The sequence below is a fragment of the Nomascus leucogenys genome, chromosome 4 (assembly GCF_006542625.1).
Source record: "Nomascus leucogenys isolate Asia chromosome 4, Asia_NLE_v1, whole genome shotgun sequence".
NCBI classification, from domain to species: Eukaryota; Metazoa; Chordata; class Mammalia; order Primates; family Hylobatidae; genus Nomascus; species Nomascus leucogenys.
The window spans coordinates 88,372,589-88,513,058 of NC_044384.1; the positions used below are offsets into that span (position 1 = coordinate 88,372,589).

The 140,470-nt window shown below is 53.4% G+C and overlaps 2 protein-coding genes across 13 annotated transcripts; both read left to right on the top strand.

Moving 5' to 3' along the window:
* The first annotated feature begins 7,200 nt into the window (after positions 1 to 7,200).
* Positions 7,201 to 91,331, top strand: TPCN2 (two pore segment channel 2). Of its 12 annotated transcripts, none has more exons than XR_004029710.1 (26): positions 7,201 to 7,410; positions 12,350 to 12,414; positions 13,053 to 13,129; positions 13,507 to 13,684; positions 15,780 to 15,896; positions 21,089 to 21,195; positions 22,123 to 22,195; positions 25,857 to 25,959; positions 27,482 to 27,547; positions 27,899 to 27,963; positions 28,465 to 28,565; positions 29,172 to 29,253; positions 29,460 to 29,546; positions 34,248 to 34,367; positions 34,500 to 34,559; positions 34,658 to 34,786; positions 35,594 to 35,643; positions 37,135 to 37,234; positions 39,181 to 39,252; positions 40,448 to 40,524; positions 40,909 to 40,990; positions 41,086 to 41,168; positions 41,766 to 41,847; positions 42,318 to 42,412; positions 43,080 to 43,576; positions 91,250 to 91,331. XR_004029710.1 is itself a non-coding variant. In XM_030811408.1 (25 exons), exons 1-25 carry the CDS (start codon positions 7,302 to 7,304, stop codon positions 43,156 to 43,158), a joined length of 2,259 nt encoding a protein of 752 aa, XP_030667268.1. In that variant the 5' UTR covers positions 7,201 to 7,301; the 3' UTR covers positions 43,159 to 43,712. The 12 variants fall into 12 exon arrangements, 6 of the variants coding, with proteins under 6 accessions (XP_030667268.1, XP_030667269.1, XP_030667271.1 ...); XR_004029709.1 differs by lacking the exon at positions 91,250 to 91,331 and adding an exon at positions 45,670 to 46,065; XR_004029711.1 differs by lacking the exon at positions 91,250 to 91,331 and adding an exon at positions 45,670 to 46,065 and having other exon boundaries at positions 43,080 to 43,547.
* Positions 91,332 to 116,036: 24,705 nt separating this feature from the next.
* On the top strand, positions 116,037 to 118,905 carry SMIM38 (small integral membrane protein 38). Its single transcript, XM_030811415.1, has one exon. It carries the CDS (start codon positions 116,892 to 116,894, stop codon positions 117,045 to 117,047), a length of 156 nt encoding a protein of 51 aa, XP_030667275.1. The 5' UTR covers positions 116,037 to 116,891; the 3' UTR covers positions 117,048 to 118,905.
* Positions 118,906 to 140,470: the final 21,565 nt, after the last annotated feature.

The window sequence follows — 140,470 nt, forward strand, 5'->3', positions numbered from 1 at the left end:
CAGATGGGTGTGGGAAGGCAAACAGCAAGGGGTGGAAGGACAATGACTGACGTTTGGTGAGCACTAAGCTAATTCAGCTGACCGTAATTCCAAAGCCATAGTATGCACGCTCAGTGTTAGGAATAATGAAGGCTTACATCTGTCTGGGTGCAGGAGTCTACAGGGTGCAGCAAGTGCTTCCACTTCCAATGGTAAGTTGTGCCCTGCTGAGGGGGCTGCACATCAAAATCATCTGGGTTGACGCTGCCTGCCTCCCATAGCTCCCTCCCGTAACCTACCTCTTTCTTGCCTTACCCCCAGCCTCAGTGCAGCAGCACGCCCATCAGGGAACGAATGACTTTGTGACCTGTTTGCTGTAGCCCTGTGTCCAGTGGCCTGAGGGGACTGGAGATCCAGGAACCCTGGTTCTTTTTTTTTTTTTTTTTTTTTTTTTTTTTTGAGATGGAGTCTCGCTCTGTCGCCCAGGCTGGAGTACAGTGGCATGCTCTTGGCTCACTGCAACCTCCGCCTCCCAGGTTCAAGTGATTCTCCTGTTTCAGCCTCCCCAGTAGCTGGAACTACAGGTGCACACAACCACACGAAGCTAATTTTTTATATTTTTAGTAGACATGGGGTTTTGCTATGTTGGCCAGGCTGGTCTCGAACTCTTGACCTCAGGTGATCTGCTTATCTTGGCCTCCCAAAGTGCTGGGATTACAGGCGTGAGCCACCACACCTGGCCAGCATCCCTGGTTCTAGGACGGCTTCTGCCATCACCTGAACAGGGATTGTGGAAGGGTTATTTCTCTTCTCTGGGCTGAGGAAGAGGAACAGTGGTGGGTAGGGTGGAAGAGAAAGGAGAGAGAAAGATAAGGGTAAGGGATAAGTGGGACAGGGTCAAAGGACGTCACTGCCCTGCCTCGAGTCCACTGCAGAACTGCCTCCCAGTCTGGGGCACCAGAAAGACCCATGGATGGGGCAGGCAGGAGGACTGGTGGCTTCACCCAACCTCGGCTGCAGATAAGGGGAGATCTTGGCCAAGCCCTTCTTGCCTCTGGGATCAGTTTCTCCCTCCCTAAAAGGATTGTGGGGGCCTTTCTGGACTGTATAGCCTTGAAGGGGAGGTGGCCAGAGCCACTGAGTCTGTGCCCCTTCTTCTCTGGGTCTGGGAAATGGTGTTATAGCCTCCTCTTTCTGGGTTCCGTCTCCTCTGCTGGACCAGACAGGCAAGGAGCTCTGAGGATGGGGCCGGGCACTCAGACTGTGCCTACTGGAAGGGTGCCCCCTTCACCAAGTGCTTCCCATTGGCCCCACTTCGGACGCATGTCATCTTGTTCGAATCCTCCCTACAGCCATGTGAGGTGCAATTCTCTCCCCACTTTACAGATGGGGAAACTGAGGCTCAGAGAGGGGGTGATGCGCCCGGCATCTCACAGCTGGGCCAGTGTAGGTGTGCAATCAGCAGAGCCAGCAGCAGATCCCCATTTTGCTCTCCCCTCTATTGTATCCACAGCACCTAGAAGAGTGCACAGCACATACGAGGCGCTCAGTAAATGCTTGCTGGGCAGGGCTGGCTGGGGGGTGGCTCCTGGTCAACCTTGCAGAGCAACTGGCCCCGAAGAAGCAGCTCGAGCCAGGGCCTGGACCTCCGCTATTGGAGGCACGTGTGTCTGGGAAGACCCCCTTCACCCAGCACAGGGGGCTTGGGCTTGTTGCGCCCCCACCTCACAGAAGAGGCAACTGAGCAGCCAAAAAGTGCTGTGACTTGCCTGAGGTCCTGCAGAGGCTGGGCTGGTGTCTCTGTAGTTTTTTCTTTTTTGAGATGGAGTCTCGCTCTGTTGCCCAGGCTGGAGTGCAGTGGCATGATCTCGGCTCACTGCAACCTCTGCCCCCTGGTTGAACCAATTCTCCTGCCTCACTCAGCCTCCTGAGTAGCTGGGATGATATGCGTGGGCCACCATGGCCGGCTAATTTTTGTATTTTTAGTAGAGACGGGGTTTCACCATGTTGGCCAGGCTGGTCTTGAACTCCTGACCTCAACTGATCTGCCCTCCTCGGCCTCCCAAAGTGCTGGGATTACAGGCGTGAGCCACCGTGCCTGGCTGTGTCTCTCTAGTTTTACTCCCAGGCTAGCACTGCTCCCTTGGTGATGGGTCCCTAAGCCAGGGCCCAGAACACCCACAAACGGTGACTGCCAGGCTGCTGTGAGGATGGTGCTACCCAGAGGGGCCCCTACACTAGCTCTTTCTCTCTCCCCCCGAGACCCGTAAGTACGTGGCAACAGACTCACTGAATGCCTGTGAGGGACACAGCCCAGATGCCAATTGTCTGCGCCCCATTCTGGCTGTGCCAGGAACAGGACATTGCCATCCCAGTCTTAGCGCCCTCTTGCAGGACCTCACTGGGCCCTGCCCCCATTGTTTGTTTCTGCTCCTTCTGAGCTCCCTCCTGTATCACGCTCCACATGGTGTAACTGCTTACTGGGAACCACATTCCACTAGGGCCTCTGGAGTTGTGTACCCAAACATCAAGGGAATTCTTTAGTGGCAATAAAGACAATTTATTGGGATGTGCCGTTTTTGCAGACAGCTGCATGCATCTATTATTTCCTTTCTTCGAAATAAAAATATCTTATACTTTTTTCATGTTTTAAAATGTATGCTCCTTGTCAAAACAAAACAAAAAAACAAAACAAAACAAAAACAAAAACAAAACTCAAACCTGTGGCCACATCCTGGGATCTCTCTCGACCCTAGTCTGTTCCCTAGAGCTGTGTCATCTTTTAAACATTTGCTGACTTAGGAGTTCAGTGATTTCATTGTTAATTTAATTTGCATCCCTTTGTAGCCTAATGAGATGGAGCTTTATTTTAGGCATTCCTCATTGATATTTCCTCTTTCTTGGGAACTTCTAGTTCAAGTCTTTTCTCATATGTGGAATTTAAGGCTGAATTTATGGGAATTTAAAGGCTCTGCAGGAAGCAGAATTTTGGCACCCATGATCTTCACTCCTGGTGTCTGGCCCGTGGTTGTGTTAGATGAGATGGCAAAAAGGATTTTGTAGATGCGATTGAAGTCGCGAATGAGCTGATCCTAAATTAGGGAGATCATCCTAGATTATCTGATGAGCCCAGTTTAATTGTTACCAGAAAGAGGTCCTGATCTAGATCCCAAGAGAGGGTTCTTGGCTCTTCCACAAGAATGAATTCAGGGCAAGTCCACAGTGCAATGCAAAAACAAGTTTATTAAGAAAGTAAAGTAGGCTAGGTGCGGTGGCTCATGCCTGTAATCCCAGCACTTTGGGAGGCCTAGGTGGGTGGATCACCTGAGGTCAGGAGTTCGAGACCAGCCTGGCCAACATGGTGAAACCCCGTCTCTACTAAAAACACAGAAATTAACTGGGTGTGGTGGCATGTGCATGTAATTCCAGCTACTTGTGAGGCTGAGGCAGGAGAATCGCTTGAATCCAGGAGGTGGAGGTTGCAGTGAGCCGAGGTCACGCCACTGCCCTCCAGCCTGTGGGACAAGAGTGAAACTCTGTCTCAGAAAAATAAAATAAAATAATAAAATAAAATAAAATAAAATAAAAGAGAGACCAGGCGCGGTGGCTCATGCCTGTAATCCCAGCACTTTGGGAGGCCGAAGCAGGCGGATCAACTGAGGTCAGGAGTTCCAGACCAGCTTGACAAACATGGTGAAACTCCGTCTCTACTAAAAATACAAAAATTAGCCAGGTGTGGTGGCGGGCGCCTGTAATCCCAGCTACTCAGGAAGCTGAGACAGGAGAATCGCTTGAACCTGGGAGGCGGAGGTTGCAGTGAGCTGAGATTGCGCCATTGCACTCCAGCCTGGTGACAGAGCGAGACTCCATCTCAAAAAAAAAAAAAAGAAAGTAAAGTGGTGACAGAACAGCTGCTCCATAGACAGAGTTAGGATGTTCCAGAAAGTAAGGAGGAACGTGTCCACCCTAGGTATAATACTCATTTATATATAGGATGAAAAAAGATCAAAGATCATGAGGACATGTGCTCTGCCACCGGGGTTTGTGATAATTTTCTTAATTACTGTATTTTGCAAGAATTGATATTATTATCTTTAAAGCAAAATTAGGGATGCTTCTGTTCTCAAGATATCAGGATATCAGGACACTCCCAAGTCTAGGTCTGCTTAGTAAACATTATCAATCTGTTCCCTTAACTGTGAACATCTAGAGGCTGGGAATGCCTCACTTGCTGGGATGCAGCCCGGCAAGCCCCAGCATCATTTTTCCTAGTCCTCACTCAAGATGGAGTGGCAGCAAGTCCCAGCCTCATTTTTCCTAGTCCTCACTCAAGATGGAGTCCCAGCAAGTCCCAGCAAGTCCCAGCCTCATTTTTCCTAGTCCTCACTCAAGATGGAGTCGTAGCAAGTCCCAACCTCATTTTTCCTAGTCCTCACTCAAGATGGAGTCGCAGCAAGTCCCAGCCTCATTTCTCCTAGTCTTCACTCAAGATGGAGTCGCTCTGGCTCGAATGCCTCAGACATAATTATATGAGCCCTTGGCTCGCTGCAACCTCTGCCTCCCAGGTTCAAGCGATTCTCCTGTTTCAGCCTCCTGAGTAGCTGGGATTACAGGCGCCTGCCACCACGCCTGGCTAATTTTTGTATTTTTAGCAGAGACAGGGTTTCACCATGTTGGTCAGGCTGGTCTCGAACTACTGACCTCAGGTGATCCGCCCACCTCGGCCTCCCAAAGTGCTGGGATTACAGGCGTGAGCCACCACACCTGGCCTGAAAGCAGAGTCTTGACGAATTATTTGTACACTCATGTTCACAGCAGCATTATTCACAATAGTCAAAATGTGGAAGCAACCCAGTGCCCATCCATGGATGAATGAGTAAGCAAAATGTCATGGATACATACAGTGGGGTATTATTCAGCCTTAAAAAGGAAGGAAATTTGGACACATGCTACGTGGATGAACCTTGAGGATTTCAGGCTAAATGACATATGCCAGTCACAAAAGAACAAATACTGCAGGATTCCACTTATATGAGGAACCTAGAGTCGCCAAAATCTTAGGGATAGAAAGGAGAATGGTGGTTTCCAGGGGCTGAGGAAATGAGGAGTCAGTGCTTAATGGGTCCAGAATTTCAGTATTGCAAGATAAAAAGAGTTCTGGAGTTGGAGGTGATAGTTGTATAGCATCATTAATGTATTTAATATAGTTATGTGAACTAAAAATATCTGAGACAGGTCTCAATCTATTTAGTAAGTTTATTTTGCCAAGGTTAAGGAGTGCCTGGGAGGCAGGTCTATGCCTTCCTCCAAGGATGAGTTGTAGGGCTTCAATATTTAAAAGGGAAAGAGGCCAGGTGCGGTGGCAGAGGTTGCTGAGCGAGCTGAGATAGCGCCACTGCACTCTAGCCTGGGCAATGAAGCAAGACTGCCTTAGAAAAAAAAGGTGGGAGGGGGAAAGGGTGGATATTGGGAAAGAGGGAGAAATTTTAAAAATATGTGGAGCGATAAGAGACAAAGGTTGCATTCTTTTGAGTCTTTGATCAGCCTTTCACAATTTACAGGTTGCGGGGGTAGAGGAATAGTCACTTATGCCTTAGTCTGGCTCGGTGAATCTGCACTTTTACACCAGAGGAAGCAATCAGGTGAGCAGAGGGATGACTTAGAGTTCCATCCTTTGTTCGGAACCTGTGAAGATCAGTTGTTAATTTACATTGTCAGGGTGAAATTCAACAAAACTGTTTTAGGGTAAAGATCTTGGGGGCCCACAAAATATTTCCTAGTGGGCAAATTGTGAGGGAGGTATGTAGCCTTTTAAATCTTTGTAGGTGTTTTATTAAAGAAGAAACGGCGAGGCAGTTTGCCCAACGCAGTTCCCAGCTTGACTTTTCCCTTTGGCTTAATGATTTTGGGGTCCTGAGATTTATTTTCCTTTCACAGTTATGATGGTAAATTTTATATTTATTTTAAACCCTCCCCCCTCCCCAAAAGAGGGGGAAAAAGTAAAGAGATGTGGCAGAAGGGGAAGTCACAGAGATTGGAAGCGTCTTGCAGCATTTTTTTTTGAGATGGAGTCTCGCTCTGTTGCTAGGCTGGAGTGCAGTGGCGCAATCTCTGCTCACTGCAATTTCCGCCTCCCGGATTCAAGCGATTCCCCTGCCTCAGCCTCTGAGTAGCTGGGACTACAGACACGTGCCACCACGTCTGGCTAACTTTTTGTATTTCAGTAGAGACGGGGCTTCACCATGTTGGCCAGGGTGGTCTCGATCTCCTGACCTCGTGATCCACCTGCCTCGGCCTCCCAAAGGGTTGGGATTACAGGCATCTTGCTGCATCTTGAAGCGTCTTCAGTGTGCTCTTGCTTGCTGGCTCTGATGATGGAGGTGTTCAAGCCATAGTGGAAGGAATGCAGTGGCCTCTAGGAGTGAGAATGACACCAGCCAACATCCAGCAAGAAGACGTGGACTTCAGTCCTAGGCCCATGGAGACAATTCTGTTAACATCCTGGATGAGCCTGGAAGTGAGCTTTCCCCAGAGTCTGCAGATAAGAGCCCACGGCAGCTGACATTTTGACTTTAGCCTCGTGAGGCCCTGAGATAGGAGGTTTCCTGCCCCGCAGGACTGAAAGATAATGAACGGGAGTTATTTTATATTTTAAGATTGTGGTAATTTGTCACTGTAGCAATAGAAAACGAATACAAGGTCTTTATGCATTAATGTTGAAAACTTTTTATATATGTTGTAAATATTTTTAAAGTGTGTCATATGTTTTTAAAGTTTTCCCTTAATGATATTGAATCCTCCTAATTTCACCATCAGAGGGTAAACTCCAGTTCCATTCTGGGGGGAGTGCTTTGCAGTCACCCCAGGTACTCAATACTCACATGCATCAGAATCACCCCGAATGCTTGTTAAAACACAGATTCCTAGGTCCTCCCCGCAGAGTTGCTGATTCGGTAGGTTTAGAAGGGCCCAAAAATTTGCATTTCTAAAATGTTTCCAGGTGTTGCTGAAGCTTCTGGCCGCAAAGACCATCCTTTTAGAACGTATTTCCTCCCCAGCCCTCGGCCCTTAAGCCCCAGAACGCTACGCCGCCCTGGGTGGAAGGAAGCTGAGCAACACCTCAGAGGGGCGGGGCCCTTTAGCTCCGCCCCACTCAGGAGACCCCATTCTCATTGGCTGGGAGTGCAGGGATCCCATGCGACACAGCGCCGTCCGCTCCCCAGCCAGAACGCCAGGGGCGGGGCCTCCGCGCCTGCGCAGTGGAGCTGGGCGCCCTTGGCGCTTGAGCTTCTGAGGGTCCGGTCCCGCGCGAGGGCTACCGGATGGCGGAACCCCAGGCGGAGTCGGAGCCCCTGCTGGGCCGGGCCCGCGGCGGTGGCGGCGACTGCCCGGCGGGGCTGGCCACTTACCGCAGCATCCAAGTCGGCCCTGGTGAGCCGCCCGGACCTGGGGAGGGGACTGGCCCTGGAGACCAGGGTCGCGCGTGGGGGTCCCGCTGTCCCAGCGCCCCGCGTTCTGCCGGGCGCGCCCCCACCAGGTTCGAGTCCGAGCGGGGCCCGGGCTGCGCCGGGTGCCAGGGCGAGCCGGTGTTCTGAGGGCGAGTGGGCTGCGTCCTGCGGACCCGGACCGGGGTCAGGGCAGAGCTGGGATCGCTTCTGTGTCGCGTCCTGATCCCGACCAGCCGGGCGGAGAGGCCCTCGCCCAGCCTTGGGCAGCCCCGAGGGAACCGGCCCCCTGCGGCAGGCACCTTCCGTGTTCCCGGGCGGGCCCCGACCCCGTACTTCCCGAGGGTCGTCGTAATGAGGGTCGCCTGATTGACTCAGAGAAGGCAGCACTTTGATTTGTCCCGTTTCTTCTGGAAAAAGCAGAGGCTCACAGAGAGGCGTTACCCTACCCAAGGTCACACAGCCAGTAAGTGGCCGAGGTGGGATTCGAACCAGCTGGGAGCTAGGAGTCCTTTCTTTGTAGGTTGCCTTTCCCGGTCCCACTTCCCGTGGGGCTGGGGCGGGCCCCCTAGACGGGGGCGGCTTCCTCTCCTTGCTGTCCGCCAGCCCAGAGTCCCCTCCCCACTCCCTCCTGCCCTTCCTGTTTTTTGTCCTGGTCTGAAGATTGCTGAATCCCCCCCGAGGGTGGGGTACGTCCGCCCCTCGCTGACACCAGGGGAATTAGGTTCTGGATTAGAGGTGGAAGGACCTTAGCTTCACTTTACAGATGAGGAAACTGAGGCCCAGAGAGGCCCTGAGACCTGCCCAAGGTCACAGCCCTCTGTTCTGGTGCGGCTGCTGCTTGAACCGCTCTGAGAGTTCACACCTGGCTGCTTCCCTCTCTGGCCTCTCTTTCCTTCTTTCCTCCTCCGTCTGGAAGGAACTGGGTTGGAATCCTGGTGCCCACCCACTGGTCTGTGGCATGTGCCCATCCATGGAGTAATGAGGGGCCAAGGAGGAGACCCTGACGAGATGAAAAACCAGAGGCCGAGGTGGCCACCCTGTCTGCTCACCTCAGAAGCTGCCTCCAGGAAGTTCTTCTGGTGCTTCCTGGGACCAGTCAGGAACGAGATCTGCAGGGAGCAGCTCTGGCAGGCCCCTTGATGAGATGCCCAGCATATGGCAGCATTCAGGGAACACAGACTTTGTGTCTAGGGGTCTAGGCGCCTTTCTGGGGCTGCCCTGGCTGTGTGACCTTGACAGGTTGCTTAACCTTTCTGTTTCTTTTTTGAGATGGCGTATCACTCTGTCACCCAGGCTGGAGGGCAGTGGCGTGATCTCAGCTCACTGCAACCTCCACCTCCTGGGTTGAAGCGATTTTTCTGCCTCAGCCTCCCAAGTAGCTGGGACTACAGGCACTCGCCACCACGGTTGGCTAATTTTTGTATTTTTAGTAAAGATGGGGTTTCCACGTGTTGGCCAGGCTGGTCTCAAACTCCTGACCTCAGGTGGTCTGCCTGCCTCGGCCTCCCAAAGTGGTGGGATTACAGGTGTGAGCCACTGTGCCTGGCCATGCTTCACCTTTCTGAATCTCAGTAAAAGGGAGATAATACTAGGGACTGCCTGGCGGGCATTGTGAGGATTCAGAGAGAATCCAGAGTTTGTCCTCAGCACAGGGCTCGGCGGGCTGGTGTGGGGGCCAGTGGCCGTCCTGGGTAAGCACTGTGATCATTGCAGGTCCTGGCCCTGGCAGGTGAGACCTGCTCTGCTGGGCAGTGTGGCTGATGAGAGGAGGCTCTCAGGGAGCGCTGTTTGTCCCTATGCTGTGGTCTCAGCCAGGGCTTCTGAGAACGTGGACAGGACGTTCTGTGTTCCGAATCCCCTTGGCCAGGGTCCCCAGCAAGACTGGCAGACTATGGAGCCGTGGAGACTCCGAAAGGCTCATTCAGTCTCTGTGGTGAGGCCTGTGCCAGGCTTTGAAATGAAGGCCCCGTGCTCTGGTTTGCAAGTCCTGTGGTTGGTCTCTTACCAACAGGTGGTGGTGGGGGCCCGCTGCTGTGGGCGCCCCGAGGACCCCAGTGGACCCTGCTGTTGGGTCGTTTTGATTTGGCCCCACCTGATGGGGCCAGAGTCAAAGGTTGAGAACAGTTGTTTTCTCTTGTTTCTGGGTCAGAAAATCACACTTTCACTGGTTATCAAACAAGTCAGACGACAAGGGATTGCAATGCTACAGAGGCTTTCAGAGTAACTGAATGCTTATGAAGGGCTCACTTAGCAAAGCACTCTGGCTATAGTAAGTCATTCAGTCTGTACTTAGCTCCTATTGGGTGGGGGTCCATGAGGACCTGGAGCACCGAGAGGTTAAGGGACTTGCCCAGGGTCACACAGGCAATGCTGGTCAGGACCCTACACAGGTTGTGCAGCCTGGAGCCTGGAAAGAGGGGAGCGGGAGCTCAGACCTGGATGTTGCGGGGCAGAGGCTTGGATTAGGAAGCCGTGTTGTGGCCTGGTGTGCCGGATGCAGCATCTCAGCCCCTGCTGTTCTCTGTGCCCTGCAGAACCCTTCAGCCCCGGTGTGGTGATGGTGTGTGGACAGGTGATTGTCCCGCAGGGTGATGAGCTCAGGGTGGGGCGAGCTGCCCCAAGGGAGTCCCTGGACCCACAAATTGGGGGATGGTGCTCCTGGCAGAAGCAGCAGCCTGAGTAAAGGGTTGGAGGCTTTGGAGAGCATGGCCTTGGCAGAGCCCAGTTCAGAATGAGTGGCACAGAGGGTTAAAAGGCAGGAGAGAGGCGGGCTGGCAAATGTGGGAACCTGCAGTGCCAGGCTAGGGTGGAGTGTGGGCCTGGAATAGTGGGGACCCAGGGGAAGCTGTGATGTGCTTGTGAGTGTTTGGAACAAGATCCTTGGGCTGTTGCAGGGTGAAACCGAGGATGGCCAGACCCAGAATTTTACAAACCAGCAACCAAAAAGCCAGGCGAAAGGGAAGCACGAGTGCTGGATGGTTCCAGCGGTGCCCACCACTGTTGGCCCAGGATGGCTGGCCTGGGTGGATGTGAGCACTTTCCATGGTCCTGGGGCTGGAGTGAGCCCCGGAACTCGGCCGCTTGTCTGTTGTCTAAGAAGCTTGTATCACTAGATCTCTCCTGGTAGAGATTCTGTCTTCTCCCAGGGAATCTGGTAAGGTGGAGCCTCTCAGATCGCGGGTCCCCCAGGCTCCCCTTGGGGCTGTTCATTTATTCATGGGATAAATCAGCTTTGAGTCCTGTGTGTTTGAGTTCTGGGCTCTGCAGATATAGCAGGGAACAAAACAGTGTGGCTTCTGTTCACAGCGATCCCAGGATGTGCTCAGGGGACATAAACAGTAGCCACTTTCAGAGCTTCCCTGGGGAGACATTCGGGTGTCCTCAGGGTGGGTCTCGTGGCTGTGCATGTGGGCACCAAAGCCACAGGGAGGGAAGGCTCTTGCTCCCGGCAGTGCAGCAGGGCCGGGCAGAGCGAGGGTGGGGTCCGGTCTCCTGCCTCTGTCTGGGGCGCCCCCACACCTCTAATCCGTCCAGGGCCCAGCTGCCTCTACCTCATGCCCACAGACAGGAGCCCCGAGGACAGGGGCAGCTGCATCCCTCAGGATGGCCAGCGGCGTGGGCGGGTCATGGCCTGGTGCTTTGCCTGGGGACCAGCACCTCCCGAAGCCTCTGCTGCTGCCTCCCATGTCACCACTTTGTCTTGGTGCAACTGTGGGCCCCAAGGGGCCAGGTGTAAGAGCCGAGTCTCAACTGAAAAAGCAGCTGCTTCACCCTCTCCCCGTGCTGGAAGTGTCAGCCTCTCTGGGCTCCTCAGTTGCTTCCGGTTGAGCTTTCCTCTCCTCTTGGCCTGCTGAGGAGCAGCTCCGCAGCGAGGCCACAGAAGTGGCCTGTGCCTGCGATGCGGGTGGGTGGCCCAGGCCCCCCGCAGTGGCTCAGTGGCTGACCAGGTGCGCCCGCTGGCTGCTCCGTGGCGGGCGAGGGGCTGGGTCCTGAGCAGGCCAGGGTGCTGGGTCCTGGCTTCTATGAAGGCCCCTCCTAGTCAGGACTTTTCCTGAAGGCCCCTCCTAGTCAGGAGCCACTGCTGCTTTTGCCCAGGCCTGCCAGGAGGCTCCACCCTGCTTGTGCCGTTGGTAAAGGCGGGCAGCCACCCTTCACCACAGAAGGCACCCGCAGAGGCTGGGGGCTCGGGCGTTCCTGCAGCTCTGACTCTGGGAGTGATTTGGGTGGGCTTGCCTGGGCCCATGGACCGGGACAGTGAGGGGACGGGACCTTGGTAGCTCTCATGAAGCCTCACAGCGGCGCCTTCGGGTTCTAGATGCCAGTTCTCCCTGTCGGTGTTGAATCCGAGGTCTGGTTTGATGGGGGTGGGTGGGACACTGGGTGCAGTGTCCTGGCTCATGAAGGCTGTGCAGGAGCCAGGTGGGGCCGAGCGGAAGAGGGGTGACAGCAGCCCCGTGTACCGAGTATGCTTGGGGAGCGTGGCAGGGGGCTCTTGCGCTCCTGCATTGCACCTCACAGTACCCTCTGGGGAGCCGATTGGGTGGCTGTAAATAGCCCCACTTGACAGAGGAGGAGCCAGCCACAGCCTTCCTGCCAGCATGTGGAGGAGCTGGGCTCTGAACCCTAAGGCTGGTGGCAGGGCCCTGCAGGACGCGCCGCTTCTCACGGGCTTGCTGGGTGTGTGTGCTGCATGCGGAGGTGCCGTGCCCTGGGCCTGGCCTGTGCATGTGATGCCGAGGCACTCACCTCGTTTGGTCCCTGCCCCGGGCAGGTACGTGCAGCCCCACTGCTGGGTGGAGTCATCTCTTTACAAACGGCCTTGGGAAGAACTGCAGCCGGCATCTTTCCTTGATCGTGGGTGTCCTGGAGGGTGAGGCCATATCATCCCGCTTGGTCGCCTGATGTGTCCCCTCTGCCTGCAGGTGCCACGGCCAGGTGGGACCTCTGCATTGATCAGGCTGTGGTCTTCATCGAAGATGCTATTCAGGTTGGTGGTACCTGCTCCCTGTGGCCGGGCCTGGGGGGTGGGCCGCCCTCCGATTGGCTCGCCCCTCCCGGGGTGACTGACTGGGTCCAAGGCCTCCGTTGCTGGACTGTAGGTTAAGAGAACTGAGGGTGGAGCCTCTGGGCACGGCTCTCCATCAGTCCCCGGAGGACTTGTCTTCTGCATCCTGGACGCATTTGCTGCTTTGATGCACCATGTTCTGAGGCCTGTCGTGGACCACTCCATTCTAGGTCCTGGGTGGGTGGGGGCGTCCTGGAAGATGACACGGCTGCACGGGGCATGGGAGGGTCAGCCTTGCACAGAGAAGAGAGAGCCTCACAGGCAGACACGGGCACAGCTGTGCCCTCAGCAAGTGTTCCCTGAGCATTTGCTCATGCACCCACCCACCCCGGGTGTGTGGCCTGTGAAGTCTTGTGTGTTGGGAAACCTCGTGGTTTGTGATGGTGGTTTGTGATGGTGTGGGCCTGCTGGGTCAGGGCCGGCCATGTCCACATGCTGAAGCGTCCCCTGTGATCCACAGCCTGACACTTGGGCCTGTCTCGTGTGTGGTGTGGGGCTCCCCGGTCACGGCCCACCCTGTGTGTACCCCTGTCATGCCTCGTGTGACTTTTTGCTTCTAGTATCGCTCCATCAACCACCGGGTGGATGCCAGCTCCATGTGGCTTTACCGACGGTATTACTCGAACGTATGCCAACGGTGAGAATGCACCCATGTGGAACTCAGGGTTCCTGCTGGCTTGCGTGGTGGGGGAGGCTGGCCCCCACCTAGGGATCACCTGGTCTCAGGGTCCAGGCAGGCTCCCCGCTACATAGATAGAGCGGTTACCATCATCCTTTCTGGAAAGGAGACGGCCTGTGATGGAAGGCTCCTTTTACAACAAGGGTTCCTTTCTGGAATGCTGTGGTCAGCCCTTGGCAATGGAGCTTTGAGCAGATTTGTGATCTCCCCAGTCACGAGTGTCCACGCTCAGGCAGCGCCAGCTCCCGCGCTTTGGACTGGGGAAGCTCCTGATCAGCCTCTGGGCCCTGAGGGCTGCTGTCTCCTGTGTTTTCATGTTTCTGTCCCCTTTCCAGGACTTTGAGCTTCACCATCTTCTTGATCCTGTTTTTGGCTTTTATCGAGACCCCATCCTCGCTCACCAGCACGGCGGACGTGCGCTACCGCGCTGCCCCCTGGGAGCCGCCCTGCGGCCTGACCGAGAGTGTCGAGGTGCTCTGCCTGCTGGTCTTTGCGGCCGACCTCTCTGTGAAGGTGAGATGGGCGCCCGGCCCTCTACGGGCTGCCACGGCCCCCCAGCGCCTGGCCGCTGCTCTCCTGGTTTGTTGCTGATTCTCTGGAGCGAGCTGCCTTTTCCCCAGACTTTGTACTTTGACTCGGTGAGCAAGGCACACTTTCTCGGACAAGCAAGCGCCTGAGGCAGAGGCTGTGTCAGCTCTCCTCCCTCTCCACCATGCAAACTGAGCCCAGTGTGCAGTCAGCTCTCCTCCCTCTCCACTGTGTGAACTGGGGCCAGTGTGCTGTCGGGGGTGGTGCAGGCTGGCAGGGCCTCTGGGAACAGTCCAGGATCTGCAGTGCTGCTGTGAGGAGAGGTCCCAAGTGAATAAGTGAGGCCCAGGTGGTCCCTCCTCAAGGCTCACCCTGCCACCCCAAAGAGAAGAGGAGAGGAGGTGGGCGTGGGGCAGAAAGGGGTTTCTTATGCACACAGCAGCTGCTGCACATTTGACTCTGGGTTCTGGTGACGCACGTCCTCCCAGAAGCTGGAGGTGGGCCTTTGGTGCTCACCTAAGCTTCTGAGCCTCGTCAGAGCCTTAATGCCTTTCCAGGGAGGTGCAGGCTACGTGTTCTATTTTTGTCAAACAGTGATTCCAGTGCTGCGGTCTCAGGGGCCCCCCATCCATGACCATGGTGTTAGATCGGGCCCTGGCTGCAGCCGTCCTCAGCGCCAGCCCTGCCGCTCCTTGGCTGGGCCTTGGGCTCACGTGGCTTCCCGGTCTCGTGGGGCCTCTGCCTGGCGCTGCCCTGTAGTTCCTTGTGGGCAGGGCAGGCTGTGTGCTGACCGAGGGTTGTGGCTGGATGCTGATGTGTGTGATTGTAGGCCCTGGGCAGTTTCTCATTTCTTCCTTTATAGCTCATCATGTGGTTAGCAGGTCTGGGGGTTTTTCAACTGGAACTGAAACTGGCAAGAGGTTGTCATTAGCGTTTTTTGAATGGTTGGTGTGTTTGAGAAGTGTCAAAAGGTGAGAGAGGGTACATCAGCAAGCTGTGACCTCTGGGGGCTGTCTTTTATTTTATTTTATTTTATTTATTTATTTATTTTGAGACAGAGTCTCGCTCTGTTGCCCAGGCTGGAGTGCAGTGGCGCAATCTTGGCTCACTGCAACCTCCGCCTCCTGGGTTTAGGTGATTCTCCTGCCTCAGCCTCCCCAGCAGTTGGGAATACAGGCTCGTGCCACCACGCCTGGCTAATTTTTTGTATTTTTAGTAGAGACGGGTATCACTGTGTTAGCCAGGGTGGTCTTGATCTCCTGACCTCGTGATCCGCCTGCCTCGGCCTCCCAAAGTGCTGGGATTACAAGTGTGAGCCACTGCAATCCGGCCGTCTTTTATTTATTTATTTATTTTTGAGACAAAGTCTTGCTGTGTCGCCCAGGCTAGGGTGCTGTGGCATGATCTCAGCTCACTGCAACCTTTGCCTCCTGGGTTCAAGTGATTCTCCTGCCTCAGCCTCCCAAGTAGCTGGGATTACAGGTGCCTGCCACCATGTCCGGCTAATTTTTCTATTTTTGGTGGAGACAGGGTTTCACCATGTTGGCCAGGCTGGTCTCAAACTCCTGACCTCGAGTGATCTGCCTGCCTCAGCCTCCCAAAGTGCTGGGATTACAGGTGTGAGCCACCGCCCTCTGGGGACTTTCTTGATGATGGGAAATGGCAGTTAGGTAAGGGAAGAACAGACCAGACCTCACTTCCCAAACTGCCTTGCTGTGGCGGCGGAGACCTACCCACTGAGCCGGTACTCTTCTAGCCTTTTCCAGAGTGCATTCCGTGTCTTCTCAGCCTGCACAAGGTGGTCAGTTAGATAGGCAGAACAGGCAGGAGCCTCCCGTTACTGATGAGGACCCCAGGCCAGAGAGCTTCGGTGCTGCCTGAGACTGCACAGCGAGTCCCTAGCAGGCTTGGGCGGGAGCTCGGGCCTCCTGACCGCTGCTCTGCGTCCCATGGGGACCACACTGTTGTGGAGGCGCACCCTGCTCTGGTCGCCTGGTCCCTGCCCTGCGCACTGTCATTCTCTGGCTGCAGGACCAGCGTGTGGGGCTGCTTGCTGCTCACCCGCCCATCTCTCTTGCAGGGTTACCTGTTTGGGTGGGCCCATTTCCAGAAAAACCTTTGGCTGCTGGGCTACCTCGTGGTGCTGGTGGTGTCTCTGGTGGACTGGACCGTGTCCCTGAGTCTCATGTGTCATGAGGTAGGTGGTGAGGCGGTCCTGAGACAGGCGGAGAGCTCTGGGGGTGGTGTGGGTGCAAGGCCCACGGGGGTGCTGGGATGGAGCCCTGAGCCTGCCAGCCGTCCTGCCCACCCGCCCAGCACTGCCAACCTCCCATGGCACTTCCTTCACTTGTTGGCTGGGGAGCCTTGTTCCTGTCTCGCAGATAAAGACACAGAGGCCTGGACAGGCACGGGGTTCCTCCTGGCTCACCCTGTTGGTGAGGGCGGACCTGGGAGTGAGCTCCAGGACTTCTGCCTCCCGGCTCTCCGCTCTCTAGCTGAAGGCCTCGGCCGTCCAGCCCCTGATGAGAGCGCCACACCAGCACCTCACCATGCCCTGTAGTCACAAGCCCCAAGCTCTGTGAGGTCTGACAGTGAGAAAGCCCCCTCACCTGGCCACGCTCAGCCTTTTCCACCGCAGTGCCTTGGTTTCCCCTCAGAGCACCCAGAAGCACCCCCTGGGCTTTGGGAGAATAGAGCTGGGAGAGGTGGGTGCAGAGTCAGCAGAATCCATTTGGGTCTGTCGGGAAGCAGAGCCCCGCAGGTGCCTTGTGGAGAGAATGAACGGAGGGCCTTAAATAGGCGCCGAGAAACCAACAATGAAAGGAGCCCAGTGGAATCCAGAACCGCCGGGAGCAGCCCTACCCCTGGGCAGGGGACAGCGGGGAGAGATGGGGGTTGTTAGCACCTGGAGGCCCAGGGGAGGGGCCCATAGACCTAGGACCTTGCCCTCTGTCCTCTGGGAGGGGGTGCTGTCCGGTGGGCGCTGGTGCCTCCCAGAAGCTCAATGAGGTTGGTTCCAGCAGTGCTGATGGGGAGGCTGGAAGCTCCAGGTGCAGCTGATAGGAACAGCCTCGTGAGTGCACCTCCTGTCTCCGCCTGCCCCAGGGCCCTGCTGGCAGGACCTGGTGGGGAGTAGCCGCTGAGGAGAGCTGGAACAGGCGGCATCGTGGTCCACAGCACGGCAGAGCAGAAGGGTGGCTGGAGGGCAGCCCCGTTGTGCTGCTGCGGGGCCTCCGTGGCCGCCTCCTTCCTGTCTCCCTGACTTGGCAGCTTCCTGCAGCCTCCTCCCTGCAAAGGGAGAGCCTCTAGCGTGACTGCCCCAGCCAGGGGAGCGAGGATGGCCCTCCCACCACCATTTCTGAGTTACTGTTGTGGCAGCTGTATTATGTTCTGTAACTTACAGGCTAAATTGTAAGCCACACCGAGGATCCTTATATGAAATTAGGATGGGGAAGGAGACAGGAAAAAGAGACACAGGTCTATGTTACAAGTAAGGAAGAAAAGGAATAAAGGCCTGGTTTTATACCTGGCCATGGGCCCTGCCTGCATCTCTTCTGCCACCTGCTCCGTGCTCCCTTCGCCTCCGCCAGCTCCCCAGCTGGCCCGGGTTTTTGACCTGGAACAGAGACTGGACCTTCCTCCCTGAGGGGCCCGAGTCCTTGGTGGTCCTGCCTTTGGAATGCTGGAGTTTTCTGCTAACTTTTCCTATGGGACATAGGAGGAAGAGGTGGCCCAGAGGACCCCCACCCAGCCCTCCCTGCTGTTCTCAGTGGCAGCAGCCAGCCTGCCCGCTCACGCCGCTGGCACAGCAGCCCTCTTTCCATGAACAAGCTATGGTCCAGTGTGTGTCCTGGTGGAAGCATCCCCACCTTGGGAGTGGATGTTTCCAGACCGGGGACCCAGAATGGGGGAGGTGGGAAGTGGAAAGCTGGCCATCCACCTGTGTCTCTTCACCGTGTTCACTCCCAGTGCCCTTGCCTGGGTCCCAGTGGGTCCTGGCTGGGGGAGAGACCGCCCCACCGAGTGGCCTCTGGTTCAGAGCCTGTGCTGTGCCCTGTGACCCTAAGCTCACAGCGTTGCTGAGTCTTCCTAAGGCTCTGGGACCCTTCCCACAGCCAGCTACTGTGGGGCCGCGCCGGGGCTGCCCCAGCGCTGCCCCAGCTCTTTCACCTGAAGCAGCATTTGCAGGGCTGTGAGTGGGACACAGTGCGCCACTGAGTTCATTCCCCAAGTCCTAGGATGGTGCTGGGAGAGGCGCTGGGGGCAGGGCAGGCAGATTCATAACCTGCATGCCTGTCTGTCCCGGGAGGACAGATGAGCGACAGTTATGGGCAAGGGCCCCTCTGTTGCCAGGGGGCTGTCTCAGGCTGGTGCCTGGCCCTGCCTCTAGCTGAGTGGTTGTGCTGTTGGCACCAGGCATAGCCTCCGTGTCTGTCGTGGTGGCCGCTTTGTGTGTGGTGCAGGGAGTTAGGAGCAGGGTGGCTGAGGGAAGAGGCCTAGCTGCATCCACAGGACGCCTGGTCCTGGCCAGAGAGCCTCCTCTCCGTGATGCCCATGGTGGGCGTTCACGTGGGGCACCAGCTCATTACGCCACGTGCCCTGCAGAACAGCTTGATCAGAGCAGCTGGTCCACATACTTCCTCCCAGACCTCGTCCCCAGTCTTCCACCCTTCTCTTTACATGCCTCTGGCCTCCACTTGGGAATGTCCCCTTTCTCAGTCCACACAGGGAACTGCCCAACCCTGCCCACTGCAGAGCTCTCCCTTCCCTTTCCGTCCGTGCGGCGCTTTCTTGATGGAGGCTGAAATGCGCGCGTGTGTGTGTCTGCCTGGGCCGGCCATCACTCAGCACGTCTGCAAACCAGGCCTGAGGTTTTCCTCTGTGGCCAGCTGTCCAGTCATAAAGAACTCCCACAGGCATTGGGTGGCTTGCAGGGAGGACTGGGTGCCCCCGAGTCTTGTGGCCGGGTGGGTTGGATAATACCTGGGCTGCCGGTCACCGTTGGGTTTTGCTCATTCACTCTTGTCTTTGCCAGGATTATTTGGATGTGGTTTTTCCTCAAGGCCTTGGGTCTGAGGGTCCCAGGGGCTTGATTAGCATTGTGGTTGGTTGTCCTTGGAGGCTGGTCACCTGGATGTACCTTCCCATCCTCATAGAGGCCTCACGGCCCCAGCTCTCAAGGGAAGGCCCTCAGGTTGGGCTCCTCTGTCTGGGGAAGCTGTGCTGTGGTCTGTGTCTGACTACAGGTGAGAGTGCAAGTTCCTGGGCAGGGGAGGGGACCCAGCAGCAGCACTTTCAGCGCCTCTGTGGCCTACAGAGGGGCTGAAAGAAGCCTTTGTTATCAGGCCCTAAGACCAGAGTTTCCAACCAGTGGGCAATGAGTGGGTTCCGGGTGAGCTGGGCGCACAGGGCAGGGGCCAGAGCCGTGAGCAGTTCTGTGTTCACCGCTGTTCCCTTGGCCTTCTCAGTCCTGCGCCAGGCCCTGGGGTCCCTTTTGAGGACGATGATTCACTTGGAGTGAGCGCTGGGGATCAGTCACTTGCAGACATTCCAGAGGGCCTGCCGTGCTGCTGCTGGCTGGACCTTGGTGAACAGAATAGGCGGGTCTCTTGTCCTCTGAGACCCCCTTCTGGAGTGAGAGAGAGATTGCCAGTGCACAGAAGTGCCAGACGCAGAGTGTGATTCCCAAGTGTGGTGGGTGCCGTGCTGGAGAGGAGCCCGTCAGCCCTGGCAGAGGCGGCGTTCTGCAGATTGCGGGGGGCTGAGCCGGCTGGCTGGGCAGACACTGGCGGCTTGAGGGCCATGGCCTGTGAGGTCTGGGAAGGGGCTAGACTAACTGGCTGGGCCTGCTCCGTGGACCCTGGAGGCCATGGGCAGAGCCGTGGGCAGCTGTCAGAGGGTTTTGGTTTTGTGCAAGGAGCTGACAGCTCTGCATTTCTAAAACAAGATACTGATGAGGATGCGAGACTGCAGTGGAGAGTGGGGGTTTGAGATTGACAGGCGCCAAAGTATAAACGTGATACTCAAGGGACTGAATCCAGGTGTGAGGCAGAGAGAGGAGGTGGGGGCAGGGTGCCCAGCACAGGTGGATCAGGCAGTGTGGGGGCCCACAGGGCAGCCAGGAGCACCAAGGTAGCTGTGTCTGGTGCTGAGGGCGCCAGGCAGGATGGGAAGGTGCTCATGGGGACCCCCAGGTGGATCCCAGTGGCCAGGAGGGGAGGATGGGCTGGGACAGGAGCAGGGGAGTGAATAGAGGAGAGGGTAGGGAAACGTGGCATGATGGAAGCTGTGAGAACACTGATGTGTGATGGTTGGGGCAGAAGGTGGTGATTGAGCCAATCCTGAGAAGGCTGGGGTGGGTTGACAGGACTGTGGGTGGTGGCCATGGGTAGGCCCTTCTGTCCTCACAGAAGGAAGGCAGGGAAGATGGGGATACCTGTGAGTGTGTGTGTGAGCGTGAGTCTGTTTTCCATGGCCATAAAGCAAGACCTGAGGCTGGGTATTAATAGAGAAGGGGTTTATTTGGCTCACGGCTCTGTAGGCCTCATGGGAAGTATGGTGCTGGCGTCTGTTTCTGATGAGGCCTCAGGAAGCATCCACTCATGGCAGAAGGAGATGGGGAGCAGGTGTGTCACATGGCAAGCGAGGCCCTCAGACTACTTTTAACAACGAGATCTCTCGTGAACCCCTCGCCTGAAGTCATTACCGCAGGGAGGGCATCAGGCCATTCACGAGGGATCCACCCCACCACCCAAACCCCTCCCGCTAGATGCCGCCTCCAACACGGGGAGTCAGATTCAACATGAGATTTGGAGGGGACGCGCATTCACACTGTGTGAGGGTTGAGTGTGGGAGCAGTGAGGCTGGAGGGTGCTGTGCGAGTGTGGGGGTGTGGAGGTGGGGCTCCTGGGGGCAGGGTCTATGTCTGGGAGGGGAAGGCTTGGAGACGGGGGCACGAGGGGAGGTGGGTTGAGGGGTGAGGAGTCGGGGATGGTACCCTTTGAGGCCAGGTGTGCTGGGCAAGGCAGGAGGGTCCCAAGGGAGGCAAGGGGCCGCCACCCTTCCAGCTGTGTCCTGGGTGGGCAGAGGGGAGGATGGCCTTGGACAGGGACGGGGACAGGTGTTAGGACTGAGGAATCTGTGTGTGCAGCACCCAGGAGTTGGGAGATGGGTAGGGGGGAGGCCTGCGACAGGGAAGGACTGCAGAGCATGTGGCCTGGAACAGGTCTCAGGGCCAGCTCTGGAGCCAGGCCCTCCACTCGGAGCTCAGTGACCCTGGAGTGGCCCCCAGGGCACCGGGGTCTCTGAACCGTGTGCCTATCTGGGATGGTTGGTGAGGGGTAGAACTAAGCACTCGACGTGGTCCTCAGTTTCCTGGGTCTCTTCCAGCCCCTGCGGATCCGCCGGCTCCTCCGCCCCTTCTTCCTGCTGCAGAACTCCTCTATGATGAAGAAGACCTTGAAATGCATCCGCTGGTCGCTGCCGGAAATGGCCAGGTGGGCTCTTGGTGCCCCGGGCTCGCAGGGTTGGGAAGGGGCTCTCTCTGCCCCAGGCCATGTGGTTGCGGGTGGGGCCCACCGGAGTCTCATCTTGGACTGTGTGCTCCGCATCCCTGGCTGACTGGTGACGGTGCGGGGAGGCTGCTGGGGGGGGCGTTTGGGGTCTCCGTGGTTCCAGCAGTTCCCCAGAGGCCTCCCAGCAGCCTTCGAGCTGGAGCTGGGGCTGCAGACACTCTGGCCCCAGCTCAAAGGCTGCTGAGTCCCATGGGCACTCCCTCCGATGGGTCTCCTCTTGTCCCCTCTGTCCCCGTTGTGGCTGCGTCCTGCCTCTGCCCTCTGCCATCCCCTTCCACTCATGGTGTCTGCACACTGCCAGCCTAGACTTAATAAAGCTGAGCTGCTCCTGACGGCACCCCTGCTTGGAAGCCCTCGTGGCTCTTGTTGCCACTAGAAGTGTGGGGCTCTCTCCCTGTGCCCCAGGCCCAGCCTCCATCCAGCCTTGGCTCACCCCTGGTCCCGATCCCCTGCCACCCTCTGCTCTTGCCAGTGGCAGTGTTGCCCGAGTCCCTAGTGGCTCACGTGCTGACCCCTCACCATCCAGCTCAGGTGGATGGAAGTGGCCTCCCCTCTGAGAGCCCTGGGTCCTTGGATGCTGTCTCAGTGGGCCCCCAGGGTTTCATTTGTCACTGTCAAAGAAGGGACCCTGCCAGGGCAGGACCAGGCCTTTCCTCTGGGCCCCATGTGCTGACCATGAGGCAAGGCCCTCGGGGAGAGGGGGACCCAGCTGCTGCCTGGATCCACCCCAGCTGCTGCAGACTCCTGGGCGCTCCTGTCACCAAGCCCTGCAGGCAGGTCAGGTGTCCCTGGGCCTTGCCTGCCGGCCCGCCCGCCTGGCCCAGGCTGAGTGCCTCGCTCTCCCCACAGCGTTGGGCTGCTGCTGGCCATCCACCTGTGCCTCTTTACCATGTTTGGGATGCTGCTGTTCGCCGGTGGGAAGGTAGGGCGCCCGTGGTCAGGGTCTGGGAATGGGGCTGCCCTGTGCTGTGACTAACAGAGGGGGCTGGGCTGGTGTCTGCTGCCCTGGCTTAACCCATGTGCAGACTCTGTCCAGTAGTTAGCAGTGGCCCATCTGGGGTCCAGGGGTCTGCCTTCAGGTGGCCACAGTGCTCCACCACCCCACTGCCCAGGCACCTGTCTGTCCTGGGGTCTCCTGTGCTCATGGCCACTTGTCCTCTGTCCTGGCTGCCCCTCTCCCACCCTCCTCTGCTCCCTCCCATCCTGACTCAGCTCCCCTATCCTCCTTCCCACTTCCCTCCCTCCCTCCCTATCCCCCACCCCTCCCCACCCCTCCCCACCTCTCCCCACCCCACCCTTCCCCACCCCACCCTTCCCCACCCCACCCCTCCCCACCCCTCCCCACCCCTCCCCACTCCACCCCTCCCCACCCCTCTCTCCCCCTCCCCCCTCTCTCCGCCCCTCCCCGCCCCTCCCTGCCCCTCCCCGCCAGGCGGTTCACTGAGGGTGGTTCCTCTGGTTTCTCCTCCAGCCCTGTTCATCCTTCCTGACAACGAGGCTTGCCCTGCACCCTCTCTGACTGCAGCCCCCAAGGCTGCGCTGGCCTATTGGGAGGGCCCTCACTTCCCACGCCCTCTCCTGCCACTAGTCTCTCTCCCACCATATCCTCTTCTGTGGCTGCCCCAGGGCCCAGCAGCTCGTTGCTTTGTGGAGGCGTCTTCCTGTCCCCCACCCTGCTCCAGTGCTGTGTGTTTGTCCTTCTGTCCTGGCCTAGGGCACCATCCTCCTCGGGGCTGGGGCCACGCTGTGTCTCTGCGGCTTTGTCGTGGGAGTGGACAGTGCTCAGTCTGCGCTGCTGTTCCTGTTTGTGGCCGTGTTGGGGTTTGGTGTGTGTTGTCCAGAAAGGGAAGGCTGAAGCCTGTGTTCACACCCAGGGCGGAGTGGTCAATGAGCCCATGTGTGTGTGTGGAGTCTGTATGTCTGTGTGCATGTTTGTTTGTATGTGTGGGTGTATGGTGTCTGTGTCTGTGTGCGTGTTTGTTGTCTGTATGTGTGCATGTGTAGTGTCTGTGTGCATGGTGTCTGTATGTCTGTCTGCGTGTGTGGTGTCTGTGTGCGTGGTGTCTGTATGTCTGTGTGTGTGGTGTCTTATGTGTGTGTGGTGTGGTGTCTGTGTGCGTACATGGTGTCTGTATGTCTCTGTGTGTGTGATGTCTGTATGCCTGTGCATGTGCACGCATGTCTCTGTGTGTATATGTGTGTTTGTGTGCCTGTCTGTGGGTGGTGGGGGCAGCTGGGCTGTGGAGATGGAACCGGCTGACAGAATCTCAGGCCCTCCTCTGTGTGACCCTCCAGTGACCGCTGCAGTGAGCCCGTGCCAGGTGGATGGTATCAGTGTGGGTGTTGGAAGTGGCAACAGCCTCGGCCTTGAGGCCAGGGTGTGGTCCTCCGCCCCAGGAAAGCCGAGTGTCCCATCCCGAGGCACCTGGAAGGGTTGGCTCCTCCTCCAGGTGTGGGTGTCTGCCCTTCGAAGGGGACCTGGGGGAGCAAGGTGTGCCTTGTGTGAGGGGGTCAGAGTACTTGTCGTGGTCTTGGCAGGAGTCTGGATCCCTGTCTGAGGCAGGACTTGAGAGGAGCGTGGGATGGTGGCCAGCCCGTCCTGCCTTCCTTCCCCGGCCATCGTGCCCTGCCAGCCTGGCCTGGGGCTGTAGCCAGGCTGTGCTTCTGGATGGCCTGGCTGGCATCCCCGGCTCCTGCCGGCTGGGTGCAGCAGCTGCCTTGCTTTAGCTACCTTGGTGAGCGTGGTCCAGAGCCAGCCTGCTTGTCCTCTACTGGCTTTGCTGGTTGTGAAGCTCCGACCTGAATTGATTTCCAAGAACCGGGGTTGGTGTTGGGGTGTGCGGTCTCTAGCAGCCGTGATGGTGCTTCCCCACTTTACAGATGTTCTCAGGTCGGGGCTGTGGGCTGGCTTGGGTCCATCGCTGCTGGTTGTGGCAGGTTGGGTGGGAGCCCAGGGCTCCTCTGTGTCCCTGCAGAGCTGTGGCTTGGGCTGGGCAGGAGGTATGGGAGGTCACGCCTAGGGTCTGGAGTTGAATTGTAGAGGAGGAGCTGAATTGTAGAGGAGGAGCGTGAGGCCTGCTGGGAGGCACACAGTGTGGGGTGGGAGATGGGCCGGGGCAGGGCTACCTGCCTTGGGGAGTTCTGTCAGCTCTGTGGACCTCAGCGTCTGTTAGGTAGTGAGCCTCAGCTGGCTTGAAGCCTGGCCCTCGGTGGGCGCTCGGTGGGTTGCTTTCCGTTTGGGAACGTGGTGGTTTGACTGGGTGAGGGTGGGACGGGGGAGGCCCGGGAGGCCTCAGCCCAGCGCTCGGGTCCTGCCATCCCCGGTGACCACTGGAGGCCAGCCTGCCCTCCAGGCCTCGGAAGGTCTCGCTCTGCTCCTCCACTCTGGCTTGGGCTGAGGCCCAGGAGGGGCCCGCCTCGCTATCCCCAGCAGGGGAGCCTGTCCCTACCTGTGGCTCTGTGCCTGACAGCGCTCCCTGCCTTCTAACTTCCTCTCAGTGGCCCCTGTGCCCCCTCCCCCTAGCAGATTGTGGAGTCTTCACCAATTAGCTCACGTGTCCTTGGTAGCCCCTGACTGGGCAGACAAGGGGACGGTGCCATTTTATAGGTGAGGCCTTGGAGGCCTCGGTGCTATTGATGTGGCTTTGAGGCAGGAAAGGCGGCCTGTGCGAGAGAGAGTGGCCGTCACAGATGCCTCCATGCCAGGGCCTGCTTGCAGGGTCGCCCCTTGGCCAGCAGCTGGGATCATGGCTTTGAAACAATCCCTAAGAGAAGAGGTTGCTTTGTATGCTTTGTGTGCCAAGTCCCGCTGTGCCACCTGCCCCCACAGTTCATACAATGAGTCTGGTTTGTGGGAACCACCTATCTTCCAGCTGGGGGGTCTGGAGGCTTGGTAGGCAGAGGGTGCCCACGAGCCTGGCCTCAGTGAGAGCCCTGGGCCCGGAGTCTCAAGCGGAGTTGCTTTCCGAGCGGAAATGCTGCACGTGCCAGCTGTGTTTTGTGGCTGGGACCCCTCTCAGGAGGGAGAGAGGATAGGGACTCTGGTGTGGATGTCCCCTTGCCAATGGCTGTGATTCACCACAGCCATGGGCACAGTGCCACTGGGTCCCGTGGGTGGCCGAGGGCGGCCATGGGCCCTGACACACAGCCTCTAGAGCAGGCTTCACGAAGGGTCCAACCTATCCCACCCTGGCAGCCTGGGCCCCTCTGCTCCTCTTGCCCCTCCTGCCTCTTCCCTGTAGCCTCACTGCTCGCACAGTGCATGGCAGAGTCAGCTGTGAGCAGGCGAGGTGGCCTGAGGGAGGTCACTAGGCTGGCTGAGGGCTTTTTGTTGTGGTTCTGAGCCGGCCTGCTTCCAGGCGCCGTGTCCATGCAGGTGAGCAGTCTCCCTGGGTGCCCATTCTTGCACCCAGAGATCCTGAGTTCAGTCCTGTCTGGCCATGAGCTCAGCCTGCTGGGAGGCCACAGGGAGATGCAGGCTGGGCAGCAGGTGGATGGTTCCAGCCGGTTGGGTCCGGGGCCTGGAGCCCAGCCTGTGGGGTGGGGACCCAGTGGTGCCCTGGAGCTGTCGCTTCTGCTCTCAGCAGGATGATGGGCAGGACAGGGAGAGGCTGACCTACTTCCAGAACCTGCCTGAGTCTCTGACTTCCCTCCTGGTGCTGCTGACCACGGCCAACAACCCCGATGGTGCGTGCAGGGCCAGGGAGGGACCCTGGGGGTTGGTGAGCCCAGCATGGGGGTGCCGGTTTGGGCCGCTGAGCCTTAGAACCCCACGGGAGTGTCTGAGGCCTTTTTATCGATGAGTGGAGAAGAAAGGGTGACGTTTTCCTTCCTCTCCTTCTTTTCCTTTCTCTTCTTTTTTGTCTTGGTTTTCTTCTCCCTCTCTCTTGTCCCTTCTCTTTCCTTCTTTCCTTTTCTGTCTCATGCCTTTGCTTTCTCACTCCCTCCTCCCTTTTTCTTTTCGTTTCCTCTTCCTCCTCACTCCTCTGAGAAGCCGAAAGTGGCTGGTGTTCTTCATAGGGCGATGATGGCAGTGGTCAGAGGGGTCTCCTGGTGCCCTCCTACTGGAGATCAGTGGTCAGAGGGGTCTCCCGGTGCTGTCCTGCTGGAGCTGCACACACCCACTCTCCTGTTGCTGCCGAGGTTCAGCTGTGGGAGCCACTGGGCAGCAGCACGTGAGGGCCAAGGGTCTTACTGGCCATGATGCTCACCCTATGTGATGCTGATGGGGCCTCCGCTGCTCAGGTGCAGGTGTGGCCAGGATGGAGTCCACGGTCCTGGGCTTGGCTGTGGCCCAGCCACCCTGGCTGGTGCCTTTCATCTTGTGGACCCTGAGTGCTGCCTCTTGTGTCCTCTGAGTCCTAGCAAGTAACCGCAGTGGGAGCAGGACTGTCTGAGTCCTAGGAAGTGACCTCAGGGGGAGCAGGACTGTCTGAGTCCTAGCAAGTGACCTCAGGGGGAGCAGGACTGTCTGAGTCCTAGGAAGTGACCTCAGGGGGAGCAGGACTGTCTGAGTCCTAGGAAGTGACCTCAGGGGGAGCAGGACTGTCTGAGTCCTAGGAAGTGACCTCAGGGGGAGCAGGACTGTCTGAGTCCTAGGAAGTGACCTCAGGGGGAGCAGGACTGTCTGTGGGGAGGGCTGCAGGGAGGCTTTCAGCTCTGTGCGCAGATGGACATCCTCGATAGGTAGGGAGTTCCCCGTCCTGGAGGGTGTGTGAGCAGAGGCAAGAGATCGAATTTGGACAGGAATGCCTCTCAGCCCTCCCAGGAGACCTCCTTTCTTTTTTTTCTTTTCTTTCTTTCTTTTCTTTTTTTTTTTGTTTGAGACAGTGCCACGCTCTGTCACCCAGACTGGAGTGCAGTGGCGCAATCTCGGCTCACTGCAACCTCCACCTCCTGGGTTCAAGCGATTCTCCTGCCTCAGCCTCTCGAGTAGCTGGGATTACAGGCATGAGCCACCACACCTGGCTAATTTTTGTATTTTTAGTAGAGACGGAGTTTCACTATGTTGGCCCGGCTGGTCTCTAATTCCTGACCTCAAGTGATCCACCCACCTCAGCCTCCCAAAGTGCTGGGATTACAGGCGTGAGCCAACAAGCTCAGCAATGGAGACCTCCTTTCTATTGCAAAAGCAAATAGTGTAGGGTCAGGATGGGAGTGGGATCAGGTACTGAGGCTGTGAGTTTCTGTTATTTCTTTTTTCTTTCAGTGATGATTCCTGCGTATTCCAAGAACCGGGCCTATGCCATCTTCTTCATAGTCTTCACTGTGATAGGTGAGTGCAGGTAACGTGGCCAGCATTCTGTGACAGGATCCTGAGAGCTCAGGGACCGATACACCCTGCTCCCTCCACGACCTGAAACTTCACATCCATGTTTTTCACTCCAGAGATCACCCCAGGGATCCCCCGCCAACAGCTTCACCCCAGGGATCCCCCACCCCACGCTTTCTGTTCTGTCACCGCCGTTGACCTCGTCGTCCTCCTGCCCGTGACTGTCCTGGCCAGGCCACGTTTCCATTTGATAGGGGATGCCCCGGGTGCTGTGCGCTCCTGTGCCGGCCACGCTTGCGTTGGTTTTGCTGCTGTGCTGGTGGCGCCCCTGACCGTGGCTGTCTCTTCTTGAAGGAAGCCTGTTTCTGATGAACCTGCTGACAGCCATCATCTACAGTCAGTTCCGGGGCTACCTGATGGTGAGCGAGCTCTCCCATGCTGGCTGTGCCTAGAGCTGCCGGGAGGCCAAGCAGGGTGTGGCTTGAGCTGAGCAGCTGGGTGACCCTTGCCGGCCAGGCACCTGGTGGGACGGGAAGGCAGGGTTGCCACCTCCTGTGGATCAGCCGGGGATACACATGTGCTGTTGCTCTAGCCACTGCCAGAGATGGCAACTCCCAGGACAGCGGACCCTAAACCCTCTTGAGGGGGAGCCGGGGGCCCCCCCAACACACAGAGAAGAAACGTGGCCCAGTGTATTGTGCAGCACGCCCGTCAGACACCTTCCTGTGCGGCCTGTCCTGAGAGTCTGACCAATCCTCTCATTCCCGGGGGGTGAGGGGCTGCCCCCAGGCTGTGGGGAACTGGGCCCCCTCCAAGGCTGCCCAGACTCCCCCTCTGCCTGTTCCCCAGGGGAGGGACGGGTTGGGGGTTCTGAGCCGGGGGAGGGCTGATCCTGCTGTTCAGAGCCTTCCTCTTTGCAGAAATCTCTCCAGACCTCGCTGTTTCGGAGGCGACTGGGAACCCGGGCTGCCTTTGAAGTCCTGTCCTCCATGGTGGGGGAGGGAGGAGCCTTCCCTCCTGCGTGAGTGCTGGGTGTGGACCCTCTTCCCCCTGAGGGTGGCGCCGTGGCTGCTGGGCAGGGGCCAGGTGTTCATGAGGGGCTTCTCGTGCTCGGCCTGTGCCTCGCCCCTGCTGGCTGGCACCCGACTCATAGAAACCACCATGTGCCCCCTGGCGCTCTGTGGTTCCCGGCATCCTTGCCCTGAGTCCACGCCTTTGTCTTCGTGCCCCCCGGGGACCCTGGGCTGGTGAAGGGCCGAGTGGCCCGGCCTTCTTGTCCCCCTTTGTGCTCTTCCACCCTTCTGTGCTGACTTAGGCAGCAGAGCCAGAGGTGCGTGGGCCAGGTGTCCACACCACCGTCCTGCTTGGAAATGAGGGCAGAGAGCTTGAGGGACATTGCAGTGGAAGGTTCTGGTCCTGACTGCTCATAGTGGTGAAGTTAGTTTGCCCCTCCTCGGGGGGATGGCAGTGGCAGGACGCTCCTTACAGGGGCTCTTGGTTTGGCTCAGGCTGCAAAGTGGCTTCATGGCAAAGCTCAAGCCAGATGCCAAGGGCAGGAGGACCCAGGCCGGGATTCAGAGGGAGCTGAGCTGTCTGTGCTCACCGGGCTGTGGGTTTTTCCCTGCAGAGTTGGGGTGAAGCCCCAGAACTTGCTGCGGGTGCTTCAGAAGGTCCAGCTGGACAGCTCCCACAAACAGGCCATGATGGAGGTACCCGCCCCCTGCTCCCAGCCTCCTCTGGGCCCCTCCAGGGAGGTCACTTGGGCCAGCAGCCCCTTTTCAGGACTGGGGGTGTGGCTTCAGGTCACCTGCTGCGTTCATAGCCCCTCGGGGTGGGGTTGGGGCTGGGGGCGCTCACCTCCAAGGGCGCTCACCTTCCCTTGCGCCCCTGCTGACCTGTGCTCCTTCCTCTGCAGAAGGTGCGTTCCTACGGCAGTGTTCTGCTCTCAGCTGAGGAGTTTCAGAAGCTCTTCGACGAGCTTGACAGAAGTGTGGTTAAAGAGGTAACTGGGGCCACAGCCGCCCAGGGCGGATAGTGGGGGGCCTTCCAGTTTCCACTGCCCTTGATCACCTGGGGAACTCTTCTAATGATCAGTGCTGGGATTCACCTGCCAGGGATCCTGGCTCCTAGGATGGGAACTGGGAATGGAGATCTCTTTGGCTCTTGGAGATTGGGGAGATTTTTATGAAATTCACCAGAAACTAGCCTGAGCCCAGCCCGACACAAAGGAGTCTTCCAAATGGTCTTCTCGGTTTCCCAAGACAGACTCTCCTTTTCCTGTCTATCCTTCCTCAGGAGGTCCGCACACTGGTCCTCTCCAAGGCCTTTGTCTTTCACCCTTGACACTGGTTTACAAAGTTCCCAGGTGGGCCTCAGCATCCGACTAAGCTCTGTGTCCAGAAGGCCTGGGCCAGGTGGGTGGAGACAGTGGGACACAGCCCAGGTGCTCACAGGCAGTGTGGGGACAGCGCGGGGGCTGCCATTCCTGCTGCTCAGCCTCAGAGGACTGAGCCAGACCCTGGAACAGGGATGGGGCAGAGAGGTGGGGTGGCAGACGCCTGCCAGTTCTGTGTCACTTTTCTCGTTTGCTCAGGCTCCTGGGATGGCACCACAGACTGGGGCAGGGGCAGGGCTGAAGCAGCAGACATTTGTCATCTCACAGTCCTGGCCATCAGTCCGAGGCCAAGGTGTCACAGGGCTGGTTCCTCCTGAGGCCCCTCTCAGTGGCTTATAGGCATTGTTCTTTCCCTGTGTCCTCACCTGAGGCCTCTCTCCATGGCCTGTAGATGCCACCCTCTCCCTGTGTCCTCACTTGAGGCCTTTCTCCGTGGCTGTAGACATCGCCTTCTCCCTGTATCCTCACGTGGTCATCCCTCTGTGTGTCATCTCCTCTTCTTATAAGGACCCTATTCAGATTGGATTAGGGCCCATTCTAATGGCCTTGTTTTAACTAAATTACCTTTTAAAAGGCCCTGTCTCCAAATATAGTCACATTCTGAGCTACTGGGGGTTAGAGGCTAAAGATACAAATTTTGAGGGAGACAAAATTCAGCCCACAGCAACTGTCACCTGCTTCAGGATTCCTTGTCGGCCTCTTGGCTGCAGGCCCCTGTCAGAGGTGGTTCTCTAAAAAACATGTTTTCCTAAGGTCCTTCCAGACCTCTGGAGATAGGACCTGCCCCAGCCTGAGCTTGAGTGCCATGCACTCGTCCCCATCGTCACTTTGGGCATCCTCTTTAGGGCTGCATTCCTCAGTGTGGCACCCCCAACCCCTTGAGGCATATGGGCGATGAGTGTTGTGAGGAGCAGCAGGTGGCACTTTGAATATTCACGCCATCAAATCTCTGTTTGGGACAAGGCTGGGCAATGTGGTATCAACTTAAGGTGGACTTGAAGATATGAAATAAATTTTACCAGGTGCAGATTTCGCAGAAACTGTGCAGATGGTCCTCAGATGACAGAAAATTAAGAAGCACCGTTCTAGATAAAGGCGCTTGTCCTAGGGCCAGAGGTGTTTGGGGCTCAGGAAGCAGCTCTTAGTGGCTGTTGTAGGCTAGGTTTGCTGTGATCCGGCCCCTTCCAGGGGCAGGCAGACACAGGCCAGGAGAAGCCAGTCATCCTAAAGGTTCTGGAAAGGTGGTTTTCGTTCCTCATGCTTTGCTCCTGGTGTGCTCTGGGCCATCTGGGCTCTCCCTGGGCAGTTGTTGCTGTTCCCTAGGGCGCGGTTGAGTCCTGGTTGTCCAGTCCCTTTTCCAGTGTCAGGATTTGATGAGACCTGGAAAGAAGTTCCTCCTGCCGTGATGATGTGGGGGAAGGGCGGATGGATTGCTTCCTCCTGTGATGATGTGAAGGAAGGGTGGATGGATTGCTTTGGCCATGACCCAGTAGAGCAGCTCCTGTGCGCACAGGAGTGGGGAAGGCCCAACATGCAGGCCTGGCCTGATTCCCTGCCTGGCCGTCTTCCTGGAGGTCCCGGTGATGCTCTTCCCAGGGCACCGAGCGCTGGGCTTTGAGATGGGAGTTTAGGTTCCACAGGTTCTGGGAGCTGCGACATCCTTAATCCGGTTTTCTGACACCTTCTTTCCTCAATAATGCTGACTGCAGAGGGGAGGCTGTCGCCCCTCAGTACTGTAGGGATTGGTTCTAGGACTCCATGTGGATACAAAATCCATGGATGTTTAAGTCTCTTACTTAAGATGATGTAGTGTTTACATGTAACCTACACACATCCTTCCATATACTTTAAATCATTTCTAGAGTACTTAGAATACCTAGCACCTAGGAATGGGTGGGAGTTTGGGGAATAAGGGTAAGAAAACCTGTACATGCTCTGTACAGACGCTTTTTCCCCTGAGTGTGTTTTGATCTGCAGTTGGTTCAGTCTGCGGACACAGAGCCCGCTGATGTGAAGGGCTGGCTGAGCTTTAGTTTGGGAGGCAGATGCTTCTGGGATTGCTCAGATTTGGGGCAGCCTGTGGTTTTGGAAGCACAAAGAGGTGCTTTCTTGGCAGGCTGACGTCATGGGAGCTCCAGCCTTTTCGAGAGCCCTCCTGTGTGGGGTCAGTGCCTGGGCGTCAGCCTGGCCGTGGCCAGGGAGTCGGTTGGTGCTTGCTGGTGAGCTTCAGAGAAGGTGCCCTGCCTGCTGCTGAAAGAAGTCTCCTCTTCATGTGAGAAGCTTTTGGGGTTAAAAATGTAATGGTCATTCATTATAGACAACAGAGGGAAGTGGGAAAATCCACCTCACTGGCTTTCTACCCAGAGACAACCACTTTAGTCATATCAGTTATTTCTCAGTTACACAGCTAACATGAACACCTTCTCCTTGTAACAATTTAGACACAATAGATAATGCTAAAATCTCTCTTGGCCAAGGTGTCAGTCTGGGTTAAACAGAAAGTGTCGTATACGGAAGTGGCAATTACGATAAAAGTGTAACTGTAAGATGTAAGGAAACTGTGTGGTGTCCTCGGGCTGAGGGGAGTGCATGAGGAAGGATGGACCTGGAAGGGGACCCTCTGAAGCCGGGGTTTGGACCTCTTGAGAGCAGGTGTGGTTTCGCCCACGGGAATGCAGAGATGTTCACTGGCTTCCCTGGGCTGCGGTTGGTCTGTGGTCACTGGGTAAGCAGGAGGCGACCCTCCCGGGTGCAGCAGGCCCAGGCTGTGAGCAGGCAGTGGCGTGGTCCTGCCGAGGGAATTGGATGCCAGTGCGAGCAGGTGGCCTTTGGGCACGGGTTTCTACATTGAGGACTGTGGGAAGCTGGGAAATTTTCAGGAGATCAGGCTGTGGCTGTAGGTCGCCTGGGGACTGTGTGTCTCGGACAGAGCGTGTCCAGATGTGCTTGACACCATGCCCCGATCCACGCCGTAGCATCCGGAAACCGCAGGGGAGGCTTGCCCTCCTGCCGTGTCCCTCCACCTGCCCTCCTGCCGTTTCCCTACACCTGCCCTCCTGCCGTGTCCACCTGCCCTCCTGCCGTGTCCCTCTGCCCTCCTGCCGTGTCCCTCCACCTGCCCTCCTGCCGTGTCCCTCCACCTGCCCTCCTGCCGTGTCCCTCCACCTGCCCTCTTGCCATGTCCCTCCACCTGCCCTCCTGCCGTGTCCCTCCACCTGCCCTCCTGCCATGTCCCTCCAGCCCCTCCGCTCACTCCCGCTCACTGTGGATGAGACGCTGAAAGGGACCGTGCCCGTTGTGGCAGAGTGCGTATCGAGGAGGATATCGGGAGCCGAGAGGAAGTTCGCTGATCATTGGCACTGCCAGTTTGGGTCTCACTGGAGAATAGGCACTCTATTCAACTGGATATTTTGGTGTTTTCCTTCCAGACTTTTCCCCGTGTAATTTCAGGCATTCGTAGTTACCCGGGGAGACAGTTGCTTTGTTCTTCTTTGATGTATACATGAAGCATTGCGATTTTCACTCCTCAGCCTGCCTGTTCACGCAGCCATGTCTTCTCGCCCTCTCCATTTTCATATGGGCTTTTTGGGGGGATGAGCTGTAGCCACATTTCGCATGTGGCTGTGGAGTACTTGACACGTGGCTGTTGCCACCAAAGAACTGAGTGTTGAATTTCGTTGCATTGAAATTTTCATGAAATAGCCACCAGTGGTCAGTGGCTCCTGTGTGGGACAGCGGATGCAGGTCCCTTTGCTGAGAAACGTTTAGGCTGTTCCCCTTGTTGACCTCATGCACACACGGGCGTGTCTCAAGGAGGCTGCTGAACGTGGGAAGTGCCGGGTCTCACGAGGGTCCTGACAGTGGCAGCGTCTGCCCGCCTGCCCCTCATTGCCTTCTGCTGCTGCTGGCCCACAGTACAGGAGTCAGTTCTATGCTAAGTTTCTGTAGCTATGAGCATATCACTTACATGTGTTTTTTCACACAGCTTTTTTTTTTTTTTTTTTTATATCAGGGTGACACTTTGCATACGTTTAAGGTGACTCTAATATCACAACATGTTTTACTTACAGCCTCAGTGGACATTTCAGTTGCTTCTATTTCTCTTTGGGTGTTACAAAGACCACTGAGATGAACACCTTTGTGTATAAAGCGATGTCTGTCTGGGATTATTTCCTGTGGCTGGATAGATAGGACGGGAAATGGAGTAGGAAAAAATCAAATCCCAGAATAAGAGGGCTTGAGCATTTTGGGGCTGTAACAGCCACAGCTGCTGGCCTGTGCTTCTGAGCGTGTGTGTTCCTTGCCCAGCACCCGCCGAGGCCCGAGTACCAGTCTCCATTTCTGCAGAGCGCCCAGTTCCTCTTTGGCCACTACTACTTTGACTACCTGGGGAACCTCATCGCCTTGGCAAACCTCGTGTCCATTTGCGTGAGTGTGGATTTGCCCCAGAGCTGGCATGGAAGTGCCTGTTCCCACCCACCTTGCACGGGAGCCTGCCCCTCCTGCCTCGCCCAGCGCTGTGCTGGGCCAGCCGGCAAGCCCTCTGCTCTGGCTTTGCAGGTGTTCCTGGTGCTGGATGCAGATGTGCTGCCTGCTGAGCGTGATGACTTCGTCCTGGGGGTAGGTTCTGAGCTGCCCACTTGTCAGGGCCAGGGTGAGGCTGGGCAGGGCTGGCAGCCCTGGGGTCCAATGCTGGGTGCCTCTTCTGTCCCTTTCAGATTCTCAACTGCATCTTCATCGTGTACTACCTGTTGGAGATGCTGCTCAAGGTCTTTGCCCTGGGCCTGCGAGGGTACCTGTCCTACCGCAGCAACGTGTTTGACGGGCTCCTCACCATTGTCCTGCTGGTAAAGTCGGCGCGTCTGAGGCCGGCCTCTCCTGGGCGGGTGGGTGAGCGCCACCTGGGCTCTGTGCTAGCCCATCTCAGGCCTCCCCTGAGGACCAGAGGCTGTGGGAAGGTGGGCTCCTGCTGTCAGTGGTGAGGGCTGGCTTCCCTGCTGACCGAGTTGCTCAGTGGGCAGCTGGTGGGGGCTTTAGGAGGCTGGGTTTCTATTGCATCCGAGTGTCATGGGGGGCAGGCTGCCACTCCCGACCCCAGGGGAAGCCCTGAAGGACCCGTAGCCCTGGCCAGCGACTCCAGCCCAGGGCACAGCCTCTAATGTCACTGATAGATGGTGTGACCTCAGCATGGGTGGAGCGAGGGGCCAGGGGCTCTCAGGCACCAGGGTGTTCTCAGGAAACGCTTACACTTCTTTTCCCCAGACCCTGTGGGAGTGAGGGCATGTCACACTCAGTGTGTGTGTCACAAGCAGCCACATCAGAGTGACGTTTGCTGTAGCCAGCAGGCCCCTCGGCACACGGGTGAAGAGAAATTTGAGAAGGGCCCTGAGGTCTGTCCTTAACTCAGTATCTTCTCTTGCCACCTCTGCCACCCCAATCTGTGCAGTCCCCCGATTCCTGAGACCAGGGTGTCATTCCAGCTGAAAGAAGTCCTGTCATCTGGAACCAACCCATGGGGTGCAGGACCAAGCTCTGATTTCTCCCCAAAAGCCCCTTTTGGGGAGAATGTGTTAGAGATGAGCTTTATAATTCCTTTAAGGGCCGCCCAGATTAGTGTTGCTGTAGCGATGCCTTCTTTTCTTTTGTAATTAAAGGTTTTGGAGATCTCAACTCTGGCTGTGTACCGATTGCCACACCCAGGCTGGTATGTGACTGGGCAGAACCGAGGGCGGCTACAGCAAACAGCACCACCACCTAGCGCCCCTGGGAGGGTCTCAGTGGTGTCCAGGGGGCCAGGTCTGCTCTGACTCTAGGGCAGACCTGGTGATGGTGGAATGGGTGGGCCGATCCCACAGCAGAGGCTGTGTCGGGGCAGGGCCCTGCCGTCGCTCTGGGGGTCCTCTCTCCAGAAGCTGACACCTCGCAGGCTGTGGAGGGAAGCCGTTGTTCCCCCTCGGAGATGCCCTCCAGGGCAGCAGTGGGCTCCGCCTCCCAGCACACATGCTGGGGGCTGGCAGCAGAGATGCCCCTGGCTCAGGTCTCAGGGGACCTGTGACCACTGGGATTTGGCTGGGCCCCTCTGCTGGCGGGAAGGTCCTTGGGAGAGCCCCTGCCTCACAGTGTGACCTTGAATCATTGCCTACCACTCTGGACGTCACTTTAGTCCCCTTAAAATAGTGGAGCCAGGGGCCCGGGGTTCACTGAACTCTGAGGCTGTGTGCTGATTCCCCACTGCCCGGGGTTCTGGCCACGAAGAGACAACCTGGGCAGGGACCCTGGAGCCTCGTGGCACTGCAGGGCCATCAGCCAGTCTGCTTTGCCCTGAGAGCATGGCTCCGGTGTGCCCGTGATGAGACAGGAAGGGTGGGGCCCAGGGCCCAGCCTCGGCCCTGTGGTTAGGCCGGGCTCCTTGGGTCTCTGTGTGCTCTGTCATCTACCCCACTGCCTAGGGAGCAGCTGGGAATCGCTTGGTGGGGATGGGGACGGTGAACAGCAAGAGCCTTGCTATTCCGTCACCTCCCTAGGAAGTCCCCCAGGACTTACCTCAGGAAGACAGGCAGTGCCACCATGCTGCGCCATGGGGCTGGCATTGCCTCGTCTTTTCGTGTGCACCGAGCATGCCAGCTGCACTTTGTTCTGAGTCATTACTTTGGGTGGCTGACACTCTGGATGAGAATGGGTTTGAGTTTCAACAGAAAATGAAAGCATGGAAAGACCATGAGGGATGCCACACGGGGTGTGGGTCAGGGACGGGGTCAGGGTCAGGGTCATGGGACAAGAGGTGGGCGATGGGGGCAGGAACCAGGGGATGGGGCTGGGGCAGGAGACCGGGGCAGGAGACATGGGCTCACCCAGTTCTGCTGGGGCCTGAGCTGGAGCAAGTCGCGGTGTCTGGAACCTCTATGCCCTCCCGTGTGGACGGAGGGTCTGTGTAGAAGGAGGGCTGGCTGGGAAGGTGTTGGGGGGATGGGGGGTCGCTCCGGGGCTGCAGGTGGAAGCGGAGCAGTGAGTGGCCCAGGCCCCGTCCTCTCGCTGCCCTGCAGAGGCTTTTCTGCTCGGTGTTGGCTGTGGGATGCACTCCCGTCATGCCCTGTTGCCCTTCCTGTGCCTCCGTCCAGGAGCCCACGCGTCTCCTTGTCTCCTCCCTGTGGGGCTCCTGGGCCTCTCCCAACCTGCCTCCCATGTCTCTTCCCAGGAGGCCGGAGATGCTGGGCCTGCTGTCGCTGTGGGACATGACCCGCATGCTGAACATGCTCATCGTGTTCCGCTTCCTGCGCATCATCCCCAACATGAAGGTGTGTGCCGGCCCCACCCCCACACTCGCCCCGCCCTCCTGGTTCACGCTGCTGCGTTGCTCCAGGGTGGGTGAACCTGGGGCAGGAAGGGCCTGAGGACTGTGCCCGTCACCCTGGGCTCCCTGGCTGCACCCTCAGCTCTCTGCCGTGTTCTTGTGACGCTGGGGTAGGGTCATTAGAAGCGGGAGAGCCCAGCCCTGCATTTCTGGGTGGGGAGAGCAAGGCCGGCAAGGGCGTGGCGGGTGCAATGCTTTGGCCAGTAGCAGGAGCTCCTTGGGGCCGGAGCCCTGGACACCAGTGCTCCCCCACGTCTCTGAGGTTCCCAGAAAGGCCTTTGCCATGGCTCCCAGGGTGCTAGTAGTGAGGGGCAGTGGTACCCCTGGCCAGGGAGCTCGTTTCCAAGATCCCCTAATGCAGGCACAGGTGGCTCATGACCATCTCTGAGCGCTGGTTTCTCTTAATGCACCAGTTAGGAGCAGTGGGCACCTTGAAGAGGCAGGCAGGCAGAGGTTGGGGGTCTGGGCCTTGCTGCTTCTGGCACCATGTCCTAAGACCCATATTCTGAGTGTCCAGGTCCCTCCTCTGTCCCCGTTCATCCTTCCTCTGAGCTGTGCACCTGTCCCACCTGGCAGTACGTCCCACTTGGAGGCAGCTCAGGGGTCCTGAGCCTTCCTAGGGGGCTGCTGTGCTGGGACCTTCATACATACACATGCGCACACATGTTCACACATAATTACAACCATACAGGCACAATCATACATATATACAATACAGCCATGCACACGTGATCTCACACAACCACACATGTGACCATGCACATGCATATACACACACAGTCACAGGCACACACGATCATACACAGTCACACATACATGATCACGTTTGCATACAATACATATCATCATGCACATACACACGTACATTAATACGTACTCCCGCATCACCGTATGCACAGATAATCACATGCAAATATCCATGTGAACTCGTGCCCGTGTAAGACGCATGATCGTGTGTGCACACATTGCATGCAGATATCCATGTGAATTCGTGCCCGTGTAAGACGCATGATCGTGTGTGCACACATCGCATGCAGATATCCATGCGAACTCGTGCCCGTGTAAGACGCATGATCATGTGTGCACACATCCACAGTAAGGCCGCAGTGCCATCCACAGGTTCTTGGAAACTGTGACTTTAAGGGAAATGACGCACAGCAGGCCCTGGAATCATGGCGTTTTGCTTGAAGTCGCAGTTTCCCAGGACCTCTCACATGAGTATATACGTGCTCACGATGACACGCACGTGTGCACACGTACATGCTGACTGGTCTCCACTGTGGCGTTCAGCTGTGTTGTCTAATTTGGATTCCTCAGGTGGGTTGATGGGGCTGATGTGAAAGCCTTTCTCCCGGCTAGGCTGTGATGAGGAGGAGCGGCTCTTTGGAGCTGGGGCCTCCCTGCTGGTTCTCAGAGGCTCCTTCTCAGACTCAGTTCCTGCGGGTGCTCCTGCCACCTCTAGCTCTGCATTGTTTTGGTGCCTCCAGGCCACAGAGTAGCTGACCCACCCGCAGTGGGTTGGGAGGGAGAGAAGGGCTTCCTACAGGGACTTGAAGTCAGTGCTTGAATGAGGCTGGGGTGGAGGTGTTGGGATGCGGGAGTGGGTGAGTGAGTGCGTGCAGGTGGCGATGCAAGCGTGTGTGAATGCGCGTGGGTAGATGTGGGTGTTGGGGTGCGAGGGTGTGTATAGGTGGACGTGGGGGCCTGACAGGCTGTGTGGGTGTGTAGAGGTGTGTGGGGGTGGCTCTGGGTCCAGGTGTGTGTGTGTGGGTTGGTGGCCATTGGCCTGCCCCATCTTGCCTTTCTGTCAGGGTCAGCGTGGTGGGCCGGGATGGCGTCCCCTCAGCGGGGCCAGGAGGAGTAAGGGCTGTGCTCTCTTCCTGTCCTCAGCCTATGGCCGTGGTGGCCAGTACCGTCCTGGGCCTGGTGCAGAACATGCGTGCATTTGGCGGGATCCTGGTGGTGAGTCCCAGGCTGCTGCTGGTGGCGGGTTATGCACTGGAGTGGGAGGCTGGGAGACTGGCGGAAGGCAGTGCCGGGCGGGCTCACTGCTCTGTCAGCAGGAAGGTTCTTGGGTTCGGACGGCAGCAGGTTCCTGAGGCCAGGGAAGTACAGGGTTGGGGTAAGAAGCCAGAGGCATCCCCTTCTTTGCAGAGCAGGGAGCTCGGGGTGGTGTGGCTGGTGGCCCTGCCTGAGCATGCTTCCCTCCCATGGCAGAGACTGTTTGGTGATTTTTGAGTCTCTCATGTTTTCTGGGTTGTGGATCTTGTTGAGAAACTAATGACAGAAATTTGAGAGGCGCAGGGCTTTGCCTCCAGGGACCCCAAAGCCTGCACAAGCCCTGGGATGAGGACTTGGTCGAGGCTCCTTTCTTAAAGGGATTTCAGGGACTCGCAGCCACATTTGCTGAGCGAGAACTGTGGGACGCCCCGGCCCCTCCCCGGGGGCCAGCATTCCAGCTGAGGAGCCCATCTGCTCTGCCTGGTGGCCGGGCTTGGGCAGGAGAGGGGCCCGTGACCAGGCAGGCCCCAGATCCGCTCTGTGCGGAGTGACAGGAGGCGCCCTCTGCAGGAAGCCCGGCCACACTTCAGCAGTTTTGCCATTTTATTCTGACCACCTTGACGTAGGGACCACTGGGGTGAGAAGGTGTGTCTGGGGCTGCGGGGTGCTCTGGGCTGGACCCCAGCTGTGCCTTGCACCTTTGGAAATAGACGCTGGGAAGAGAATCTTGCCTCAGGTGCTGTCTGCCCAGCCCCCTAACTTGCACAGCAGAGGAAACTGAGGCTCAGAAAGGGGACCAGGTTAGCCTGGGCGTGTACCCCTCCACTCTCTGCTGACACACGTTAGGGACAGGCCTGGGGTGGGCGGGCAGCCTGTCCCCTAACTGTGGCTGCCAGGGTACCTGGGGGCAGGGCCCTGATTCCCTTAGGAGCTCCGTGACTACCCCTGCCTGAGCCCCACTGTGTCTGTGGACCCGCCAGCCCTGGGGGAGGCCAGCTGTGTGTGTTTTGAAGTAGCAGCCAGGCTGGAATCCCAGCCCTGGGCAGAGGGTCCTGGCCTCACAGGCATCCTCTGGCTTTGCGGTTCTGTCTGGGGAGGGGGGTGGCGGGTGCACCCATGGGTGAGGCTGACCAGTCCCCGGCTCCTGGCCCGCCAGGTGGTCTACTATGTATTTGCCATCATTGGGATCAACTTGTTTAGAGGCGTCATTGTGGCTCCTCCTGGAAACAGCAGGTGAGGTGGGGTCTGAGGTGCCACAGGGAGTGTCTCAGGGGTGCTGGGGTGGGCGGGAGGCCTTGGCGGTGGCCTCGGTGGGCTCAGCATCTCAGGAGGGGAGGGTGTTCTCCCAGTCCCTTCGTCTCCTCCCTCCACCCCCTTTTCCCGACCCCCAATTTCCACCTCCGCTCCACACCTCTCCCAGGAGCCCTTGCCTGGAGTCTGCTAAACACATTTCTCGTGGCCTGCTCAGAGCAGCACTTTCCCTGCCCCCTGACCCTCTGTATCCCAATTTGGACCTTCAGGCCAGGCTGAGCACGCCAGCAGAGGAAAGGGGTGTAAGGTATCAGGCCTCAGAACCTGGAGCCCCCGCCCCTGACCCAGGTGTGTTGTGTCCCCCAGCCTGGCCCCTGCCAATGGCTCGGCGCCCTGTGGGAGCTTCGAGCAGCTGGAGTACTGGGCCAACAACTTCGATGACTTTGCGGTGAGCCCTGCGCCCTGCCCCAACGCCCTGCTCCCTGGGCTCCTCCCCTCCCCACCTCCTGGGCCCTCCTGGACTGCTGGTCTCTGCCCCCGCAGGCTGCCGTGGTCACTCTGTGGAACTTGATGGTGGTGAACAACTGGCAGGTGCTCCTGGATGCGTATCGGCGCTTCTCGGGCCCGTGAGTCCCCGTCTCCCTGACAGCGGTGATTCTCCGTGCAGCCTGTCCCTCCGTGCAGCCTGGGGCTCCCTCACCTCTAGGCACGCTGCACCTGCACTGCGTGGCTGGGACAGGGACTCAGGCCTTGACAGGGAAGTCGGCCAGCGTGGCATCCTGGCTCGCCTTGCCCCTGCCCCCTGCATAGCCACATCGTGACTCTCAGGATGGTGGCCAGTGACTCTGGGTTTACACCTCCTGGAGGTCGTTGGTGTGTTTGGGGCTTCTGAGGAATTCCACGGGGGTGGGGGAGCCCCAGGAAGGCTGAGTGAACGAGATAATTCAGCTCTGAGCTTGAAGAGCTCAGACTGGCCCCAGCAGATGGTCCTGGTTTTTAATCCCAGCACCGCCTCCTGCTGGCTGAGCTACCTCGGCAGCTTGTTGCACATTTCTAGGCCTCGGTTGGGTTGTTTCTGAGATGGAAGTAGTAACATGCTCTGCATCATGGTGTGTGTGGGCCAGCTGCCCGAGAGCCGTCCTGGCCATGCCGCAGCGGTGTTTGTATCGAGTGCTCTTGCTTTGCTCATCGTGGTTCACGGGGTGGGTCTCTGTCCTCCACAGGTGGTCCAAGATCTATTTTGTATTGTGGTGGCTGGTGTCGTCTGTCATCTGGGTCAACCTGTTTCTGGCCCTGATTCTGGAGGTATCAGAGATTCCCACCCAGGCTGTTCTCCGTGGTCGTTTGTTTCTAATTCACTCTCGATGGGCCTGAGGCCACCGGCCGGGCCTGCCTGGGACTTTGATGGGATAGTCGTGCTGGGTTAGGCGGGTCCTGAGTGAGGCCGAGCCCTTCCTGTGGGGCTCAGTGCTGCCCACCCTGGCTGCTGGGGCCTTGGGGAATGCTCCTGACATCCGGGCTGCTGGGGCCTTGGGGGGTGCTCCTGACATCTGGGCTGTGGGGATTCTCAGGCCCCCAGGTCGGGCTGAGGAGGGACTTGGACAGCGGCTCCAGGAGGAGCCAGCAGCCTCGTGGGGCCTGTGCTTGGGTGTCCAGGGTGAACGGCTCAGCCCCCTCAGCGGGTGCCCTGTGGCTGACCCTGGAGGGGCCAGGGATGGGGCAAGGCTGCTTTCACTCGGGGCCCACACTCACTGGCCACTCCTCCTGCTTGCCAGAACTTCCTTCACAAGTGGGACCCTCGCAGCCACCTGCAGCCCCTTGCTGGGTCCCCGGAGGCCACCTACCAGATGACCGTGGAGCTCCTGTTCAGGTGTGTGGGTGGGGAAGGTGCTTCTGTGTGGCCCCCTGGGGTGTGAAGCCAAGAGCTGGGGGGTGGAGGGGCCAAGGCAGCGGGCAGGCCCTGATGACCCTCCTCCCCGTCCGCCCGGTTATCTGGCTTTGGTCCTGTGCTCTAGGGGAGAAGCTCAGAGCCGGGATTGGCGGGGGGCTTCTTCCTGCCACTGACGTCACAGCCTTTGTCCTGCCCTCGTGCTCTTGGATCGGGCATATTTAAGGCACCATCCTTTAGGGTCCATTGGATGCTGTTGGATGTAAACAGGGGACCTGAGGAAACCGCACCCATCTCTTCTCCTGGCAGCTTTGAGATGGTTCCTCTACTAGTCTAGAAAAGTGACCACCCAGAGGCAGCTCTGCTGTGGGGCCTCTGTGCCTTCCATGAGGGGCTGCTGAGTTGCTGCAGCCAAGCCCTGCGGTCCTGCCAGCCAGTGGAAAGGCGTGTCCCCTGGGCTTTTAAGAATGCCGTGTAGACACTTCTAGTGGCCGCATCCATCCTGAGGCTCATCTGAGTCCCCGTGTCTCTGTGTCCCTGTGACACTCACTTTGCATGTGTTGCTAAGCTCTGCTCCCTTGTTCTTGTGAGCAGGCCAGGGTCTCCCTCCTTTAGAGGCCCCTGTGTGCATCTTTCCTCAATTCCACAGGGATATTCTGGAGGAGCCCAGGGAGGATGAGCTCACGGAGAGGCTGAGCCAGCACCCGCACCTGCGGCTATGTAGGTGATGTCCGGGCTGCCGTCCCAGCGGGGGCGGCAGGAGAGAGAGGCTGGCCTACATAGGTGCTCGTCATGGAAGAGGCAGCTATGCTGTGGCCAGCCGGGCAGGAAGAGACCTTTCCTCTGACGGACCACTAAGCTGGAGACAGGAACCAAGTCCTTTGCGTGCGGCCCAACAACCATCTACAGAACAGCTGCTGGTGCTTCAGGGAGGCGCCATGCCCTCCGCTTTCTTTTATAGCTGCTTCAGTGAGAAGAGAATTCCCTCGCCAACTCCACAGGGACCTTCCAGACAAAAAAGCAAGAAGCAGCAGCCTCCCCTGTCCCCTGCAGCTTCTGTGGTGCCTTTGCTGCCGGCGGCCCTTGGGGACCACAGGCCTGACCAGGGCCTGCACAGGTTAACCGTCAGACTTCCGGGGCATTCAGGTGGGGATGCTGGTGGTTTGACATGGAGAGAACCTTGACTGTGTTTTATTATTTCATGGCTTGTATGAGTGTGACTGGGTGTGTTTCTTTAGGGGTCTGATTGCCAGTTATTTTCATCAATAAGTCTTGCAAAGAATGGGATTATCGTTCTTCACTTCAGCACAGTTCTAGTCCTGCTTCTCTGGAGTAGGGTTGTTGAATAAGGTTGCTTGGGTTGTGCACTGCACAAGGGCACGTGGCTGTGAGGCGTATCCTGGCGGGGGGCTGTCTACCTGCAGTGAGGGGCACCTTTTCTGTTTTGCTCAAAGGCATATGTAAGCCAATGGTGGCCTTATTTCCTGTGTCCTCAAGGTGTGTGGCAGGGGGTCTGGGGTGGGGAGGTGGGGCAAATGAGCAGTGTGTGGAAAGCCTCGTTGTCACTTCATGCATGCCAGGTCCAGATCAGGGGCCAACCCACGCCCCCTTTCTGCTGAGGTTTGGGTGCCATCTAGTGGTGGGTTGGGATTTGGTTGACTCCTTTTTTTTTTTTTTTTTTGAGACGGAGTCTCGCTGTCACCCAGGCTGGAGTGCAGTGGCGCGATCTCGGCTCACTGCAAGCTCCGCCTCCTGGGTTCACGCCATTCTCCTGCCTCAGCCTCCTGAGTAGTTGGGACTACAGGTGCCCACCACCACGCCCGGCTAATTTTTGTATTTTTAGTAGAGACGGGGTTTCACCGTGTTAGCCAGGACGGTCTCGATCTCCTGACCTCGTGATCCACCCGCCTTGGCCTCCCAAAGTGCTGGGATTACAGGCGTGAGCCACCGCGCCCGGCCCTTTAGGCGAGGTAGACCTAGCAACTCCCAGAAACAACTCCGGGGCCACCACTCCCCGTCACACTCCACACCGAGCCTGGTGCCTGGTCTGTGCCCGAGCTCAGTGGGACCAGGAAGGGATGGTCCCTGCCAGGGTTGCCCCTGCACTGTGCATTCTCGCCTGGGAGGCACAAGTTCTTTCATCCTTCAGAGGTGCTGAGCCCACACCATAGCCGCTGTGGGATGGTGGGGGAGGGGGTGACCCGAACAACAATGCGGTTGGTATTGAGATTAGGGAGAGGAGCAAGTCCAAGGAGAAGGTCATGAGTTTCTTTTTACTCACGTCGAATAATGACAACAATAACAATATGGAAACCACCACAAACTTGGAGAAAAGTTGCAAGTACAGTAGAGAAGCTTCCTTCTGAATCACTTGAATGGTTGCCGTTCTGGCTCTGCACCCTCTGTGCTTTGGGACGGCGTCCAACCCGCATTCGCGTCAGGAGTGAGTCGCACGTGGCTTTGTGGTCATGGCGACTTAATCCGCCTGGACGGTGGCTCTGTCTCCCTGGGCTTAGACGACCTTGGCACTTCTGGAGATAAGCCCGTGGCTCCCAGGTTGTGTTCATGTGACGTTTCCTCGTGGTAGGTTCTGGGTCTGTGTTTTGTCTAGGAGCGTCACAGGATGGACACTGCTTCCTGACAGGGGCTGCCCAAATGCAGTTAGCCTGCTGCTGGTGTTCTCTCATGTTGCTTGGTGAAGGTGGCCCCGGTCAGCTTCTCCACTGCCCAGTAACGACCCCTTTGTAATGAATGAGTGGGGAGGTAGTGTGAAGCGATGCCAACATCCCATCCCTGTCAAACTGCCTTTACTTTTTCCTTCCTTCCTTGCTCCCACCTGTGTGGATCCTGGTCCCTTCTTGTATTCAGGGCTATGGTCTGTTACGATGTTTACTCTCAGGCTCAGGTCCCGCTTGTTTGGCCCGTGGGAGCCCCTTCTTCTGCCTTTTGTGTTTTTTTGTTATGTACCTACGGTTCTTTAGCTGTTTCTTGACTTTCTGGTGCAAAAAGATGTTCAAGCCTTATTTTATACCTGCCTGCCCCTTTCCTGTTCATTTACTGGAGTGAGCCACGGCTCTAAGGAGCCCTGTTGCTTTGAATGAAGAGTAGCATCAGGAACCAGGATGTGGGTGCGAGGGGTGCTCCTGGCTGTTGCGGATTTCTGCGCCCGGGAGCTCTTAGTGGACAGAGCTAGGTTATATGTGCATGTAGTTCCGTCTCTCTCTCTCATCTATTCACAGCTGGGAATGACACTAATACCTCCAATTTCAGCCCAGCACCACAGGGTACGTTCCAGTTTTCTCTCTTTCCATAGTTGTAAGGCCCTTTCTGGGAACGGTTCTCATTCTCCTTAATTGATTATTGGGTCAGTTTTCCTGCATGTCACCAGCCTCCCATCCCTGTCACCCACTCCCCACAGAGAGGCCCTGCTCATCCGACTGGGGCTTTGACTCCCACACTGTGTGCCCCTCTTTTGTGGACGCCCTGCTGCCAAAACCTTCAGCAAACAGCTTTCCAAATGGAAGTTGTCACTGTCAGGGCCTTTACAATCAGGAACAGCAAAATCTACATGCTGCTGAGGGTCCTGTCTCATTAAGATGCAATAAATATGCAAGTACATAAAAACAGCAATAGAAGAAACGTAATGCTTTATTCTCAAATATGATGCCTACATAGAAAAGCCAAAATTATTAAGAATAGTAAGAATTCAGCACAGTTGTTTGCTAACAACTGTGTCCCTGTGACACTCACTTTGCATGTGTTGCTAAGCTCTGCTCCCTTGTTCTTGTGAGCAGGCCAGGGTCTCCCTCCTTTAGAGGCCCCTGTGTGCATCTTTCCTCAATTCCACAGGGATATTCTGGAGGAGCCCAGGGAGGATGGGCTTTAAAAAGTTTTTACTTTATTACTTATTCATGTATTTATTTTAGGGTCTTGCTCTGTTACCCAGGCTGGAGTGCAGTGGTGTGATCATGGCTCACTGCAGCCTCCAACTCGTGGGCTCAAGCAGTCCTCCTACCTCGGCCTTCTGAGCAGCTGTAACTACAGGCACGTGCCACCAGGTCTGGCTAATGGTTTTATTTCTTGTAGAGATGGAGTATCTCTATGTTGCCCAGGCTATTCTTGAATTCCTAGGCTCAAGCGATCCTCCCACCTTGGCCTCCCAAAGTGCTGAGATTACATGTGTGAGTCACTGTACCTGGCCTGCCATGAGATTATATACTGAAATCATTTGCTTTTCTAGGTACTAGCAATAAGGTTATAAATTGTATTCAAGGATTCAGTTATATTCATTTTTTAAAAGATATTTAAATAAGATTAAAAATTCTTAACTTTTCTAAAAATAAATGGAAGGAAAGATATTCAAGGCCTGTATACAGAAAACTATAAAACTTCATGAAAGCCCCTGACTGTAGATACAAGTAAATAGAGACTATGGTAGTTTTCTGTTGCTGTGTAACAAGTCCCCACATACTTGGTAGCTTATCACAACCTCATTTCTTAGCTCCAAGCTGCAGGTCAGACATCCAGGCACGGCTTGGTAGGTCCTCTGCGCAGGGTGTCACACCGCAGAAATTGGGGTGTCAGTGGGCCGGGTTCCTTCTGGGAGCTCCGGGGAAGAGTCTGCTCCCATACTCACTTGGGTTGTTGGCCAGATGCAGTTGCTTGCAGGTGTTGGGCTGATGTCCGTTTCCTGCTGGCTGTCAGCCAGGGGCTGCTCTTAGGGACTAGAGGCCACCCACATTCCTTGCCATAGGGTCCCCTCCATCTTCAAAGTCAGCAACAAAGAAGCTGCCTCACATTGACTCCCACTCGCCCTTTGAATCTTTAGGAAAAGCCTGTGCCGTTTACAGTTTCACCTGGTTAGGTCAGACCCACCAGGACAACTGCCCATCCTTAAAGTCCTGTGTGCCACCTAACATAGCCCAAGTCCAGGAGTGACATATTCACAGGAGGAGATTGTGTAAGGGTGAGGATCACTGGGGTCATCTTGGAATTCTGGCCACCACAGTTTTTCTATCTTCATGGTCAAAAATAATTGATACTGTAAAAATGTCAGTCTTCTCCAATTTCATCCATACATTCATTATAATTCTAAACATAATGCCATTTTTTTCCCACAAAATTTGATAAGTTGATTGAAAAATTAACATGAAAGTACAAAAACAAGAAGAGCAAAAATCCTTTCTGTGGGAGAATCCAGTTGAGGGAATTGCTGCTCCGTTATTCCTGACTTACATTGCTGGGACAGCAGCCACAGCAGCATGGTCCTGGTGCAGGGGCGGATCGGCTAAGGGGAGAGAGCCCGGAAGCCCCACACACTGGCTCAAGGGGCGGATCGGCTAAGGGAAGAGAGCCCGGAAGCCCTGCACAAATGCGGAACTGCGACGGACGGCAGCAAACCCGCAGGGAAGGGGTGGTTATTTAATAAATGCTGCCAGAAATTCCAGCCCTGGTGGGAAAAGAATGAAATAAGTTCCCTGTTTCACACCTAACACAAAAGTACATACCGACTGGAGGTGGGCTTAAGTGTGAAAAGCAAGTTTTAGAACATTTAGAAGATGAACTCAATGTATTTAAATTAAGAACTTCTTTCTTTAAAAAAGGCCATAAAATAGGCAAGCCACACACTGGGAGAAGATTTTGGTAACTGATACAACTAAGAACTTATATCCAGACCACATAAAGAGTACCTACAAATTAGGAAGAAAAAGACAAAGCAGTAGAAAGTTGGGCTTTTCACAGAAAAGCAAACACCCAGGTTCCATAGCTATGCCAAAAGTTGCTCCATCTTACTAGTTATTAGGAATATGCAAAATGAAACTGAAACACAACATTTCACTCACTCCATGGTCAAAATGGAAGAGGTTGGACCATCTTAATTGTTTATTCTTAGAGACAAGCTAAGCTGAAACAACCTCTTTGGAAAATTGGTGTCATTTGTTGCAGTTGAATAGGACATACCTTGGTAATTCTCTGCTAGATAGACTCACAAGAGAAACCGCTGCCCGTGTGCACTGGAAGACAGTTGGCAGAGTGATCCTAAGAGCAGTATCAGTACTAGCAACACACCTGCCAGCCAAAACGTCCTCAACAGAATGACAGGTACACTGCAGCTTGGTGACAGTGGAGTATTACACGGCCGTGAACATGAATGAACTCCAGCTGCAAAGAGCTACCTGCAAGAATCTTAGAAACATAATGTTGGGTGAACAAGTTCCAGAAGTCTCCACACGGCACGGTATTATTCATGTAAAATTCAAAAGCAAGGTTAAACAACATACCATGCAGGCACACATACGTCAGTGCTGAGATTACATCAACACAAGACACCCAGAAGCCTATGGTCCAGTCAGTGCTGAGATTACATCAACACAAGACGCCCAGAAGCCTATGGTCCAGTCAGTGCTGAGATTACTTCAACACAAGACGCCCAGAAGCCTACGGTCCAGTCAGTGCTGAGGTTACTTCAACACAAGACGCCCAGAAGCCTGTGGTCCAGTCAGTGCTGAGGTTACTTCAACACAAGACGCCCAGAAGCCTACGGTCCAGTCAGTGCTGAGATTACTTCAACACAAGACGGTCCGAAGCTTATGGTCTAGTCAGTGCTGAGATTACTTCAACACAAGACGGCCCGAAGCTTATGGTCTGGTTAGTGCTGAGATTACTTCAACACAAGATGGCCAGAAGCCTATGGCCTGGGGAGTGGCCACCTCTTGGGGAAGTGGGGATGGGATGGGAAGGGACTGACTGCCATGAGCAAGTTCCGGGGGAAGTTCTTGTCCTGTCAGGGCTGGGCAGGGCTCATGGTCATGGTATTAACCTTAGGAACATGCACATGTTACAAGTGTTCTTTTGCATGTGCCAAATATTAAAAGGAGAGCGAGAGGAGAGGCATTGAAGACAGTGAGAGTGGACGGCTCCCGCAGGGAATCTGGCTGCAGAGGGGAGGCGGGGTCACGAGGATATGGTGGTGGTTTTCATGTGGGAGGATCCTGTGTGGACTGATGGGGAAGACCCAGGGTGCAGCCGGAAAAATGACAAAGCAGGAATGAGGAGGCCGGGCAGGGGTCAGCCACAGGGACGTTGCTGGGCAGTGGCAGGAGGTGCAGTGCCAGGAGAAGCAGTGGGGCAGAGGTGTGGCAGGGCTTGGCGGGGCTGGGCAGGGCTGGGCTGGCAGGTCCTCTGCCCCCAGGGCTCAAGCACAGGGCTGACCAGAGCAGCGGTTCTGCAGGCCCTACAGGCCTGGTGTCGCCAGTGGGAGCACTCAGTGGCCATCAGGGTCCTCTCCCAGATTCCTTCCCACGTGCTGTCCCCAGTGCAGGTGGCTGGATGGGGTCCAAGACCCATTCCCAATCTGTCACTGGGGCCTGGGAGCGGGGGTCTTAGTGAGCAGGCTGGGGCGTTTCATGTGGTCTCGGTCCCACTGGGCACAGCAGGGGGAACCTTCCCTACTGCCAGAACGGCTTGGATTGGGTTTCTTGCCTGAGATAATTAGTGGTTCTTAGGAAAAGGTTAGAACAGTTCTTGCTTAAAAACCACCAAATGGGACTGGGCACACTGCACTGCTCCTAAAAATCAAAGAGGAGGCGTGGAGCCCAGACAACGCTCCTCACATCAAAGTGGCCAGCAGACGGCCCAGGGCAGCGGGCACGGCCTCCTGCACGCCTCTCCCCAGCCCTCTAATCACGTTTCAGGGTGTGTGTGGGGTCAGCTATTCTTCTGAGTAATTCAATCAGAGCCTCACAGGGTGGTGGGACCCACACCTGTGGGGGGTCTGGGTAGGCCTGGGTGCCTCCCTGATTCTGACTGCAGTTGGCTAATCCACACCTGGGCCTGGGCCCCAGCAGCACCTGTCGCCAGGTGAGCCTGCCTGCCTGCCTCCCAGGCCCTGCAGGTTGTGGCCTTTTTAAGCACAGCTGATGGGCACACTGACTTGTGAGGTGGGTGGGGGCCGATAACACAAGTCCACAGTGAACATTCTAGAGTGGTTCTTATTTCCGAAGCTGAGACCTATGCAGTGCCGGGCAGGTGTCTGCCCCAGCGCCCCTCAGACGTGATCATGCGTCAGAACTCCCTGGGGAATGTTGACAGTGCAGATTCCCAGGCTCTGCCCCAGAGTTTCTGATGGAGATGGCCAGGCTTGAGGATGCACATGTGTGAAAAGCTCCAGGTGCTGCTGCTGGCAGGGGTCACACGTGGGGGTCGACTGGCCTAGGAATGCCAGCTTCCCTCCCTCCTTCCCTTTTCTTTCAGCAAATTGTAAGGAGCACCCAGAGCTGCTAGGAGCCAATTTGAAACCAGCAGTGCTTTGGGAGGAGCAGCTACAGAAAGGCCCCTTCTCTGGGTGGTTGGAATGAACCCAGCCTCTCTGGGTGGGGGGGTCAGGGAAAAGCGCTGGCTGCTCAGTGCTGCAGTGTCCCCGGCCACACTGGCGGACATGTGGCTTGGCTGGCAGGAGCCAGGCAGGACATTGGCCTGTCTGCCTTGGCTCTGGAGTGTGTGCAGGGTGCACAACTGGATGTGGAGAGCCTGGCTGGACCCTGCCACGCCTAGGGGCACAGCCATCAGCAAGAGCCCCTGGGCATGAAAAGAACAGAGATGGGGTCCCGGCCTCTGTGGGGTCTGGTAGTTCTCGGCTCATGCCTCCCATCCCCCAGCTCCATGCTCCTGGGCTTTTGAGTCCCTCCACTCACCCTGCGAGGTCTTGTGGTGTGGAAAACTCTGTAGATATTCATGCCATCGAATGCCAGAAAGAACAGAAGGTAGCTTACATCTAGTGCTGTAGCATGCAGTCATTGTTTATCTGAGGTTACTGTGAGCCAGGCACGGGGCGCTCACGTTCTCACCTGGACGTACCAGGGGGATGACAGCAGAGAAAAGGCTGGGACCAGGAGGAGGAGGAATAGGCTGGATATGAAGCCTGAAGACCCACTGTTACTCCAGACCAGCTTGGAGCTTCCTGAGGGCCTTTGGGAAAAGGGAAAAGGTTTCTACCTGAAGAAGCACGGGTCTTCTTGTTGGTGAGCCCTGCCCTTCCTGGCGGAGACATCCCTGGGTGGGCTAGGCCTGGAGAAGGCTACCACCCAGCGTTGGTGACCCCAGTACCATGTTGGGAAACATTGGGATGTGAGCCAGGACCCACAGAAGCCTCCATTTGGTTGTCCGCGTGTTTTGAAGGCTCATGGCGGGAGGCCCGGGGGTGAAGGGGGTGAAGGGTGTGAAGGCACCTTCTAGTGTTGGAGGCAGGGAACACATGCCCATTATCTGCATTTCATTTCCCTTAAAAGGAATCTCAGGAGAGGAATAATACTGATAATTGGTTGGTAATGACAGAAGTCATGTTGCTGGGGGCCTGCTGGCCTCTAGGTGCTTTCCAGAGCCCTTTTCCTGCTGGCCAGCCGATGGATGTGTTTAACCCTATAGAGTCACCCACTGTGGCCCTATTGACAGATGGGGAAACTGAGGCTCAAAGAAGGTGGATAGGCTGCCTGGCTGGTGAACGGTGCTGCTGCTGCTCCTCCCGGCCCCAGCCTTCTCTGCTTTCCACCCCCTGGTACCTCCAGGTGGAAACGTGAGCTCTGTGTGCCTGGCTTGTCCTAGCCCCGGATAAACACTCGTTGAACCAATGCTGCAGCGTCAGATGCAACTCCCAGGACGGCCCTTCACCCACCATGGCAGGGTGGCCAATCCCAGTGTCTCCGTGTGTCACTGTGGAAGGTGGCAGGTGACACTCGGCCTAGAGTCTGAGGCTTGGCCTGGGTCCTGCCTGCTACTGGCTGTGGTCTTGGACTTGAAATCGGCTTTTCCTGGCACCTGTCCTGTCTTTTGGAAAAGGAGGCCAGTGGGCTTGTTGGGAGAATGGCAGTGAGGAAGCCGAGCCAGCGACCCCGGCATGGGCTGTGAGTTTCAACCACCAGGTTCAACCCTTGGAGCTCCTTGCCTGTGGGGTCATTGTCCCCATCTTGCAGGTGAGGAGACTGAGGCACAAGGAGATTCAGGGACCCATGCAGACAGGTGGCAAGGTGGAGCGTGAGCCCAGGGCCCCTCTGCCTGCAGCCCCAAGCTGTGGCCATGGACTTCCCACGGGGCGGCTCCTGGGTTTCCAGGCCTGGGCTCAGCCATAGCGACTGCGGTCTGGGTGGACAACCAGCCTCTCTACACTCATGTCCTTAGCTCTCAATATTCAGGGTGGCGGTGGGCATATGACCCCTCTCCTTTCCCATGTCCTGATAATGACCTGATAAGTGCAGAGTGGAGTGGAGAGTGAGGGAGGGAGAAGCAGTGTGGGGTGCAGCAGGCAGAACTTCCAGTAGCAATGCTCCAGGTGAGGGACCCTTGAAGCTGTGGTTGCTGCCCGATTGCAGGACCCATCCCCGGTGCAGCCGGGCCCTCCCATTGCCAGGTGAGGGGCGCCAGGCATGTCGGGAAGGAGGGGGATGTGGGTCAGCTGTGGAACTCATGGGAACTCTGTTGGGACGGGAGTCGTGGGATCTGGCCACTTCCTTCCTCTCCTGGCACCTCTTCCTTCCAGATTTGCCGATCGAGGCACTGGCGGGAGAGATCAGAGGTGAGGAGCCTTTCTTTCCTGGGTCGATGGAGGTGGGCTCTGACATCGGGTGATGCGAGTGGCCTCCAGCTGAAACGGGCTCCCTGGGTGCCTGTCAGCTCCTCTGCTGGGCCCTTCATTGGCCCAGCACCTCAGGCACTGGGGACCCTGGTCCTCCGATGGGTCCTTAAGCCAGTCTTCAAACAGTTCATGCCAGGGTCCTCTGCCCCTCCCGCGTGGTCCCCACCTGGATCCTGGCAGCCTCAGGTATTCTTGGGCCCACTGGCTGGAGGCTAGAGGTGCCCTCCCTGGCCCACCCCCACATGGCCGGGCTGCTGTGGCATCAGGCACCATCTCCATGTGGGGGGCACCAGTCCACCCTCCAGGTGGCCCTGAGCCCTCTCACCAGGCTGGGTGTTAGCTGGAGTGGCCACACCCTTTGCACTAACCCCACTTTCTGGGTCCCTCTGAGTGTTCTCTCGTCTCCAGTGGATGAAGAGGCCTACAAGTCGGGAGCTGGTTTTTATTCATTTCCTTTGTAAATTCTTATGTCCAGAGGGCTCCTGCCTTGGGATTCACATCTCTGGTTTTCAGGTGGAAATGCCCATTTAAAATCCCGTTACAGGTGTGTTTGCAGAGAAACAATATTGCAGACATGTGAACCTGTCCTGTGGATGGTGGGTCAGTGGGCTATTTGCTCCTTTTATTGTCCTTTTTAGTATTTTATTATTTTTTGGGATGGAGTTTTGCTCTGTCACCCAGGCTGGAGTGCAGTGGCGTGATCTTGGCTCACTGCAACCTCCACCTCTTGGGTTCAAGCAATTCTCCTGCCTCAGCCTCCTGAGTAGCTGGAATTACAGGCACCCACCATCATGCCCGGCTAATTTTAGATTTTTGTAGAGATTGGGTTTCACCATGTTGGTCAGGCTGGGTCAGGCTCGAACTCCTGACCTCAAGTGATCCACCCACCTTGTCCTCCCACAGTGCTGGGATTACAGGCGTGAGCCACCATGCCCGGCCCCCTTTTAGTATTTTAAACCATTCCAGGATGAACTTTAAGAACTATGAGGAAAAATAAGATGTTTAAAGTCATGAACGAACACACACATCTTATCCTGATGGTGAAGCAAATAGTTACAAGCTACTTTAAAATACCAGGAAGTTCTGGATTGGCCAGAGGGTGGGAGTCAAGGTTTGTAGCCAGTTGGGTGCTGGGGCCTCTAGGCATGTGCTGAATCTGTGGCCCTTTCTTCGAATAATGTATTTATTTTATTTTATTAATTTATTTATTTTGAGATGGAGTTTCGCTCTTGTCACCCAGGCTAGAGTGCAATGGTGCGATCTTGGCTCACTGCAGCCTCTGCCTCCCGGGATCAAGCAATTCTCCTGCCTCAGCCTCCTGAGTAGCTGGGATTTCAGGTGTGCACCACCATGCCTGATTAATTTTTTTTGTATTTTTAGTAGAGATGGAGTTTCACTATGTTGGCCAGGCTGGTCTTGAACTCCTGGCCTCAAAGGATCTGGCTGTCTCAGCCTCCCAAAATGCCACGCCACTGTGCCCGGCCTCAAATAATGTCTTTAAATCAGCCCCAAATCCACGGAGCCACAAGGAAAATAATTACATCGAGCAGCAGTTAACAGAATATCCCAAACCTCAAGGTGTGACAGAGTGAGGCCTGTGCAGCTGCAGCGTAGCACTGAGCAGGAAGGACACGTGGAGATGCTGGCTGTGGTGGCCGCATGATTTGAAGGCACCTGTGACTTCTGCTTCTGATGGGGCGGAGGCCTCAGGAACATGACTGTGGTCTGTGGCATGCTCACATCGGAGGGAGTGCCAGGAAGTTCCCAGGCCCGGGACGGGCGAGCCTTCTGTTGGTCCATGCAGGGCTCCTGCCTGTCTTTTATGAGTGTAATGTCGGAGGTAGCTTAGCTCTGATTTTAAGCTCAGCTGTACCTCAGCTCCGGTGTAGTTTAGTGGCTTAGCCATGGCAGGGAGGGGATGGGGTCGGCCCAGCCCCCTCCCCAGGAGGCCTTTCCTGATCTCCACCATCAGAACAACCCCCTGTCAGCTCCTACCACCTGTCCCAACATCGACCTTGCCCTCCTGTCTCACAGCTGGCTGTGGGCCTGTGAGTGCTTCTGGATGGAACGTCCCAGACGCCGTCGGTCCCAATAAATGAGCCCATAGCGTGACACCGGATCCACCCAAAACTGAGGCTCTCCAGTACATATGGAAAGTGAGGTGGTGGGGGAGCTTTCCGGCATTGTTCCAGTGGTTCCCAAACGTTAGTGTCCGTCGGGGTTCCTGGAGGGCTTGTGGAACAGGCTGCCGGGGCCCCACACCAGGGTTCCAATTTGTCAGGCCTGGGAGGGACCTGGGAATTCCGCTCCTGACCAGCTCCCTGGTGGTGCTGATGCTGCTGGCGGGGGGTCACACAATGAGAACCACCTCCCAGCATTAGCATCACTGTAGTGGGCTGGGCGGGGATCCCCCAAAGTATGACCAGGTCCTAACCCCTGGCACCTCAAATGCGACCTTATTTGGGTAATAGGGTCTTTGCAGATGTAATTAGGTTAAATACCTTGAGGGGAGGCCATGCGGGATTTAGGGTCGCCCTGAATAGAATGACTGGTGCCTTATAAGAAGAGAGAATGCAGAGACCACAGAAAAGACCACGTGAAGACAAAGAGGGCAGAGACTGGAGTGATGCGGCCACAATCCAGGGAATGCTGGGAGCCCTCTGGGGCTGGAAAAGGCAGGAAGGACCCTCCTCTAGAGCCCCCGGTGGGAGCATGGCCCTGCCAGTGCCCTGACTTCTGACCCCCAGAACTGTGGGAGAAGAAACTTCTGCTGTTCTGAGCTCCGGGTCGGTGGTGACTTGTTGTGGCAGACAGAGGAGACCAGTGCAGCCCCCGAATTGTGCTCATTAGCAGCCACTTCCGGGTGCCGAGCTCCGCAAGACCTTACATCGCGACCTCCAGTCGCCAAGGCCACATGGGGCAAGTGCAATGATTTTATGCTTCTGTGCCCTGCTGTTTCTCCATGCAGTGGCCCAGGGGTGCTTCTGAAACACATCTAAGCCTGAGAGCTTGCAGCCTGGGGCTGTCCCCAGGGCCCCTCTCCCTCAGTTTTGTTTGGAGCAGTGGCCTCGAAAGCTGCCTGAGCCTGGGCGGGGGGTACCAGCTGGGCAGAGGGGTGCCCTGTGACCTCTCAGGGGGCTGTGGCATCTGGGAACAACCTGCCCTGGCCCCAGGGTGGGGGGTCCACGGGACAGGCGTGGCGGGGTGGTGCTGGTGCAAAGCCGCCCGCACAAATGGGGAGTGCTCCAGCTGCATGGGGCATCAGTCACCTTGGATATTGCTCCAGGAGCAGGCAGTCTGGGAGACGTTAGAGGGGACCTGCCGGCTGGTCCACTGGTTTGTCAATCACTGGCAGGGCAGAGAATGATGAACTGGGCTTGGAGGGGGCACAGTCTTGGATATGAGCCCAGCTCTGTGGGCATGGGCACTGTGGCCCCTACTCTCCACTGGCCTCAGGTTCCTGGTGTGTGAGATGGGGTGGAAGTGAGGGGAAGGGGCTCCTGGCAGGGCTGTGAGCCTCCTTCCTCTGGGTCCCACATAGGTGCTGGGTGCCAATGCCCACTTTTTCTCAGGGGTGACATCATTACCTTTTGAAGAAGCCCCAGATGGTGTTGAATAGCGATCGCCACCCCCAGTGTGCACCAGGGAAGGAGCACCTGCATTGTAGACCTAGCAGACGAGGGCAGGCATGACAGCCCATGCCAGCTGGGCCTGGGGCCGGAGGCTTGTAGCCCACAAGATACCCTCAGAGCATAATTTGCATACAGGTGAGGGCCTGCGACAGAGGCCCTGCATGTCCAGAGGCAGGGCCAGGTAGAGCAGGTAGGCTAGACACACCTGGAGATGCTGCCCTGGGCACACGCAGTTCCTGCGTAGGCCAGCGGAGGGCAGCAGAGCCTAGCGGCAGGCGACCCGGTGCCCAAGCCCTGGTACCCTGCTTGCCCCGCTCAGCACCAGGCCCGGGAGGGCAGGGGGAGTCCCCTCCTGGCAGGAACTCCTCCTCCTCCTGGCAGCCTTCCTGGGCCTGTGCTGGGAACCTTACAACCCTTGCCTGAGGGACCCTAGGGGAATCTGCGTGGTGGCGGTGACAACCAACACTTGTTAGATTCTAGCCAGGAGGGAGGCAGCTTGCTCTTAGTGGGGAGAGGGTGTGATGAGGTGGGCTGAGGGCTCCCACCACCAGGCCAGCCGGCCATCTGGAGTGCAGGGCACTGATGGGGCCCTCTCTGGCTGTGGGGTTCCCGCTGGGTGGGGCTGGAGCAGCCCCTGGGTCTGTCCACCTGCCAGCCACTGTGGGGATGCTCAGACTCCCTTCTCCCCAGGTGGGGCACGTCAGTCCCCCCAGGCATGTGAGGTGCTCAAAAGACCCTGCGCTTCTGTGGGTATGCGACTCATTCCACTTCATTTCCCCAGAAATCCGGGTCTCCAGGAGGCTCTTGCAGTCACCCCTTGCCGGTGCGTGCGCTTAGGGAAAGGCTACTTTCAGGCTTCACTGGGGCAAAGGAAAGAGGCTCTGCGCCTGGGGATGCAGTGGGCCACTGGTGAGGGGGGTCACGCTTTGCAGACAAGGCCAAAGTCCCAGAAGGGGAAATAGGTTGGGAGCTGTCAGAGGCCGAGTTGGACAGCTCCCCCTTTCCCCCCGCACTGCAAATCCCCTTCTCCTGGAAGTGGACAGGGCAGGGAGGACTGAGAGGGGAAACTGAGGCCCAGACATCCCAGGCAATTGCTGATGTCACCCCAATGTCTGTTCCTTGGGTGCAGCAGCGGCTTGGGCCCCGGGTGCCCTGCCTGTCCATCAGCTCTGCCCACGCCCCCTCCCTGATTTTTCTCCTTGGCATAGCCCACCCAGCCTCTGGCACAGCCCTGGAAAAATGGTCAAGGAAAACTCTGGGTGCTGGGCCAGCATCAGAGCAGAGCCTGGGGGACCCTGGACCTCCGTCGGTGGCCGCAGCGGGAACACTGTGGAAGTGTGCTGTGCATACTCATGCATTCTCACTTCTGACTTACAGAGGAGGGAGCTGGGGCTCAGAACATCCTGGAACACGCCTACCCCTGAGCACACCTGGGCTGGCTGCCTCCAGAAACCAGGGTGGTGTTGGCCACTCTGATGGGCAAAAGAGATTGCATTTGTTTTGGGGACTGTCTGAGGTTAGAAGTCACCCAGTGAAGACAGGAGAACATGGGTGGGGGATATTGTCTCAGTCTGAGTGCCCGAAGGTGACGATATTAGCTCAGCCGTGGGGACAGGCGGTGCATAGCCTGTGCTCTGGCCAGGAGGAAGGGGTGCATCAGGGGCTCTGGCTGGAGGCAAGGAGACCTCTCAGTAGAGCTGGGAAGGGGGAGTGGGGGCCCTGCTCCCATGAGTGGTGGCAGGTGGGCAATGATGGCCATGGCTGGGCTGGAGGGAAACTGCTGACCCACGTCACTCGAGTGGGACATGGGACCAGCCCAGGCAGAAGGGCCTGAGACCCCAGGGCCCTCATCAAATGTTCACTGGCTCCTTGGGGTATGATGAAGGGTTCGCAGGCCCAGCAGTGTGCCCCCTCTGGGAGGCAATCTTGCCCGGCTCATCCACCTCTGGCATTTGTTTCAGTTGCCAAGAATGTGTTTGGGGGCGCCAGGGCCGATGGTCCCGCTTTCCACCTGGCAAGTAGTCCTGCCACATAACTGAAAGGCAGCGACTCCATGTGGCCACAGGGCAGGCAGGATGGCGAGCTCTGCTCCAACCTGCATGGGGGCAGCGGCCCCGGGAGGCGGACTCCGGGCTGGACAGGAGACACGGGGGAAAAGTGAATCTGGTAGAGGTTACAGAGGGGCCACCCACTTGGCTGGTGCAAGCAGGAACACTCTCCACAGAGGCCACCCTTCTAGGCTCTGGGGACCCGTGCACTGGGGTGGAGAGTTCTGGCATTTATTATCATTTGTTCCAGAACAAAATTTACTCCCATCCTCAGTTGGCCAGTAATGTGGTAGGAACAGGTGGGAGCTGACCCCCAGATGCAGGGTGCTGGGTGCTGTGCTGGTTTTCTGGGGCTGTTGTGCAAAGTACCGCAGCCTGAGTGGCTTTAGACAATGGAAATGTGCTGTCTTGCAATTCTGGAGGGCAGAAGTCCCAGGTGCAGGTGCCGGCAGGACCGTGCGCCCTCTGAAGGCCCTAGGGAAGCGTCCCTCCTTGCTGCTCCTGGCTTCTTGTGGCTCTGGTGTTCCTTGGCTTGTGGCTGCATCATTCCAGTCTCTGTCTCCCCCTTCATGTGTCTTCTCCCCTGTGTGTCTCTGTCCACATTTCTCTCTACTTATAAGGACACTGATTATATATTGGATTCAGGGCCTTCCCTGCTCCAGTATAACCTCAACTTACTACATCTGCAGGAACCCTATTCCAAATAAAGTCACATCTGAGATTCCAAGTGGATGTGAATTTCAGGGGCACATGATTCTACCTTTCCAGGCATTTTCTCTCTCACAAGCATTCACGAGCGGGCAGTTTTTTTATTTTTACGGTGAGGTACGGACCCAGCGTTCCTTTGAATGGCCGCATGCTAGGCATTGGGAGGGGTGAAGGCCAGAGAGTGGGATGCAGTTATCAGGAATGAAGGGATGGGGGCCGGGGAGGCTTTATGCCATTTTCAGCTGTTTGGTGTTTGGGCAAATTATTGGACCCGTCTAAGCTTTAGTTTCTACATCTGTAAAATGGGCCCGTTATTTCTCTGCGCTGCACTGGCATCAGTTGCTGATTCTCTGTAGCGAATGGAGGCGACAGAGTCGGTTCGTACGGGGCCGGGAATGGTGGCCTCAGAAATGTTCCGGGGCAGCCCCAGCCCCGCCTCCACCCGATGGCCACACAGACTCCTTGTGCCTTGGGTGCCTCATCTGCAGAACGGAATAACCACGGTCCCTGCCCTGTTGGCTTAAGGCGAGGACAGGTGGGAGATGGGCCCACAGCCCTCCTGGGGCCAGCCTTCGATGCAGATCAGCCTCCGTGCAGGTCGGCTCTGGGGCTCAGGCATCTGGAGATGGTCGGGGAGGCTCTTGCAGATCTTTCTTCTTTTCCCCAAGACCCTGGCTCCACCGTGGGCATTATTGGCGGGTGGTGGGGAGTGTGTGCCGGCGAGATGAACCTGGTAGTGATGACAGTTGCCAGCCACATCTCCAAGGTGGACTTGGTCCCAGCCTGGCAGCACAGGTGAAGCTGGGAGTGGTGTGTGCAGGGCTCTCTGCGTAAGCGACATCCCAGAGCCTTTCTCTTGGACACTGACTGATGGGACATCGGGCCACACAGCGTCCACGCGCAAGCACTTGCCACCAAGTGTGTCTGCAGCGAGAAGATGCCAGGGGCTTGTGTGACAGCGGAGCTGCCAGCCCCCACCTGCCGGGTCGAAAGCACCTGTCTCTGCCCAGAAGGGAGGGTCCCGTGGTGGGTGAATGAAGGTTGGGTTGGTTTCACGGACCCCCCTCGTGCCCACTCTGCCCGTCGCTCTGTCTAGACTGAGGCCACGTCAGCTGGCAGGGCCTGTGAGCCCTCTGGCCTTACATTTCCTTGGTCTGGGCCTCTCTCTGTCACATGGCGAATGATCCCTGAACAGTGCCACGTCCTTGGGGAGCTTTGGTTTGAAGGGGCCCCGCCATGGGTCTTTTGTAACGTGAGCCATTGCCCCATGGGTTGGAGTTTCCATGGATTGGTGGGGCACACCGCACCTGTGGTCAGCCCCCACCCCCATCTTTGAGTCTGGGTAAGACAACTCTGGCCTTGCCCGGCCCCGGGTGCCCCCACAGCTCATTCACCTGGCACGGAGAGGCAGTGAGCAACCAAGAAAGGCACTTTTGATCTGGGGACAGCTGGCACGTTTGCCAAGAGCCCCCAGACATCCCTGCCTGGCTCGAGCCCAAGACAGCTTCTCAAAGGGCAGTTCCTTCGAGAGAGACTGTTGGGAAACACCTTTGAAAAATGGCTTTGTGCAGCCGGCCTGGAGGGCTGTGGACCGAGCCCCAGGGCTCCTCCTTGGCCACCAGCCTGGGTCCCAGGACGCAGGGCCATATGGCAGGTTTAGAAATTAAGCCAGGCCCTGACATTCCTGTGTGCAGCTCCGGAGTCCCCCCCGACCCCGCCCCACGCCTGCAGCCCACTCCCTACCTCTGCCAGCCTGGGGCTCAGCGCCTGCCCTGCGCTTGGGGTGGGGTGAGGGGCTGGGCTTCCACACTAGCCGACTGGGAAGCCTCTCCAAGTGGTGAAACCCAAGGGAAAGCCGTGGAATCTTTCCCCGCCGCCACCCGCTTTGGTTTAGTGATGCTCCGCTGGGCCACGTATCTGCTCTCAGAGTTCGGAAGGGACTTAATCTATTTTTGTCCTGTTCAGCCAGGATGATTATCTTTAATAAGGCCATCTTGAACGTTTCCTTGTCAGCTCGTTTTAAGGAAATGTTTGCGCATTAAGCATTTTCCCACAGCGGTAAGACAATGTGCTGTCCCTTGCCAAAGATCACATTTGCCATCCTCGGCGTTCCTGCCTCTGGACGGTGAGCCTGGAGGCTGGCCAGCCCAGCGCTGCCAGGGGCCATCCATTGATCACTATCAGGATGTGATTGATTAATATCTCATGGAGGAGGAGGCCTGTGCTTGGCTGGCCCGGAGCTCCCTGCTGCTGAGGGGCTCTGTGGGCAGGGTCCCTGACCACTGGCAGTGGGGAGGGGCAGCAGCGAGGTGGTGCATGGGCTCCGGCAGGTGGCCTGAATGATAGGCTGAGCTTGGCCGTAGCCGTGTGAACCGGCCGCCCGGCCCTGCTCCCAGCTCTTTGAAGCACTTCCAGTTTGCCCAGCTGGGTACGTCCAGTGCAGCCCTTTACATTTCCAGTTTGTCCAGATCCACGAAACAAAACCAAACTGTCCAGGTCTCCTGAGGCCTGCTCGCCCTGGCTCCCAGACCCGGCTGCCCAGTGAGGCGCTGTGGGAAGGTGCCTCTGGGTGATTCTCTGAGCCTGTGGGCAGGGGACGGAGGGAGCTTGTCCCAGCCTCCTGTCCTTGGTGAACTGCTCCAGTGGGGACAGGCCTCCCTCCACCATCTTCCCACTCAGGGCTACACAGAGGCCAGGCTCCCAGGGCCCAGCCCTTACCTGCTGAGTGACCAGGGCAGGGGACAGCATCTGTATCTGGCTGTGTGGGGGCCCAGCCACAGAAAGGCAGGTGGGACAGCAAATGGCAGCATTTGGGGTTTTCAGAGGCCACAGCTTCTGGGGAGAAGAGGATCCCCAAGCGTGAATGGTTGCAACAGGATGTGGGGAGGGAAGAGGAAGAACTGGTCCAGACAGAGAAGGAGTAAGGAGGGCCCAGGGCAGTGGGCAATGCTGTGTCTGCTCCATATCCAAGAGGTGGTGCTGGGGCTGATGCCTGCGGAGAGGTGGGCAGCCCAGGGACTGCCTGGCCTGCTTGACAAGCTAATGGCCGGTTGGGTAGGGCCATCCAGTGAGGGTATTTTATAAATTGGAAAGTCCCTGATTTTTTGGGAGTTGGAGAACTTTAAAGTGGGAAGGGCCTGTGGAGAACTTAGCATCAGGCCCCCTGGTGTTGGGGAGGCTGAAACCTGGCATGGCAAGAGTGGCCCAGCCCGCACTGCTGGGAGAGGACCAGTGGCTGCCGCACTAAGAGCTTACCTGGGGCAGGTCCCTGGGTCTCTCACGGTGCAAACCCCATGGCCTGGAACGCAGTATTCATGCCAGAAACACCGAGAAAGGCTCTGCCATCCAGGGACTATGCTGTGAGGGTTTGCTGAGCACCAGGATTTGCTGAGCAGTGGGGTTTGCTAAGCACCAGGGTTTACTGAGCAGCAGGATTTTCTGAGCAGTGGGGTTTGCTAAGCACCTGGGTTTGCTAAGCACCAGGGTTTGCTGAACACCAGGATTTGCTGAACACTGGGGTTTGCTAAGCACCTGGGTTGGCTGAACACTGGGATTTGTTGAGCACTGGGATTTGCTAAGCACTGGGGTTTGCTGAGCACCAGGGTTTGCTGACTACCATACTGCCTGGGATGCCACAGTGAATGCAGTCACAGCCCCACCTGAATGTTGCTTCAGACAATTCAGCCTCCTCTTATCCCAGCTCTGTGAGATGGGGCCCCCACACCTCAGGGTTGTCCAGAGTATCACACCTCAGGATTGTCCAGAGTATCACACCTGGTCACACCCTCCTCCCCATCTTGGGAGAAGCCTCTGTGACACACCTGCTCATGCCCATGTCCTGGGCTCAGTGTTGATGCTCCCACCCCACCCCATCGCAGGCATCAACAAAGTCCATTTGAACCTCCAAGCACATTTTTGGTCTGCCTCTCCTCATTCCCTCTCCCCTGCCCCAGCCCCACCATCCAACACACCTGGAGGACTATAGCAGTTCCTGATGGTCCACCTGTTTCTCCACTGCTGCCTTCTCTGCTCTGTCTTTGCACCCGCAGCAGCTATCGGATCATGTCCCTCCCCGTTGTGAAACTCAGCCATGGCCATCCACAGCCCTCCACCCTGGCCCCCAGCCCTGCGTGCACGAGCCCCTGCCCACTGTGAGCCTGCCACCCCTGCCATGTCACTGGCCAGCACCACACCTCCCAGCCTCAGGGCCTTTGTCTAGGATGTTTGGATTGGGCTGAATGATGACCCCCTTAAGATATGTCCAAATCCTAACTTAGAACCTGTGGGTGTGACCTTTTTGGAAAGAAGGGTCTTTGCAGGTGAAATTAAGGTAAGAGGTGAGATCATCCTGGATTATCTGTGTGGGCTCAAAATCCAATGCCAGGTGTCTCATGAGAGAAGAGGTGAAGACACAGAGAGGAGGAGGAGGATGCACGAAGACAGAGGCAGAGACTAGAGTGATGCAGCCACAGCCAAGGAACACCTGGAGCCCCCAGGAGCTGGAAGGGTCAGGAAAGACCCTCCTCTAGCACTTTTAGAGGGAGGGTGGCCTTGCTGACACCTGGGTCTTGGGTTTCTGGTCCCCAGAACTGAGAAAATAAGTCTCTGTTGTTCTGAGCCACCCAGTTTGGGATGGTTTGTTACAGCAGCTGCAGGAGACTTGTACACATTTGTTCTGCCAACACGCTTTTCTCATTCTCACATGCCTTTCAGGTCTCAGACCCACTCCCTGGGGGAGGAGCTCCTTGGTGCCCATCCAAGCACCTGCCCCTGCCCCTTTGGGAGCCCCACCACAGTCTATGATCATGCATTTATTGATCACTTATTAACTTATTTATTGGCTAATTACACATTTGTTGATTATTGAAAATGTGAACTATGTCTGGTTTACCTTTGAATCCCAGCATCTGTGAAGAGCCAGCTCCTGCTATTATTATTGTTAATCAGTATTAGTATTAGTATTAAATGAATGAACAGATATCTCCTCATTCATTCATTTGTCCACTCAATTACCATTTATTGAATGCTGCTGGGTGCCAGGGGCTGGGGATATGGCTGTGAACAAGACAGACCCAAGTGCCTGCCTTGGTGGGCTCTTCTAGTCAGAGTGGCCAGGAGAAGCAGACAAAGTGTCCGGTGCATCAGGCAGTGGTGAGCTCCAGTGGAGATTTAGGCCGGGTCAGGGCAGGCCTGGCTGATGAGGGAACACACACCCAAGGAAAGGGAGGCAGGGATCCCAGTGGAGACCTCGGGACAGAGCAGCATGTACCAAGGCCCTGAGGTGGGGCATGCTCGGCTCCTCGAGGTTCCCTGAAGGGGCCTTGTGTGGAGCAGAGGAGCTCCTGGGGGTTTGAGTGGAGGAAGGATGAGATCAAATGTACTCTGTTAAGGCTCCTCCTGAGTCCTGATGGCTGGGATGTCCGTGGCCTTTGAACTGTGCAGTGGAGAAGTGAGGATCTGCAGGGGTGGCTCCAGGCATTTTTGAGTCTGCAAGGGAGACAACTGATCACTTTAATCAGGCACTGCAAACTCTTTAGATCAAGACCTGGGAGATGTGGCCATTTTCTTGCTCACTCTGAGGTGGGAGATAGCTGAGGTGTTGACCAAGATCAAGACAGGTTTGCCAGGCTCTGCCTTTAGGCATCTCCCACCTCGGCTGCCTTGAAGAACACTTGCTCCCTTCAGAGTTGCAAATCAATCAATTGATAAATCAATCAATACATCAATCCTCGTGCATCTGGCACACATTATCAAATTTAATCCTTCCCACTTTCCCTCGTGAGGCCCTTTATACAGATGAGGAAACCGAGGCTCAGAGAGGAAAGTCTGTGGCTTCAGGGTCATCAGCTAGGAAGTGGCCGACTCTGGCGTGGACCTCAGGCCTGTGTGAGGCTGAGGTCAGTGTGTCCTAGCATGGAAGAGAGAGAAGTTGGAAGATGCAGTGCCCCAGCATCTACTTGGAGGAAGAGGTTCGGATCCTTGGGAGAGAGGGCTTCTGGAAGTGCAGGTGTTCTAGGAGAGAACTGTGTGAGCAATGCACAGTGCTGGAAAACATGGGGCCAAGAGGTTGGCCTGGTGGGGTTCTCTGTCTCTGAGGCTACGACTGGGGGACACAGCCAGTGGGGTCCCTGACTGAGACCTTTGTAGAGTTCTAGGGAGAGAAAGGCAGGAAATATAAATTATTCTACCAAGACAGTTGTCTTTCTGGGGTATGACCAGTTTTCTTCACCATCCATCCATCCATCCATCCATCCATCCATCCATCCATCCATCCAAACATCCATCCAAACATCCATCCATCCATCCATCCATCCATCCATCCATCCATCCATCCATCCAAACATCTATCTACTCATCCAAACATCCATCCATCCATCTAAACATCCATCTATTCATCCATTCATTCATTCATCCAAACATCCATCCATCCATCCATCCAAGCATTTATCCATCCATCCAAACATCTGTCCTCCATCCAAACATCCATCTGTTCATCTATCCATCCATCCATCCATCCATCCATCCATCCATCCATCCATTCATCAATCCATCCAAACATCCATCCATCCATTCATCCATCCATCCATCCATCCATCCATCCATCCATCCATCCATCTATTCATCCATCCATCCAAACATCCATCTGTCTATTCATCCAAACATCCATCTATCCAAACATCCATCCATCCATCTATCCATCCATCCATCCATCCATCCATCCATCCATCCATCCATCCAAACATCCATCCATCTATCCATCCAAACATCCATCTGTCCATCTAAACGTTCATTCAAACATCCATCCATCCATCCATCCATCAATCCATCCATCTAAATATCCATCCATTCGTCCATCCATTCATCTAAACATCCATCCATCCATCCATCCATCCATCCATCCATCCATCCATCCAAACATCCATCTGTCCATCCAAACATCCATCTGTCCATTGAAACATTCATCCAAACATCCATCCATCCATCCATCCATCCATCCATCCATCCATCCATCTAAACATTTATCCATCCATCCAAACATCCATCCATCCATCCAAACACCCACTAATCATCCATCCATTCATCCATCCATTCATTCATCCATTCTTCCATCCATCCATCCATCCATCCATCCATCCATCCATCCATCCAAACATCCATCCGTCCATCTGTCCATCTGTCCGTCCGTCCATCCATCCATCCATCGAAACATCCATCCATCCATCCATCCATCCATCCATCCATCCATCCATCCATCCAAACATCCATCCATCAATTCATCCATCCATCCATCCATCCATCCATCCATCCATCCATCCATCCATCCAAGCATTTATCCATCCATCCAAACATCCATCCATCCATCCAAACATCCATCTCTCCATCCATCCATCCATCCATCCATCCATCCATCCATCCATCCAAACATCCATCCATCCAAACATCCATCCATCCATCCATCCATCCATCCATCCGTCCGTCCGTCCGTCCGTCCGTCCGTCCGTCCATCCATCCCATCCATCCATCCGTCCGTCCGTCCAAACATCCATCCATCCATCCATCCAAACATTCCAAACTCCCTACTTCCCTCTTTGTAGTCTATGGAAAGCATTCTTTTTGGTACTGGGGATACAGGATGGATCCTAGTTCCTGCTCTCAGGAGGCTGCGAAGCTCTGAAGGAATGATTACGCAAATAATTCTACTAGAATTGTGAGGACTACCAGGAAGGAAGGTACAACACTCATTAAGAGTGTATAACCAGGCCCCCCTCACCTGATGCTCAGAGTGGGCTTCTCTGGCAAGTGAGCTGAGATGAATTGGATGAGCCAGAGTGACCTGGTCGGGAGCAGAGAAGTGCAGTCCCAGTGGGAGGAACAGAATGTGCAAAAGTCTGAAGAAGGAAGGGCTTGTTGATGTGGGAAGACTGGTGTCTGTAGGGGTGGGTGGGGAACATGAAGAGGCTGTGGAGGAGGCGGGGTCTCAGGCACTGGGTCAGGGGGGCCATACTCTGATGACGCTGACAGACTCAGGGTCAGGTGATTACTCTGGGGTGTGAACTCAATGTGGCCTCCTTCCAATTCTGTTTTGCAGTCTCTGCTTTCTCAGAAGGTTGCTCCGAAAGGGGACCACAAGGTCAAGATGGGCACAGGGAGGCTTTGGATGCCGAAGCAGTTTTATTTTGGCAAGTCAGCCGAAGGAGCACGTGTGCCTAAAATTAGGCAAGAGTGTGAGCTGCACACAAGTTCACACGCTCAAAACTCCTGTGGGCAGGGCCTACGCAGCTCTCCTCTGTCTGTTAATGGTACAATCTGTTCAGACCTTTGGAACATTCCTCAGCTTTTATTTAATGTAGGAAGAATCATTTCTGGAATTAGCATATAAATTGGCAGAAGTCAGCAGCTCTAGCAGAAGTCACTCTCTGTGTCAGGACAGGAGAGCGAAGGCCTGTGCATGGATGGGAGGTCCACTTCCCTGGCACCCTCCTTTCCCCTTCAAGGGGCAAATACATGCTCCATTTAAAACACTCCAGCCTTCTTCCCAAAATGTGCAACTTGGGAAAGAATCTGTGTCCCTTCGGCGCTGGCTGCAAGGGGAAAGGGGTCGTGGCCAGGGACGGGGTGCTGAGGAGAGCATGGGAAGCCTTTCTGACCAAATGGCTTGCTTGGGGAAAATTTTCCCACAGGAGTGGCCCCATGGCCTGCCTCCCAGCACAAGGTTATTGAAAGGGGACACAGAGAAATGTTCACTACCCTAAGCTGTCTTGTCTGGTCTGGTCGGGGGCAGATATTTTACACATTTTATAGGCCTATTAGTTTTAGGTCTTTTGGATAGGGGTGACCCGTTGATCATTAACTGTTTGCTACGTGTGGCATTCTGAATTCTGGCCCCAGATAGCTCAGCCCAGCGTGCTGATTCCACCTGGCCATTGGGCCATGGGTGGGCGGGCCGCCGCCTTCCCCAGCGGGTGGGGTGAATTCCCCTGATGCCAGGGCTTGGGCCCGCGTGGAGGCCTTCCTGGCTCCCTCGGGCTCTGGCGTGAACACTTCATTATCCTTTCTGGGAGTTCAATCCCCTTGTGAACCCTCCACCATGGTGTCTTCACAAGACTGTGGGCGTCTGCCCTAAAAAGGCACAAATGATTTGATTCTGACATTCCTACTTTGGTGTGTTTCTCCCAGAATAAAATAGCAATCAGGCCGGGCGTAGTGGCTCATGCCTGTAATCCCAGCACTTTGGGAGCCTGAGGTGGGTGGATCACGAGGTCTGGAGATTGAGACCATCCTGGCTAATATGGTGAAACCCCATCTCTACTAAAAATGCAAAAAATTAGCCAGGTGTGATGGGCGCCTGTAGTCCCAGCTACTCAGGAGGCTGAGGCAGAAGAATCGCTTGAACTCGGGAGGCGGAGGTTGCAGTGAGCCAAGATCGCGCCACTGCACTGCAGCCTGGGCAACAGAGCGAGACTCCTTCCCACCCTCCCAGCAAAAACAGCAATAAAACAGGGGCTCTGTCTACGTCCTGGACAACCATGGGGTCTGGATGTCCTCTTCTCTGCCTTTCGGCCTCCAGGCCTGGCCAGGACACTGTCCTGTCCTCATTGTAAGACTTGGATTTTTGACGTTCTCTACCTACAAAAGGTTCCTGCCGAAGTGCAGCTTTTGGTCGGGTTGGGAGTCCTCAGGCGGCTTCTTGGACAGGAGGGTTGGGCAGGTCGGTGGGGTGGGAGTTGGGGGTGGCCACACTCATGAGTAGATTCTCGTTTTGCACTAATCAAATTTTCTAGCAGAGCTTCCAGAAATGTTGTTCTCTTGCAGAATCAAAGGCAATTGCAAGGCATTAAAAACCAACGTGTCTTCAGTGTGTGGGCTCCCGGTCTCACCCCCAGCTGGTTCACGTTGCCGCCCAGTCCTGTCTCAGACCTCCTCAGGCCACCTGTTCTCCCTCCCCACCCCTAGCTCAGTGCTATCTCCCCTCCCGGCAACTCCCTGTTCTGCCTCCTCTCCTTCTGGGGCACGTGGCCTCTGGTGGGCACTTCCAAATGGTCAATGTTGTCACTCACCCTGGGCTTAGAACTGTCTATGGCTCTTCAGGATTCAATCTAAGAGAAAAGCCCTAACCCCTGGTTTGAGCCTAGAATGCCCAGCGAAGCCCGGCCCCTCCTTTCCCCACGCCCGTGCTCAGGGCAGCCTTGAGCGGCCCCTCCTTTCCCCGCGCCTTCACTCAGGGCAGCCTCGAGAATGTCCTGCAGCTGCCTGGACATGGCACTGCTGTCTCTCTCTGTGCGTCTCCACTGTTGTTCCGTCTGCTGTCTCTCTGTGCATGTCCACTGCCGTTCCCTCTGCTGTCCCCTCGTCCCCACCTGGCCAGCCTGCCCCACCCTGACGTCCCTCTTCAGGAAGCCTCCCCTGTCCCCGTCTCTGTGCTCTAGTGCTGCATTCACCACGTTATTCCCTTTCCATAAGTCTCATTTCCTCCCGGCTCTCCTTCCACCTCCATGCATTCTGGGGCCAGAGGCAGCTCTGAGCACTGTGGCTGAGGGATAGATGGACCAGTGTGTGGGGAGGTGGGTGAGGGGTGTGCAGTTTTATAGCTCAGCCCAGAACACAGGCGGTGGAGCCAGACAGACCTGGGCTCGAGCCCAGCCCTTGCAGCTGTGTGATCTGAGCAAGTTACCTAACCTCTCTGAGCCCGATTTTTTCATGTGAGTAAACAGGACATGTGACAGCCCTTCTGGAAGGTCAGGGAGGCTGTGGCCTGGCCCTCACTTGGAAGTGCTCAGTGATGGGTTTGGAATATTGCGGGGACCGAGGGGTAGGGACATTGTCCCTAAATGCATGAGGATGGCCCTGGTGTGTGGAGCAAAAAGACAAGCTGGCCCCCGGGTGTAGGGGCTGGGGGTGCCACAGGGAGGTGCTTTCATGCTCGTGCCTTCCAGAAGGGGAGAGCCCCAGGCCTCACCCAGGAAAGAGAAGGACCTGTTCCAGGTGCCGGCTTCATGTCCAGCTCTGCCACCCTTCTTCATAGGGATCCAGGGCCCCATTGTTCACATGGGGGTGGCCTCTAGGCTCCTGGTGACCTCTTATGAGCTGCCCTTGGTGATGCTGAGCTGCCTACACGGATCCTTCTGGGGCCTGAGGCCAGGTGGTCACTGGGCCCCTGCCCCTCGGCCCCTTTGTGAACCCAGCAAAACCTGCACCTTTGGCGCATGACCTCCAGCTCCTTGGGAACCTATGGCCGCTCTTCCAGAAGCCCTTCTACCTGGCAATGGGGTCTCCACAGAGAACTCCTGGTGCTGAGATGGATGGATCATGATTTCCTTCTGTCTGCACCAGGCTTTGCTTAGGAGAGAAAATGCCGGAAACAAAAAGGCATGTCTTACCCTCAGCCTTCACATAGGATTTATTATGAATAAATGAAACTCCCTTGCAGGGCAGTTGCTCTGCGGCCAGCATGGCCTAGGAAGGCTCAGCTCCAAGTGATCAGCTCTGTCCTACAGAGACTGAAGCTTGGAGCAGCTGGTGACAGGACCACGGGCACGTAGCCTGGATTGGGAGAAAATGGGAGTGGCGATCCCTAGTGTTTGCAGAGCACTCGCTAGGAGGCCTGAGCCAAGGATGTTATCTTATTAATGTATGTTATCTTATGTAATCAGAGCCTGCCAAACATCCCAGTCTGCCCCAAAGTCCCGGGTGACACCTGTCACCCTGGCGTCATCATTAATAACCCCCGGAAGGTGGGAACTCTCAGAGCGCCCTGTGGAGCTGATAAGGAGTGCGGTTTTCTTGTGTTTAGTCCTCTGTCGAGCCCTGTGGAATATCCCTACGATGTGGATGAACAAACGGTGGGTCAGGGGGATGGAGGGACTTGCCCAAGGTCACCAGCTTGGAGGCAGGGTTGGATTCCAGGATTTATAATCTCAGAGGTGGGATTTAAAGTCACGGCCCTCTAATCCTTCCCAAGCAACCGAAGGCCACGGAGTGCATTCGCGGTGTCAGGGAGGGTGGTGGGAAGGCAGGGGCGGAGGTCCCTGCAGTGGCCTGACCTTCCCAGGACCCCTCACTAGCGGTCAGCAGCCGGGGTCCCGGGAAGAATTCTGCCGAGAGAGAGCTTTTTCCCCTTCAAGGAATAAAAAGCACACACACACATTCCTCCGAATCAAAGGTGTGTCCAGAGAGAGGGAGGGCAAGGCCCCTTGACCGGCAGCTGCCAGCAGCCTGGGCACATGACAGCCCCGAAGGCTGCTGGCACCGACTCCGGCCAGGCATTTGCAGTGGACGGCGGTGCCAGGAGAGGGAGGGTGGCCTTTCACCAGCTTGGCACCTCTGCCATGTGACAGCCACCTCCCCTGGCGGAGGGTGGAGTCGCTCCCCTCTGGGCAGGTAGGTGCAGCCCCGGGGGTGCTGTGGGCCACTGCGGGACCTTTAGGGCCCGGCTCCCGGCACTGGCCTCTGTGTCCTGGCCGTTCCTGGGGCGGGGCATGGGTCAGGAACTCACACTCTCACTCTTGGGAGATAGGAACTCAGTCCCGTTCATAACCCCACCGTGTAACCTGGAAGGCACTTTGCAGTTTACAAAGGCCGTCATAGCCAGCGTCCTTGAAGGAGGTGTGTCACTGTCCACTCCCCAGAGAGCAGCCTGTGGCTTGGGAGGGGGGCTTCGCCTCCCTGACGTCACATGGCGGGGGCCGTTTCATCATTGACTTCTAGTGCAGGGCTGTGATCTGGAGTCCAGGCCTTGCTGGCCGGGACCCCCAGGACGAGGGTGGCCACGACATGTGTTCTGGCGCCTTCAGTACTAGTGAAAGAAACGAGCCGGCTGTGTCAGCTGGGAGATTTCTTGCGGCTGCCATAACAAAAGATCACAAACTGGTGGGGGCTGAAAACCACAGAAATGCCTTCTCTCCCAGTGCTGGGGCCCGAAGCCTGATATCTAGATGTAGGCAGGGCTGTGTCCCCTCCAAAGGCTCCAGGGAGGGACCCCGGCCTCTTTCTGCCCTGGTGCCTCCAGGTGCCCCATGGCTTGTGGCTGCACCGCTCCAGTCTCTGCCTCGTTTTCACGTGGCGCCCATCTCTTCTCCCTGCGTCTCTCCTCTGAGCCCTCAGGAAGAGGCTGGTCATTGGATTTCGGGTCCTCCAGGATGATCTCATCTCAAGGTCCTTAATTGCATCTGCAGATGCCTATTTCCAAATAGGGCCACACTTGGTTAGGACGTGGACACGTCTTTCCAAGCCACCATACAAGCTGCTACAGGAAGTTTCATGAATTCATCTCAGTTTCCAGAGGACCTGGTGTTCCTTGGCTGGTCCCCTCCAGCAGTGACTGGAGGTTGCTGAGTAGCGGAAGCTTTAGGTGGGGCAGGCCCTCACCTGTCTGCCACAGCGAACCCCACTCCTGACCCCCGACCCTGCCTGGGACCCCTGACCTGGTCTCCCCAGTCCATTTCACAGCCAGGTAAACTGAGGTAGCTCAGGGTGAGGTATTGCCAGGCCTGGGCTGCCCAGGGCACCCGGCCCACGGGGAAAACCCCAACACAGCCCTCAGTTTACCAAGGAGAAGCTGGCCTTGCTCAGGGCCACAGCCAGCCTTCTCGTCACTTGGAAGCCACCTGGGGGCTTCCCAAGGTGTTCTGTCTGCTCCCCTGTCCCCAAGGGTAGCTTGTGTCAGGTTGGGATGACTCAGAATAATCAAATATGGCCACGTCTTTTGGGATGAGCAGCCATTTATTGTTTATCCTGGGGATCAGGGTTTTTTCCTCTGTAAAGCTGAATAGTGTCGCCTGGTGTAGCCCTAGGCAGTGTTACTTTGAAGGCTGAGAGAGAGAATGTGGAAGCGTTTTGGAGCCCGAAGAGGACAGAAGGGAGAGACGTGGTGAGCATCAGGGCAGTGCAGTGTTATCTTCCTGAGCTGTACGGGGAGCGTGGTTAGGACAGAAGGGAGAGACTGTGGTGATCATCAGGGACAGTGCAGCATCCCCTCCTGAGCTGTACGGGAAGTGTCCTTAGAAACTTCAGGAACTCTTTCCGTGGAGTTTCCCTGTTCTTTGCATCCATCCTGTGCTCAGCCCTGAGCTAGGCACTGGGGAAGGGGAGCGAGAAGGGCCTCTGTCTCTGTCCCTCTGGGCGTTACATGACTCCAGGAGCTGGGTATTGAACGTCACAGGAGTGGCTGCCCTGGGCTGCCTGAGCGGCTGGACATAGGTGGTGGGTGTGCGGGGCACGAAGGGTGCCTGGCTCAGGCCTTTGTGGACAGCTGAGTGCAGGAGCTGGGCAGCAGTGAGTCTAGGATGGAGGATGCATTGTGGGGAGACCACAGGGAAGACCGCCCGAGGAAGAGCTCCTGTGTGACTGGTCACCCACAGAGAGATGGTGGTGAGACCTCAGCATGGCTGGCTCAGAGCCCCTTCCTGAAAGGGCCTCGCATCACGGTGGTACAAGAACAGAAATTCGGAGCAAGGGAAGGACTACCATGCCTCTCTTCTGCACTCTTGGGGGCAAGGCCAGAGCAGGAATTGGGTATGGTAGGGGCTACTGAGCTTGGGTCCTATGTTCACTTTCTCCTTCCATTTATTTATTTATTTATTTATTTATTTATTTATTTATTTATTTATTTATTTTTGAGACAGGGTCTGGCTTTGTTACCCAGGCTGGAATGCAGTGGTGCAATCATGGGTTACTGCAGCCTCGACCTCTGAGGCCCAAGTGATCCTCCTACCTCAGCCTCCCAAGTAGCTGGGACTACTGCTGTAGTATATTCCAGTGCCTAGACTGTACTAGTACTATAGGCACATGCCGCCACCTCTGGCTGATTTTTGTATTTTTTGTAGAGACTGGGTTTCGCCATGTAGCCCAGGCTGGTATCAAACTCCTGGGCTCAAGTGATCTGCCTGCCTTGGCCTACCAAAGCCCTGGGACTACAGACATGAGTCATTGCATCTGGCCTAATTACTTACTATTTTTTTTTGGTGGAGACGAGGTCTTGCTGTGTGGCCCAGGTTGGTCTCAAACTCCTGGCCTCAAGTGATCCTCTGAACTCAGACTCTTCAGTAGCTGGGATTACAGGCGTGAGCCACTGGGCCTACTTCCTTTCCTTTTAGACTCAAAAATCCAGTGTAGGAGCTTTCTGGTCCATTGAGTAGGCTACATTGCCTAGCCTCCCTGTTGCTGGAGAAGTGTGTCAGCTAGCTTTTGCGGTGTAACAAACCACCTCAAAACGTCGTGACTTAAAACAGCAAGGGTTCAGTATTTCTCTGGGTTCTGTGAGTTGGCTAAGCAAGATTTCTGATCCGGGCTGGCCTGGCTGTGGCCGGATGGTTGGGGATGGCCTCTCTCCCGTGTTGGGGGCCTCTGCTGGGACAGTGATGCTCTCCCCATGTGCTCATTCATCCTCAGGAGACCAGCCCGGCCTTGCTCATGTGCTGGCAGGAGGTCCCGGTACCGAGATAGCAGCCTGCATGCACAAAAGCTTTTCCAGCCTCTGCTTGCATCCTGTTTGCTTCATCCCTTTGGACAAAGCAAGTCATAGGCCAAGTCCAGATTCAGGGGTGGAGAAATAAAGTTCATCTCCTGGTGGGAGGAGTGACAGAGTCAAACAGTCATATGAGGGAGTGAGAATAAATTAGGGGTCATTACTGTCATGATCTACCACTGAGTGTGTGACTCAGTTCTGGCCAATGAGATGTGAGCAGAGTGGGTCTTCTAGGAAGTCTCCTTCCAGGGAATAGGCACACCTCCTTTCTCCCTTCTACATTCCTTGCTGCTTGGAATGTGGATGTGATGACTGGAGCTCTTGCAGCCATCTTAGACTATGAGGTTGAGAGCCATGCCCTGGGGGTGGTGAATTAGTTGGAAGGAAGCTTGGATCCTGTTGACTTCTTGGTGCCTTAGACTGCCTATCCCTGGATTTCTTTTACATGATAGGAAAGTTACATGGGGTCAAATTTCATCCTGACTGATACATTTGGTAAAGACTCTTGTCTCTCAGAATGTGAGGATTTGGGTGGCCTCTCAGTATCCCCTGTGTGTTGTATGGATGGACTTAACACACTTGAGGAGGGCAGCTCAGGTGCTTCTCAGGGCCCTGGATACCAACCATGGGTTTCTTGGGAGAGATACTCTGGGGGAACCTCTGGAGTTAGGGTACTAGGGGCAAACTGGCTTTGAAGTCCTGAGATCCGGATGGGGAGAGTGGCAGCCAGTACCACTGTGCCCAGCACTGGCCTCACCCATGTAATCCCACCACCAGCCCCTGCAGTAGCTCTGTCATTATTTTACGGGTGGAGCAGCCAAGGGGTAAAGTGATTTTTGTATAAGGCTGTGCGACCCAATGTGGAGTTAAGATTCCAACCCGCAAATGACCTCAGGACCCTGACTCTGAGCCGAGCCTGAAGCAGCCCAGTCATTCATTCACGCACACACTCATCCATTCATTCAGCACTTTTTGAACACCTTCCATGAGCCAAGCACACCTCACAGTGCTGGAGCACTGCCGGGGACAGAACAGACCAAGTCCTATCCTTGTGGCTTGCATTCTCATGGGATCAGAGACTCAGCCCCCTGGGGAAGCAGGGTGGGGAGAGAGGGCAGCCTTGCTGGGGAGGTCTGGGGGTCTCCTTGGAGTAGCATATCTGAATGGAAGCCACAGCTGGCTTCGCACCATGGCTGCAGCATGTTAGCTGGGTAACCTCAGGCGAGGGTCCACGTTGCGCTTCAGTTTCCTCACCTGTAGAATGTGGCTGTCGACCTCCTGCTGGTGGGGCTGGTGTGAGGAGGTGGGGTACCCCACGCTCACAGCAGCATGCAGGGGCTGCTCCTCGCGGGGACTTGGTGGCTCTATTTGTCCCTCCTAGAGACCTCCGGTCTTGGTCTGGCTCTCTCTTTAGCATGGAGCAGGAGATGAGGAGGTGGCCCTGACTACATCACTGTTGCTTTCCCAGGGTCCTGCTGATGCCTGCTGGCTGGGGCAGGGGGAGGGGTGGCGGTCAGAAAGGGCCCGGCGCCATGTGGCAAACAGGTCGGGTGCACAGGTCACATGTGAGAGTCCAGCCGCAATAGCGGCTCAGCGTCCAGCAGACAGGCTTGGGCCCTTTGCTGCAGAGACCTCGGGTCAGGTGCCACACGCTGCTGCGTGCTAGGTCCTTGACATGCCAGGTCCAGGTGGGGGGTGCCCGTCTGCAGGTTCTGCAGTCACGAAGGCTGGAATTCCATCCTGGCTGGGGCCCTCACCGGGCAAGTGCCTAGCTGGGCACTCACCAGGTGCGCAAAAGTGACCACTGCTATAATCATGGCAGCAATAAGTGTGACATACTCCAAGGTGGTTATACTTTAAGGAACTTTCTTATGTGAGCCACACATATACTTGCCCACATGCACACACAGGCACAACACACCTATACAAACATGCACACACACACATGCTTCTGTGCACCAACACACACGTACATGCTTCTGCACACAGCACATACAGATACATGTTTCTGCACACCCACACACACGTACCTGCCTGGGCATGCATGCACATAGGCACGCAGCATGTATCCCTAAGACTCAAGCATGCACATGCCCTTGTGTGCCTTTGGTCTCAGCCTTGAGCTTCACTTTCCAAATGTGCAAGGGGCAAAGCCATGCACAGGCTCAGGGCGCTGAGCTGCAGAAGGCCTTCCCAGGGAAGGAAGTGGCAGCAGCTGTTGGGTGCGTGTTGTATCTATGCCAGCTCCTGCTCAGGGCTCTCTGTACATTTTCTTCCATAAAGAGAAGGTTTTCTCATCCCCATCATACAGATGTGGGCATCTAGGAAGGGGTGTGACCTGAGAGGCAGGAGGTGTAGAGCCTGGGAGTGGCTCCCCCAGGGCTGGGGTGGCTGTCCTCAAGCCCAGCTGACCACCTCCCCTGGGATTTTTGGGCAGCTGGTGAAAGGTTGGCTGGACCACTCTGTACCACTGAGGCTTGGAATTGGTGGTTTTGGTCGGTGATGGTGGTGGTGGTGGGGCCCTGGGAACCCTGCAGAGGCACTGGAGAGAGGGAGACGGTGCCACCCTGCACGGGGGCCCTGGGAGCAGTAGAGCATTGTTCAATGCAAGTATCCCTAGCCCAGGCCTTTGGGAGTGCCTGCCGCCACCACGACCCTGGGGTGCCTAGCGAGGGGGAGGGGGCAAGGTGGGCCTGAAAGCAGGAGCGGAAGAGGCAGCTGGTGGAGGGCAGCTCGGAGGGAGTCAAGCCCCTGCCCATCTGTCTCAGCCCGATCCCCAGGGACTTTGGGGAGGACACAGGTGGGGTGTACTGCTCAGAGGGCAGTGGGAGGCATTGCTTGGAGAATTAAAGAAGAGCGTGATTCCAAGTGGCCAAGAACTTGGAGTGAAGAGCAGTGTGCTCAGCACCCACGTGGAAAATGGATCCCGGCTCAGCCATCCTTCCCCACCCCAGGGAGCCCTGCCCTCCCTGCAGCTGTACCCTCACGTGTCTTCCCAGGCTCTGAGGGGCTCACAGGCGGGTTGGGGCGGAGGGTCCCATACCCTCTGGAGGCCTGCTGGAGGCACTGCACTGCAGAGGGCACGAACCTGCAGGTTCTGGCCTTGCCACACCCTCAGAGTGTGGCTGACGGCAAGCTCACCTCTCCACGTGCCAGTTTCCGCCTCCCTAACGTGGAGAGGGTGCGGCACAGACAACAGATACCACGTGCAAAGCCCCTACCCAGTGCTTGGCACACAGTGGGTGCTTCGGTTCTTATCTTATTGGAACTGTACATGTGCTTGGGGTGGTAGGAATTCCTGTCCCTTTTCCAGGTGGAGAAACTGGGGCTTAGACCCATAAATGGCTTGCCCCAGGTCACACGGCCAGTTTGAGGTAGGGCCCCATGTCTACGTACATGATCCTATCGTGAGACAGCACCTCTGAGCAGCCAGCCTTCCGGGGCAGCTAGAATACTCTTCAAATCTACAAGGTTTCATTTATATCCAGGGCAGCCGTGCCCAGGCAGCGCTTGGCCAAGAGAGAGCACTGTGCTGGGAGTCCAGAGTCTTGGCCCCGAATCCCGGAAGGACCCAGAGCAAATGCTTTCCCACCTGGCGAGTGCCCTTCCTCCTCTTGGGCACAGTTCCGACGTTACCTGGGCTGGGCCATGGAGAATGCCGCCCAAGGGCTGGTCCTGGGCCACTGTTTACCCTAGTTCTGCATGGAGGGTTTGACCTCACGCCCGGCTCACCACCTGCCAGCCCTGCTGTGCGGCCTCCTCCCTGCCTCGCTGACTCACAGCTCTGCTATGCGTCCTGCAAACATTCCGGAGCCCTCGCCCTGCAGCAGTGCTCTCTGCATTGGTGGATAATAGGGCAGCACTCTGTACCCGGAGCAGGAGGCATTTGGGTCCCCTAAGAAGCATTTGTCATTCTGTCCCTGCCTCTGGGCTCCTGGCCTGTGATCTCAGAAACGGGGCTGGGTGTGTCTCTGCAGCCTTCCTGGGGAAGTTTTATTTTAATCTGCTAGACCTATGGTGGTGGGGGGGCGGGGGGCAGGGGGAGGGGAGCCAGAACACCCTGATCTGTTCCTGCCAGCTCAGGGACCTCGGGCAAATCGAGTCAGCTCCCTGTGAGAGGCGGGAGTGGGCGGCATCAGTGGTTTGCACAGACGTAGGTTGCAGAGCCGGTGAGCCGGTGACATCTTGCGTGCAGCCCTGATCCAGGGAGTGAAGGAAGTGCTCAGGCTGGGTGTCGGGGGAGCTGCGGGGAGAGCTGGTCTTTCTGTGCGCTCTGCGGAGGCCTCTGAATCTCCTCTACCCGTGGTGGGGGAAGCCCTAGAGTTCCCTGCACCTTCGAGGTCTCTCCTCACGCCAGCGGGCTGCAGCCCACGGTAGCCCAGGGACACATAGTGGAGCCCAGCTAGAGTTTGAACCCAGACCTTTGTGACCTTGCACCCTGCAAGCATTCCGCTTGACCATTAGGGTGGTCAGCACCTGTCCCTGCCGCTGGATGCCAGCTCTGAGGTTGAGGCCTCACCCACCACTGCACCCCAACACTGAGCACGGTGGTGAGTGCGTACCAGGTGCCCAAGAGTCCTTTGCTGAGTGGGCGAGGGGTGGGGTTCTCCTGCTTCCCCCTGCCCTCCCTCCTGGCCCTTGCAGGGGCTAAGTACCTTTGTACCCCTGGGCGCCCCCGCCACGCCCCTCCCCGCTGGCCCAGTCCCCCCTTCCCTGTTCTGGCCTTCAAGGTCTGCAGTCTCTGGTCTCACTTCTCTCCTCCCCTGCTTCCGGTAGACAGCGGCCAGAGGAGGCGCTCCTGGGGTTGGATTCACTGTTGGTTTTAGGAACTGAGAAAGGCCCCCAATCCCTGGGAAAATCCAGGGCAGAATGTAGCTGAGGAGCTGGAGGGAGGAGAGGAGGCTGGGCGCCCTCCCAGGGCCTCCACCTCAGGCCTGTAGATATGAAGTCCCCCAAGGCCTTGCTGTGTGACCTGGGTAAGTTGCTCCATCTCTCTGAGCCTGGATAGGGATTGATGGATCCTATCTTGTCGGAATGCTGGGGGCATTGAGGGCAGCTGGAGAATGTAAGCTTAGCTCCTAGACTGGTGCTTGGGGAGGGTCGGCGAGGGTTCTGCTGTGTTTATTATCACCTTTACCGGCGAGTTCAAATGGAGAAAATCAGCAAAGGCCCCAAAACGCTGGGGCCCAACAGACATGCAGTTTCCCCTTGAACAATGCATGTGTTAGGGGTGCGACCCCCTCCCCCATGCAGTGAAAACCTGCATGTAACTTTTGACTCCCCCAAAACTGAACTATGAATAGTTGACTGTTGACCAGAAGCCTCACTGATAACATCAACAGTTGATGGACAGATATTTTGTATGTTACATGTATTACATGCTGTGTTCTTACAATAAAGTAAGAACGTGTTATTAAGAAAATCATAAAGAAGAGGAATATATTTACTATTCAGTAAGTGGAAGTAGATCATCATAAAGTTTTCCATCCTTGTCATCTTACATCAAAGAGGCTAAGTCAGAGGAGGAGGTGGAGGAGAAGGAAGGAGGGGGAGGGGGAGGAAGGAGGAAGAGAAGGAGGAGGGGAGGAGGAAGAGGAGGGGGAGGGGAGGAGGAAGAGGAGGGGGGAGGAGGAAGAGGAGGGGGAGTAGGGGGAGGAGGAAGAGGAGGAGTGGGAGGACAGGTTGGTCTTTGTGCCTCAGGGGTGGTAGAGGTGGAAGAAAACCTGCCTATAGGTTGAAACCCATGTTGTTTAAGGGTCAGCTGTAGACAGATGGCTCCTAACTTAAGATGCAGCTTAAGGATCTCTTGACTTCACCATGGTGTGAAAGCCATATGCGTTCAGTAGAACATCAGTAAATTCCATGAAATAGTTAACATCTTATTATAAAGCAGGCTTTGTGTTAGATGATTTTGCCCAATTGTAGGCTAATGGCAGTGATCTGGGCACATGTAGGGTGGGCCAGGCTGCGCTATGATGTTCAGGTGGATTCCATGCATTTGATTCAATGGATGGGTTTGCTGGAATGTAACCCCATCGTAAGTTGGGCAGCATTTGTCATGCGAACCACAGAGATAATTTAAAATTTTTGAATAGCCACATTAAAAAGGTAAAAGAAACTGGTGAAATGAATTTTAATCATATTTTATTTAATCCAGTCCACCCAAAATATTGAAACAGCATATAATCAATATTAAAATTACTGGGATATTTTGCATTCTTTTGTATGTACTAGTCTTAAAAACCCGGCACATTTTTTTTACATTGAGAGCACCTCTTACTTCAGACACTACATGTTGAATATCCTACCTAGACAATAAAGTTGTGTTGAACAAGAGGCCATTTCACATGGCTTCAGTATTTTTATTTTTTTATTTTTGAGACGGAGTTTCACTCTGTCACTTAGGCTGGAGTGCAGTGGCACAATCTTGGCTCACTACAACCTCCACCTCCCAGGTTCAAGTGATTCTCCTGCCTCAGCCTCCTGAGTAGCTGGGATTACAGGCGCACACCACCACGCCCGGCTATTTTTTGTATTTTTAGTAGAGACAGGGTTTCACTATGTTGGTCAGACTGGTCTCGAACTCCTGACCTAGTGATCTGCCTGCCTTGGCCTCCCAGAGTGTTGGGATCACAGGCGTGGGCCACCGCGCCTGACCCACATGGCTTCGGTTTTTAAAAATTAAATTTAATGAATTTTTCTGCAGGTCTGTAGTAGGTGTATGTACCTGTGGGGTCCATGAGATGTTTGGATACAGGCATGCAGTGTGAAATCAGCACGTCCTGGGGAATAGGGTATCCATCCCACAAACATTTATCCTTTGAGTTACAAATAATCCAATTATTGCTTCAGTTTTTAAATGTAAAATAATTAAAATTAAATATGTTTAAAAAAACCCACAGTTTATCAGTCTCACCAGCCATGTACAGAGTGATCAGCAGCTGCATGGCCGGGGGCTGGTGTGTGGGTGACGCTGGCCCAGGCGTCATCTGTGTCCTTCTACCCTCACCAAACTGCACCTGTCCAGGGCCCTGTCCCTCCAGCCTGTGGCTCTGCTGAGTGGCCCCTGGCTCACCTGAGGCTCTCAGGCATGCTTGTCTGTGAGAGGCCGAACCCTACCTCCCGTTTAGAGGCATTTAGGGGACATTTGAGGGCTGATCAGATGGGGCTTCAGGCTTTTCAAAAGGGAGGCAGGCAGGGGAGGGGCTTTGCCTCGGAGCCCTATCTGCTGTGAGGTTGAGGAGGGCACACACCTGGTGGGATCTGAGTCCTTGGGCTGGGCGCTTTGGGCCGCACACAACCACTCTCTGGGCCTGCCCAGAGGGCTCCGATGTCCCCTCGGGCTCCAGTCTGTCTACCTAGTACTTGCCAGTGCCCATAAGTCAGGAGCTGGAGTCCTTCCCAGAGGCCTAGCAGCACTAGACGGTGCCTGGCGGACAGACGGCCTTTCTTGGTGGCCTGGTGCATGGATGGGGGTGCTGGCCTCACTGTGGAGTGCGGTCTGGAATGGCCTTTGTGTCTCACCTGCTGCAGGAGTCTGACTCTGACCTTCCTCAGGGACCCTGCCATTCCAGGGTTAGGGACCCTGCCATTCCAGGGTTCTGTACCCTGTGTGGTGACTGTCCAGCCTTGCTTGGGACCCACCTCTCCCCGTACGCTGATGACACCGTCGTCCTGACAATAGCCCGAGAGGCAGGTCCTGTGGGTTGTACTCTGTGGATGGGGAGACTGAGGCACAGAGAGGTGAAGCAATTTGCCCGGAGGTGCAGAGCTCACGAATGGCAGAGCTGGGAATCGGACCGGCTGCCTGGCTCCCACACTCCTGAAAACTGCTGAGTGACTGTCCCCTCTGATAGCCAAAACCCTGGCTCTGGTCTTGGCTGTTCAGCCTCCTGGTTCCAGCTTCAGTGTCTCCAACTGTACCATGAGTGAATGGGACCCTCTGATGGCTAAGTTCCATCTAGCTCTGAGAGCCTCTGCATTGCCTGTTACTTTTTATTTTTAAAGTGATTTTGTTTTGGCGAGGAGGCTGAGGGAGGGTGAGGCCAGGTGGGTGGGAAAAAACATGAAATCGCTCAGCCCCAGGCCCTCCTAGCAGCTCAGTCCCTACAGATGGTTGGAGGCCTTGCACACATTTCCCAGAGGCCGTGCTGGGAAGCCCGCCCAGCCGGATCCCAGCGCTTGGAAAAGCCCACTCTGTGTCTTGGCACTCGGGCCTCACAGCTGCCGGGGACTGGCTGCGTGAGGTCCCGGGGCTGGCGTGGCTGCGGCCGGGTGGGTGGGGGGTGTGCCGAGGGGCACGCATCCATCACTGCCAGCAGCTTGCGTGGGCCCTGCCAAGTCGTGGTGGAACCGAGCCCAGGTGCCAACGTGCTTGGTAACTGGCTTGCTATTTGAAAAATTGAAGCGGTGTCAAGAATATCTAACCTTTGCATTCATATCAGGAGTCTGGAGCCGGGCGGGTGGCAGCCAGAGTGGGGCTGTTTGTGCAGGGCGGCCAGTGGGCAGGCACCCTCTGAAGGAGCAGATTACAGCAAAGAACATTATCCACCCAGCACCCGGGAGGAGGCACAGGCGATAAGCGGTGAGGGGGAGCAGAAAGCACAGGCCAACTGACCTCTCTCTAGCTGCTGGGACCCCTGCAGGAAGGCAGCCTGGTGCACACCTACTGTGTGCTGGGAGAATGTGCCAGGTGCTGGGGTGGACGGAGATGGGGTAGCGCCTCCAGGACACACGGGGCCTGGGCCCATGATACTTGCAGGGACCCACAGTGATGTTTTAATGTCTTTTAAAATCAAAAGAAAGAAACGAACTTTTAGGTTGAAGAAATAATGGTTAATAATGTCCCCACATATGACCTAAAGTGATCTACAGATTCAGTGCGATCCCTATCAAAATAGCTATGACATTCTTCACAGAAATAGAAAAAAAAAATCCTGAAAGTCATATGGAACCACAAAACACCCCAATAGCCAAAGCAATCTGGTGCTAAAAGAACAAAGCTGGAGGCATCACACTACCTGACTTCAAAATATACTACAAAGCCATAGTAACCAAAATAGCATGGTACTGGCTAAAAACAGACACATAGACACATGGACCACAATAGAGAGTCCAGATGCAAATCCATGCATTAGTAGCCACTTGATTTTCAACAAAGGCACGAAGAGCATCTGTTGGAGAAAGGACGGTTTCTAATAAATGGTTCTGGGAAAACTGGATATTCACATACAAAAGAATGAAGTTGGACCCATACCTTACACCATACACATAAAAAACTCAAAATGGATTATAGACTTTTTATGAAACTACTAGAAGAAAACATAGGGGAAACACTTCAGGATATTGGTCTGGGCAAAGATTTTATGGCCAAGATTTCAAAAGCACTGGCAACAAAAGCATATAAAGAACTCAAACAACTCAACAGCAAAAAATCCAAATAAGATTTAAAGATGGGCAAGTATTCTAAATAGACATTTCTCAAAAGAAGACATACAAAGGGCCAACAAGTATATGAAAAAAATGCTCAACATCACTGATCATCAGAGAAATGTAAATTAAAACCACAATGAGGGTGGGGCGCGGTGGCTTACACCTGTAATCCCAGCACTTTGGGAGGCCAAGGCAAGTGGATCAGTTGAGGTCAGGAGTTTGAGACCGGCCTGGCCAACATGGTGAAACCTGTCTCTACTAAAAATACAAAAAATAGCTGGGCATGGTCATGCACGCCTCTAATTCCAGCTACTCAGGAGGCTGAGGTGGAAGGATTGCTTGAACCCAGGAGGTGGAGGTTGCAGTGAGTGGAGATCATGGCAGTGCACTCCAGCCTGGGTGACAGAGTGAGACTTCATCACAAAAACAAAAACAAAAACAAAAAACAGAAAACCACAGTGAGATATCTCATCCCACTTAAAATAGAAATAAAATTATCAAAAAAGACAAAAACAACCAAACAACAAATGCTGGTGAGGATACAGGGAAAAGTAACTCTTATACACTCTTAGTGGGAATGTAAAATAGTGCAGCCATTATGGACAACAGTATGGAAATTCCTCCAAAAATTAAAAGCAGAACTACCATATGACCCAGCAATTCTGCTAGTGGGTATGTATACAAAGACTGGGAGATCAGCATGTGAAAGAGATATCTGCACCCACATTCTCACTGTAGTGCTATTCACAATAGCTAAGAGATGGAATCAACCTATATGCCCATCAATGGATGAATGGATAAAGAAAATGGAGTGCATATACATAATGGAATACTATACAGCCATAAAAAGAATGCAATTCTGTCATTTGAGGAAAAGTGGATGAGCCTGGAGACCAGGGAATGGGAAGGGTGATGGGGAGAGGGGAATAGGGAGAGATTGGTAAATGGGTACAAAATTACAGTTGGACAGAAGGAATGAGCTCTAGTGTTCTATAGCACAGTAGGGGGACTATAGTTAATAATTTATTATATATTTCAAAATAGCTAGAAGAGAAGAATCGGAATGTTCCCAACATGAAGAGATACATGTTTGAGGCGATGGACATCCCAGTCACCTGCTGTGATCATTACTTGTTGAAATGGGATCATATACATGTATTGAAATATCACATGTGCCCTATAAATATGTACGTTATTATGTGTTAATTAAAAAAAAATCCCCACAAAATTCACATCCACTTGGAGCCTCAGAATATGACCTTCTTTGGAGATAGGGTCTTTGCAGATGTAGTCAAGTGAAGAGGGGGTAGTTCTGGAGCAGGATGGGCCCTGACCCCATGGCTGGTATCCTCATAAGAAGAAGAGACCCAGAGATACAGGCCAGGAAGACCATGTGCCGATGGAAGCAGAGGATGGGGCGATGCGGCCATAAGCCAGGGAAAGCCAGGAACCAGCAGAAGCTGGCAGGGGCCAGGAAGGGCCTTCCCTGAGAGCCTTCAGCGGACCCAGCCAAGCCAACACCTTGAGTTTGGATTTCTGCCTCCAGAGCTGTGAGAGAATAATTCCCACAATTCTGAGCCACCTGTGGTAATTGGTTATGGCGGGCCCAGGAAATAATACGATGTATAATATTGATCTGTCTCTACTCCGGCATAGTTAGATCAATAGAATTCTTTGCAGGGTGCAGTGGCTTATACCTGCAATCTCAGCACTTTGGGAGGCCGAGGCAGGTGGATCACATGTGGCCAGGAGTTTGAGACCAGCTTGGGCAGCATAGTGAGACCACGTCTCTATAAAAAATAAAAAAATTAGCTAGGTGTGGTGGTGTATGCCTGTGGTCCTGGCTACTAGGGAGGCTGAGGTGGGAGAATTGCTTGAACCCTGGGAGGTTGAGGCTGCAGTGAGCTGAGATTGTGCTGCTGCACTCCAGCCTGGATGACAGAGTGAGACCCTGTCTCAATAATAATAATAATAATATAATTTTTTTTTTAAATGGAAGAAGGAATCTAAGTGTTCATTCAAGGTGATGAACCTTGCCATCCTTCCAAAAACTCACTTCCTGGGTGGGGGCCTTGATGGGGGTGTTGGGAGCGGGTGTGGGGGTTTCCTAGGTAGGTGGAATCTGCATGTGCAGGGAGGCGGGCCAGGGAAAGAGATGGAGCACTGGAATCAGAATCTTACGTTCCAGTCCTGGCTGTGCCATGTCTGGCTGTGTGGCCATGAGAGGGAACACGACTTCCGTCAGCCTCAGTGGCCGCCTCTGTTAACTCAGGCTCCCTACTGTAGAGGATGCTCCCAGGGAGTCAGGGAGGAAGTGCTGTCCGATCCCAGGAAATGCAGCTTGCAGAAGCTCAGTGGGGGGCCTCGAGGGCTGGCCGGGTCTACCGCCTGCTCAGGGATTGGGGCACCTCATAAATAAGGATATCTGTCTTCTGGAGTTTTCCATCCATGTTTCAAAAGAGCCGAGCCCTCCTTCCATCAGGGGGGTTCCTCTCCAGCCTTGTGTTCCTCTGTGACCGTGTTCCAATGCATTTGTATCTATTCCTGACTTTGGAGGCCTGGTGACGTCAGAGGCCTGTTGGCTTGTGGTCCCTGCCGGCTCTTGTCCTGGAGGTCCTCTTAGCATTGTGCTGGTCCTAAACAGAGGCTCAGAAGGCTGTCCCCAACCTCTGCTGCCCCGGAGCCCCTTCCCTCCGGGTGTCTGTACATCTAGGCCAGGCCTTGCCCGAGGAGGGTACAGGCAGCCTGGCAGGGGAGCCTCTAGGCATGAGCTGGCCAAGGTCCCGGCACTGTCCCAGCTGCCCAGGGGTGGCCCAGAAAGGTTCCCAGACTGCGATATCTCGATGGGCCACCGTGTCTTAGCATGGGCCACCTGGTTTTCCACAGAAGATGTCTGGCTAATCCCAGAGCCACCAAATTTCCGGGCAGTGGGCTGTCCTGTGTTCCTAAGAACAACCTTGGGCTGGCTGCCACATGGCTACTAGCTGTGTGCCAGGCCTACGTAGATGTACTTTGCATACACCATCTCCATTAGAGACTGGGGTGTAGATAGGATTGCAATTCACAATTCCCAGATGAGGAAACTGAGGCACAGAGAAGCTGGTAGGTGGCCCAGCCATGATGGGAAGCTAGGGTGGGAAGCGCTGAGGGAGCGGCTCTCCTCCTCAGGTATTCAGACCTACCTAATGGTGCAAATGCCTCAGCCACATTCCTGCCTCTAGGTGGGGCATCTTGCATGTGTGTTCCCGAGGGCTTTGCCTGCTGGCTGGGAATTCCTGGGCTAAAGAGCTGAGCACTTGCATTTTCTGACTCCCAGAACTGTTGGTCAGAACCGAGGTGGGGTGTAGACGTCCTGAAGCCAGCCCAGAAAGGTCTGGTGACTGACCCACCTACCAGCTGTTGCCTTTCCCTGCAGACCGGGAAATGCGGTGTGGACTCTCACTGCTTTTCCAGCTTGGAAACGCGTTCCTGTCTTCGCCCTCTCCCTGGGGCTGGAATCCCTCCTGGACAGGCCTGAGGCATGTCATGGGTCCCCCTCCCTCCCTGCTGTAACCCCAGCGCCCCCATGGGGAACCCGCAGCTTCCATCATCGTCAGGGTCCCCGTGTCGCTCTCAGGAGGGGACTGTGGAGAGGCGTTTGCACTCCTGGGTGTGTCTGGGCTGCCACTTGCCTAGGGTCTGGGAGGTGACCTTGTGCCAGATGGGGCTGGGAGCTCCCTGAGGGTAGGGGCGGGGCTCACCCTGGTGCACCTGGGTTGCATGTGGCCTCGGATCTCTTTCCTGTCATGTCTTGGGGTCTTTTCTGTTCCCAAGGTTGTCGTAAGAAGGTGTTTGCTGACAAATGAGACCTGGCTTCCTCTGGATTCTGATTCTGTCCCTCTCTTCGTGAGTCTGCATGGGTCGGGCCCCCTGAAGCCTCATCCTTTCCTCTGGAAAGCAGGAGGAGGCGGCTGGCTTGCTGATCCCCAAGGTCTCTCCCAGGACAGCCTTAGTGGTTTGGGGGGTGATGCTGCAGTCAGGCCTGGGTGGAAGTCCCAACTCCATTCCAGCCTTCCTTGGTGGCACTGGGTGACCTGGCACCTCCAAACCTCCGTTTACTCATCTGTAAAATGGAGAGAACCCAGGGCCCCCTGGGTACCTGACCACAGGGAATGCAGCTCCTTGGTTGTTCAGCACCATTTCTGCCACGTAAGGAGTGTTCCTCCTCTTCCTTCAATGTCATCACTTTCAATGATGAGGAGAGTGAAGTGATTTTTTTTTTGCGTGGGGGGTTATTGAGCCGTAATTAGCACACAGCAAAAGTGACTCTTTATACAGTTTGATGACTTCTGACAAAGACACAATTATGCAACGACTACTGTAGTCCAGGCATAGTACAGCACTGTCTCCCAGAAGTCCCTCAATGCTGCCCCTTGGCCGTCAACACCTGCCCCCACCCCAGCCCCTAGAAACCAAATGACCTGGTTTTTATTCCTGTGGTTTTCTAGCGTGTCATAGAAATGGAAGTGTGCATCGTGCAGCTCTCTGCCTGTGACTCTATCACTTGTCATATGCGTTTGAGGTTCACCCGTTGTTGTGTGTATCTGTAGATAGTTCCTTTTTACTGTTGAATATTGTATGACCATTGCACAAAGGCTGGGTTGTATGAATATGCCACAGCTTGCTTTCCCACTCGCCAGTTAATGGACATTTGAGTTGTTTCCATTGTGGCTACTATGAATAAAGCTGCTGCAAACATTTGTATGTGGGTCTTTGTGTGCACATATGTTTTCATTTCTTTTGGGCACATGCCAGAAGTGGGATTATCACTGGATTGTATGTTAAGTGTATATTTAACTGTATAAGAAACTGCCAAACTCTTTCTTGATGTGGCTGCATCGTGTTACGTTCCCAACAGCAAGGTATGAGAGTTCCAGTTGCTCCACATCTTTGTCAACACTTGGTATTGTCAGTTTTAAATTTTAGCCACTTTAGTAAGTGTATGGTGGTTTTAATTTGCCTTTCCTGACTCTAATGTTGTTGAACATCTTTTCAGTTTGCCATCCATTTGCTTATTTGCCATCTGTTTTCATCTTTGGTGAAATGTCAGTTCAAATTTTGTGTATTTAAAAAATAGGCGTTGTTTATCTTTTGGCTGAGTTGTAAGAGTTCTTCTATGTTCTAGATGAGAGATTTTTATAATGTATGCAATTTGGAAATATTGTCTCCTAGCCTGTGGCTTGTCTTTTCACTTTATTAGCAGTGTCTTTTGAGGATAAATTTCTATTTTGATGAGGTCTAATTTATGATTTTGTTATTTTATACTTTGTGCTTTTTGAGTCCTACCTAAGAACTCATGTCTGTCTCAAAGTTGCAGAACTTCTGCTCTGTTTTCTTCCAGGTTTGTAGTTGTAGGTTTTACATTTAGGTCTGTGACCCTTTGGTGTGAATTCACTTTTGTCTACAGTGCCCTGCAGTACCCACGTCCTGTAGCCACTAGCAGCTGGCCAGGCTTTCCTTGTCACAGTTGCCCTTGTTCACCTGGGCAGCTGTTGGCCAAGGCTTCTCTGTCACCTGTGAACAACAGATGTGAAGCTGTTGGGCCACCCTGCGGGTTTTGGTGCTGGCGTCAGCCTTTGCCCAACTGTTTGTCCTCAGAACTGCAGGGTGACTGTATTAGTTCATTCGCACATTGCTATAAGGAAATACCTGAGATTGGGTAATTTATAAAGAAAAGCGGTTTAACTTGCTCATGGTTCCACAGGCTGTACAGGAAGCATGGCTGGGGAGGCCTCAGGAAACTTACAATCGTGGCAGAAGGCAAAGGGGAAGCAGACATGTCTTACATGGCTGGAGAAAGGGGAAGAGAAAACAGGGGGAAGAGCCACACACTTTTAAACAATTGGATCTCACTCATAGTGAGAACTCACTCACTATGACCAGAAAAGCAAGGAGGAAATCCGCCTCCATGACCCAGTCACCTCCCACCAGGCCTTTCTTTTTCTTTTTTTTTTTTTTTTTGAGACAGAGTTTCACTCTGTTGCCTAGGCTGGCGTGCAGTGGTGCGATCTTGGCTCACTGCAACATCCGCCTCCCGGATTCAAGTGATTCTCCTGCCTTAGCCTCTCGAGTAGCTGTGACTACAGGCATGTGCCACCACACCTGGCTAATTTTTTGTATTTTTAGTAGGGACGGGGTTTTGCTGTGTTAGCCAGGATGGTCTCGATCTCCTGACCTCCTGGTCTGCCCGCCTCAGCCTCCCAAAGTGCTGGGGTTACAGGTGTGAGCCACCGTGCCTGGCCTCACCAGGCCTTTCTTCCAGCACTGGGGATTATAATTCAACATGAGATTTGGATGGGAATACAGAGCCAAACCATATCAGTGACCTTGTCCAGAGGACCCCAAGGCTGGATCCTGCCCACTGCTTAGAAGATGCAGTTGCTGGATGAGCCACCTGTGCTGTCCTTTCCAGCTCTGGGCAGCTGCTGCTTGCCTGTTCCCCAGGAGTTCTCCTCCTCCTCTCTGTCCAGCCTGGAGGCACCTTCCCTATCTGTGTGTGGGCTGAGCCACCCAGCCCAAACACAAACATTTTTATCAGACTCTACCCACTCTCCTCACCCCCCGCAGGTTCCTGGCCCCATTTCTCAGGGTGGGGAAACTGGGTTTACAAGAGAACGAGTTATTTGTCTAAGGTGGAACAGTGTGAGTGGCAGAACTGGGAATCGATCCCTCGATGCCACATAACTTTCCCAGGTCAGGTCTCACCACATCAGGCCGCCTAGATCTGCATCCATGCAGGAACCTGCGTGTGATTTAACCAACATCATTAGCAGGCAGTTATTTCAGGGCGAGGGTGCTGCCGGTCCCCCTCCTGGACAGTGGGTCTCCTCCGGGTTGCAAATTTCTTGTGTTTTGTGTCTCTTCCCTCAGTGACCCAGGAGGCTGTCACGTGGAGTCCCCAGAATAGCATCAACTCCTCACGATGCTCCTGATGGTGGTGGACAGACTCTCCATGCCCCGATGAAGTTGTGAGTCAAATATATCCCTGTTCACGGCACCTGGTACACAGTAGGTGGTCCCATAAATGTTTGTGGCACAAGTGAATGAACTTGGAACCATCCATCTAGTGGAAATTGTAAATTATAACAAAACCCAATGGACCATGAAAGCCAGGGTCAAGGCTGGGGCCTGCTGAGGCTCTGTCATCGAGGGAGTTTTTGTGCTGGTAAAGACGATGACTGCCCTGGTGCAGGGCCCGTGTAGCCCAACATATCTAGTCCATGGCGGGCTCTTAGTGGGGATGAGGGGCCTCCAGGAGGAGCAGGCCTGGGCACAGACCTCTGACCTGGGCACAGGGGAAGGGTGACAAGGGGTCAGAGCAGGCTCTTGGCCTCAGGTCAAAGGACAGGAGTCCTCCTGACTCTGCTGTGTCTGAAGCCCACAGTGAATGCACTGCAGAAAAAGCAGTGCTTGACCCTTTTGTTTTCTCCAGGGTTAGGATCCCTGATATGGTTGGGCTGTGTCCCCACCCAAATCTCGCCTTGAATTGTAATGATCCCCACGTGTCAGGAGTGGGGCCAGGTGGACATCATTGAATCATGGGGGCGGTTTCCCCTGTACTGTTCTTGTGGTAGTGAATAAATCTCATGAGAACTGATGGTTTTATAAAGGGGAGTTCCCCTGCACACGCTCTCTCTTGCCTGCCCCTATGGAAGATGTGTCTTGCTTCTCCTTTGCCTTCTGCCACGAATGTGAGGCCTCCCTGGCCATGTGCAACTGTGAGTCAATTAAACCTCTTTCCTTTAAAAATTACCCAGTCCCAGGTATGTCTTTATTAGCAGCATGAGAACAAACTAACGCGATCTCACAGAGAGCAGCGCTGGTGGTCAGAAGGAAGGTTCTGTGTTTGAGGAGGGACACTTAGGTCCCACCCCAAGCCCATGCCGTGACCTGGGGCTGCAGTTATTTTGATTCCCATTATGTGGGGAACCAAGACCTAGAGAGGGAGGACACTTGCCTGGGACTGCCCAACTCTGGAAGGAAGATCCTGCCCCTCAGCTGGGGAGGCCTGGGTGGCAGTGGCGGCCAGGGAGGTGCGGCAGGAGCGGGGACTAATGAGTGAGTGCAGGCTGCATGCAGCCTTGCTGGGATCTTGTGGGAGGGGAGACCCTGAGTCCTGATGGGAGTTCAAGAAACCCAGGACCAGCAGAGGTGAGGAACAGGCCTGGGCTGCTTTCCTCCTGTCCGTGTGCTAGCTGTGGGTTCCGTTGACACGGCCCTGCCCTGGGACCTGGGTGGACAGGCAGAGAGGCTGTGTATACATCAATGGCCTGCGGCCCTGCAGGGCTCAGGGTCCCCTGGTCTCAGCAAGGGCCTCAAGAACGGCTGGAGAAGGGAACACACCTTTGTCAGGGACTGTGCAGCTGCCAGGCTTGGTGCTGCAGCCTCTCCACCTGCAGCCTCGCCAATCCCTCCAAGCTGGGGTTTCTCCACTGTGGTGGCACTATCCACATTTTGGACAGGGTCATTCTTTGTGGAGGGTGTCCTGTACATTGTAGGATGTTTAGCAGCATCCCTGGCTTCTATCCACCAGATGCCAGTAGCACCCCCCCAACCCCTGCCCAGTATGACAACCAAATATGTCTCCAGACATTGCCACATGTCCCTCTGTGGGTCCCCTGGGTGAGAGCCACTGCTTGCCATCACTCCCCATTTCGAGAGGGCAAACTGAGGCTCTAGAGAGGCCGAAGACTCACTCACAGGCACCTGACATGTCCAGGGAGAGCTGGGGCTTGGTTAGCTCACAGTCTCTCTCCCAGCAGAGCTGGAAGCCCAGGAGAGCTTGTCGCATTCCCCGCTGCATTTTCAGGGCTTAGCACTGTGCCTGGCACACAGTAGGTGCTCAGGGACTTTGCATGTGAACGGCGAGTGAGTGAATGAGCTGATACAGGAATAGGTTCTGGGTTGGTCTCAGGTTCCCAACTCTGCCCTGCTTCCTCCTTGTGTGGCCTTCCAAGTGGCTTAGGTTCCAGGTGGAGGATGTGGCTCTTGTCACCGTGTGTTCCCCTGTGACCGTACTTCAATGCATTTGTATCTCTTCCTGGCTTTGGAGGTCTGGTGACATCAGAGGCCTTGGGTGGGGCCGGGTGGGTGTGCTGAGTTTGTGCTGGTAGTGTGAGCCCCCAGCTTTGGTGCATGCATGTGGGTGCATGGAGTGAAGGCCTTTTGAGCATGGGGGCATCAAGGAGCAAGCAGGAGTGGCAGTGCCCGAGACAGGGCAGGCAGGGCTGGGTGGACACTGGAGCCAACAGCTGGTTCCAGTCCTGGGTCAGACATGGCCGAGCTGAATGACCTTGGGCAATCAGCTGAAGCTGCCTTTGTTGGTGGGATGGGGATGCAAAGGATACCCTCTTGCCCCAGGGAGTCAGTGGGATACTTGTCAAGTGTGTAGCTTGACCCTGCCTCTACGTAGCAAGGGCCTGGTAAAAGCGAATTCTCATTCTCTCTAGAGGCAGGAGTTGCTCCAGTCACTCTCATGCTGAGGAGTCACGAGTCTGCTGTGCTCTCTGATGCTATCATGAGTATCATCTGCACTCCTGTACCAATGGTCCAGGTTCAGGGGCGTGAGGGAGCCAGCAGGGTCTTGTCCTCAGGGACTCCTGTGTTGTGGAGGCTCTTCGAGGTTATGGGAGTGGACACCATACCAAAGTGTATGTCAAGTTCACTGTGTGGGGCCCAAGGGAGGGTAAAATTGTGGCCAACCATCAGAGCAGTCTTCCCAGGGGTGGGAATGGAGGTGGGCTTGACCATGGCTTCTGAGGAAGGGAAGGACTCTGAAAAACCAAAGAGGTATCTATCAGTTGTTTATTATTGCACAACAAATTTCCCCAGCACTTAATGGCTTAACACAAGAAGAAACATCTATTATCTCACACAGTTTCTGTGGGTCAGGAATTTGGGAGTGGCTTAGCTGGGCAGTCCTGGCTCTGGGTCCCTCATGAGGTTGTGGTCAAGGCGTTGGCTGGGCTGCATCATCAGAAGGCTTGATTAAGGCCAAGGATCTGCTTCCAAATGCAGATTCTCATGTGTTTGGCAAACTGGTGGGAGGCCTCAGCTCCTGGCAATGGAGACCTCTCCATAGCAATGCTTGAGTGTCCTCACAACATGGCGGCTGATTTTCCCCAGAGCATGTGATCCAAGAAGCCACAACATCTTTTACCATCTAGCCTGGAAAATCACACCCCATCATTTCTATTGGTTGCAGAGGTCAGTCTTATTAAGTGAGGGAGGGCACTACACAAGGGTGTGGATACCAGTGGGGAGGAATATGGAAGCCATCTTAGAAACTGGCTACAACAAAGGAGATGCATTCCTGGTGGGGCCCCTGTGTGAGCAGTGGGGATGAGTCTGAGGAACAGGGAGACTGGCCTGGCCCGAGTGAGTGAGATGCTGGCATAAAGGACGAGGGTAGGAGGATTAGTCAGTGTGGTGGGGACCTTGACTGCCAGGTGAAGAGTCAGGGGCTTGGTCCTGTGGGTCTGAGGGGAGAGGGTGGCTGAGAGGCTCGCACAGACCAGCTTCTCCCTTCTGGCTTCACTGATTAGGGAAGTGGTTCCACTGACCAGCTGTGCCTTTGTGGTGTTACATAATCTCGCTGAGTCTCAGTTTTCTCATCTGCCCGGTGCAGGGCCCAGTAAGTGGATGTGCTCAGCATCAGTCTCGAAGGGTTTAGAATATGGTGTGGCAGTGGTTCGTGCACATGGCCTTTTGGGAAGATTAATGTAGCAAGGATGTGCAAAGAGTGCAAAGAGGATTTGCAGGGGCAGACTCACCCACCAGGAGCCTGGGTTGTGAGTTAAGAGGAGCTGAACATGCCTGGTGGTCACTTAAGAGGCAGCGGTGTGACAGCAGCCCTTCACCCTCCAGTGGCTTTATGCCACAGCATCTCTACATGCCCATTTGCAGGGTGAGGTGACTGATGCTTGGGCAGTGGCTCTCAGTGTAGCGTGGGAGTTATCAAAAAGGGCCAGATATCAATGGAGTGGGAGGTGCCCGGAACAAGGGGAAGCTCCTACTGGTCCTGCCACTCCCTCTGCTGGGACCCCCACATCTAAGCTTCTGTGTGTCCTCATCCAGCACATCCTCTGAAGAGGTGGTGGGCAGCTGGGGCCACCACTCATCCCTACCCACTCCCCATCTGCTGCGGACACCTCCAGCTCCTCCTGCTGCTTTGGGGGGTGTAGTGGCACCTAGATTTCTGCAGGCCTTGAAACCCCCTGACCTCTCCTTCTGACCCCACCACCCAGGTGCTCCAGGAGCTTCGGGAGGTGTGGGGCTGACAGTTTCAGGAAGAGCTGCCCCACGGCCATGCCAGAACCCAGATGTTTGCTCAACAGGAAATAGCAGAGCAATGGGCTGCCCTGTAGAGGGTTGTCTTAATCCCTGGTTGCCTTTTCGTACCCCCCTAGCTCCCCTCCTGCTCCTGAAACAAATCTCAGCGTTCCACAAGAGATTTTAGGAGCCGGAAGTGCCCAGGCCTCAAGCCTTTCCATTGTGGCCGAAGGGGTTCATTTCCTGATAGATGGAGAAGCGTCCTTGCTGCCTTATGCAACGTGGCTTGGCTGGGGAGCCTGCATTGTCCTGAGCTCCCAGCCACAGAAAAGGACATTATTGCACCGAGTTACTTGGAAACATTAGACACATCATCCAGGCTTAGCCTGTACAATGTGTAATTTCAGATTACCCGGGTGAAAGTCAGAAATGAGGTGGAGGTCTCGGGTGGGCCGGGTGGAGAAGAGGGAGGAGGGAGACCAAAAATTCCTCCTGGCAGCCCTCCTTACCTGTGATAGCCAGATTTCTACCTAAAATGGCAGAAGCCAGGTTCAGAGAAAGAACCTGGATACCCCTGATGTGGGTTCAGATCCCAGCTCTGAGGGGCTTGGTTCAAGTTCCTTAACTTCTTTGTGCTGTAGTTTGTTAAAAAATATCTGCCTCATGGGAATGATTGTGGAACCGTCTCGAACTGCTGAGCATGGGGGACCATGCTGCCAGTTGCGGGCCCACTAGCTGGTCTCTCCCTTCTCCCTTCCTAAAAGAATCCTGGAGGCAGCAGTGTTAGAAATGGGCCCAGGGAAGTTTCCTGACCTTCCAACTGCCTTGAAATTCAGGGCCACGCAGCACTGTTCCGGCTGAAGGGATGTCATTGGAAGTCTGCAGAGGATTGTCCAGTAAGCGTTTGCTCTCTTGAGACAGGCATCACTGCCTCCTCCTGGGCTCCTGTCTTCTTCCTGGCGCATAGGTTAAGGGCTGGCATCGCAGCAGTCATTTTGAGCCATGAGGTTGAAACTGCAAGCTCTGCATGGTGGGGTCAAAGGTGCTTGGATATTGAGGGTGTCAGGAAGATGCTACCCAACCCTTATTATCAAAGACAATTAAATTCTGTGGGTGAAGTTTCTGTAGAGGGTTTCAGAGACCTCCTAAGTGATGCATATAGTATTTGGACTATAGTAGACACCCAACAAAAGCTAAAATCATGCTCACCCTTTTGCAGGCGCCTGAGGTCCAGAGGCCGGAAGTTGCCTGCAGTAACATATTTAGTAAGGGGGGCACTGGTTCTCAAGCCCAGCACCTTGGGTGCTCAGGCCAGTGTACTTTCCAATATTCCCTGGCCTGAAAGAGGGCATGGGTTCCAGAGTCCAGGGTCCTGGGACCAGGGGTGTATGAATGTGGACTCAGGTGCCTCTTAATCATTCCTTTTTCATATGTCACTAAGCACCTGGCTACCAGGCTCCCTTCGAGGTGCTGAGTGAGGCTCAGGGGAGAGCAAGGTATGTCCCTGCCCTCAGGGAGCTTACAGTCTATTGGTGGAGATATTGGCAAGTGAATGCACAAAGCAAATACAGCTGATTCTGGTCATTCACAGTAGCTATGTTCCATAAAATCACTGCAAACACTGCATTAGGAAACATTGACCCATAGCTCCTAGGGGAAATATGGGGTTAGTGTATTAGTCTGTTTTCACACAGCTGTAAAGAAATACTCGAGACTGGGTAATTTATAAAGGAAAGAGATTTAAGTGATTCACAGTTCTGCATGACTAGGGAGGCCCCAGGAAACTTACAATCATGGCAGAAGGCAAAGGAGAGGCAAGGGTCTTCTTCACAAGGTGGCAGGAAGGAGAGCAAGTGAAGGAGGAACTGTCAAACACTTAGAAAATCAGATCTTGTGAGAACTCACTATCATGAGAACAGCATGGGGGAAACTGCCCCTATGATCCCGTTACCTCCCATCTGGTCTCTGTGTTGACACGTGGGGATTACAATTCGAGTTGAGATTTGGGTGGGGACACACAGCCAAACCTTATCAGTTAGGTTCCTACAAGCCTTGGCTACATTTTTGCCAACTGATCAATATGCAACTTTGTTTTATGTGTGTTTCTGTTTGAAGCCACCTCATTTTCCATCTATGGCTGACTCATTAACACTGAACTCATGGCCAGCAGCACCATACCTCATGCCTGAAAGAGGCTAACCTAGCGCAAGTCTATCTCCATTAGGCATGTCACAGCCTTTCTAATTTAGGAATATTAGACAGCACTTTAAGTGGCAGAATCACAAGCAAAAGGCACAAACACGTGGATAAAGTGGCATTAAGTAGATCGCAGAAATGACACCTGTTTCAGTACAACAGGTTGAGAGCCAAGACAAGAAGGCTGTGTGTCAGCTGGTTCAGCCTCAGCTAGGAATGTGGACATCAAGCAGTGCAGACGCTTTGCCACCTGCACATGTCTATATGTGGCTAGAGGCACTGAGAGTGTTGATTTGAGGCTACACATGAATTTTAGCGAGTGGGCACAGTCATAAGTGTGGAATCTGCATGTAGCGGGGATGGCCTGCACTAACCAAACAGGACCACACCATGAAAGCAAAGAGATGGCAAGCGAGCTCAGCCAGGGAGGTCAGCAGGGGCCTCTCTGAGAAGGCGGCATGAACTCTGCAGCCTGAAGGACCAGGAGCAGGCAGCAGGCGGAAGGTCTTTTCTCTAGGTCAAGTTCAGAGCACTGACCAGGCCTGGGTGGTTGCCATTATGTTCAACATAACTTTGGGGGATTTGTTTCCACTCTTTGAGTTTGCCCCATGGGTAGCCTTTTCTCTCTTTTTGTAGCTTCGTTTAGATTGCTTTTGCTTCTTTTTCTTTTCTTTTCTTTCTTTTTTTTTTTTTTTTTTTTTTTGAGACAGAGTCTCGCTCTGTTGCCCAGGCTGGAGTGCAGTGGTGCAGTCTCAGCTCACTGCAACCTCCGCCTCCAGGGTTCAAGCAATTCTCTTGCCTCAGCCTCCTGAGTAGTTGGTATTACGGGTGCTTTCCACCACGCTGGGCTAATTTTTTGCATTTTTAGTAGAGACGGGGTTTCACCATGTTGACCAGGGTGGTCTCGAACTCCTAACCTGTGATCTGCCTGCCTCAGCCTCCCAAAGCGCTGGCATTACAGGTGTGAGCCACTGCGTCCGGCCCAGATTGTTTATTTTTCTTCTCATTTTATTTTCTCCTCCTCTACTACTTTGGAACTCATATATTCAATCTCTGTTCTCATGGTGGTGACCCTAGAAATTTTGGATCAACTGAATAATTTATCTCTTAGATGAAAAATTTGTCTCTGAATATTTGTACTAAATATTACTAAACTTACTAAACTTACTAAAACATACTAAGACCAAAAGTCAAAACATCATATTAGTTAACAGAAAATTGTTGTGATGTAGGCAATGAAAGGGAATTGAAAGCATTATTATTATTATTATTTGAGAAAAGGTCTTGCTCTGTTACCTGGGCTGGAGTGCAGTGGCGTGATCTTGGTTCACTGCAACCTCTGTGTCCTAGGCTCAAGCAATCCTCCTGCCTTAGCTTCCCTAGTAGCTGGCACTACAGGTGCACACCACCATGCCTGGCTAAATTTTGTATTTTTTGTAGAGATGGGGTTTTGCCATGTTGCCCAGGCTGGTGTTGAACTCCTGGGCTCAAGCGATCCACCCACCTTGGCCTCCCAAAATGCTAGGATTATAGGCATGAGCCACTGTGCCCGGCAGAAAGGATTATTTTAAAATCAGTTGTGCCATATACATTTGGCCAAATATGAGGCCAACAAATTGTTACTGAGCGGTGGGCTCGCTATCCAATACTATGGCACAGGCTTTCGGAAAAAAGAAAGAGCTTTATTGTGAGTCAACGGCAAGGAGACAGGAGGCAGTGTTCAAATCTGTCTCTCTGATCTGGGGTGGGTGGAGCTTTTATGGCATTTATAACTAGTCCCAGTTGATGCCCACACAGCTGGTCTGCCAGGCTGGCATCGTTAACAGGAGGTTAAAGTGTTTTCTTTTGTGCACGCCTGGGCAATTCTGGCTCTGCGTCACCAGTAACAACTTACGCAATGGTTGATCAGTTTGAGCTGGTCTCATGGTTACAATATATTGTAATATCTACATTACCCAAAACCCATATTTCCCTCTCCGTAGCATGGCTGCGATGATACTTGATTTTGTGGCTGAAACAGGACTCTTGATTTGCCAGTAGTGACCGGGACCACCAAACTGTGTCAGATGCCATTCAAAGTAATGCTTGCATACATCACAACAGAAATTATAGATTTTGACCACACTATGAGCTGAAATTCCAGTAATAGCAGTAGGTGCTTTGTGACTTCTGTAAATCATAAGAATAGAAGGTGAAGCCATGTTTCCAGGGAAATGTTGGATTCTGTGAAAAAAGCTCCCTTTCAGAGACCCATGACAATTGGCAATTTCTCTGAATAGCCATCTTTGCATTGATGTTGTACCACCCACTGTAAGTACTGGTGATGTGAGGAACATTCAGGGGCCACAGATAACAACTTACCTTGCTTGAAGAGGTCAGTGGCTGGAAGGCTTGAAGCCTTAACAATAATAGGCTGTGGTGTATCATGAAATAAACATCTACCCGTTAGAAAAGGTGAAATGAAAATGCCCTAAAAAATAAAACCACTAAAAAATAAAATCTGAATTTGACCTGCAGGAGTTAATCATAGTTGAAGAATTTGATCTGCGGGACCTGTAGGGACAAATTGTTAAATTGATCTGAAATTTTGACCAGGTGTACTAAACTTGTAAAGGTCGAAGTTAATCAATATTTCATGCTTCTTCCAAATGGTACAAAATAATAGAATCATCTCCTGCCTCTCCTCTTCTGACTTATATGTAATTTTGTTATATCGTTTATGTTATGGTCTGGCTGTGTCTCTACCCAAATCTCATCTTGTAGTTCCCATAATCCCCACAGGTCATGGGAGGGACCAGGTGGAGATACTTGAATCACGGGGGCGGTTTCCCCCACCTGTTCTTAATAATGAGTTAGTTCTCACAAGATGTGATGGTTTTATAAGGGGCTTCCCTCTTTTGCTCAGCACTTCTCCTTGCTGCTGCACATGAAGAAGGATGTGTTTGCTTTGCCTTCCCCATAATGGTAAGTTTCCTGAGGCCTCTCCAGCCATGCAGAACTGTGAGTCAATGAAACCTCTTTTCTTTATAAATTACCCAGTCTCGGGTATGTCTTTATTAGCAGCATGAGAACGGACCTAATACCTAATTACTTCTAATTTTGACTTCCCCAAGCAACCTGACTTTTCTTGTTTTATTTGGTCAGGTTTGCTTAGATTTCCCCAAATGTTCCCCAGGCTCTTTGCGCACAGTCTTTTCTTGCATCTTAAATATTCCTTCTGTGGTAATTTCTCTTTGACCTGAAATATATCCTTTTGAATTGTCTTTATTGGCAGTTAATTAGTGCAAACATCTTAATTTTCATTTGTCTAAAAATACATGGACCAAATTAGTCCATTCTTTTCCTTTAGGATTGGTGCTTTTTATGTGTTATTAAGATGTCCCTGCCCCCGAGGCTCTAAGATGTTACTCTGTATTGTCCTCTAAATGTTCCACAGTTCTGCCTTTCATGTTTAATTGTTAAACCACCTGAAACTGAATTTTGGGTGAGGTGTGAGGTAGGGGGCCTATGGTGGTCATTAGTGTTCTTACCACAGTATTTGCAGCTTTAAATAGTTCAGGCACACGGAAGGATTTCCAATCTCCACCAAATTCTGTATTAGTTATCTATGCTGTATAACAAATTACACAAACTTAGTGGCTTAGAGCAATACCCACTTATTAGCTCACAGTTCTGTAGGGCAAGAAGTCCAGGTTGTCTAGGTTCTCTGCATGGGTTCTCACAAGGCTGGAAATCAAGATGGCAGCTGGCACGGTGGTCCCCAACTGGAGGCTCTGAGGAAGATTAAGCTTCCAAGCTCATGGGGTTGTTGACAGAATTCGGTTGCTTTTGGTGTAGAACTGAAGTCCTTGTTTTATTGCTGGCTGTCAGCCAGAGCCGCTCTCAGCTTCTAGAGGTTGCCCTCAGATTCTAACCTGTGACCTCTCCTCTCACAGTATGGTAGCTCACTTTTTCAAAACCAGCAGAAGAATCTCACTCCACTTGGCTATGATGGAGTCTTATATGGTGTAACCTAATCATGGGAGTGACTATCCAATTACATTTGTTAGGCTTGAACATATGACTTGTTTTGGCCAATGGTGTGCAAGTAGAGTGGGGCATGTCACTTCCTGAGAGAAGCCTTAAGAGCTGTCTGGGACCTGCCACATGTCCCTCCCTTGGCTTCTGTAATTGGGGAAGTGTTTGTAGAGATGAAGCCTCAGGTACGCAAGAGACAGTAATGAGCAGTACTTTCTTCCTGAGCTTCCCACGCTGACTTTCTAACTTGAAACCTTGGTACAGTCTGTTCTTATTTTGAATAACTTGTTTGTAGATTATTTTGGAATTTCAACATAGATAATTGCATTATCTGTGAATAATGACAGGATTTTGTCGTCTATTCCAGTCTTTATGTGTTTATTTTTTTTGCCTTATTGTCCCAGTTGGGGCCTTCTGTGCAATTAATGAATTTGACCACATTACAAATTAGAGTTTATGTTCATCAAAAAACACCGTAAGGGCTAGGCACAGTGGCTCATGCCTGTAATCCCAGCACTTTGGGAAGGTTAGGCGGGCAGCTCACTTGAGCTCAGGAGTTTGAGACCAGTCTGGCCAACACGGTGAAACCTCATCTCTACTAAAAACACAAAAATTAGCTGGGCATGGTGGCACATACCTGTGATCCCAGCTACTCGTGAGGCTGAGGCAGGTGAATTGCTTGAACCTGGGAGGTGGAGGTTGCAGTGAGCCAAGATTGTGCCACTGCACTCCAGCCTGGGCAACAGAGCGAGACTCTGTTTCAAAAACCAACCAACAAAAAACACCATAAGACGCATGAAAAGACAAACTGCAAACTGGGAGAAGATACTGCAGTGCTTAGAACTGATAAATAATTTGTATGAAGAAAAATTTTTTTTGTTGTTGCTGTTGTTTTTTTGAGATAGAGTCTCACTCTGTCACCAGGCTGGAGTGCAGTGCCATGATCTTGGCTTACTGCCATCTCTGCCTCCCGGGTTCAAGTGGTTCTCCTGCCTCAGCCTCCTGAGTAGCTGAGATTAAAGGCGTGCACCACCACGCCCAGCTAATTTTTGTATTTTTAGTAGAGACGGGATTTCACCATGTTGGCCATGATGGTCTCAATCTCTTGACCCTGTGATCCACCCACCTCGGCCTCCCAAAGTGCTGGGATTACAGGCATGAGCCACCACGCCAGATGCTGTAGGTTTTATTATTATTCAGATATGGCAAGGCCAACAGATCAGGAGATAACCATCAATGAAAAGATAGTTTGTTACTCACATATCTGAAGAGGAGGGGACACGTCCCACCCCAGGGTGGATGGGGCGCACAGGGAAGCAGGGGAGTTGGTCCGGAGGGATAGGGACTAAGGGGAAAGTGTAGGCAAGAGCGTTATTGTGGTTTCTGTAGGAAGAAACAAGTGAGGCAGGGCAAGCAGGCATAGGATGGGCTAGTTTGAATAATGTTACAGTCTCTGGGGCACAGGGGCTATCCCTGCCTGTCTGGTACCTGGCCCTGGGGTGATTATGGCAGGAGGATGGTAGCCCTGAGTATGAGAACCTGATAGAAGAGGTCGTTGCAAGTGCGAGCTTTGGATTAGTTGGTTTACATTTGAAAGGTGCACTCACAGATGACTTCATTTCTAGAAATTGGCAAATCCTGGAAGGGGCCATCCCTCCAGGGTCAGCACGTTCCCAGATGTCAAAGCATCAGAATACAGGAAAAAGAGGTAATGGTGAATACAATGAAGAATGCCTACAAATTCCTAAGAAAAAGAAACAACTAAAGACTCAACTGGTACTTCACAAGAGAAGAAACCCCAAAGGCAATCGGCATAAGAAAAGTCAATATGAAAATGCAACCCCGAACTACACCGAGACACTATGTCTCACCCACCAGCTTGGCAAGCACTCAAAAGCCCGTGTTGGTGAGGATGAGAAGTGTCAACCTTAAACAGTGAGATTCAGAAAATATGATTAAACGTAGAGATTCTTTGAGCCCAGAGCATGAGGATAGCCACTTGGGAAACACTGACTCCAAACGAATGGGGTCAGTGTTTCAAAGTGGAGAAGGTAAGGTTTCTCTTACATAGGCAGAGACAGAGAAATTTCAGCAGGATTACAACATTTTTCATACAAGATCAGTGCGTACAGTGACTTGATCGGTTACAGATTGCTACATTCCAAGGAAAATACTTTATTACTCCATGAGGAGGGGTAGAAATTTCAAGGGATTCTTATCTCTGAAGTCGTTTGGTCTTCTTTATTTATGGGGGAAAAAAAAAGGTAGAAGTTGCAGTTGCATTCCATGTGACTCAAGTTGCATAGCCATGTGACTCAAGTTGCATAGCCATGTTCCTCTCAAGGCTCCGAATACAGTTCCAACAGCTTTAAGTCTAAATTCTTTAATTTCACAGAAGCAACTGGAAGGAACCCCAACTAAGCTATTGTTGGAAGTGTCCATGAAGTCAGATGCATATTCCCTTCAACTAAGCACATACACTCGTAGGTATGTTCCCAAGAGAAACCTCTAGCATGTATCTTTATTTAAACATTTTTGGTTGAGTATACAATTCTAGGTAGTTACTTGATTCTAGCACCTTAAAGATGTCATTCCACCATCTTCCGCTCGTCCATTGCTGTTGAGAAGTCAGCTGTGGGCCAACCTTGCCTCTCTGGCTGCTTCTAAGCTACACTCCACTGTAATAATCATTCTTGATGTCCTGTAATTTGGTATCTTGAAATCATGAGCCAAACTATAGCCAGGCTTGTTTCTATCCTTACTATTCTTGCGTTTTCATGGGTGCACAAAAATCATATCACAAACCCTCTGGCCACAACCCCCAACATCTGTGTTTTGCCTTCTGCCCCATAGGAGACACCCTCATTTAACTTTCCACCACCAAGGGGAGAGTCTTGACTACTATGGTACTTTATTACTATTATTACTATGTCAATAGTAATAGTAGTAATAGTAAGCTCTCCCCTTGTGTTCCCCTGCTCCCTCTGCCTCCTGACCAACCCTGGTCCTTCCCCATGTAGCCTGCATAGCATGGCATGCCCCCTGCTCCTGGGAGCTGTAAGTAATAAACTTCTTTTAAGGCAGCTGTCTCCATGTCTGCCATGTTAATGCACCTGATTAAAACAAAATCCCAGGTACATTTAAAAACACCTTTTGGTATCGTATGGTGTCACTATGATGTCCCCAGCTATGGATTGCTTGTCAGTCATCCTATGTTGGATTTTTGGGATGCCCAAATCTGGGGATTGATGTTTTTCATCTGTTCTGAAAACTTCTCAGCCATTTCCCCTTCAGATCTAGCCTTTGCCCTATTCTATTCTCTCCTACTGGAGCTCCTAGGACCATACAGTGTACCTTTTACTCCACCCCTCATGCCTCTTGGCAGCTCCTTCTTGTCTCCCATTATCTCTCTGTGCTGTATTCTGGGCCATAGCTCAGATTTGTCTTTCTGTTCATCGACATAATTTTCAGCCATGTCTGACCATCTGTTAATATCACTTAATATATTTTCATCTCTGGAATTACATTTAGGTCTTTCCAAATCTGCTCGGTCATTTTATAATCTCTTGCTCTTTATGTTTTAAATATTTTCTGTTAATCCTTTAATCATGCTTATTTTATATTATATTCTGATAATTTTGACAGGTCTGGGTCTGATTCTACTTTCCGTTGTTTCTGCTGACAGCAAAAACCTTTTGATAGATTATGTTCATCTAGAGGTTATTCATGCTAACATCTCCAGCTGCACAGTGGAGCTTTATTTTTCTTCATTTTTGGTTTTCTTTTTTTCTTTCTTTCTTTTCTTTTTTTTAAACTCTTAGCATGGTGGAGCTTTACGGCATATTCTGAGCAATGTCCTGGTTTCTATTGCCTTCAGTTGCATTGCCCAATGTGGGACAGGAAATCTCACATACACAACAGCTTCTTGTTTCAGTGATGCATTGTACTGCAATATTTTTGAAGTTTTTGTTTTATTTTATTTTATTTCCCAAGACAGAGTCTTGCTGTGTCACCCAGGGTGGAATGCAGTGGCGCAATCACGGCTCATTGCAGCCTTTGCCTCCTGGGTTCAAATGATTCCCCTGCCTCAGCATCCCGAGTAGCTGAAGTTCTTTAAAGTGAAAATTAGGGATCCAAACTTACGTTATGAGTCAACCAGGTGTGGGGACGCAAGGCAAACACCCGGTGGAGGTTGAATAGATTATGGTTTATGCTCAGCTGGGTTCATACAAAAGCAGGGAATGGCAACTTTATTTCTGTCTCCTCCTTTCTGCAGGATCTGAAAATGAGTTTTAATATCTACTAGAAGCTATACTTGATTTCAGAATTATCAAAGTATGAAAAATACGTGCCTTAGAACTGAGGACTTATGGGATTCTAAGTTTGCTATGTCTTGGAGGGAACCCCAGTGGCCTTTGGTCTCACATGGGCCATCAAATAGTGAGTAATGTTCCTACTTTGAGTGGTCATGTCCATTCTGAAAGGTCCACCAATTCCCAGTATGAGGTCCTCTGGATGTGCTGATGTCCAGTCACACACGGGGTATCAGTCAGGCTGGGCTAAGTCAGTTAGGTGACACATGACCCCATGGCACAGTAGCTCTCAGCAGCATGGGTGGATTTCTCGGCCATGTTACACATCCCACCTGGGTCGGCTGAGACTGCTCCATGCACTCTTCACTCCAGGCAGGGCAGCCTCCTTCCTGAAAGGAAAAGGAAGAGGGAAAAGAGAACGTTGCAAACCATACCCAGGCTTATTTATTTATTTATTTATTTTGAGACAGAGTCTTGCTCTGTCACCCAGGCTGGAGTGCAGTGGCGTGATCTTGGCTCACTGCTACCTTCTCCTCCTGGGTTCAAGCAATTGTTCTGCCTCAGCCTCCCAAGTAGCTGGGACTACAGGAGCGTGCCACCACGCCTGGCTGATTTTTTTTGTATTATTAGTTGAGACAGGGTTTCACCGTATTGGCCAGGCTGGTCTCGACCTCCTGATCTCATGATCTGCCTGCCTCGGCCTCCCAAAGTGCTGGGATTACAGGTGTGAGCCACCACACCAGGAAGTGACAGGAGTATTTCCTCCCTCATCTCACTGGCGAAAGCGAGTCTCGTGGCCACTCCTGAGTTTAGCAGGGTGGGGACAGGGAGTCATCCTGCAGGGTGGGGAGGCTGGGGCATGGGGGAGGAGTGAAAGAACCACCTCCCCTGGCTCAGCATCTTCGCCTGGGGCTCTGCTCAGTGACAGGAGCCTGGGTGTGAACTTTCAAGTCAGGGCTCCCAGAGGCAACAGATATGTTCCATCTCTCTGAGCCTCACATGCTTTATGTGTACCAGAAATGGATGTTGGATATGGAGGCACTCTGTGGGTTGTCACGCCCTCTGTGACTATAAAGGGTTGTTGGTGTTTTTGTCTTTGTTAATCGCCTAACAGTGTTCACTGCTAAGGAAATGTAATGAAATGTAACCTGACGTAGTGTTCAGCAGGACTTGGAAATGTGTTGCACGTGTGTGTGCACATAGGTTAGAGGTGGGGGCTGCCCACATGTGCTCTCTTTCTTGTCTGCCTTCTTGGAGCGCCCACAGCCATGTGTGTACCTCAGCCCTCAGCGGGTTGGTCAAGCTTGGACTCTGCCTGTGGAACCAATGCAGGGGCTGCTGAGCCCTTTTGATTCTCTCTCGGGAGCCTGGGGCTGGGAGGCCAGGACAGCAAAATGTGGGTCTGGACTTACTTATGGGTGAGGCTGACAGTGCCTTTAGGCTCAGGCAGAGCAGAGGGAGCCAATGAGCAGAGAGAAAGAGAAGGTGGAAGAAGTCAGGCAGAGAGACCCAGTGCCTTAGAAGGAGAGGTGGCCACTGTGCTTCCTGGTGAGGTTCCAGGGGATGTGCCTGACCTAGCCCCCAGCCGGGGGATGTACCTGGGCTAGCCTCCAGCTACAGGATGGGCCCAAGCTAGCCTCCAGTGGGGGTCATGCTGTGTCCGGGATTGGTTCCTTCTGGTGGATTCTTGGTCTCACTGACTTCAAGAATGAAGCCGCAGACCCTCGCGGTGAGTGTTACAGTTCTTAAAGATGGTGTGTCTGGAACTTGTTCCTTCAGATTTCAGATGTGTCTGGACTTTCTTCCTTCTGGTGGGTTCGTGGTCTTGCTGACTTCAGGAGTGAAGCCACAGACCTTCACAGTGAGTGTTACAGTTCTTGAAGGTGGCATGTCAGAGTTGGTTGCTCCTCCCAGTGGGTTCATGGTCTCGCTGACTTCAGGAATGAAGCGTCAGACCCTCGTGGTGAGTGTTACAGCTCATAAAGGTAGTGCGGACCCAAAGAGTGAGCAGCAGCAAGATTTATTATGAAGAGCAAAAGAACAAAGCTTCCACAGCATGGAAGGGGACCCAAGTGGGTTGCTGCTGCTGGCTTGGGTGGCCAGCTTTTATTCCCTTATTTGGCACCCCCACATCCTGCTGACTGGTCCATTTTACAAAGCGCTGATAGGTCCGTTTTTACAGAGTGCTGATTGGTGCATTTACAAACCTTTAGCTAGACACAGAGCGCTGATAGGTCCGTTTTTACAGAGTGCTGATTGGTGCGTTTACAAACCTTTAGCTAGACACAGAGCGCTGATTGGTGGGTTTTTACAGAGTGCTGATTGGTGCGTTTACAAACCTTTAGGTAGACACAGAGCACTGATTGGGGCGTTTTTACAGAGTGCTCATTGGTGCGTTTATAAACCTTTAGCTAGACAGAGTGCTGATTGGTGCATTTTTACAGAGTGCTGATTGGTGTGTTTACAAACCTTCAGCTGGACACAGAGCGCTGATTGGTGTGTTTACAAACCTTTAGCTAGACACAGAGTGCTGATTGGTGCGTTTTTACAGTGTGCTGATTGGTACATTTACAAACCTTTAGCTAGACAGAAAAGTTCTCCAAGTCCCCACTCGACCCAGGAAGTCCTGCTGGCATCACCTCTCAATGCCTAGGCTAGCACCCAGCCACAGGATGAGCCCCAGCTAGTCTGTAGCTGGGGGTCATGCCTGGGCTAGCCTCCAGCCAGAGGATGTGCCAGAGCTAGCCTCCAGCGGGGGTCATGGCTGGGCTAGGCTGAGCAGCCTCCTCTTCCTGGTAAGTGAACACTGTCACCCACTGACAATGGAGTCTCTGGGAGGCTCTGAACACACGTCCCTCAGGGTGGCTGTGAGACCACAGCATTTCTTTCTCTCTTTTTTTGTTTTTTTAACTTTTATTTTAAATTGAGGGGTACATGAGCAGGTCTGTTACATAGGTAAACTTGTGTCATGGGGTTTTGTTGTACAGATTATTTCATCACCCAGGTATTAAGCCTAGTACCCATTAGTTATTTTTCCTGATCCTCTCCTTCCTCCCCTCCCATCCTCCATCTTCTAAACGGCCCCAGTGTCTGTTCCCCTGTTTGTGTTCATGTGTTCTCATCATTTAGCTCCCACTTATAAGTGAGAACATGCAGTACTGGGTTTTCTCTTCCTGCATTAGTTTGCTAAGGATAATGGCCTATTGCTCCATCCATGTCCCTGCAAAGGACGTGTTGTCATTCTTTTTTATGGCTGTGTAGTATTCCATGATATATATGTGCCACAATTTCTTTCTCCATTGATGGGCGTTTAGGTTGATTCCATGTCTTTGCTATTGTGAATGGTGTTGCGATGAACGTACATGTGCATGTATCTTTATAATAGAATGATTTATATTCCTTTGAGTATATACCTTGTAATGGGATTACTGGGTCAAATGGTATTTCTCTCTTTGGTCTTTGGGGAATTGCCACACTGTCTTTCACTATGGTTGAGCTAATTTACACTCACACCAACAGTTTATAAGTGTTTCTCTCCAGAGCCTCACTAGCATCTGCTGTTTTTTTTTTTTTTTGACTTTTTAATAATAGCCATTCTGACTGGTGTGAGATGGTATCTCATTGTGGTTTTGACTTGCATTTTTCTAATGATCAGTGACATTCAGCTTTTATTCATATGATTGTTGGCTTCATGTATGTCTTCTTTTGAAAACTGTCTGTTCATGTCCTTTGGCCGCTTTTTAATAGGGTTGTTCCTAAGCAAAAACAAAAAAGCCGGAGGTATCACTCTACCCGGCTTTGAACTATGCTACCAGGCTGCAGTGACCAAAACAGCATGGTACTAGTACAAAAATAGACACATAGAGCAATGGAACAGAATAGAGAACCCAGAAATAAGACCACACACCTACAATTATCTGATCTTCGACAAACCTGACAAAAACAAGCAATGGGGAAAGGATTCCCTATTGAATAAATGGTGCTGGGATAACTGGCTAGCCATATGCAGAAGATTAAAACTGGACCCCTTCCTTACACCATATACAAAAATTAACTCAAGAGGGATTAAATACTTAAATGGAAAACCCCAAACTATAAAAACCCTGGAAGACAACCTAGGCAAGCCTTTCAGGACATAGGCATGGGCAAAGATATCATGATGAAGATGCCAAAAGCAATTGCAACAAAAGCAGAAATTGACAAATGGGATCTACTTAAACTGAAGAGCTTCTGCACAGCAAAAGAAAGTATCAACAGAGTAAACAGACACCCTAGAGAATGGGAGAAAATTTTTGCAAACTATGTATCCGACCAAGGTCTAATATCCAGAATCTATATGGAACTTAAAGGAGACCACAGCCTTTCTAAGGTGACAGGATATTTTCCTTGTGGCGCATACTTGGTGACAGCAGGGCACCTCCCAGTAGCTTGGTCCCACTTTCAGAGCCCTGGAGCATCATGGGGTTCTCATCCCATTGTTCTTGGTCTGGGGTCCTGTTCCGAGGCACACTCCTGCCCACTCTCACAAAAATCATTTTGTGTGCACATGGCAAGTCTCAAACGTGTCTCCCTGTCCTTGTCTCCACTGCTTGCCTTCTTGTTTTATTTAGAAATCGAGAGAGAATCTAGGCTTGGGAAATGGCAGAGATTTCCCCAAGCTTAGTGCAATTCTTTTATTTTTATTTTTTTTAATTTAATACCATTAGGTCATCTCCTTTTAAAAAAATTTCTGGGAAAATCTTTATTTTGTGTATTTCTCAAGCATCTTGACATTCCGTCTCAGAGTAATGGCCCAATCACTTCCTCCCAACTCCCCTTCAAATTCCCTGTCGGCTTTATCTCTTGCAAATGCCTCGGTGCTGCAAAGCAAACTCCCCCTCCCCGGCCCCTCCACCCCCCTCTCTGGGGACAAAGAAAGGGCCCCATACTCTCACTGAGGCCTTTGGGCAAACCAGATACATCATCACAGCCTAAGACAAGGAGGAGGCCCGGGACCCTTCAAAGGTGCCTGCTCCAGAGTCCGCACAAACCTCTGCCTATTAACTCTTTCAAAGAGCGTTTGTCGGCTGTGAAAGCCGTCTGGGTTCATTGATAAAAAAAAAAGATATTGTCTTTAGGGCTGCTGAATATATTAATGAGTTGTCATGGAGGACAGTTAGGATTTGCAAAGGGCGACAGTTACCGTTCACCTACTTGTTGCCTTAAAAGATAAAATCATGTTCAAACGAAGACAGAGCTTCCAGGCACCTCCGCCAGAACACACTTCATTTGAGGCGATGGCAGGGATGCTACTAAAACCCCAAAGAGTTAAGCTGAAATGGTTAATATTCCTGTTTCTGCCCCCCTCCTCCTGTATTCTAATGTATGAACCCGCTTATTCAGATGTGAGTGGGACTTGGGGACAGCTTGCCTTCCCTACGCGATTGTGGATGGCCCCCGCTGAAATGTTCCTAAAAATACGATTTTGTAAATGCTTATGCTCCACTAGACATCCAGCGCATCTAAGTACTTGTAGCCCAGCGTCCTGAGTGGGGTTCACTTTGTCTCTTCACACCCAGGGACTCAGCCCGAGGTGAGGAAAAGGAAGGGGGGTTATTAAGAATTCTGACAAGGTAGGCTGAATAAATTGTGTTTTCTTTGTGAGCCTTAATCCGGTGTTGTATTGGCTTCTTGGACATGGCTAATTTGTTTGGAATTTCATTCTGTTCCTGACAGCGTCCTTGACTAGCTGTTTGATCACCCCGAGCAAAGTTACATACCAGCTTTCAACCGTTGGGAGGGCAGCGGCGTCCTTTTTCTCAAGTGCCTTCTCCTGGGTCGGGCTTTATGCCTGCAGCAGGGCGTTTCAGACGGCTGAGGCCATCCCTTGTTAGGGAGAGAAACCGCCCGGGCAGGGGTCTCCCTCAATGAGGAAGCCCTCCACTTCCCCCCACTCGTCCCACTGTTCGTGATTTTAATCTGCTTTTGTGGCGCAGGAAGAAAGAAAATTAATTTTCGCCCGTCTGTGTGTAGGGAGCATTTCAGTGGAAACCGGGTTTGAAATGCATGTTCTGTTGATTTCGGCAGCCTGCGCCGGCTGGGGTTTTGAGATGCAGCATTCTCAGGGGAAGAGGTGATGGGCCACAGGCCTTCATGGGGTGGGAACTCAGGCTCCCCGTGGGCCCTGGACGGGGTCCTCATGTCCTGTGCTCTGTCCTGGCAGAAGTAAGAGTTGATGATGTTCATGCTCTCCCAACTCACCCATCTCTGCCATGGTTGCCTTTTTTTTTTTTTTTTTTTTGGCTAAAGCAAGCATATTTTGCTGTTGCAAAAAGAAACAAAGAAAAAAAATGATTTTCAACAGGACCCTGACATGTCTGAGAATGTCTCACTATCAACAAGGCTGTAGGCGGTGGTTTTACAATTTTGGCGGAATCTGGTCTAAGGCAAACACGTGCTTCTTTTAATTTGGCCTCCCAGCTCCGATGCACGTGGCTGTCCTTGCTGAAAGTCTTCTGGGTGCCTGGAACCGTGCTAAGTCCTGGGGGATTCGGCGAGAGCTCGAGTTCTAGAAACACATGGAAGAGTTCAGAGGATGTTGGTGCTATGAAAATAACAAACAAAACCAACCAACGCACTGAGGCCCTGGGGGATGTGACTGGTGGTCCCTGGGGGAGGGCGTTCAGTGTTATTCCTGGGTCCTGCATTCGAGTCAGCCAAGTCCAGCTCATCTCTATGACATTTGGGCAAGGATTTCCCCTGCAAAGCACTCTTATCCCCAGCCTTGCTTGCAGAAGCTGCAGAAGCTGGGAACCTTTTTTTTTTTTTTTTTTTTTGAGATAAGGTGTTGCCCAGGCTGGAGTACAGAGTACAGTGGCTTGATCATGGCTCACTGCAACCTCTGTGTCCCAGGTTCAAGTGATCCTCCCGCCTCAGCCTCCTAGCTAGCTGGGACAACGAGTGTGCGCCACCACATCCAGCTAATTTTTGTATTTTTGTATTTTTTTTTGTAGAGATGGGGTTTTGTCATGTTGCCCACATTGGCCTCGAACTCCTGAACCTTCTCACATCGGCCTCCCAAAGTGCTAGGATTATTTTCCCGTTTTATTGAGGGATGGAAACTGAGGCCCAGTGATGCTTCAGTGGAGACCAGCTTGCCTGGGGCTTACAGGAAGCTGTTCACAAGGTTCTTGGGGCTCTGTCCCAGGTTGTCACCTGTACTGAGGGCTGGTCCTGGGCGAGGACCAGGCTTTGGGGGCAAGAACTTGCACCTCCTTGTTACTTCCACTCCAGGCCTTCCCCACGGAGCTCACCTGTGGAGAGGTTTCCTCTGCCAAGCATTTCATCAGAAAACAGTGAGTGAGGGTGCATCATTCACTGCTCTGTCAACGTTGAACGTTTGGGTGCAGGAAGATGCCTTGGCTCTTTGAGGTCCCGATGGCAACTTGCATCCCCAGATCCATCCTCAGAGGCCCGGGGCTGGGAGCATCCCCAGATCCATCCTCAGAGGCCCAGGGCTGGGAGCATCCCCGGATCCATCCTCAGAGGCTCGGGGCTGGGAGCATCCCCGGATCCATCCTCAGAGGCCTGGGGCTGGGAGCTACCACCACCCAGCTCCATGCGTTCCCATTGGTGGGGTCTGGGTCTGCGCTGATGAGGCGCTTGTCACGCTTATCCTGGATTATATTCACAGGCAGGTAACTCGGGGGGTGGTGTGACGGGGAGACACAGGAGGGAGGAGCAGGGAGGGCAAGATGAAGGGGAGCAGTCTGGGAAGGGGGTGACTCCAGGCACAGCTGCACGTCCCTGGGATTTTCAGGGGGAGCTCTGGGGGTTCAGAGTGGCCTCTAGTTTGTCCTGGTCCAAAGCAGGGAACCCGGGCTACGCCCTGCCCAGGTCAGCCTTAGGTTAAGGGCTGCCTAGGGGAGGGAACTTCCTGGGCCTTCGGGTCTCTGTGCACTGGGGTGGCTCCCGTGGCCCAGAACGCCCTGGAGAAGGGTCCTACTGGAAGCGAAGGTGCAGGGCAGCAGGGGGTGAGGTGCAGGAGCTGGTGGAGGCTTCCAGCACAGGTCACGGCCCCAGCCACATCACTGCTGATGGTGGGGGGACTTGGGGAGTTTTCCCCGAGAATGGGAGGTCTCACAGTCCCCACGCTGCAATGCTGTCGGCGCACTGTGTCTGCGGCACGCTCATGGTCACTCGCTTTTTCCCTGTGGCCCCGGCCACTTTATCTAGCAAGCAGCCCCCTCTCTGGAGAAGCCGAGCCTGGACACCGCCAGGAGGAGGCCACTCTCTCCCTTTCTCGAAGGGCACACCGTCCTCGTCCTTGCTGACTCCCAGAGGCCCAGGGACGTCTGAGGGGGAGGGGCCGGGCCTCCTTGACCCCTGCGTGTGGATACCATGTGACTGGGGCGTGGTTGACTCTCTGTGTCCGATTGGGTGCTTGGCAAACACAGAGAGTTTTGTCCAAGGCCACCTTGGTCCCCACCTGTCCAGGTTGGGAGGTGCCCTGCTTGGTGTGGCCTGAGCTGAGCACCTCTGGCGGGAGCAGACGGCCCCGGCTCCCCCAAGACATGTCACCTGGAGAGGTGGCCCTCTCAGGTAAGGGACATGCCCGCTGGCAGCAGCCTCTGCCCCCTCCCTGCATGCACAGCTGCTTCCGTCTAGGGACCCTCACCCCATGTGCAGATGGGCTTCCCCAGGAAGTTGGCAGGACTTTTCCTGGCCTTGTGGAAGGCCCCATCAAGCAAATGCTCTATTGATGACTCACTCTATGACGGGGTCCAGATAGCTAACTCCCCACCTATGTTTGAAGTGATCTTCAAACCTCTGTGCGTGGAAAATAAGCCCAGAGCTAAACGTTCCCTAAGTGAGTGGCCTTTGACAGCGGTGCTGGGCACACCACGGATGGAGGAAGGGCCAGGCACGCTTCCCAGACAGCCTCTGCCAGTCCAGGCAGGGGCTCCAGGGTGGCTGCAGGAAGGCAGGTTAGGAGGTGCCTGGCCCAAGGTGAGTTAGCATCGCGCTCCACTTCCCGTTTGAACGTGTGGTCCTGTTTGAACCTTCTGGAAAGGCTTGGCAGGGAGGACACTCATTTTGTGGACTGGGAAGAAACTGAAGAGCTGGCTTCCGGCGACCAGCGATGGGCCCCAGAGCCCTACGGCCAGGAAGGCCCCCATTGCTGTTCTCTATAGCTAAGACTGGACATTTCCTGGTGAGAACTGGCCGGACTCCCAGGACCCAGCCGCCAGAGACCTCTGTTCCTCACGCTCAGCCCCCTAGCTCCAACTGGGGCCCCTTTGCTTTACAGGATGTAGGCTTGGAGTTAGAGGGGGCAGTGCTGGCGGTTTATCTCTCACCCACAGAAACCCGGCTGTGAGAGGCCAGAGCTGGACTTGGGGGGCAGAGCCTGTAGAGGTCAATGTGTCCTTATTGTGTGGGCACACGTGTGAGTCTGTGCACACACATGTGTATACATGTTATGCGTGTGTGTGTGTGCGTCTGCGTGTGGCAGTCAGAGAAGGCTGGGCAGACACTGTTATTTCAGAAAAGACGTGGAGGCCTTTCTGAAGGCATCCACTGAGAGGCAGGGGCCAGGATCTCTGTGCCCAGGTGCTGGGCTTGGCCCCTGAGAAGCGCTCTCTCCCCTAATCCTTCAAAGCAGGAGGTATTTGCTTCACTTTCTAATGCAGGATCTGCAGCTCTGAGAGGTTGCACAACTTGCCCGAGGTCATTCAGCTAGTAGAAGGCAGGACTGGCCTCAGGCCCAGGGTGACTGTGAGGATGTCAGGGGACCCTGCAGGCCTGTGTGCTCCAGCTTAGGGCTACGGGTCCCATCTAAGGCTTCTTGATGGGGGGTGGGGGGGTGAGCTGGAGGGAGGTGCTGCTGGGGGTCCACCGGTCTCCTTCCTGGGGGATGAAGCCGGTTTCTTGCGCTGACCCCCTTGCCGTCAGAGGCCCGGAGCGTGGTCCCTGTGCTGCTGAGCTGTGTTTGGGGCCGCCTGTGGGCTGCGGCGGCCTGTCCTCATCTTCTCCCCCTTTCTCCTTGGCTTTTCATCCACAGGCTCCGTCCTCCTTCCCCGCGGTGGCCCCAGCCTCCCCGCCAAGCTTCCCGGCCCCCGCCCCATCCCGGGCCTGCTGCCGCGGAGACCGTGGGCCGTCGCTGGACGGCGCGGCCTCCAGAAGTGATAGCTAATTGGGGAGAGAAAGGGCCCAATTGTCTGGCGGGGCCGGAAGAGCCGCGTGGGCTGCTGAAAGCGCCGGGAGGAGGTGGCCGCTTCGCCCAGCAGCTGCCGCCGGGGATGTTTGCAGATTACGTCAGTGCTGGCGAGCAGGGGGCGCGGGGACAGCGAGGGGGGCGGGCTCCCGGCGGCCTCCCGCCCCCCAGGCCCCTGGACAATGCTGTCATTGTCAGCACAGAGAGTGGTTAATTCTGGATGAATGGTACACGGGCCTCTTGACCAAGGAGGCTGCTTGTCGTCCCCAGTCTGTCCTCTCACATGCCAGGGAGGCCCTGGGCTGGAGTCTGGCAGGCAGATCTGGCCTGCTTGGTGGCACCGGAGAGAACAGGGCAGTCCCTTGGGGGCGCCGGCTGCAGAGGCCCCAGGCTGGACGGAGCTTCCTGACCTGGGTCTGCACGGCGGCCACTTGGCAATGCCGGGCTAGGGTGGCAGGGCTCCACTGCATCTCGGTTCCAGGGCACAGGCTGCTGCTGCCCTTTGGGGCTGACCTCAGGCATGACCTCCTGGCCAGGTGGCAGCTTTGGCCCTGACCCGCTCCTGGCCCTGCTGGTGGTGATCCTGCTGGCACGCCTCATCCTGTGGTCCTGCCTCGGGACCTACATTGACTACAGACTGGCCCAGCGGCGGCCCCAGAAACCCAAGCAGGACTAGGGCCTCTGCAGGCTGCGGCCTCCACGAGCCCTGTCCCGAGACTCAGCCGGCCCTTCCAGGGGTGGTGGAAGGGAGGGGAGCAGGGCAGGCGCATGACCCCCATTTCCCAACCCTGGGGCAGGAGCTCAGAGAGGCCTGAGATGGATCGTGCCTGCCCAGGCTGACCAGGGCTGTCCCGTACAGGCAGCTGGCCATGTGGGGAGACGGAGGGGCTGGCCTTGCAGGTCCATCACCAGGTTCTGGGGTCCCTGGTTGCAGGGAGTGGTCCTGGGGGTGGGTCTTGCTTTAAGACCTTCTCTGCCTCCAATTCCTTATAAATATGCCTGCAGGAAGAGCTGGGTAAGCCAGAGGACTCAGGTGGAGGGGCCACAAAGACAAATGTGACCCCATCACAAGCTAGCCCTGTTACCAAAGGCCATGTCCTGTCTCAGCTCACCACCCTCATAACTAGTCTCCTCCTGCCTCCCAAGGGACAAGATAAGTGCAGATGGCTGTCTTGATTTCTCCAGAGCAGACCCCTGGCAAGGGTCTCAAGACGCACTTGTGAGGCTGAGTTGACCAGCCAGATGCACTTGGCTCTTGTTGACCCTCTGCACGCTCTCTAATGGGGTCTGAACCTCAGTTAGGGCACAATGATCCCTGCCTCCCTCCCTCAGCAGGACATCATGTAGGTGACAATTTAGGGGACAAGCCAAGGGACCCCCCAATGCCCTGTGTTCATCTGTTCCTGCAAATGTGTGGCTGGGATGTGCCCAGGAAGGCTGACAGGGCAGGAAAATTGATCTGAGGCCAAGCATCCAGTGCTCCTGCTCCACCTCCCTAGCACATTAGCGGTGATGCCAGTGACTTAACCTACAGCTTGGGGAACCTCAGAGGCTCCACATTCAAGCCTCTTGGGGGAAATTCGGCAAACACCCATGCCCAACCTCCACACTGTATTTCCTGTGATCGTTCCAGCAGACTCTGGATTGCAGCGAGGGCTGTTGACTACATGTGGAACTGTGAGATGGAAGGGACGATGGGCGGCAGCTCCAGGGAGGAGCATCGAGCCAGATATCGTCCCTGGGAGGCTGGGCCTGGTGATGTGGCAGCATCTTGCTCCCTGGGAGGTGATGGGCGTGCCAGGGACGCTCGCTCAGGGAACGTGGGCCAAGTCCTCTGAACACGAAGCTTGCCGAGGGGCTGATTCCTGTGAATTCTGAAAGGACTTGGGGCGTCCAGCAAGAGCAGGGGCTTAGATGGTGGTTCCAGGGCTGGTGTTGCTGACTGGGGCGAGTGGACCCCCAGGGTGGGCATGGAGTGGGGCACTGGCCGGGAGCCTCTGCCTTGCTGTATCCTGGCTGAATGACCCCAGGTGAGGACCAGAAACGCTGTTATCACTGTTTCTGCGGCACCTGATAGACTCACCTATGCCAAGGAAACTTTTTTTTTTTTGGTTTCTGCGGGACTTGCCGTGCTCAGATCCTCCATTTAAGAGAGCTACAGACATGGGGGTGCTGGTGAGCAGGAGCCGAGACTGTCTGGGGTGGGACCGACCAAGAGTTCAAGGTGTCCAGGGGGTGACGTGAAGATGACCTATCGCAGAGGGTCCCTTCTCATTCACGCTCTGAAGTCTGCACAGGGGCAGGGGCTACCATGCTCCATTTCAGTTTGGCCTCTGTTGTATCAGCCAGAGGCCAGCAAAACTCTATGGTCACTTCCCCATGTCACGGACAATTTGCCACCCCCACCGGCAGCCCAGGGCTCTGCCTGAATATTCTCGCCTGATCGTAGGATTGTCAGGAAGTATGTTCTCATTGATCTCTAAGGAAAATATTGTTTGCTTTTTAAAAACATGATCTTGTACAATTTTATTGATCTCTTTAAAGAAGAAAAATCACATCGTTGTCATGAGCATGTACCAACGGAGCTAGGAGGGCTGTTCCGGGTTGCCCAGGGCTGTCTTGGTTTTAAAATGGAAAGTTCCACGTCCTGGAAAACCCCTCAGTCCTGGGCAAACCAGGTCACGCTGGATGGAAGGAGTTAGATGTTCATATGATGTGCCGATGTCTTGTCAGTTGTAGAGTTTTGTGTAAACCAGTGTGTGGCCTGCGTGTCCACATGGGTGTGTATGATGGCACCTACACACATACCTGAGGTCACCTCTTGGTCCAGTGAGCCAGAATCCTGGGACTTCTTCTTCTTCTTCTTCTTTTTTTTTTTTTTTTTTTTTTTGAGATGGAGTCTCACTCTATCGCGCAGGCTGGAGTGCAGTGGCGCGATCTCGACTCTGCAAATTCCGCCTCTCGGGTTCACACCATTCTCCTGCCTCCGCCTTCCAAGTAGCAGGGACTACAGGCACCTGACACCGCGCCCAGCTAATTTTTTGTATTTTTAGTAGAGACGGGGTTTCACCGTGTTAGCTAGGATGGTCTCAATCTCCTGACCTTGTGATCTGCCCGCCTCGGCTTCCAAAGTGCTGGGATTACAGGCGTGAGCCACTGTGCCCGGCCTTTTTTTTTTTTTTTTTTTTTTTTTTTTGAGATGGAATCTCACTCTGTCAAACAGGCTGGAGGGCTGTGGCGCAATCTTGGCTCACTGCAACCTCTGCCTCTGGGGCTCAAGTGAGTCTCCTGCCTCAGCCTCCAGAGTAGCTGGGATTACAGGTGTGTACCACCACGCCCTGCTGATTTTTGTATTTTTTAGTAGAGATGGGGTTTCACTGTATTGACCAGGCTGGTCTCGAACTCCTGACCTCAAGTAATCTGCCTGCCTTGGCCTCCCAAAATGCTGGGGTTACAGGCATGAGCTACCGTGCCCGGCCTCAGAATCCTGGGACTTCTGCTGGAGCCAGGGGTCAGAACAGACTCCTCTACTGGGGCTGCCTGGCAGGGAGGATAGAAGCTCGAGGCAGCCCCATGAGAACACAGCCACCTGGAAAGATGGTGGAAGGGAAGATTCTGCCAACCTCCTCCGACTCCCTGTCTCAGTTACACTGGTCCATAATTTCTTTTCTTTTTCTTAAGCCTGTTTCATTGGTTTCTGTTCCTGGAAAATGGACACAATTCTGATGAATTCATGTATTCTGCATCCATGTGTCAGCATCTCCAGCCTTGTGACGCAGTGCCTGGCTCAGAACAGGCAATCAGGCCATGGCATCTGAAAGAACGAGAGGGTGTGCCCTGGCCATATCTCAGGCAGCAGATGCATTCAGCTGCAGGTAACAGACACGTAGACAAACAGTGGCTTAAAAAAGAGAGGCTTTAAAAGTATTTTGTTTTCCTTTCTTCATGTAGCAAGAAGTCTGGCATTTGGCATGCCCAGGCTGTGGCGTGACAGCTTCATGAAGTTATCAGGGTCTCAGGCCCTGCCATATTTCTGCTCTGCCACCCTCAGCACATCGATTTGATCTTCATGTCTACAAGAAACCTGCTGCTACTGCAGGCATCTTACATGAGTTCCAGGCAGGAAGAGAAAGGAAAGGGTGACAGAGACAGAAAGCAACGTCCCCAGACACCCTTAGTTTTCCATCTCATAAGCCAGAATGATGTCACGTGGCATCCCTGGATGCACAGGAGGCTGAGAGATAGTGATGTTTGTTAGCTGGTCTCATTGCTGTCCTGAATGCCAAGTTTGTTATAAAGAATCAGAGGCAAAATGGCGATCAGGCAGGCAACTGGGTGGTCTCTGCCACGGGCCCCTTGGCCATTCTTTGTAATGATGGTCTTTGTCTTGGACCCTATTTTGGATATTTGGGCATCTTTTGTGGTACCCTTGTGTGCTGGTTTTGCTGTTGTCTGCCCTTCAGGAATAGCAGCTGAGTCAAGCTGTCCTTGGCTGCTCCAGTCTGGAGTCAGAGGTTGGAGATTTCCATGGCTCCCCATGGCTCCTTGGGGCCTCCTAAGAAAATGTTTTAATAAGGAAATCTAAGGCTGAGGCAGACACACTCCTTCTTAGAGACACATGGGAACATGCCTCTGCTCACAGCTGGTAGCCACAGATGTAAACTGTAGCCCATGGAATGGAGACAGTGAAGAGTTGATGGATAAATGAACAATGATGATGGACAGCAGATACATAAAAGGCATAAAAGGATAGTGTTAGGGCTGGAACGTCTCCCCCACAATTCATATGTTGAACCCATAATGCCTAATATTTCAGAATGAGACTATATTTGAAAATATGGTCTTTACAGAGGTAATTAAGTTAAAATAAGGTCATTAGAGTGAGCCCTAATCCAAAGGATGGGTGTCCTAATCAGAGGAGGAGATTAGGACCCAGACACACACACACACACAGAGCCAGGTGAGGACACAGGGAGAAGATGGCCATGCACAAGCCAAGGCGAGAGGACTCACGAAGAACCAGCCAACTCCACCCTCCAAAACTGTGAGAACATAGATGTCTGCTGTTTGAGCAACCCCATCTGCAAGCAGTCAGCAAGCATTCATTGCATGCTTGCAGTATTCAAGGCACCACAGATACAATGTTGAATAAGGCAAAGCACCTGCCCTCAGGTAGCTTGCAGTCAGGGAGGTAAGGGTAGTGGGCGGAGAGACCTGGAAACAGATATTAGATCTGCACTAAGCATGTGTGGTTATTGAACAGTAAAAATGTGGCCACCACAAATTGTGATATGATTTAAGTAAAATATGTACTGGCTATTGAAGACTTGACACATTAGTAATGGTAAAATCTCATTAGTAATGGTTTTATATTGATTATGCATTGAAATGATACTATTTTGGACAGATTGGGTTAAATAAAATATTAAATTTGATTTTACCTGTTTCTTTTATTTTCATTACTTATCGGCCATGATATTTTATTTAACTTTTAACTTTTATTTTAGGTTCAGTGGTACATGTGCATGTTTGTTATACAGGTAAACTCGTGGGGGTTTGGTGTACAGATTCTTTGTCACCTGGGTACTAAACTTAGTACCCAACAGTTATTTTATCTGATCATCTCCCTCCTCCCACCTTCCACCCTCAAGTAGGCCCCAATGTTTGTTGTTCCCCTTTATGTGACCATGTGTTCTCACAAGTGAGAACATGTGTATTTGGTTGTCTGTTCCTGTGTTAGTTTGCTATGGACAATGGCCTCCAGCTCCACCCATGTTCCCGCAAAGGACATGATCTCGTTGTTTTTTATGGCTGAATAGTATCCTATGGCGTATATGTACCACTTTTTCCTTATCCAGTCTACCATTGATGGGCATTTAGGTTGATTCACCTATTCCTTTTAATAGGTCTTAATATGGCTACTAGGAAATTTAAAATCACATAGATAGCTTATATTATTTTTGTTATGGACAGTGCTGTGCTGGACCTTCATAATGTAGTAAAAGGGTGGTGGGTGAATGCATGGTGTGTTAGAGGAACACAGGAGGGAGCTTCTTGGAGGAGGTTCTTAGTCCATTTATGCCTGAGGTTGCCATTTTTTGAATTTTTGCAATTTTTTGGTGATGACCTTGAGCAGTAGGATATATAAATAACTCCCACGTGCTTAGCATTCCAATAATGGAACACTGGGCATAAATGGGTTGAGTGATAATGTTTGGACTGCAAACCAGAACCTATGAGATGCAGCTAAAGCAATTCTTGAAGGGAAAGTTATAGCCTTAAATATTCATATTAACAAATAGGAAGAATGAAAACATGGATTAGGCATATGGCTCAATATATTGAACATAATAGAACAAAACTAAGAAAAACGGAAGAAATAAAGATAAGAGAGGAAATATATGCATTAAGAAGTGACAGAATTAACAAATGTACCCAAGTGCCAGATTTTTGAGGGACATGAAAAAGGATGCTGTTAGTCAATCCTATCAAGAAAAAAGAAGAACACATAAATGAAGTAAAGGTCTATGGGGAAAACAACCACAGAGATATAAAATGGCAAATAACCACAGGAAACTGGCACTGGGATACGTAAATGATTTTGAGACTTTGAAAACATAGAAATATAATTTATTTAAAAAAAGACTCCAAAAGAGATGTAAAGTCTAAACAACTTGATTACCATAGAAGAAATAGAAAGTTGTCAAAGTCAACTGTCCTTAAAAAAAAAAAAAAAAAAAAAAAAGGCATCAGGCCTAGAATGTTTTATAGGAGGATCCAACCACACCAAAAACGAACAGGTAATTAAACACTATTTAAACTATTCTAAAGGATAAAAGAAGGAACATTTTTAACTTCTTTTTATGTAACAAGCATATCATTGAGGCCAAGATCCATCATAGATGGCATGGAAAGAGAAAACACACACCAGTGTTGCTTGGGAACATTGATGTAAAAATATTAAGTCCCTGAATTAAGCAGCACATTAGGGGAGTAAATCATTGCAACAACTGAGTGGAATGGATTCCAGAAATGCAAGGATGGTTGGATATTAGAAAAACAATTAGAAAAGTGGAAGAAATCAGAGGTGCAAACACTGCGAAGGAAATAATTATTTATAGAGAGATGGATGATTTTCTTGGAAAATGGAAGAGAGTCAACCCAAAGCAATTGCAAATGCTAATACCAGAATTCAGTCAAGTGAGTGGGTCTAGATCAATACAGAGAAACCATACACACAGCAATCCACTAGGAGATGAGAAGCATGAAAGACCCCGTTTATAAGGGCAACATAAAGAGCAGAAACATGGTTGGCCACTGTGGGTGATCAAGTTAGGGCTCACAGTGATTTCCTTTAGTCTGTTTTCATGTGCAATTGCCATGGGTGCTGTAGACAAGATTTATTATGGACACAAGACCCTGACAGTGTCGAGGCTGGTGGAGAAGCCCACACAAAAGCTGGTGTCCGGCCTGGGGGCCCAGGTGACTTGCAGGGGAAGCTGGTGGCTTTGCCATGTTGCTGAGACTAGGAGGCCTAGATAAGCTAGAGGAACAGCCTTGCTGGAGGGGCTGTGGCCGGGGACCACTGTGGGCTGGGGACTCTACTTGGACTTTCAGAGCACAGAAGCTGACTCTCCTTCCCCACGGCTGCCAAGTCCTGTGCTCCTGGACCTGTCACTACCGTGAAGCCAGGAAGACACAGAAAAAAGCCACTGCAATTTTTGCGGGTGACGATGGTGGGTACCTCCATGTAGGGTGAGTAATTGGGGTGCAGGGGTTCCTTGGGTCATGGGACTTTCAACACTAAAATGGGGAGGGTCTTGGCCACATTGGGATGGCTGGTCATCCTGTTTGTAGGACAGGATGTAGTAAAGTGTAGTAAAGAATTAATCTGACCCAAAGAAAAGTCTAGTCTTTGTCTTTGGTTCCTGGGAGGGGATCTCCAGGCCCTCGGGATGTCCTGCTTGAGAAGAGCATCTTTGTTTGCTTGTCGTGAGGGGAAATTTGGGTCACGTGGTCTCCTTTTGACCTCTGGAGGGGCAGAAAACTAAAGGTCAGTCACTTGGGCATCAGTCCATCATGCCCACGTGATCGTGATCAAGCCCCAGTAAAAACTCTGGACACCAAGGCTCCGGGGATGTCTGCTTGGCAATACTCCATGCATCTCATCTCGCACCATGGCTGGGTGGAATTCATGTGGTCCATAACTCCATTGGGAGAAGGAGATTGGAACTTCCTTGCTCTCTGCCCCATGCATGTCTTCCCTTGGCTGATTTTAATCCTTTCACTGTAATAAACCATAACTGTAACCATTACAACTTTCAGTGAGTTGTTGAAATGGAGGATGATGAACTTGAGGACCCCTGAACTTCCAATTGCTGTCAGAAGTGAGGGTGGTCCTGGGGACTGTTTCCTAATTTCTGCATCTTCGTTCTCTGTTTCTCCTTCTCTTTCTCCTCTTCTTCCTTGAAAACTGCAGAAGGATATACCATGAGCAAGGATTCTGCCTCCCCACATCTCGTCTCCCTCCATCAATGCAGCCCGAGCTACCTGTTTCTTTTTTTTTTTTTTCTTTTTTTTTTTTTTTGAGATGGAGTCTCACTCTGTCGCCCAGGCTGGAGTGCAGTGGCGAGATCTCGGCTCACTGCAAGCTCCACCTCCTGGGTTCACGCCATTCTCCTGCCTCAGCCTCTCCAGTAGCTGGGACTACAGGTGCCCACCACCACACCCGGCTAATTTTTTTGTATTTTTAGTAGAGACGGGGTTTCACCGTGGTCTCGATCTCCTGACCTCGTGATCCGCCCGCCTCGGCCTCCCAAAGTGCTGGGATTACAAGCGTGAGCCACCGCGCCCAGCCGCTACCTGCTTCTTGTGTCTCATCCAGAGATCCTGTGTGCTTCCAGGCAAATGCAAATGTCTTCTCCCACCAACCCCATTTTCTCCCATAATTAATAGCATGTTGTGCATACCCTATCCTTATTGCCCCATGTGAATTTTTTGTGGATTTTCTAGTTTTCCTATAATGAGCATGCATTTTTTAAAAATGAAGAAACAAGTGGGTTACACAGATTGGAAAGTGTAGTGAGCAAGGCTCTAGGAACTGAGTAGTTAGGGGTAGTAGTAGTAAGCTTAGGGAGCTGTTGTTCCCTTACTTTTTGAGACAGGGTCTTGCTCTGTTTCCCAGGCTGAGTGCAGTGGTGCAATCATGGCTTACTGCAACCTCTGCCTCCCAGGCTCAAATGATCCTCCTGCCTCAGCCTCCCAAGTAGCTGAGACCATGGATGTGCACCACTGTGCCTGGCCAATTATTAATTTTTTTGTAGAGATAGGGTCTTGCAATGTTGCCCAGGCTGGTCTTGAACTTCTGGGCTAAACAATACACCTGCCTTGGCCTCCCAAAGTGCTGGGATCACAGGAGTGAGCTATCACACCAAGGGGTGAGGTGGACTGAGGCCAGGCAAAGGTGAGCTGTGGGCTCTCGGTCCTGGGCGCACGGATCTCATCACTAGGAATTCCTCCTCCCCATTCCCCCACCAAAGGGGCCACAGCCCTGGGAAAGGGCTGGCTCTTCTGGGCCCCCAGACTGCTCCCAGCTTTTCCTCTATGGAGGCAGGTATGTGAGAAAGGATGCAGCCAGGCAGGTGCAACACACCTGGGCATCCCGTGGCTGTGGCTGTGGCTGTGGCCATGACCGTGGCTGGTCTGCATGTGGAGGAAAAGATGGTGAGGTGAGACCCTGAGAAACAACTCCCTGGTCTCATCCGCCTCTCCCCTCCTAGGCAGGACAAGATGGATGCACCCTCTGCCGCAGCCACCTCTTCTGCAGGTGCCCGGCTTCTCCAGACTTGCTATTTTGGAGGGGCAGGTCGGTGGAAGCGACTGATTGCCTTGCGTCTCAGCCACTCGTGGGCCCCAGGGTGTGGGCAGGGGCAGCTGCAGCCCTCTCGAGCCTCTCACTCCCTGCTTGGCCTCTGTAAGCCTGCCCGGGAGCAGCTCACAGAGCCCCCGTGCTGGAGATGAGTCACTTGTTCTAAAAATAAAAGAAGTGAAGTCATGAAATAGTGTATTTCCTTTTTAAGCCCGATGTGCCTGCAGAGGGATCCCCAGCAGTGTGCTGGTGGCAGGGAGGGCCAGGAACCCTGACAAGGTCTGGAGCCTCAGAGCACACCTGCCCCCACTTACAAGCCCTGGCCTTGGGGATTGGGTGGAGTGTCCCCTGCCTCCAACGGCTCCCAGCTGAGTGAGTAAAAGATGGCACGTAGGCCAGGAGTGGGGGCTCACACCTGCAATCCCAGCACTTTGGGAGGCTGAGGTGGGAGGATCACTTGAGCCCAGGAGTTTGGGGCCAGCCTGGGCAACATGGTGAAACCCCATCTCTACTAAGAATACAAAAAATTAGCCAGCGTGGTGGCGTGTGCCTGTGGTCCCAGCTACTGGGGAAGCTGAGGTGGGAAGATTGCTTGAGCCTGGGAGGTCAAGGCTGTAGTGAGCTGAGATTGCACCACTGCACTCCACCTTGGGTGACAGAGCGAGAGCCTGTCTCAACAAACAAACAAACAAACAAACAAACAAACAAACCAATGGCATGTAAATAGCACCCACATTGGGCAGGCAGTCTTAGGCTGTAAGGGAGGGCAGAGTGCCCTGGAACACACACAAGGGAAGGGGCGCTGCTCTCTCTTGGGGTCTGCGGGAGGCTTTCTGGAGCGGGTGTCCCGAGAGGTAGGACTGGGGGGACTCTGCTAGGCTGTTAGGAAGGGAACAGCATTCCTGGCAGAAGGAACGGTGTGAGCAAGGGCCTGGAGGCTACAGAGCTCCCAGCAAGCTCAGGACATGATCCTCTGTAGGTCTCCCCAGACCACCTGGGGAGCCGGTGACACATGCAGATTCCCAGGCCTGAAGACCAGCTGAACTCCAAGAGCAGGGCCAAGGAATATGACTAATAATCCCCCTGCCTGATTCCCATACCCTGCAAAATTTGAGACCCTCTGGTTCAGATGCTAGTGCATAGAGGAGGGGATGAAGACGTACGATGGCAAGGCATGTTGGGTCCAAATTGTGAGGGTTTTGAGGGTTGCCTAGGAGTTTGGATTTTGGTGTACAGGCAGGAGGGGGCTATCAAGGGCGTTTAAGTAAGGGAGTGCTGCTCCTGGACCTGCTCCTGAGAATGGCGCCTGGGAGTGATGTAGGTGACTGATTGATGGGGTGGGACGAAGCTGGGCAGACGCTTGGGCAGAGGCTTGGGGGGTTGGGACCGTAACAGTTATGTGAGAGGAAGCGGGGGTCTGAGAGAGTTGCAGGGGCAAAATGTAGGCCCCCAACCCCTGGTTCCGGGGACAGCCCAGGGATAGTCACCAGGGATCCAGTGATGTGTGTGTGTGGAGTGTGAGCAAAAGGTGGGGAATTACATGCTTGTCACCAGAAGTGGGGTCAGAGGTGGGGAGGGAGAGAGCAGTTCTGGGTCCTGGAGCAGCAGGGCAGAGGGGTTCTGGAGATGCCAAGTGCTCAGGGCACAGAATGGGGCCCGGATGCTTGATGGGGGTGTGGGGAAGTCCTTAGAGAAAACAGAGCCCAACAGTGGGCTTCAGGCACCCACTGAGGGTCTTGGGTGTGGTGCTGGAGGGGCTGGGAGGGAGGGAGAGGGTAGTAAGGGAGAAGGGATTCTGCACAGACTCACCTGTAGGGAGGTTGTTGCAGGTACATGTTCAGAGCCAACGATGGCCTGGGCTTGAATCCCACGCCCTCCATCTCTACCTGGGTGGCCTGGGCACGGGTGCTGAGCCCAGTCTGAAAGTATTAAATGGAAAATTTCAGAAATAAATAATTCCTCAGTTTTAAGTGGCATGCCATTCTGAGTCGTGCGATGAAATCCTGTTCCATCTAGCTCAGTCCCCCTTGAAGCGTGAGTGATCCCTTTGTCCAGCGCCTCCACGCCTTGATGCTACCTGCCCGCGAGTTACTTGGGAGCCCTCTCAGTGTGGGATCCATTGTCTCCATATTGCAGGGCTTGTGTTTAAGATACCCTCCTCCTCTTTTACTTAATAATGGCCCCAAAGCACAAGAGTAGTGATGCTGAGGTCGGGCGTGGTGGCTCACGCCTGTAATCCCAGCACTTTGGGAGGCTGTGGTAGGCAGATCACTTGAGGCCAGGAGTTCGAGACCAGCCTGGCCAACATAGCAAGACCCCGTATCTACTAAAAATACAAAAATTAGCTGGGCGATGTGGGCACCTGTAGTCCCAGCTACTTGGGAGGCTAGGCAGGAGAATTGCTTGAACCCGGGAGGTGGAGGTGGCAGTGAGCTGAGATAGCACCACTGCACTACAGCCCGGGTGACAGAGGGAGACTCTGTCCCCCCAACCCCCCCCAAAAAAAGTAGTGATGTTGACATATTGTTACAATGGTTCTATTTTATTATTAGTTATTGTTAATCTCATTTGGTGTCTATTTTTTAGATAAAACTTTATCATGGTACGCATGTACAGGAGAAACGTATATAGGTATGTATGTACATAAAAATTGTATATGATACTATTCATGCCTTCCGGGGGGGGCTTGGGGGTCTTGGAATGTATTCCCTATGGATAAGGGGGGACCACTGTACTCATAGAGACTGGGGTGACAGTTGCGGAGTTGTGGAGTGCTAGCCCAGAGCTTTGTGAGCCGGGAATGTGGTGGGGTGAGAGAGGGCTTGGCCAAGCTCGGCTGGGATTGCATGGGACATGGGTCTTGCTGGAAGGCAGTGACTGGTGTCTGCAACTCTCCTTTGAACTCCAGAGGTGGGAAGCTGGTTGGAGCCACCCCCAGGGCAGAAAGAGGAGAAGGGGCATCAGTGAGCCCCTGTGCTGCCCTGTTAGGGGTGGCTAAGCATGGCTAAGATTCCGCTTTTCCTGTAGGGAGGAGTTATTGCCCCCATTGTTAAGGATGGCGAAGGGAGATTCCATGGATTGCAGATGATGCAGGCAGCAGATGGAGGAGAATGAAGCTATTATCTGTTCTGAGCCTCTTTTGTTACACAGCTTCATCTAGTCCCTGACCTTCCAGGAAATCTACCTCTAACCTCCTCACTCATAAGATAGACACAAGCTGCCCCACCTCCAAAAGTCTGGAAACACTGAGGACACACAGACAGCCTTTGTGATGTCCAGAGGGCAGCTCTTTTCCCCAAATGCCTGTCCTCCCTTCCCTGGAATCCTTCTGAGGCTAGGACCCACAATGATGGCCTGGCCCAGCACCCCATCCTCCGCCTCCTCAGCAGCATTTGCTGCCTGTCGGGAACATAAATCCCTCTGACTTCTGGCTGTTCCTGTCATGTCCTCAGAAAGACAGAAATTAGCAGGGGAATCAGGCAGTGAAAAATGGCCACCCTCTCCCCCCACTCCCTCTTCTCACAGTCAACAGCAGGGCAGGACGAGGGCGTGGGCTTGGCTGCTATTGGGCATCTATTTGGGGTGTCTTTATGGGTGGCAGGGGGTTTCACAATCCACCTTTTGTAAAGCCTTCTGCTCATGGGAGTTTCAGGTAAGCTGAGGTGGGCTGGAGCTGGCATGGGCGGGGGGCAGGTGAGGCCATATCCCAGGTGCCCTGAGGCCTCAGGCCTGAGTGAGCTGTCCCCAGCAGCCCAAGCCATCCCAGCGGTGATCTTAACATTGGCGGCAGCAGGTTCCTCAAGACGTCCTTCCTGATGTCTTCACCCACATCCCCAGGTCCCCCCTCCCCCAGTCCCCAGTGTGATGGTTAATACTGAGTGTCAACTTGATTGGATTGAAGGATACAAAGTATTGATCCTGGGTGTATCTGTGAGGGTGTTGCCAAAGGAGATTAACATTTGAGTCAGTGGGCTGGGAAAGGCAGACCCACCCTTAAACTGGACAGGCACCATCTAATCAGCTGCCAGCAAGGCTAGAATATAAGCAGGCAGAAAAATGTTAAAGGAGAGACTGGCCTAGCCTCCCAGCCTACATCTTTCTCCCGTGCTGGATCCTTCTTGCCCTTGAACCTCAAACTCCAAGTTCTTCAGTTTGGGAACTCAGATTGGTTCTCCTCGCTCCTCAGCCTGCAGACGGCCTATTGTGGGACCCTGTGATTGTGTGAGTTAATACACTCCCATATAGATATATTCCATTAGTTCTGTCTCACTAGAGAACCCTGACTAACACACCTGGGATCTGGCAGGTGCTCACTGTGACAGTGTGGACAACTGCCTGATTGCAGTCTTGAGCATGTGCGTTTCTGATGCCCTTTCTCCTCTTTCTGCCCTGGGGGCGGCTCCAGCCAGCTTCCCACCTCCGGAGTTGGAGTTCAAAAGGAGAGATGCAGCCAGCTCCTTCCCAGCCAGCAGATGGGCCAGGGGCCAGCAGAAGGGGAGGAAAACCCTCGGACATGTGGCCTGGCGTTTTGAACTCCCTGCACTTTGTGGGAAAAACATGCAGTAGAAGAGTAATATTCACCTAGAAGTAGAAAGTCAGGGCCGAGGGAAAAAAGCAGCTATGTTAGGAAGGCGAGTCCAGGGACGGATACGTTACCCACCACGTCCTCCATGGTTGCTGTAGCCAAGCTGCAAGTTCCTGGCGGCCAATGGGAGCGTGGAAAGAAGGAAAGGTTTAAGGTTCTCATGGCCGTTGGAGAAAATACTTTGGCTGCTCAGAAACAGTAAATCTTTCCCTAGCTCTCATTTGTAAAAGAAATTTTCCTTAAGGGGCTTCACCTACAAGTCATCGGCAGTAATGGTGATTGGATTGGTCAGTGTTCTCAAGAGAAGCTGAACCCATAGGATGTGCTGATATACAGACAGAGATTTATGATAAGGAATTGGCTTGAACCATGTTGGAAGCTGGCAAGTCCAAAATCCACAGGGTGAGCCAACAGGCTGGAGAGTGAGGAGAACCGATGCCATGGTTCTAGTCTGAAGGCTGTCTGTGGTAGAAGCAGGTGGAGCTGACCTTGCAGATGGAGCCTGAAGGCCGTCTGCAGCAGAATTCTCTCTTGTGCTTGGTTTCTAACCAGGCCTTCCATTGATGGATAAAGCCCACCCACATGAGGGAGGGCACATTGCTTTACTGAACATCCTCCAGTTTAAATGTTCATCTCATCCAAAACACCCTCGCAGAAACACCCGGAATCATGCTTGACCAAATATCTGGGCACCCTGTGTCCCATCCAAGTTGTATTAGTCTGTGTTCATGCTGCTAATAAAGACAGTACCCAAGACAGGGTAATGTATAAAGAAAAAGAGGTTTGATGGACTTACAGTTGCACGTGGCTGGAAAGGCCTCACTATCATGGCAGAAGGCAAAGGAGGAGCAAAGTCACATCTTGCATGGCGGCAGGCAAGAGGGAGCGTGTGCAGGGGCATTCCCCTTTGTAAAACCATCAGATCTTATGAGACTTACTCACTATCATGAGACCAACATGGGAAAAGCCTGCCCCCATGATTCAATTACCTCCCACCAGGTCCCTCCCACGACATATGGGGATTATCACAGTTGAAGGTGAGATTAAGGTGGGGACACAGAGCCAAACCATATCACAAGTTGACACATAAAATTAGCCACCCCAGGGATAGGGAGTGTTGCCCCCTTCTCTATAGCACACACAGCCCTGGACTGTCCAAATGGGTCCCCCAAATGCACTGGGTGCACCATGGTTCTGACTGGAGGAGAGATGAGTCTACTACCCATCTCTGGGGCTGGCGTGCATCTCAGGGAGGTCTGAGATTCTTCAACTAGGCTATTGACCATACAGTCATGTGGTGGCATCATTTTGTTTTTGTTTTTTTTTTTAATGAGATGTCAGGTTTGGAAAAGAAGAAAACGAACACATCAGATGCCTGAGTGATTCTAACGGCAGAGCCTTAGGCAAATGCCTGTTGGGAATCTTTGGCTCCCCCACTCAGCCAATCAGCTCCTTCTCACTTATGAGCCAAGGGAGCAAAGGAAGATGGGGTTGAGGAAAAAGAAGTCCCAAGGTCAGGAAGGAGGGAGAAGTCAGTCGAGGAGAAATGGAGCCTTGCTTTACCTTAGAGCATTTGTGTCATGGTGGTATTGTGTCCCACACCAACCTGCTGGGGCTGCCACAGGGAGCAGGGAGAGAGGGGAGAAAGTAGCTGAGATTCTGCTTCCTCCCAGCCTCTACTCTTACCCTGGGGCCTCCCATTGGCTGAACCTACCCAGAAGCCAGAGGGCAAAGGACTCTGGGAAATGTAGTTCCCTTTGGCATGTGCACAGGCAGGGCAGGGTGAGCAAACCACTTACATACCCAGATGATGGCTTACTCATTTCCTTCAAGTGTCTGCCCAAATGTCATCTGCTGGGAAATGCCTTCCTTGACACCAAACTACCCCCTCAACCCTGCCAACCTGGCCTGGCTCAGCACTCTCTATTCTGCTAGCCTGCCTTTATTTTTCATTATAGAACTTAGTACCAGCTGCTGTTGCTTTATGTATCTATTTATTGGATTGTCTGGTTCTATTTTTAATTGGATTATCTAGTTCTATTTTTTATTTATTATATTGTCTGGTTCTATTTTTTATTGGATTGTCTGGTTCTGTTTTTTATTTATTGTCTAGAATGCAAGCCCACAAGGGTAGGCCATCTGTCTGTCTTGCTCTCCGTCTTGCTCATTTGAGAACAGTACCTGGAACACAGTAGGTGCTCAACCACCATTTCTGGGTAGATAGAATCTTCTCCCAGGTCTTCTCTTCTTTGGGTACATATCCTTAGTTTCTTCAGCCATTCTCCAGGACATGCTTTCTGGCTGGCCCCTGCACTGGCTGGCTTCTCCTGGCCCAGCCCTCTGGGCAAGGCAGGACTGATGGTGAGGGCAGTCCCAAGGTGCCAGCACATCCTGCCTTGAATCCAGTGGCCAAGTGGCCATCAACAGACACAGGCTTAACTCAGCTTCTCTGCAGCTGGTTGAGCTCTCGGTTCTGATCCATGTGCAGCTCATTGAGTACTGGGCTCCAGGCCAGTTACCAGGGAGGAGCATGTGGGCATCACTCTTGAGGGGCTAACAGGTCATTGTAAGAGCCAGACACAGATGCAGTCTCTACTTCTGAGGACAGTCCTGGGGCCAAGGCTTATTGAGTGATCCATATGGGCCGGGGGCCTTTCTAAGAACATTCCATGCATCCCTTCATCTGCTCTTCACAAACCTCCTTCAGGAAGGGGCCGTCATTGTCCCTGGGTTTCAGAGAGGCAAAGCAACTTGCTCCCACCTCTGAGTTGGTCAGTGGGCATCTGGGGTGCGGACCTGGTTGGTCTGAGTGGGGGGCCCTCATCCCTTCAACCCTAGGCAAGCTGTCTTCTGGGCACTGCCAGGCTGAATAGGCAGATGCCCACTACAGAGGGTCAAAGACCTGTGGGGACATAGGATGGGTGGGGAGTTCTGCCCTGGTGACACTGAACTCAGCCTTGAGGCTGCAGAATGTGTTGTGGTGGCGGAAGGCAGGGGGCTTCCATCCGGGGGCAGGGCTGAGGACCTTGTGTAGGGTGGGACTGGGGAGGGTGGGTTTGGAGAGCTGAGCTGCTGGAGGAGGGGGGATGCCTGGTTGCTGGATCCTGACTGCTTTCGGGAGAAATGAGCTCTTGCTTGCAAAGAAACATCTGTTTGGAGCGCTGTGTGCCTAGATGTTTTTACGCATGCCACACAGAATGTGGGAGAGCCTGACTCCACATTCTCTACGTATTTATTGCAAAATAACCTTATCCTAAGAATAACAGGAAAAATTTCACCCACATTCCCACTACCCTGACAAATCAACTGTCTACATTTTTCCCGTTCCCCTCCGGGCCACACGCTTGTGCGGACATGACTTTGAAGCCACAGTCAAAGAGCAATTGTGTTTGTGCATTCATTTGTTCAGCAAAGACATTTCCCAAGTACCTGTCTCCTCTGTATCAGGAAACTGGCTCCTAAAACGAATGGCCTATATTTTCCTTTAGAGTTTTACCAGCTATGAAAATATCCTTTATTAATCAGGGTATATTAACTGTTTTAACAAGCAACCCACTAATTGTAGCACCCTAATTCAATACATGTGTATCTCTTGTTCATGACAGTGCAGGGCAGGTTGGGTTGGGCTCTGCTCCATGCAGCCATGCAGGGACCCAGGCCTTTTTTTCTGAGTGGCTCTGCCATCCCCTACAGCCATGGAGGCCTCTGTTTGGTGCACTGCATTGGATCGGCAGGGGAGCAAACAGAGAGAAGGAGCAGGCTGGGTTGTGTAGGAAGCTTTTTTAGGCAGGCCTGGAGGTAGTAAACGTCATTTCCATCACATTCTGTTGGATGGAATGCAAACATGTACCTGTACCTACCTGCAAGGGAGGCTGGGAAATGCAGTCCAGCTGAGTGTCCAGGAATGGGGGAAGAACAGGTTTGGTGATCATCTGGCCAGCATCTACAAGCATAAACAAACTTACATTGTTTAGTTCTAAAAAATTGAAGGAAGCACAAGACAAATTGTGTAAGGAAATGGCAATGTTGTCACCAAAAGTTGAAAGCTCCCCCAAAAAAATAAAATACAAAGGCCAGCTGAGTTCTGGCAAACTCAGGGCAGCAAGCCAGGCTCTGCCTCTCTCTGAGAGAATTGAAGGTCAGACTCAATGGGCAAAGGCATGAGTGAGTCCTGGGAAACTGAGGTCTCATGATAGCTGGGCTATCTGATGAGGCTGACCTCTGGGATCATGGCACAAGGATGGCTAAAGAGAGCGGTTGCTTTGTATCATCTGCTTCTAAGCTCACCCTGGCCAATTCCCACTCTTAAGAATAGATCAAAGTTCTCAACTGGTGGCGGTAGCCCAGCAGGAGAAAGAGCAGGAACTTTGCCAGCCTCTGGTCAACATAAGCCAAGCAAAGATAAGACCATCACCCCATACTCTGTCCTCAGGTCAAAAGGGGGCACAGTGGCAGCAGAAATCTTGGCACATGGCTGTCACCTGTACCGGCAGCATTCTATGTAGAGTGCGTCACGGCCATCAGTGATCTTCTGAGGAACTGCCTTCACCTGCTACTTCCTGTATGTCGAGTCTTCTCTTTCTTGGTTTACCTTCTCAGTTGGGTGTAGCGCATCCTTCAGTAGCTTTCTGAGAAAGTGTGGCTCATAGGCAAATTTGTTAGAGACCTCGCCAGCTGAAGGGATCTTTATTCCACCTTCACACTTGCTTAATAATGTCGCTGGCACAGAAGGTTGGGAAATAATTTCCCTTTAGAAGCTCAAAAGCATTGCTCCATTGCTTTCTTGCTTCCAGTGTGGCTGCTGAGAATTCTGAAGCTATTTTGATAACCAGCCCTGGGTATGTCGTGTGGTTTTTCTCTCTGGAAGTTTGTAGAATATTCTCTTTGTCCCAGGTGTAGTAAAGTTCCACAATGATGTGTCCATGGGGTAGGTCTATGTTCACCTTCTATGCTGGGTATTTTGTGGGCCTTTTTTTTAGTGCCAGGAATTACCCTGAATTATTTCGTTGATGATTTCTTCCCTGCAATTTCCTCTCTCTTATACATCTATAGCTCCTGTTATTCCTGCTATTTGGATGTTGGATCTTCTGTACTTATTTTCTAGATTTTCTCTTTTTTTTATTTTTTGAGACAGAGTCTCACCCTGTTACCCGGGCTGGAGTGCAGTGGTTCAATCTCAGCTCACTGCAACCTCCACCTCCTGGGTTCAAGTGATTCTTGTGCCTCAGCCTCCCAAATAGCTGGGATTACAGGTGTGCGCCACCTCATACCTGGTTAATTTTTATATTTTTAAGTGGAGATGTGGTTTTTGCCATGTTGGCCAGGCTGGTCTCGAACTTCTGACATCAAGCAATCCGCCCACCTTGGCCTCCCAGAGTGCTGGGATTACAGGCGTGAGCCACCATAACCAGCCTCATTGTCCTTATTTCTCCTCCTCATTCTTGCCATCCGCCCGCTCCTCTTTTCCTTCCTCCCTCTTCCCTCCTCTCTCTTTTGTTCTCTATCTCTTTCTAATCCCCTTTCCCTCTCTTCTTTTTTTTTTATTTTCTGGGCTATTTTTCTCAACTTTCTTTTATAACTCTTCTATTGAGTTTTTCACTTCTGCTGTGATTTTTAAATTTAGGACCTTAAAAAAAATCCTCTGAATGTTCCTCTTGATAACATCCTGCCCTTGTTCTCAGATGTGATGTCCTCTCTCACTGAGGATATTGAGGACAGCTTGTTATTGTTGCTATGGTCATTAAATTTTTTTTTTTTTTGGCCGGGTGCGGTGGCTCACGCCTGTAATCCCAGCACTTTGGGAGGCTGAGGCAGGTGGATCACAAAGTCAGGAGTTCAAGACCAGCCTGACCAATATGGTGAAACCCCGTCTCTACTAAAAATACAAAAATTAGCTGGGTGCGGTGGCAGGTGCCTGTAATCCCAGCTACTTGAGAGGCTGAGGCAGGAGAATCGCTTGAACCCAGGAGGCGGAGGTTGCAGTGAGCCGAGATCGTGCCACTGTACTCTAGCCTGGGTGACAGAGTAACTCTGTCTAAAAAAAAAAGAAACAAAAAAAAGTTTTGTTTTTTTTTTTTTCTGAAAAGTCTGTTTCCACCCAGTTATGTGTTTCTGTTGATGTTTTGGTCTCTGCTTTTCATGTTGGAGGCTGTTCACAAAAGTCTGGTAACACTTGCCTGTCAGGTTATGACAGGTTTGGAGACCAAAGAGCTCACTGGAAGTTTAAGAATGGAGCTTGGCCACCATACCCTTTGTTGTAGGATGATATGGGAGGTTTTTTGAGGTTCCCCTGATGTAAACAACTTTAGGTCTTTCCTTTTGGGCTGACCAGGCCTCAGAGGAGGGTCTTTCAGTGGACTGCCTAGGGGGAAGATCTGGGTGAGGGAACGGGTCAGGGTACAAAGGGTCACCTGACCACCTCTTCACATTTTTTGGCAAGGTCTCCAGGCCCTCAACTGTGCTGGCATCCCCTAGTATGTAAACTTTCTATATTATGTTCTCCAGAAAATAAACCATTTTTTGAAAGTTATATTGAGTTTTTATTGGCAATTCTGAGTATATGTGTTTATAACAGTTAAAGTGTGATAGGTGAACTTAACATATTAAAAGAGTTCTACAGCCTCTGTTGAGAAAAGATTATATGCTATGCAAACTGTTTAAGTCATACAAAATCATTCTTCAGTGTAGCATCTTTTCAACTGGAAGAATCTCACTCAGCACGCTTCTCCTCCTGAGGTGGTTCATACCAACTGATATGGTCTGGCTGTGTGTCCCCACCCAAATCTCATCTCGAATTGTAATCCCCATGTGTCAGGGGAGGGGCCTGGTGGAGTGGGAGGTGATTTGATCATGGAGGCGGATTTCCCTCTTCCTGTTCTTGTGATAGTGAGTGAGTTCTCATGAGATCTGATGTTTAAAAGTGTGTGGGAGATCCCCCCTTCACACTCTCACCTGCTGCCATGTAAGACATGCCTTGACTCCCCTTCACCTTCTGCCATGATTGTAAGTTTCCTGAGGCCTCCCAGCCATGCATAACTGTGAGTCAATTAAACCTCTTTTCTTTATAAATTACCCAGTCTCAGGTAGTTCCTTATGGCAATGTGAGAATGGTCCAATGCACGTATTAAGTTTGCTTTCCATTTTTTACTTTATTCCATAAGTTTCATATTTCTCTTTTATTTCTCTGCCAGTTCCAGGCAGAGTGGCTCTATTTCTGAATGTTCTGGGTTAGCAGCTCCTAAGTGATGCTTTAAAAAACCAAAGCACTATTGGGTTTCTCTGGTTCTTCCTAGAAGACTGCCCACATCTTGGTCAGCATGTGCAGCACCCCCACTCCTCTGAGCACCCCCAGAACTGCTCATACTTCTAGTCGATGGCTTGATAATGAGCCATAGTGGCAGCAGCAGTAGCATGGCTGGCCCCAAGACTGTGCCTGGCCCAGAAAAAAAACTTCTATTCTTTTTCCGAAGAGGAGAGTGGACAGCCCTTTGTGGTGGATGCTGGCATGGGCTGGGGCTCCAATGGAATCTCTCCATTGTGGTGGCTTCTTCACCTCAGTTCCAGAGGGGATTTTTGAAGGACTCTGCTGTGTAAGCAAGCTCTTCCCCACCCCCACCCTGATCTTCCCAGCTCCCCCCGATGGTGGTCTTCTCAATTCATTCTGCTGAGTTGCAGTTTTAACTCATTTGTCTTCCATCCATCTGCTAAACTTTGGTTGCTGAAGTTGTCTTTTCTGTTCTCACATTCTTGTGAATTTCCATCTTTAAAATCCCTTTGCTGTGGCTTTGGTTGGGCTCTGGGAAGGAGTGAAATTAGTCAGTAATGATCAATCAGCTCTGGGAGCCTGCATGCCTTCCCATGTCTCATTGCCTTCCTGCATCATTACCTGGGCTTCATGATGACCTTTTTTTAAAAAAATTAATTTAATTTAATTTTAAGTTCTGGGATACATGTGCAGGATGTGGAGGTTTGTTACATAGGGAAACGTGTGCCATGGTGGTTTACTGCATCTATCAACCCATCACCTAGGTATTAAGCCCTGCGTGCATTAGGTATTCATCCTGATGCTATCCCTCCCCACCAACCCCTGACAGGCCCCAGTGTGTGTTGTTCCCCTCCCTGTGTCCATGTGTTCTCATTGTTCAGCTCCCACTTATAAGCGGGAACATGCAGTGTTTGGTTTCCTGTTCCTGTGTTACTTTGCTGAGGTTAATGGCTTCCAGCTCCATCCATGTCCCTGCAAAGGACATGATCTTGTTCCTTTTTATGGCTGTATAGTATTCCATGGTGTATATGTACCACATTTTCTTTATCCTGTCTGTAATTGATGGGCATTTGGGTTGATTCCATGCCTTTGCTATTGTGAATAGTGCTGCAATAAACATACACATGCATGTGTCTTTATAATAGAATGATTTATATTCCTTTGGGTATATACCCAGTAATGGGATCGCAGGGTCAAATGGTATTTCTGGTTCTAGGTCTTTGAGGAATCACCACACTGCATGATGACCCTTTTAACAGCTACCTCATCAAGGAGTCCTTTCTTTCCAAAAGTGTGTTCCATGAAATGTTGGCAGGTGCACCAAGAAAAGAACATGTTCAGGAGTCAGATAAGTTTGAAATGTTGTGGGATTTGTAAGGGCAACTGTAATGAGTTCCAAGGCCTGGAATTCCAAATTCTGGGTGCATTCAGTGTCAGGTGGTCACTAGGCCATGGCACTTAGGAATGCTTCTAGGCCATACCTTTTTTCTTAAAGAGAAAAAAGAAAGGCCCCTCTGCTGGGGCTCCCTCACTGCCCTGTACTGTGAATTCTCTGAAGCCTTTGTCTGTACCCCAGTCCTTGCCCCCAACCCTCCCGATGTCCTGTGTCCATTCCTGCTGACTCCACTTTAAAGCACCCTGGTTTGTGGCCCAGGGCTCTCCTTGGCTCTAGTGGCTTCTTTTTTTCACTTAATAGAATTTTAAACCTGAAGTGTAATTTACATATGCTAAAAGACATAAATGCTAAAGTGTACATCTCAATGTATATATTCATGTAACCATCAAATTAGAGACCAAGTTACAGCATTTTCTAGCATATCAGAAGTCTCTCTTAGGGACAAATTTCACTAACTTCTCTCTCCCCCAGGTACCCACTGCCCTGATTTCTATCACCATAGACGAGTTTGGCCTGTTTTTGAATTTTGTATGAGAGAAACATACAGCATGTTCCTCTTTTTATGTCTGGCTTTGTCTCTTAGCATGGCGCCCATCAGCTCCATCCATGGCTGTGTATATCCACTGTCCATTCCGTTTCATGGCGAATGGGCTTCCACTGGGTGGACATGTAAGTTCTACTGTGGACAGGCATCTTGGTTGTTTTCGGGTTTTGCTGATTTTGAATAAAGCTGCTATGTACATTCATGTACAAGTCCTTTGATGGACACGTATGCTAAGTTTTGTACTATGGGCTCAGTGTGGAGCTGCTGGGTCCTAAGGTAAGTGGCAGCTTATCTTTATCAGAAGTTGTCTTATAGATTTCCAAAGTGGCTGCATCTACACACATGCCTGCAAGCGTGTGTGAGTCCCAGTGGCTCCAGACATGGTCAGTGTATGTATGTATGTATGTATGTATGTATTTATAAGATGGAGTCTTGCTGTGTT

What these genes read in the sequence shown, in the direction of transcription:
- TPCN2 (XM_030811408.1), top strand. Translation starts at nt 7,302, where the DNA reads ATGGCGGAACCCCAGGCGGAGTCGGAGCCCCTGCTGGGCCGGGCCCGC. An exon ending in TACTCGAACGTATGCCAACG is followed by an intron (nt 13,130 to 13,506) that starts GTGAGAATGCAC and finishes TCCCCTTTCCAG; the next exon opens with GACTTTGAGCTTCACCATCT. An exon ending in GGAGGAGCCTTCCCTCCTGC is followed by an intron (nt 28,566 to 29,171) that starts GTGAGTGCTGGG and finishes TTTTCCCTGCAG; the next exon opens with AGTTGGGGTGAAGCCCCAGA.
- SMIM38 (XM_030811415.1), top strand. Translation starts at nt 116,892, where the DNA reads ATGACCTCCTGGCCAGGTGGCAGCTTTGGCCCTGACCCGCTCCTGGCC.